This window comes from Hibiscus syriacus, unplaced genomic scaffold (genome assembly GCF_006381635.1).
Source record: "Hibiscus syriacus cultivar Baekdansim isolate YM2019G1 unplaced genomic scaffold, ASM638163v2 tig00110879_pilon, whole genome shotgun sequence".
In the NCBI taxonomy this organism is placed as follows: Eukaryota; Viridiplantae; Streptophyta; class Magnoliopsida; order Malvales; family Malvaceae; genus Hibiscus; species Hibiscus syriacus.
This window is the reverse complement of record NW_024062895.1, coordinates 658,986-803,164: the sequence shown is the minus strand read 5'-3', so window position 1 is coordinate 803,164 and position 144,179 is coordinate 658,986. Positions and strand designations below refer to the sequence as shown.

The window sequence follows — 144,179 nt, the reverse complement described above, 5'->3', positions numbered from 1 at the left end:
TTGACAATCGTTGAAAATTTGTCCATCATAGCTTTGATATCTTCATTTGGTTTTATCTTGAAATTTTCATAGCTATGCGTTAGAATACTAATTTTAGATTTCTTTACCTCATCGGTACCTTCATGAGTGACTTGAAGTTTGTCCCATATTTCTTTGGTGGTTGTACAAAATGAAACTCTTCCGTATTCATCTGGTCCAAGAGCACAAATATGATATGGATGGTTTTGGAGTTGAGCTGGAACATTCTTGTCTCTCCTTCACTCCGCAATCTTGGATGAGTGAGAGACTTGATGTATCCTTCTTCTACGGCATTCCATGCTCCCATATCACTTGCTTGAATGAAGTACATCATCCTATTTTTCCAATAGGCATAGTTAGCCCCATTGAAGAAAGGAGGTTTATTGACGGGCATCGAATCGAGACCAGAGTCGAAATTTAAAGCGGAGGCCAGTGATGACTTCATAATCAATGTAACTCTTCCCGAATCGACTCAAGAGGCGATTAAACCTTCAAATGAGTTAGGCTCTGATGCCAATTGTTGATTTAATCGATCGATGTAATCAACCAAGAGGGGGGTGAATTGGCAATGAAAATTTTGGTAGAAGCTTTTTGCAGAAAATTGAAAGTAATTGCACAGTGATTTACAGTGGTTCAACTTTATCAACCAAAGTCTACGTCCACTACCTTAGCTATACACACTAAGGATTTTCCAACAAATTCACTAATTTGTTCTTTCTTTTGAGGCCAAAGAGATAACCTTACAATTCCCTCAAGAATATACCCCAATTCTTGAGAACACTCTTTTCTCAAAGAGAATATTACAAATTTGCAAACTTACAAGAAAAACCTCACAAAGAAAATATGTTTGCACAATTATAGAACAAATAAAGAACACTCAAATAAATAAAATTGAGCACAATAAGTGTTCTTGAAAGCAAAAAATGAATATTGAAAAATAGGCTTGAAATGCTCAAACTTGAGGTTTGATGTTTTCTCTTTGATTCTCTCTTGATTCTAGTTGCTTGATGTTTCTTGTTGTTGATCAATGGCTTCTAAGCTTGTTTAAATACACCTTGAATCATTTTTGAACGTTGGGGATCATTAATGAAGTTATTGGAGCCGTTTAAGTGTGAAAACAATTAATATTCTGCTTGGAGCATGGGGGGAATCGATACCCCTCATGGGAATCGGTTCCCTAAGTTTAAAGTTCAAATATTTCGACCGTTAAACAGGGGGGAATCGGTACCCCCTTGGGGGGGAATCGGTTCCCTCCGAGCATTCTGTTTTTCTCAGAGCCAAACCATTCAGGGGGGAATCGGTACCCCTTTGGGGAGGAATCGGTTCCCTCTGAGCAATCTGTAATTTTTGGCTTTGGTTTGAAATATTTTATAAAATTGTTTTGAAATTATTTTAAGATTAAAACTTAATTTTACACTTGAGTAAGGATTAAAATGACATTTGAAAGATTTGGAGTAATATTTTGATATTCGAAAAATTATATCGAATATACTTAGAAAATCTTTTTGGAAATCTTAAAATTCATTTAACTTAATTTGTTATATCGAAATATCAAAATATTTTCAACATACATGGGCAATCCAAAGATAAATTAAATTGGAATTGGCATGAGAATGTATGTATATGTAAATGTGAATACATACTTTTATGATATGCCTCACTAAATCTTTGACTTAGCGTGTAAGTAATTTACACGTAGGTACCAAGAATCAGGAAGAGCGAAAATAGGGTGGCAAGAATAGCAGCACTGCTAGCGGATCAGATCATAATTAACTGATAAAGTATGTATTTTGTCGTGTATAGTATGTTGGCATGTAAGTAAAGTGTCAGTTATGAATAGTCTGATCGATTTTGGTTGTTTGGTCAATCCATGTAAATAAACCGCTTTTATTTTAATGAGGACTTGGAATGGGCCATCGCCTCGTGGGTCTAGCTTGGATTTCCTTTGTGTCGGGAACCTTTCTTTTCTCATGTGAACCCATACCCATTCTATTGGTTCAAAGGTGACATCTCGTCGGCCCTTGTTAACTCGATTTTCAATTTCCTCGTAGGTTTTCTCCATCTTGAGTTTAGCTTTGGCGTGAATGTATTTGACAAGGGCAACATTCTTTTCACCATCTAAACTGGCAATATGATCTAAAGGTAAGGGAATAAGATCCAAAGTAGTTAATGGGTTAAAAAACCATAAAATATTTCGAATGGAGAATAACCTGTTGTAGAGTGAATGGATCGATTATAAACAAACTCAATAAAAGGTTAACATTCTTCCTAATTACGAGTATTCTTACCTACCACCGTTCTTAGCAAAGATCATAGAATCTGATTTATTACTTCGGTTTGTCCATCGGTTTGAGGATGACAAGAACTGGAATAAAGAAGTTTTGTGCCAATCTTACCCCCATAATACCTTCCAAAAGTGGCTTATGAACTTAGTGTCACGATCAGACACATGGTGCGAGGAATACCATGAAGGCAGACTATTTCTCGAAAGAATAAATCAGCAATGTGTGGCATTGTCTGTTTTGTGTCAAGGAATAAAGTGTGCCATCTTAAGAATCTATCCACAACCACAAAATATTATCTCATCCTTTCTTAGTGCAGGGTAAGCCAAGTATAAAATCCATTGATAAATCGATCCAAGGAGAGAAGAAATCGGTAAAGGCGTGTACAAACCATTAGGATTTACCTTTGACTTTGCTTGTTTGCACGTGATGCATGATGCACAAATCTTTTCCACTGTTTTATGCATGTGCGGCCAAAAGAAGTGTTCCATTACCATATCGAATGTTTTGTGAACTGAAGTGTCCCATGAGTCCTCCGACATGTGACTCGTGAACTAAGAACTCTCGCAAAGAGCCTTGTGGTATACACAACCTGTTCATGCGAAAAAGAAAGCCATCTACAAGTTAAAACTTGTTAAAAGCACCTTTTACATTGTTTATAAATCTCAGAAAAATCTGGATCGTTAGGATAAAGTTATTTGATATGTGCAAAACCAAGAACAGTAGCATGCATTTGAGTGATAAGTGTGTATCGTCGAGATAATGCATCAGCTACGATGTTATCTTTCCCTTGTTTGTATTTGATGCTGTAAGAAAAAGATTCAATGAACTCAACCCATCGAGCATGTCGTTTGTTTAACTTACCTTGTCCATTTAACCATTTGAGTGATTCATGGTCCTTGTGAATAACAAACTCTTTAGGGAGAAGATAGTGTTACCACACTTCGAATGCTCGGACAAGTGCAAGAAGTTCCTTGTCGTAGGTAGAGTAGTTCAATTATGCACCTTTTAACTTTTCACTAAAGTAAGCGATAGGTTGTCTTTCTTGCATGAGGACGACACCAATGCCTATGCCTGAAGCATCATATTCTAGCTCAAAGGTGTTAGAAAATGGGAAGACGAAGAATAGAGGCATATTATAACTTATCTTTAAGTAGTTCAAAAGCCTTTTGTTGTAGTGGTCCCCATTTGAATTCAACTAACTTTTTGATGATCACGGTTAATGGTGCAGCAATGGTTGAGAAATCTTTGACAAAGCGACGGTAGAAACTTTCCAAACCATGAAAAGATCTTACCTTGGTGATGGAAGTAGGCGTGGGCTATTCTTGAATTGCCTTGACCTTCTCTTTATCTACATGGATACCTTGTACACTAACTATAAAGCCTAAAAACATAAGCTTATCACTACAAAACACACACTTATCCATGTTAGCATATAAATGTTCTCGTCGAAGAACTTCGAGAACCATTCGAACGTGAATGACATGAGAATCAAGAGAAGATGAGTATATAAGAATGTCATCAAGTAAATGACAACAAATTTACCTATGAACTCCTTAAGAACGTGATTCATTAATCTCATGAAGGTGCTTGAAGCGTTTGTGAGTCCAAAGGGCATAACAAGTCATTCATACAAGCCGAACTTTGTCTTGAATGTTGTTTTCCATTCGTCACCTTCTTTCATTCGAATTTGATGGTAACCACTCTTCAAGTCAATTTTGGTGAAGATACTTGCACCATATAGTTCATCCAACATATCATCTAGGCGTGGAATAGGATGCATATACTTGATTGTTATTCGATTGATAGGTCGGCAATCTACACACATTCGGAATGTGCCATATTTCTTTGGAACTAGGATGACGGGAATCGCACAAGGACTAAGACTCTCACGAATGTGTCCTTTTTTTAACAATGAATCTTTGTCGTTCCAATTCCTTTGTTTCCTCAGGATTGCATCGGTAAGCGAGGCGATATGGCATAGTTGATACAGGGATGAAGTTGATTTGATGTTCGATTCCTCTTGTAGGTGGTAAACCATCCGGTGGGTTGCTTAAGACATCTTGAAACTCCTGCAATAGAGAAGAAAATACACTAGGCAAATCTGTGATGTTAGTGATAGTTGATAAAATGGAGTCCTTGAAATGAATTAGAATACACGACCTATTTTGAAAAAGGGTATATCTCAAGTCTTTTGCACTCACATAAATTTTTTGAGATATTTTATTTTCACATTGAGGGTCACTCACCACCCGTGGGTCATTTGTTTGGCTTTTATCGGTTGTGACCTCTTTTACCTTTTGTTTTAAGTTCCCTCTCCTTGAGAATTCGTTGTTGATCTATGAGAATCTAGTTGGGGGGTAAAGGGTTAAGTCGGAATAATTTACCTTATTGGAATTGTGTAAGTGTTCTTCTGACCATATATGTAACGTCGTTGTCGTATTGCCAAGGACGTCCTAGGAGGATGTGGGATGCTTGCATCGGAATTACATCACACCATGCGTCGTCACAATACTTTCCCAACTTGATATTAACGACATTATTAACCACCTTCATCTCGGCACTCTCATTAAGCCATTATAAGCAATAATATTTCGGATGTCGTTGGCAAGGAAGTTTGAGTGATTCAACAACGTTGGAGCTAATGACGTTGACACAACTACCATTGTCAATGATGATAGAGAATGGTTGTTCCTTGATTAGGCAGTTGTGTGGAAGATGTTGGAACGTTGTATGTCAGACTCGTCGGATGCTTGGAGTTCAAGGTATGGCAGATCACCAAGATTGTACCATTGTACTCATCGCTTCCACAGTCATCACTATCTTCTTGGCTTCGATATATGTTGGAATACCGGGGATGTCATCTTCGGAGTAAGAATTGTAAAATCCATCACCTAGTATGGTTAGGGTCCGTGTTTGGGCAATTACGGCTAATATGGCCTCTTCCTAAGCATTTAAAACACTTTATGTCTCTTACTCGGGTATCGTCTTTAGAGGCTAGAAGTGTGTCATTCTTTACTGGTCGTTGTCTCTTCTTGTCGGCTTGTCCTCTCTAGATTTTTTTTGAGAAGATAGTAGAAGATGTGGAAGGAATTGAAGGATTACCTTGGTGAGATAATGAAGTACCTTGGTATTTTTCTCTGAATCGAAATCTCTTTTGGAGTTGTGCTTCGATTTTCATTGCTTTCTTTAGTGTATCTTCAAGGTTTTCATACCCATGGAGATCAAGAATATCAGTGATGTTTGGGTTTAAGCTGACAACGAATCTTGACATGGTGTCTTCTTTCGGTTATGTTAGCCCTATTGAGTAAGGATTGCATCTCCTTGTAGTAATCTTCAACTGAACTTCTACCTTGTCGAAGTCGGTAGTCGTTGTTTAACTCGTGTGTAATGTGTCGGTAGGAATCGGTTCCTCATGACATGTTTGAGTTTGGTCCAAGAAGTGATTGGTTGAATTTGGAAGTTTTCAATCTTTTTCCTTGTTTGCATTCACCAAGTGAGCATATCCTCGAATTCTAAAGTAATGAGGGAAACTTGTTCAGTTTGGGGGCAGTCATGGTATGCGAACATGAGATCAACTTTTCCTTCCCAATCGATGTACTTGTCCGGATCGTAGTCTCCTTTAAAAGTCGGGATCGTGAACTTTGGTTTTGCAAAGAGTTCGGGTGTTTGAAAACGTGGTTGTGCTCTCATGGGTGCCAAAAGTTCGGCATTGTTTGGCCTTGGATTCTGGTTTGGTAGATCCAGTTGTAGTTCTTGTCGTTCTCTCAAGGCATTGTTAAGTTGATCAAATTGAGTTGTGAGTCATTCAAGTGCGGCTAAGATAGTCGTAAGTGTCTCATTGTTATTGTCGCCCATCCTGCAATTATAACACTAAAAAGAAGATTTTAAAGTAAAATAAAAATAAAAGGAAGTAAATTCAACAAAGCAAGAAACCTCACAAGTCACTCCAAGAAAGTAACACAACGAGAGGCAAGTAAGCCGATCTTGTACTCTTTAAAACTCACTTTACCAAGTAGTCTTCCACAGTTCGTATCGGAGTTTGATTACTAGCAAATGCGAAAAGAAAAAACTTAAAAGTTCTAAGAGGCCAAACAAGGGTTAGACTCCAAGAGAACGAGAATGCAAAGAAGGAAGAAGTATGCAAACTCTTTAGTCCTACTAACACAAGAAAGATAATGTGTTAGATAATGCAAAAGAACAATAAAAAGAAAAAACAAAAGAACATAAAGCACTAAGAGTCAAAGAAAAAAAAAGAACCAACCCAGAAACTTGGAAAACGCTGGATCAACTTGAGCAACGTTTTTGAGGGGGTTACCAGTGTCTGAAAATTTTGGAAAAATTCTTGAATTTCTTTTGATGCGTCAAAACCACCTGTAAAATTTCAGAACCAAGTACCTTCAGTAGTATCCAGTGGACTCTGTTGAACGGTGAGTCCTCAAACAATCTGTTTTTCTTGATCACTTTGTTCAAAGGTGTTATTGATCTCAAAATATTCTGATATTTTGTGTAAATGATCTTCAATATATGAAGTTTCAATCTGAAAATTTTCACCACGAAATTCCTCCTGTAGAATTTTCAAGAAATACGACAATATCCTAGACCGAATCTGTCGATGAAACTTGAAGAATGTATTTGAAGGCTCTGATGAACTCCAATTTGAGTGAATTTTGGAATGGAGATTTATATTAGGATGAATATGATATCTAGAGAAAATAATCCCTAAATACCTTCGTTTGCAATTTTGTTTTTAAAATTTTGGCTTTTTTGTTGTTGTTTTTTTTTTGCCTTTTTTGTTTTTTGTTTTTTGAAAAAAAATAGCAAACTAACAAGAAAGATTTGAATCTAAATTAAAATTAAATAAAAAGACCTGAAACGAAATCTTCTCTAGACTAGCTCCGTTGGGTACCTTGACATTTTTGTGTGCAAGAACAAGCAAGATTGCTTGTTTCTTTCCAAGAATCGGCCCAAATCTGATACCAATTGATAGGGAAGCGGTGGCGGATTGATGAACGTTGCTCTTGTTGAAAAATCAAACCTAGAAAAGATCTAGACTCGATGAAGAACAATAAAGGATGAATGGGGAAGGTGGCGGCAATAGCTAGGGTTCTTTAGGGTTTCTTTTTGGTGCTGGAAACAAGATAAGAAATAAGATTAAAACAATATATATAAAAGATAAAAGAATTGAAAATAAAAAAAAATAACCAAGAAATCAAAGGATATCCCTTATGAAAGTGAACGGTAAAGATGATTGATGACGTGAATGGTTATGTGGAAAATCGATGGATAATATCCTATCGAGCCCTCCTAGTCGCACTGAAAAGGCAAATTAGAGTGTGAAAATTAATCTCCCTCACAAGAACTTGAAAGAACTCTAGGAGAAGAAGCTTCGAAGGCACAATGCAATAAGCACTTGCAAAAATGAACTCTCGTTGTATTATTAATCAAAGAAATCTGATTTACAAAGTTGAATGAAGCCTCCTTTATATAGGGGCTGAATCCTAAAGGTTCTAAATAACTAAAGAATAAAATAATAATAAACTAAACATGTTTTAACTCTAATTCCTAATAAAAATAATAACTAAAAATATTGTTTTAACCCAACCTTAATTCCTAATAAAATAATAAATCTGATCCTAAAAGATAGTTGATCATCCTATATTAAATTATATTACAAATAATCAATATAAATATTGAAAATTCGTAATATTTACAAAATCACGTATTAATCCCATATAGGATTTTCTGCATGCACCACCTTCAGTAAAATGGCCATATCTTGAGTTCCCGATATCAGATTGATGCGATTCAAGAACCGTTGGAAAGATAAGGGACAGACGGTATTTTCAGAATACATGTTGACAGGATAATAACTGGATTCCCTTCAAAACATTGTTGCAAATCTGCTGTTATTAGACCCTTACGGATGAATGCTTGAACTACGATTTGAAGCTTGTCTTTAGAAGTTTGGTTCGGCCTCGTGTGATAGGGCCAAGTGGTATAGTAAATATATCATCCTTAGCTTTAGGTTTTTGGTGCATGTATCAAAGGGTATCGATACCTCCTCAAGGTACCGATACCAATTTGGCATTCTGCAATCGTATCTTAAAAATGGTATCGATATCATCCCCTGGTATCGATACTACCCACACAGTATCGATACCCTCTTCAACTGGTATCGATACTACCCTTAAGAAATACATAGATTTATCCTTGAAGTATCGATATTGTTCTAACGGTACCGATACTTGAAGTAGAACAGTACCGATACTTGAAGCCCATAATGGCCATTTTCACTTGAAATTCACACCAAACCTTCCTAAATCTCTTATTTTTATCCCACATTAAGCCTTTAAACTCACCCTTATACATCCACACTAACTTGACTTCATTTATTACTCCTATTATTCAAATCCCGTTTGAAAACTTGAATCTCAAAAGCATACCAAAATTCAAACATGTCTTACCCAATTATAACACTCCTAACTCTTAAATTAGATCATTGAAAAGTCAAATATCTCATTAAAACTTCAAAAGCTATTCCATAGCAAAATTTCGTTTCAAACCCCATTTACAATTTCATCTCTAATTTACTTTTCTTGTTGTTTTTCATCCTATATAAGCTTTCCTTAAGCTTATATACCCCAAACTTCCATTACCTAACCAAAATTTAAAGGAAATCCAAAATTTCAGAATCTTACCTTGATAAAGAAGTTCACGGCAAGAAGAAGAAGAGAAAAATAGTTCCAGACACTTCTCTCTTTTTACCACATACTTATCCAATAAGAAAGCAATAATATCATTCCCTGTAATTTACCATTTACCCTTGTTAACAATCCATATTTGCTATCAAACCCTACACAGAAATTCCACCACAAATCCTTGAATTTATCAAATTATTCTAATTCAACCACTGAGTTTAAAAAATTCTACATTTTGGCCATTGACCCGATGATTGCGATGTTTACATCTCCTCTTGCAGGTTTGGTCCTTTTATAGGCCACGGTGTGCCTTTCGGACCGGTCAAAGGAGGGAAGCCCGGTGAGTCATTGGGCTATGGCGGTGGAAATATAGAGGCGACACAATTTATAGTTGGGTGCATTTAATGCATCCAGATCTTTCGGATATGGCCCGTTGCAGTCCAACAGTGATAGCGACGATGGCTTGAAGAGTTAGGCACATGCTCCTCATGTGCGACAGTGAACGGTCGTGGATCGGCAACGTCGGCGAGCTGATGAACATTAGGGTAAAAAACCTAATCTGAGATAATCTAGACCGTTGGATCTCTCACATATCCAATGGCTAAGGAGGCTGGCTGTGAAGAGACTTTGAGTAGAAACCCTAAACAAGTTTTTGGTCCTATTAGGTTGTCTGGGCCTAGACCGATTTCTAGGCCTGGATTGTTGGTTGTAAGTGGGCTCCGGTTTGTTGTTAATTAGAGCCCGGGTTTTGTAATTATTATTTAATAATAATAATATAATATGTAAACTAGGACGAAAATGACTGTCTACAATTATGTTTCTTTCTAGATTTATCGTACAATTATTCTAGAACAAGATAATTCATTGCACTATTAAATAAAAGAAATTCACTGTGGATATTGAGCAATTAATTAACAAAAATAAATGTGTAGGATTGTACAATTAATTAAGTAATGGTAGCAAAGGATTGGAGACAAAGGTCTATTCCTAAAATATCCTTTAAGATGCTACCATAGTCCCAATCTAATTATTTGAGGTTTAAAGCCATACACTTCAATTATTTTTAGACATGGTATCATGGAGTAGTTGAAGGTACTTTTATACTTATATGATGATATATATATATATAAGATGGTCTTAAATTATCAAGATAAAATTATTGGGCGACTACTTTACTATACTTCAAAATGCATTTTGGTCTCTATATTTATAAATGAGTGCACAAGTTTTTGTACGTCGGTAAAATATATAAAGCGATTATTATTACTTTTTATTACAATGGGCGTTAAACTCGGAACATAAGAGAGAAGAGGTGAACTCCTAGCCACTATTGTATCAATTGATGAAGAAGCACCTAACTTTCTTTTTGAGTATCCTAATCCATGTATAATGTAATATTCTTAATTTTAAATTTTAATAAATTCACGTATTTACATATTAAATTGTCTGAATTCGAATAGCCTAAGGATGCATATCACCCTTTGTTCTTAGGACCACTCTTTGAATTCAAGTAGACTTAATTTTTTCAAATAATAAACTAAGTTTTTATTAAACAAAGACCAGTACATCAAAAACAACACAATCTCGATATGAAAAACTTAAAGGGAGTGAAGAAAAATAAAATAATATTTTCTTAATTGCATGCTTCATCTTCCAAAAAAAATCTAACAACTATAAATAATTTTCATGTTTTTATTCAAAATTAGACACGTAACATTGGTGTAGGCGTGGGGACTGATAGAACCAATTTGACAAATTACTCTACGAATAATTTTAAATACATGATAACTGTCGCAAAAGAGGACCTAATTATATGAGAATGTCGATCTTTCATGAATAAGAGGTGCGCCGTGATGAATGCAACACACAACGTCAAATTATTATAATGATAGACAAATCGTGCATAAAAGCATAAGAACAAATTATTGTATAACTTTTTAGTTTGAATATTTTAACATTTTAGACTAAAAAATCGCTTAAATTAATAGCAGATGTCCTGTTAGTGAATAAGATAACATTTTAGGTTAAACCGTTTTAACATTCTTTAAGTTAAACAATTGATGGCTGATATGCTTACAGGTATGGTTTGTGGACGTCCTGTTGGTGAAGTTTTGTTTGATGAATCGCCTGCTGAAATGGCCGCGCTATTATCCCAAGAGGCTGCTAGAATCCATGCCTAGTTTTCATTTGAATGTAATGTTTTTAGCAATAATAATATATAAAAAAACACCTTAAATTAAACTGTCTCGCACAATAACTACCTTTAAAATATTACTTATTTGAAATTCTTATTTTGAACGTTACGATATATATATATATATATATTGATAATCTGAGATAAATATAAAAAAAATATTTTTTCAAAGAATATTATAAATTAAGTATATAGGGAGGGTATGACCCAGTGATAAGGGTTTACCTCTCCCTCTACGTGTCCTAGATTCACTACCTAATATAATAAAAAATATATAAGTAATTAAGGCAGTAACATCATAAGTGATGTTTATAATGAGACCGTTGGAGCATTGTAAATGGTAGGAGGATGATAAGGAAATACCTAATGCCTGACGTATCCCTATGCTTTCAAACGTTTACCAATGCCATCATCTTCATCTTTCTCTAAACTAAACAATCCCAAACTAAGAAAATTCAATCACAAAAAACAATCCAACTCCTAAATATTTAAAGAAATACACATTAATTACAAAGTCAGTCACTTGTTATCTTCTAAATTAATTCCTGTCATTGTATGTAACACATATTTAATCCACAATGCAGGCTTCTTGTTTTTATAATGCTTCAAGTTTAGGGGGTGATAAAATACCTATTCTTTCGGACTAGATTCAATAAGATTAATTTCTTTTTTTCAAAGAAACAAGTACTTTTGAACATTAATTTTGCGAATATTCGCTTTTAAATACATTTAGTCTAAGTATTAGATTCATGATTCCATGATTGAATTAGAAGATAAATCTATTGTAAAAAAGAAATCGATATGCAAATAGAGGCGTTTGCCGGCCGGATTGCACCTCTATTTTATATGAATATTGTCTAATTAAAAATAAATGACCCAACTTTACTTATTTACTTTAGGTTTCTAATTTTTTTTTGCTTTGCTCTCAATATAAGTGTGTACTATTTTCAACATTACCAAACTTTTAAGTGCCTAATCCATTTTGATAGTTAAAAAATCATCAACAACTCAAAGCGAGACATATGTCACATTTATAAATTTCTTAAAAATCATAAATTTCTCTAAGAAAATTCAAACTCCTAAAATCTCTTATTCTAAACTCCCATTATCGTCACCATCCATCATCAACAGTCGTCGTCATCGTCGACCTCCTACCCACACATCAACGAACCCCAATTATCCTACCTAATATAAAACTCTTTTAGTTTTACAAAGATTTAGGACCGTTGGATGAGTGAAAATAGATGATTGAGATTAATAGTAAGAAATGAGAAGATAATCACTAGGGGAAAAAACAAAGAGTTAATCTCAACAATCTATTTTCACCCATCCAATGGTCTTAAATATGTGTAAAACTAAAGAGTTTTACATTGTGTAAGTGGATCCTAACCATATATATATATATATATATATATATATATATATATATATATATAGTTATCTATTTTCACTCATCCAACAGTCTCAAATATGTGTAAAACTGAAATAGTTTTACATTGTGTAACAATATCTTTCCTCTCTCTATATATATATAAAAAGCGCAATAGTTGAATAATTTAATGGTTAAATTATTCAACTATTGTGCTTTATAATAGGTATAGTATAAAAAAAACCCTCAACATTTGACTAAATTATTCAATTATTCTTTTTTAGCATTTTGACCTCCAAAATTTCATTTTAGGACAAAAAACTTTTAATGTTTAACTAAATAGTCACTTTGGCTCATATTCTTTTTTGTTCGAGCATTTTGACCCATAATGTTTCATTATAGGACAAAAAGAATATCTTTCGAAGCGTTAATCGTTTGTTGACTAATGGTTTTCATCCACAGAGGAATTTTTTGCCCTAATATGAAATGTTATGGCCAAAACGCTCCAAAGAAAAAAAATATGGACCAAATGAATATTTAATCAAACGTTAGAGATATATTTTTATATTATGGCTGAATAATATCCAATTATGACTCTTCTCTATAATACCATATTAAAAAAAAATTTGTGTAAACTTGTATATTATTGATCTGTCAAAAGACTATTCACACACATTGACTTCAACAACTACAACTAACAAAGAAACTGCCTAACAGATTAAATTAACTGTGTTACATTAACCACTCAACAGTTATTGTCTTATTATAAATTAAAATATTATACCTTTAAAAAACAATCTAACTATTGTTTTAACAAATTCAATAATATTCAACTACTTTACATTAATTAAAATAAAATCAAAATCAGTGTTTCTTTCTCAAGCATCAACAGTCAGATGCTGCTTTTTGAATCTTCTACATTGCAACAATTTTTTTTATTAAAACAAAAGCAAATCTCGACTTTCTTTGCTGCTTTTAATGGGATTTATATCTTTAATCTAGTGATTATTTATATTATTAAAAAAAATCGAATTGAAAGTGGAATTTCTATCTTCTCCCACTTAAGCAGGCATTTATAGATGCGGGTATCAAACATCCCAGGAAAAAGAAAATTAAAGTTAATTGACTACATAAATATCAAATCTCCTTTTCCTGTATTCATGTTTTTTTCCCCTTCTAAATAATATGAGGGTTAGTGGACTTTAACACCACCAAATCTGGTCATATTCATGTATACCGGACAACATTAATCAATTTGTAAGAAATTAAACACATTTTTTTTGCCCGACAAAAAATTCGTCACTAATAACTTTCCTTACTTTGTTTCTGTGACAGTTGCATGAAATCAGACCAAATGTAATAAAGCTGGAGACAGTTTAGGAAGACGCAAAAAAGAAACCATCAAAAATCAAACCAAAATGCCCCACTTGGATTTTTGAATCTGATTTTATTCATGGCTCATAAGATCGGGTTGCGTTCATTCTATTTCATTATTCATTTTAATTAAAATTATAAATTTAATCATTATAATGTACTTTAATCATTTTAAACTTTAAAACTTTGAAATAGTGACCTAAACAATAACGATGAGATTTGTTAAATTAGTTTTGTTATTATACCGTATTATGCGTAAGTTGTAAACTTGAGATAGTTGAAATCAATTTAAAATTTATCAACGAAACTTTAATCGTTCAAGTTATTTGTCCAAATTTAGATTATTTAGATGGAACTTGACAGATGTATTTGAATCCACTACTATTACATACGCCTTGATTTTTTATTTTTTTTTTACTTTTCACCCATGTTCAAAATTTAAGTAAGATGACAAGTTACAAATTCCTAGAGATATAAAAACAAAAATATTAAATTCCTAGGAAATGCAAAAATCATTTGGATTACAAAAGAAAAAGAAAAAGGGAGGTGTGAGGATGCAACCAAAAAGCTGTAGCGGGGTAAATCGATCATATGATTCATTATTATGAGCTCCATGTTGTTTAGGACACTTTGGATCTCAGCATCCCCACTCATTTCCATTACCATATATAGTTTGGTTTTGGTCCATTGAAAATTGGATGTGGGCAGACAAAAGCCCAGTTTAAGCATCCTCTTACGAGGTTAGCTAAGATTGGGCAGCTCCTTAGTTCCATTTTTATTCTTTTTGGGTCCAAGACCACTGCTTCTCTGTGTGTGTATATATATGATTATAATTAGTTTACTATGTTAGTTTACTAAGTTGTTTTTAAAGTTTTCAAATACGAGTAGTTTTTTAAATTTAATAATGTAATAAATAAATAATTCACCTTTTAAAACTGAAATGATCTTCAGTTCTTTGATATAAATGTACAACAAAAAATAAGAAAATGAAAATTTTATAATTTTCCAAAGAAAATTCCTTGAGAAACGAATATCGGAGAAGTCAAACAATCTCAAATTATTGACTTAACGACATAAACAAAGTTGATTTGTATTCCAGTCATTTTGGAAATAAAATAAAAACTCTGAAGTACCCAATTTTCTCTTCATGATTTGGTAGCTAAATCTGAGAGAAAGATGGCTACTTTGGGTACAAACTCCAGAGCAGTGCATGTAGGTGGAGAAGATGATCATCTTCCCCAAAAGCACCTTTCTCATATGGATCAAGATCTTGATGCTGGTGCTCTCTTTGTTCTTAAATCCAAAGGTATTTTCACTTTATTATATGTACTCAATTTCTCCTTACTTTTCATTCAACATGAATCATGTGTGATCCTTGCTTTGCTTTCCAAGAAAACACTCAAACTTCCATTCTTTTTCATGCCTACATCTTTCTCCATTTTCATCTCCCACCACTTCTAACCTCAAAAAGAAAAAGAAAAAACTCCATGAACTAAGGGATTGGTTTTCCCCTAAAAATATCAATATCTCATATAATTTAGATTTTTTTATATATTTTCTATTGATAATTTATTTTCATCCCCTTAAAGTTTTATAAATTATTCCTTAACATAAATTCATAAGTTCTTCCTTACATGTCTTCTTCCTTAACATCATATCACAAAGTGCAATATTTTTTATTTGAGTTGAGCAGATGTAATCTTTAAATGTAAACTAAAGTAAGCTCTATTTGTATACCATGAACATGCAAAAACTCTGGACATTATAGGATTTATTAATCAAGATATCTACTCTTTTATAATTAAGGTTTTATGGAAATTGAGTTCTAAAAGTTTAAACTATAAATTGAGTAATCTATGGGCAAATTTGTCGACTTCTATTTTTATTAAAATTTTGTCTACATCTGCAACTAGTTCCCTTGAGAAGGATGTTGGATCATTTTGTCAAAGACGTATAGGTTAACACTAGAATTGGCACAAGCAGACAGGCATTACGTGCCAAGAAACTACTATATATAAAATATAACGGAAGGTTGGCGTATATATATATATTGGTCAAAACAAGGGTGGTAAAAGAAAAAATAGGGATTTATATTTTTTTAAAAGAAATAATTTAAAAGTAATAAATGACTTGAACATCAAATGATTAAGACTTCGGGGTTTTTTTTGTCAATATCTATTCATTAGTAGCACCAAACTCAATTAAAATACATATATTTTCTTAACGAAATTACAATTGAGCAGGCTCATGGATGCACTGTGGTTACCACTTGACAACATCAATTGTTGCGCCGTCGCTTCTGAGTCTCCCATTCGCCTTCACCTTCCTCGGATGGGCTGCCGGAATCATGTGTCTGTTCGTCGGAGCATTGGTCACTTTCTATTCTTACAACCTGCTGTCTCTTGTCCTTGAGCATCATGCTCAATTGGGTCGTCGACATCTTCGTTTCAGAGACATGGCCAACGACATCTTAGGTAACCCAAACTTCACATTACATACAACATGACAACATACATACATATATAGCTAAGTATTCTGATAAGATTTTTGTTTAATGGTAAAATGTGAATATTTATGTTTGTAGGGTGTGTTGTTAATAGGTTAAGAAAAATTCTGAACAGATACTCCCTTTTAATTGTCCATGACTATTCATAACACATGCTATTGGCAGGGCCAAGATGGGGTCGTTATTTTGTTGTGCCAATTCAATTCACTGTGTGCTATGGTACTGTATGTAATTGCCTTCACTCTTCTTGGAGGACAATGTATGAAGGTCAGCTCCCAAACTAAATCCAACTGTTCATCGATTGAAGTTAAAGATTATTGAGGTCCTCAATTTATTTCCCCATTTTTGCAGGCAATTTATTTGCTATCGGAACCAAATGGGACTATGAAGCTTTACGAATTCGTGATTATATTTGGAATCTTGATGCTGATTTTAGCTCAAATCCCATCTTTTCACTCACTAAGGCATATTAATTTGATATCCTTGTTTCTATGCCTTGCCTATAGCGCTTGTGCCTCTGCTGCTTCCATATCTATTGGTAATTCTTCAAAGGGACCGAAGAAAGATTATAGCCTGAAAGGCGGCACCGAAAACCAAGTTTTCGGAATCTTCAATGCCATCGCCATTATTGCCACAACTTATGGCAATGGTATCATTCCAGAGATTCAGGCAACTATTGCACCACCGGTGAAGGGAAGATGTTCAAAGGGTTATGTCTGTTACACAGTACTTATAGCGACTTTCTTCACTGTTGCAATCTCCGGTTATTGGGCATTTGGCAACGAATCTCAAGGCCTTTACTTAGCAATTTCTGGATGATGGGAAACCTTTGGTGCCAAAATGGTTCATCTTGATGACAAACCTCTTCGCCATTCTCCAACTATCAGCAGTGGCTGTGGTAATGACATGTCTTCCCTCCCTCTTTTCGATCTTCGTGTTTATGTTGTTCCGATTCTTCATTTTTCTTGAAAAAACCGTATCCGAGAAGCATAGGTTCATATATTTGGTACATATATTCAATAAAAAGTGGTCTTTGTCACAGGTCTACTTGCAGCCAACAAATGAAGCGCTGGAAAGAACATTTGCAGATCCAAAGAGCAAACAGTTCTCTGCCCGTAATGTTATCCCGAGGCTAGTTTCGAGATCACTGTCTGTTGTTATATCCAACAGTTGCAGCAATGCTTCCGTTTTTCGGAGACATCAATGCAGTCGTCGGGGCTTTCGGTTTCATGCCCCTCGACTTCGTCTTACCCGCCGTTTTCTTCAACTTGACGTTTAAGCCATCGAAGCAGAGTCTCATCTTTTGGTTGAATGTTACCATTGCAGTGGTTTTTTCTGCACTGGGAGTTATAGCAGCCATTGCAGCAGTAAGACAAATAGTTCTTGATGCCAATACTTATAGATTATTTGCTAACGTGTGATATATAACACACTAGCTTAGGCATTATTAGTAACTCGTTTCCTTCATCCCCTAAACTTAGACAAATTATTAAGTCTTTCAACCCAACTATCAATTTTAGTGCTAAATAGCGACCCATATCTAATATGTAGTTTATTTAAAACACGTAAATCAAAATTTAGATATGCATCTATCACATAGACAGTTTCAGATTTGGTATGTTAAAAAAAATAACTATGTTAATGAACAATTGTATTTTTTGACACATTAAGTCTAAATTGTCTATGCAATAGATATACATTTATCTAAAATTTAATTAGCAAATTATTAATACACTCTCAATCAAGTCTACACTCGTATTTAATGCTTAAACTAACTGTTAGACTGACAAAATAACCTAATTGATATAACATGATATTTTTTAAAGACTCAATTACAATATTTTGAAATTTAGAAAATGATTTCAAAGTTGGGTCATAATCTGGAGACTTGTAATGAAATTAGCCCTTATTATTATGATTCAGAGTTTTATGTAGTCATCTATGTGCGGTGGTTAAATGAAAGCTAATAAACGACGAGACCAATTATAACAATAACAGGTTAATGGAAAAGGCAAAACACGTAATGTTAGAAAAGAAATTGAAAATTTTAAATGTTAAATGTGGATTGCCAGGAATATTAACAAAATTTGAATTGGGACATTGGTTCAGGTTAGATACCTAGACCTTCATGTGAGATGGAATGATCTTGTCCGTCCGGATCATAACATCTCAGATGGAAAAGGTTCAGAGTCGGAAGCATCAGTTTTTAGAAATGCTATAACATGTGATAAGAAAACTGTACAAAGAAAGATCCAGTATGGAGTTGCTTTTGGAAATCAGAAGCATCTTCCTTCACGTGTCATGAAGAACATTATTGACACTGAGCGAACTGAAGACGCAAAGGAGAAATGTTGGTTTCATTCAACATACATCCCTTTATATTTGATCAAAGAATATGAAGAAAGAATGAGTGTTGCTGTTCTTCCATCGGTTAAGAAGCCTTCCACTCAGTTATCCGATTTACAAAGAAGGCAGTTGAAAGCTTCCCGTAGGAATGTATTTGCTTATCTGATCAGAAAAGTGTTATTGTGCTTCGTGTGAAATGGATGCTTTCTTGAGGTAATTATCTTATACAGTTATCAAATATTATTTTTGTTGATATTGGAATTCCTGTTTTCTACACCTCCTTGCTCTGAACTTGTTCTTTTATGCAATCATCAGGAATGCGGTCAAATGTGGCTCTTGCCTAGGTATGCTAACCACTTTTTATACTTTTCATTCTAAATTATCTTTTATAGTGAATATCACCCAATTTTTTTCTCAGGGTTCCTAAAAACATCTGTTCTTTCAGCATTTGTATATGAGAATAATGTTCATAGTTTCATGTAGCTCAGTAGGCTGCCTGTCTAATGTAATCCAGTCGTGTTGCTTGTTGTTTTTGCAATTAACTTATAAATTGAAAAACGCCTGTCAAGGGTAATCTTGGAGAAAGTTCAATCTAGGATAGGGCCTGTAACACCCTAACCCGTACCGATCCGGATACGAATTTGATATGTCACATTAACTTTTTCAACAATTTTCTTACAAAATAACAAAACATTTGAAATTATATTAAGAAATACGATCATATTATTGAATTATGCTCGTTATAATCAATTTAAGAAAATATATTTTTTTATGAACAGTAAAATACGGTATGAACAGTAACATCAAATCGAATGGCGTTTGAACCCCAGACGTACTTCTCTTTCACCGAGCTGCTAGCATCTGATGATGGGCCGGGGGATGGATCTAAGGATTTTGATAATCAAGTGGAACCCCTGGACCCTGATGTTTCCGCACTGCATTGCCACGTGTGTCTGCAGAATGAACCTGCACCTGAACTTTATTGTGATATATGTGGGTTTTTGATGCATAGTCAACGTTCTCATTGGGACGAGTCTTCATCCTCCGAAAGCAACTGGAGGTGTGGCCGATGTCGAGAATGGCGCTAGCTGACCCAGTGATGCGGAAGTTTTGAGATTGTCTTTTGTGTATATTTTTGTTGGCCTAAATTCTTAAAAACAGGGAGGCAAAGCTAGCCACAGCCCACAAGTGACAATTCTTTATTACCATAACAGCATTCAGGTTATAATCGGAGGAAACTAAATCCCCCATTGTCGTGCTTTCTCGAGGCTTAGACTCCGTAGAAGACATGTTTTGGACATAAATTGTAGTAGTAGGGAAAAGCGAAGAAAAAATTATCAAGGTTTAGAGATATTTACGTTACGTAGAAGAGGTTGAAACATAGGCAAACGCCTCTTTTTTGGTTGTGCTTATCTGATTGGCATTATTTTTGTATAAAATTGAAACCCTATTTTTAAGATAATCAAAGCATTTAATTTAAGATGTTACCTCAAATTCAATGGAGCCCTCTTTTGCTCGTTCCTCGGTGCTTTTTTCATGTATATTAAACCATCTACCACTCAAAATCTCGATTGTTCCTTCATTTGTTCTAGGGTCTTGTACTGTAATAGTTCTGGCTCTTAAGAACGTTTCATGCCATTTTCGCTAAAAATAAACAATATCAAGTATACTTGAGGGTAAACCACATAAATGGTCCTTTCATTTTTAATGTATTTGCTTTTTAGCTACTGAAGTTTTAAAGCTTACAATTTGGTTATACTCATTGTTGTCAGCTGGGTAATAAAAACTGACGTTGACACGTCAAAGTCTCCTTTCCTATAAAATATCAAATTTCTACGATTGGTATTCATCTAAATTAATTGTTATCGCTCTTTGTCGTCGTTTTTGTATCGTTCGATGGTAAAAGAATATGAGATTAAATGATTGAAGATGAGACTGAAAATTTAAGGTTTAGGGTTATAGACATTACTCACAGTTACCATTGCTAAACTGAATGAAACCTTGTAGAAATGTTCATCTTTGGAAGTTGAGTTCGAATACAAAATAAGTGTTGTGAAGAGCTAGAAGCCACATGTCTTGAACTACAACTCCAGTCAGAGGTAGAGTTTTTGTTTCTTAGTTTTTCTTGTGATTACTAAATATGTCCAAATAGTTCGAATTTCTGAAACATGAAACACACAGTTTGGCGAAGAAAGAAACACCGAAATACGTCGTGAATTCAGAGGGGAAGCAATCTCAAAATGCAAGCCATTCTGAAAGTTCCCTATTTTCAAACAGTATTGTAATGCATGAATTATCATGTTACCAAATGATACAATAAATGGAATTGAAGATGGAAAACAGATATCAAATACTGATGTTATGTACGGTTTTTTCCAACATACAAGGTTGCGAAATTACAGCAGCTTATGTCCAGTTAGTAGAGTGCCAATAAACAATCATGATCATAGGTAAGCAATTAAAGGTGTTGGTCTCATTGCAAGATGCAACACTCTTTTGACAGGGTATTCTCCAACAATGGTGATGCTACTGGCCCCAGTGTAATAAATAATAGAAAGGTGAAGAAACGCTTTTCCTTGGTTCCAAGAGTGAGAGTGGAAACATTAGACCCATGACTTTGGCAAAAAGGGGCGAGCAAGAAGCAAGGAGTTGGTTTTCTAAGGAGGCTGTTCTTGAGAAAGAAGAGAGGTTTCAACAAAAAAACTCGACACCAAACAGCTTAAGAGTGACCGGACAAATTCCCCAGTAATACAGAGGGAACTGAATAAATGGTCACTCCAGGGAATTACACGGGCAGTTTTCAACTTTTCATAGTGTGGCGATCGATCTTTGTTTGAATTTTTTTTACTGATTTCTGAATTTTACGAGATAATGTATGCACAGTAGAAATTTTATCCAAATTAGATAGGAATGAAGAATAACAAGCCAAGTCTGATTTTCAACCTCAGATTCCATCGATGGAAATCATTCAACACTCGAGCCCGGTCTGATTTTCAACCTCGCCTTCAACTATTTAGTTTGGATTTTTTCTCGATAGGGGAAACTATTAAATGACGATAAAAATAATAATAAAAAGAGTGGCAACTACCAATTTTATTTTATTATTTTTAATAGGCAACTACCAATTTCAGAAAGAGATTTTTTTTAAAAAAAAAATAGATTTTCTTGGGAAGAAGCCTCCTTTAATGTGTGACAGCTGACGGGAGTGATCACAATATAAACAGATTAAAAAAATTAATGACTGTGTTGTAGTTTTAAAAAAAAACAGTGACCAACATGCAAGGAGACCATTTATATAGCTTACCATGAAAATAATATTCTATTCATTGGGTATCTTTCCGAATATCACCCATACTAGAAACTGAAGATAAAAGTGTCCATTTATACGATCACTATTAAAGATGTTTTTTAGACAAATGTAAAACTCAAATTTTAAGTTTTAAACAGCTCATTTTCCACTCAGATTACCAGCGAAATACCATACTTTTCGTTAATGATAAAAGTAGTAACTTCAACTATTAATGAAAAAACATGAGAGAGACTTTGATGAAATCTAAACATTCTCTTGCATAATCCCACAAATTCAAACGTGTGGTAATTTCAATTGTCGGTTTTCCCTTCCGAATAACTCACATGAACATAAGAACCAAAACTGGAAAAAAATTGCATATATAATCAAATTGCACATGTTCATTTTTTTCTTGTTCCCACTATAGACTTTCATTTTGATATTATTTAAAAAATATATATATATCGGGTTTTACAAACCATTACATTATTACAACTGATCCTACTTCATATCTTACAAGCTACGACACCGTACTAGATAGACAAACCCCAATCTGGTAAAACTCGGAAGAAATGGAGAAAACGGAATAAGAAGAAAAAACAGGAAAGAAACCCTCACCATGAATGTGCTGAAAGGATCACAAAATGCCCGACCACCCTTCTTCCACTAAAAGCAGTACAAACATAATTAAAGCTCATCTGTGGATCCGGCGAGCCCTTGCATCATGACTTTAGCTTATCCACCTCTTAATGTGAGGGGCAAATGCCGAATGGGTGGCCGGGAGAGTCTAAAAATCAAGGTTTTTAAATACACACTGAACAAGTCTTCATTTTCAAGATAGCAAACCAGCTAGTATAGCTGCGGGATCATTTGGCGGTATTTGTGGGGTTGGTTGAGCTGCTGCTGGTGCTGGTGCCGCTTCCCGAGGAGCAGTAGGGATGCTAATCAATTGTTCCTTGATGAACTCCTTCAACCTGCAGAAAAATATAAGAAAATCTGCCAACAGCAAAGATTGAAACATTATCACTGTGATGTTTAGCTACATACTCGAATGTTAACGTAGGATCGCCTGAAGCAAGTGTCATTCGCAACTGGGTTCTGTCTGCTGGATCTGTTTCAATTCTGACCTGAATGTTGCATAAGAAAAAGCCGTATGAAGTGACCTTCCCCAGATTCTAACATGGATAATTTAAACATGTCCAAAGGGAAAGTTATAAAGACTAGATTTCTCTACACACAATATTCAATTCGAGTGACCCAATCAGATAGAAGAATGAAATGGCTGGAGGAAGAAATAGATGCAGGTAGTTTCAGAACAAGTTCGGATCCTTCTTAAACCAGAATAATAAATGTAATACAAATCATACAAATTGAATAACTACCAAGCAAGGGGAAAATAGTGAGTTCCTAAGATGCCATCATGTCATCCGAATTTACCACCATGCTTTACCGTTATAACCAAACAGCCATGTTGGTTGAACAGAATATTTCTTACCAGACAGAGAATGGCACGCATACTCTCCGAGTAGAAGGTTGTGCTTGCAACTAGATTGTTAGGATTTGGATCCTGAAAATAAAAACTTAAAGGTCAACAATGCTGCTTTAAACGAGAACAGGGTTGTTCAAATGAAAGAGACTTACAAGCCCAGGACAAATCATTATCCGAAAACTGTTGAGTAGATTAGCCATTTCTGGAAGAGGCATGGGTTTTACACCTCTAACCTGCACAATTTGGAGCAACTAAATGAATTGGGGAGCCCAGCAGAGAAAATGCACTAGTCCGTAAATGGTAATATGGGCAAAGCATACATTGAACAAGGCTTCATTATATCATGGTTGTTTACACAGTTATGCGAAAGTGAAGGAGGGTGTCCACATATATAGCACACTCCAATTGAAATAAAATAAGGATGGGACTAGCAACCCACTTTATAGCAAAACATACCAAAGGATAAATTGAAACACAATCTCTCCACACCATTCCCAACCAATAAAAAACACAAAAAACAGGAGATATACATACAACTTCTTGAAGTTTCAATGGTGGTCCTGAAAGAGATCTCCATTGGGAGAAAAACTCCTCCGCAGTCACTTGAATAGGCTGCAGAAATTTATTCAACACGGCAGGAAGGCGAAGCTTCACGTTAACCTGTAAAAGGTAATCATAAGTTACCTGGTATAATTAAACCAACTCCTACAGGTTTATAGAAGCACAAAATATACAAATTATCTGAGAGTACCATATTAGTCCCAAACTTGTAGGAGAAGTCAAGAACAGCTACATCCCGGCTCGGCCGAAGATTTACAACTTCAAGTGGGCATTGAACCTACACATATAATGCGCGCACACACCAAAAAAAAAAGCTTCATCCTCAGTGAAGTATGACATGACAAAAAAACATCAATAACTTAGCCAGCAACTAGCTACAAGCATAATGAGTAAATTTCACCTGTGCTCGAGGAGGTATCGTGTCAGGCACCAATGAAAGCTCCATCTTTAGATGAGCAGGAGTCAATATTATAGCCTGAACAGAAACGACAGGAGCAGTATTCTTGTTTCCCAAGAAAAGAACAAGTCGTCCATGATGACCTCGCCACTCTGCTTTAATGCCAATCTGAAGTAAAGTTTAGTGCGAAATTCAGCAACTTTTTAGAAGCTTTTACCAACTTGAAAACCAAAAATATATCCTAGAGTATCCCTAAGAAATAAAACAAATGAGCAGATAACAAAAACTACAAAATATGAAAAGTAAAGGGTTCATACCTGAATGTAAGGATCCTCATATAGAACACCACTATCTTTCAAGCATAAAGCATGAAATCTTTCAGCAACATTTCCTATCGGCTGCAGATGCAAGTATAAAACCAAATGGTAAATCTTATAATACACTAATCAAAACTGCCATGCAACAATGGTAACTTTTAGGCTTTGCTTGTTGGGTGGAAAAATGAAAAGAAAAATTGAGTGTGCTTGGTAGGAAAGAAAATGAGAAGGATGGCCATTTTGCATCATGTGTAAAAACAAATCATTCTAATTTGGAATTAAAAAAATAAGAGAAAATGTCAAAATATGCATCTTTCAAAGCTTAATTTTCTTTCCTCTCATTTTTCAACTCTACCAAACAATGAATGAAATAAAATGCAATTTTCTTTCAATTTTTCCATCCTACCAAGCACACCAATGGAAAGAAAAAATTAATTCTCTCTCTTTCCACTTTTCTAACACTTCAATTTTCCATCATTCCAATTTTCTTTCCACCCTACCAAGCAAATCCTTAATGTTTGTTAGCATGTTGCAGGATACCGTAACCAGAGAATTTTCAACAACAAACTGGAAAATAAATGCTCTGTACAATGATGACTTGAGGATATGTGAAAAGAAAGGCATTATAATCATACAAATACAATAAATAAACTACAAACAGATAGAACAATGGAAATAACTTTCTCTAAGGCGGCAACCAACAATAGAATCCCCCAACCTCATCTTCTCAAGAAGTGAAGGAAAAAAATCCCATTCTTTTTATATTGGATAAAAGAAAAATATAATTAAATGAAGAAAGCCGCGACCCAGCATGGAATGCAGCCAGTAAGCACTACTAACAAAGGCAAGGAAATGAGGTATCAAAACTGCGTCGTAATTTTTAAGTAATGGGTTCAAGGGCTGTTAATGAGGTTGGATCACAAAACGTTTTAGTGTCCTTTTAGACATCATTAGTAGGACAAATTAAAACCAACTTTCTTCCATGTTGATAATAAACCACATAAAGGTTCCATTCTGATTTTTGAACTTGGAAGGAGAGATTTAAGTTTTAACCCGGGTAAACATTATATAGAGAATGCAGTACCTGAACTGTATTTGTCTGCTCTTCCACAGGCACTATGGCTGAACCATCAACTGCATCTGAACCACCTTCCAATCCGGAGATGGCATTGTGCTCAGATTGGACAGTAGCACCAGGAGGGCCCTCAATGGCAAGTGGGCCCAAAATATCACTAAGGAGGTCAGCTGAAGGAGGTTGTGTATCTACATTACTTAAAGCACCATTTTGTTGAGACAAGTCTGTTGAAGTATCATTCTGCCAAGATTTCAAATATAATACTAGTCCAAATTAGATTTAAAACAAAAGCTACTAACATGAATTATATATATATAAAACATAGAAAACAAGTAGCTACTAGGATTCCAAAAGATCTAACTTCACTAGTAATCATGCTGGGCACCTTTACAAGACTAAGCTCGCCAACCGAAATTGGTGATGTTGCCCCATTAGCAGGGTGTTGGTCAGTTACAACCAAAGCATTTGATGTTTGCTGTTGAGAGCGCAACTTGATAGCGCTTTGCTCTGCAGTGTCAGCCTCAGAATATTCTGCCCTTTTGATCAATGAAGACTGTACATTGAGGACATGAGCATGAGTAACCATCACTTGAATCAAGATTAACACGGGCCATCTGCAACTCAGAGCTGGAGCAGGCCATTCTAAACAAATATTGCAAAGTACACGCACCTTACGCTCAGGAAATTTAGGCATTTCGGCCAATATATCCATTAGAGGAGCACCTCTCTGACACAATGCAAGGTATTCAACAGCTCGTTGTTGTATCTCAGCATCAATGCAACTCTCATATCTGAGTTAAAGAATAAAATATTGAATTAAGCAATTTTCAAATTTCAAAAGACTAGATGAAATGTTAACCAATGTAGAGAAAAATTTATAAACATTAAATCTCACTTGTTGAATATTGCCCAAACCAGGATCTTATCCCATATATATACACATACATATAAAAGATACCCACCAGTAAGTACAGTGGGGTATGACCATGAGTGAGAAAAGTAGAGAGAGAAAGAGAGCGGGTGCGTTTGGTCATTCATTCTCCGGTGAGGAATGGACTGTTTTTGTTGGAAATCTTAGTAAGAGAGTTACCAGAAGTGAGTTAAGAGAGATTTTCAACCATTATGGTAGAATAGTGAGGGTCTTTATCCCAAGTTTTATGGTTAAAACGAATTATAAGTCATCAACGTTTGCTTTTGTGCAATATGCGGTGGAGGAAGGTTGCAGAAGAGCAGTTATGAATGTAAATGGAACGTTGATTGATGGGAAGAGAGTCACTGTGGGGGTGGCTAAGTATAAGAGGGGCCGGAAGAGAGATGCAGAGGTTAAAAGATCTCAGCTGGAAGGAATTAAGCCATGTAGAGAAGCTAATGGCAGACAGCAGGTTGACTTGGAGTCACCGAGAAGTTTGAGAGATGGCAGAACGTATAAGGAGGTTGTGAATGTGGATAACAGTAGGAGTGTGGATCAACAAAGAAGGGTGAACAGGGAAGGTCAGAAGAAAGCAAAAGGAGTAAGAAATGTCTGGGATATGCACATCCCTTCAGAAGATTTTTGCTGGGTGAAAAATTCCTTAACAGGGATTTTTAAAGATACATTTCAGCCTGTTATGGTGGTGCGAGCTTTGGCAAAAGAGGGGTTCCAGGTCAAGATAGTAAAGTGGGGATATGTTAGGAACGCATGCATTATTATCTTCAATACAAATGAAGAGTTCCTGAAGGCGTGGTCGAGTCTTAGAGAGAAACTTTACTGCTGGTTTGATTGGGTAGATCCATTGTTGAGTGAAGATGGAGTCCCTTTGGCTTATTGCTTGGTCGAGTTGGTTGGGTTACCGCTTCTTAGTTGGAGTATTCCTTTTCTAGAGAAGCTTGGAGGAAAGTGGGGAAAGGTTGTTTGTATCCCGGAGGGAACAAGAAACAGAGATGACCTCTCTTCGGCTAGAATGCTGCTAAGGGTGGCAAGTCCGTTCGATGTACAAGAATCTGTTATTGTAGGATCTTATGGCAGATCGTTTAAAGTTAAAGTTAATGTGGGATCCAGCTCTAATGCTTTCTCTGAAGCTTATGGAGACGTGAGGCAGACTGTGTCATTTGGCAACTGCAATGACGAAGTGTCAAAGGAGGAAGATGGTAGAAACAAAGATAAGGTAGGAGACAACAGGGAGAACTCTGCGGAAGGTTTCTGGTCAAAAGTTGACACGTGGCTTCAGAAAAGTCAAGAAAGGAGGACGTTAGAAGAAGGTGGAGATCAGGATTTGGAAAATAAGTCAGACACTCTGCCCAATAGTAATGGGGTGTCAGACAAGTTTGAATTTGAATTAAATACCAGGGGGAGTTTGCAGGCCTTGGGCTGAGAGAGGTTGCAGCCCAGAGTTCAGCCCATTCGGAGTCTAATTGGGAGGCTTATTCTCCTGTTACTAAAATTATTCCAGCTGGCCCTGCTGTGAAGTTGAATTGGGCTAGGCTAGCAAACAAGAATAAGGAGCAGAATCTGTCTGAATTTTTTGCAGAAGAAAGAAGTGTATCAATAGAAGAAGGAAAAAATGGGGATATGGAAGATGAAGATATTATGATAGGTTTGTCAATTAGGAGTGCTCCTGTTGGCAGAAGGGGAAGAGGACGCTATGCCCGAGTTTATAAAAGGTCAAGAGATAGAAGAATATGGTTGTGTCCAGCTATTGAAGATGATGTCTTCTGTCCCATGGCTTCTCCGAAGCTTAAGCAGAACAATTCTGTTCCTAGAAGTATACAGCAGTTTCCTACGAATAGTATTGGAAAGGGACAAGATAAGGACTTCAATGGTTCTGCCGATTTTCAGAATACATCTACGGTCCCTACCATTTGTAATGATGGTGTTGAAAGGGTGGAAGCTATTTCTGTGAATGCTTCAGGGAAAGGAAATGAAAAGAGAAGGAAGAGAAGGAAGAGGAGAGCCTTAATTTCTGAAGCTATTGACTTGGTTAATATTTCGACTGCTTCTTCTTCCTCTTTGTGGAATTACTGAAGGAAGCAGTGGATACTTGGGAAGTGTGTGAGATGTTAGGTATTTCATTTAAGGAAGGGAAGGAGGCTTTTATTGATAAATTATTATGTCTTGGTCAAGAGACAGATGCAGTTAGGGGTGGATGAAGGCTGCTCAGTTTTAGCTGAGTGTAGGGGGAGTAATTCTTTTTTATGAATAATTTTAGTATTATTTCGTGGAACATTAGGGGTCTTGGGAGGAGGGAGAAGTGTGTAGCTGCAGCAAGGTTAGTCAAGAAGACGAAACCAGTTTTTCTTTTCATTCAAGAATCTAAGTTGGAAAGATGCCATGGGGCGATTTTTAGAAGGATTGGAGGTAACTTGTTAAAGGGGGTGTTGGTTTCTCCAGCACAGGGGTCATCGGGGGATTGATTACATTGTGGAATGAGAACGTGGTTCAAGTCATTGATCAGTTTGTGCATAGTAGGTTTCTGGCGTTAGTAGGAAAATCTAAGCATGGTTCTATGGAGTTGTAGCTATTAATGTTTATGGGCCTCCAGTCGAAGCTGAGAAGGAGGTTTTTTATGGGGAGTTGCTGAAGTATGTTAGAGCTCTAAATTTACCAGTGTGTCTAGGGGGAGACTTCAACGCGTATCTTGATTCAGAAGAAAAGATAGGCAAATCACAAAATTGGCATACTATGGATATTTTCAGGTCATTCGTACAAAAAGCCAATCTCATTAACTTGCCTATGTCAGGAGGTTCTTTCACTTGGTGCAGTAATAGAGAATCTTCAACATGGGTGAAATTGGATAGGTTCCTTATCTGCGCAAGATTCCTTAAGATTTTCCCTAACATTGTGCAGTCGATTTTACCGAAATCTATTTCAGACCATAATCCAGTCTTGCTGGAGGATAAATCTACAAATTGGGGTCCAAAACCTTTTAGGTTCTTTAATTTTCTATTAGAAGAACAAGGTTTTGATGATTTAGTTGCAGACTCACTGGAAGTAGAAGAGAAGAAGAACAATAGTGGTGGAATTTTCAGAATACTGCAGGGTGCAAAAAATGAAATCAGAAACTGGTCTGGAAGTGGACATTTAGGGCTGTCAGAGTCAATTTCGTTGCTGGAAATTAAAATTAACAGTCTGGATTTAAAGTGTCAAGGTGGAAAGCAGTCTGCAGGGGATTGGGCACAATTGATTGAGTCTAAAAAGGAATTATGGAGACTGTTAAGGATTGAGGAGAGAATTTGGTTTCAAAAATCTAGAACAGATGGATTAAAGATGGAGACAGGAATACAAGGTTTTTTCATCTTAGTGCATTGAAAAGGAATAGATTCAACACTATTCATTCGATCAATTTTAAAGGCAAAGTTATTTCGGATCCAGAAAAGATAAAGACAGTGTGTTTAAGTTTTTCAAGAATGCATATAATGAAAAAACTACACTGGAAGTTGAGGGCTTGAATTTTGATTTTAAACAGTTGTCTCAAGTTCAAAGTGATTCTCTAGAAGAGGTGTTTACAGAGCAAGAAGTGTGGCAAGCAATTTCATCTTCGGATAGTGCAAAAGCACCAGGGCCGGATGGCTTCACAATGGGTTTTTACAAGAAGTATTGGAATTTGTTGAAGGTGAAGATTATGGAGTTTTTTTCAGATTTCTACAATGGAAAGCGGTGGGTTCATGGAGTGAATCATGCTTTTATTACCTTGATTCCAAAGAAAGGTAATCCTGAGAGTATTGAAGATTATAGACCTATTAGTCTAGTGGGCAGCTTGTATAAGATTCTCTCTAAGGTTCTTTCGAAAAGACTTTCTTCTTGTGTTAAAGATATTGTTAGCCCTACACAGTTTGCGTTTATTCCGGGGAGGCAATTGTTGGATTGCGCCTGTTTAGCAAATGAAGGCATAGATTATTGGAGGAAACAAGGGCTGCAGGGGGTTGTTTTCAAAGTGGATTTTAGCAGAGCTTATGACACCGTGGATTGGCAGATTCTGTTAAGGCTTATGAAGGAGATGGGCTTCGGAGAAAGGTGGTGTTCTTGGATAAATAAGTGTATTTCTACAGCTTCTATATCTATTCTACTGAATGGGTCTCCTACAAAAGAGTTTCATATTGCTAAAGGTTTGCGACAAGGATGTAGTCTTTCTCCTCTTTTGTTTAATGTGGTTGGTGAACTCCTTCATATGATGTTAAATAAAGCTGTGGAATTAGGATTATTTCAAGGGTTTTCTTTTGGAAATGTGCAAAACAGTTTCAATTTGACCCATCTTCAGTTTGCGGATGACCTAATTATTTTTTGTCGAGCCTCCATCACTCAAATTAAAAACGTTAGACGAGTGTTGATGATTTTTAGTTTTATGACGGGGCTTCATCTTAATTTAGTTAAGAGTAAATTGTATGGTATTAATGTGGAGGAGGACACACTGAGAATTTGGGCTAGGGACATTGGCTGCTCTATTGGTTCATTTCCGACAGTCTATTTAGGCCTTCCGCTAGGGGCTAAAAGAAACTGTGAGAAACTGTGGGAGCCAGTCCTAGCTAACTTTGATAAGAAATTGGCGGGATGGAAAGCTTCTTCTTTGTCTATGGCCGGTAGATTGGTGCTTATTAAGTCGGTTTTATCCTCTTTACCTATCTTTTATCTCGCTATTTTCAAGATTCCAGCTAAAATCTGTCAAAAATTAAACTCTTTGATGGCGAATTTTTTATGGGGTGGAGGAGAAGAAAAGAAGAAAATGCATTGGGTGAGTTGGAATAAAATTTGTAAACCGAAGTGTGGAGGTGGTCTAGGAGTTGTTGATTTGAAGCTTATTAATAGAGCACTATTGGGAAAGGGTGTGGAAGTTTGCCAACGAAAAAGAATCTTTGTGGAAAAAGTTCTTATGTTCTAAACATAGTGTTAGTTGTCTTTCTATGGATGTCAATAAAGTCTCCTCCCATAAGGACTCTTGGATTTGGAGAGGTATTGTGAATAGCTACATGAAGGATGATTTCTTTGGAGGATGCATTAGATCTCATGCGAGGTTACAAGTTGGGAATGGCAATTCGATTTTCTTTTGGAAAGATACATGGTTGGGGGATTTTCCATTGAAAGTTCTTTTTCCTAGGATTTTTGCTCTGTCAACAAATCAAGGGGGTAAGGTTGCTGAATTTGGTAGTTTTGATTTGAATGGTTGGGAGTGGAATATTAAGACTAGGAGGAATCTATGCGATTGGGAAGTGGCTCAGCTGGTTGATCTATTGGACAAGCTCAATGTTATCAAATTAAATGAATCTTTGGAGGATTGCATGCTTTGGGTTGGTGCGGGCGAGGGTTTGTATTCCGTTAAAGCTTGCACGAAATCTTTCTACTCAGTGGATGAGGATAACTTTAGGTGGAACAAATGTGTTTGGCAAGGTCTGGTTCCTCCTAGAGTAGAGGTTTTCCTTTGGCAACTATCACTTAATAAAGTAGCGGTTAGAGGGGAATTGAAGAAAAGGGGGGTTCACTTAGGGGAGGACTCTCTATGCCCCTTTTGCAATCAAGCAGAGGAATCAGTTCAGCATCTGTTTATTTACTGCCAGTTTTCCTGGGTACTATGGAACAGAATCATAGCCTACTGGGGTATCAAGTTAGCCTTACCTACTGATCCTTCATCAATTATAATTTCATGGTCTGTTCTTAGGCCATTTTCTAATATGTGGAAGTTTATTCCGGGGGCTGTTTTATGGTCGATTTGGAAGATGAGAAACGAAATTGTTTTTGAAAGAGGCAAGCTGGACACATCCTCATTGTTTTTCACAGTCAGGTTAAGGCTTGCGAAATGGTTCCTAGCTAAGTATCCTTTATCCTCTATTCAAGTGGACTCTCTAATTGGTGATCCTTCATTGGCTGATAATATTTCAGCTTCTCTTGATTCGAACAGGCCTGTGGTTTACTGGAGTCCTCCTCCAGTCGATTTTTTTAAGTTTAACGTGGATGGAGCAGTTAGTAGGGTTGGGTTGTTAGCAGGAATTGGGGGCATTCTTAGAGATTGGAATCGGATTAAATTGATGTCGTTTTCAGAAAAAATAGGGCCTACTCCTATTATTTTAGCAGAGTTAAAAGCTATCAAAAGAGGAATAGACATCTTTGTGTCATCAGAATGGGTATTGAAGGGAAGGCTTATTATTGAATCTGATTGCAAGCTAGCTGTGGAGTGGTTGAAATATCAGGAGTCAGTTCCTCCTTTTCTTTTAAATTTTGTCAAGGATATTGCGGATGCGGTTTCTGAGTATGAGGTCATTGTGAGGTGGATTCCGAGAAGATGTAATTGCGAGGCAGATTTGCTTGCAAAGGAGGGGATTGGGTAGTGGGTCACTTTTTTAGTACTGAGTTCGGAGGTTTTTAATCAAGGCGTTATAAGAGTGTGCTTAAGTTTTATGTATCTTAAAGGAGTGGTTCTAGTTTTATGTAATTTTTACATTATCAATATATTAAGGTTCTCTATTCCTCCTTCCCCTAGTAGGTTCTGACCTCATGGTAAGGGCTACTTAGAAGGAGGTTTTTATGAGACCTACTTTTCCTATCAAAAAAATATTGCCCAAATCTGACTTTGCAGTTCTTGATCTGGTGGATGAATGTGCATCAAAATCTTTGCATAAGCTGATAAAAGAATAGGAATGGTAGTAGTCCTGGAACACGATATCCATTATAAGTTACTAAAATACATGGAAAGTAAATACTGCCCAAACAGAGATAATCAAGGTATAAAGACTCTTACGATACAGTAGGAAGCTTCTCATGTAGGAGGCTAAAGATTTCTTTTGGACTACACCCAGGCCGTCTAGCCAATAGGTGGCTGTATTCTCCAAGAATGTAAGCACTGACCTGATACAAACAAATTCCATAGTGAACTTATATATCTCTATCCCTGAAATATATAAATCTTGATCAAACTTGGTGCTGAATAATATCAACTTGGAAGAGATTAACACAAATAATGAAATCTGATTGAATTTGGTTAATAACAAACAAGAGAAAAGGCAGAAATATTCAACGCAGCATGGTGCATATCTCGGTCCATTATACATAGAATAAGTTAAAAATGAAAATCCCTTTGATATCGAGAATAAAATAATGACCCTAAAATGGACATGACTGATGTGAATGAAGCCAATATGCTAATTTAATGAAAAACCTTAATTTGTCTTGTAAGGAGACCATCTGTGATATAAAGACCAGTTTCAATACGCCAAGATCTCTAATCTGATCAAATATGCTTTTCCTACTGCTGAAGGATGGATAAACCAACCCATAGAAAATATCTTACTGCCATTTTTAAATAATAGTATGGAATGATTAAACAGTTCACATGAACCATACACTACTTCCAAGCCCACACAACTCATCAGGAAAAAAAATACAAATTGACGAACCTTGACCATGGTCTCATGTACAGCAGGCTTGTCAAGATACTCTTTGACCTTTGCAGCGGCATAAGTCTGGTCACAGGAATAAAAGTCTCAGCCCGTAAGCCATCAAAGATGAAGAGAATATTCGGTTATAAAATTCAGAAGTAAATTTGTCAGAGAATTTACGGTCACCTGCAGGTCATCGTTGTTAGTAACAAATTGCACAACACGGAACCATATGTCATCACTAATAAAATCTCCCGCCTTGTCAATCAATTGAAGGATAACATCCACATACCTGCAAGATTTAGGCAAGCTAGTCATTTTGACATGGAAAACAGGCAATCATATGATGAAGTTAATTTACAAGATAGAAATGAAAACACCGAAATATAAAATTTTGTCATAACGTTAACAGTTAATATCCAGCTTTAACAGAACATGCTTACCATGACAAATCAGGAGCAAACTTCTCTGCAAGAATGGCAGCCTTAAGTGACAATTCCTCACGCATAGTGAAATCAGCCGAGCTGAGATACTGGTAAAGAGATTATGGTGATATTCTCATCTTATGAAAACAAATCATTCAAGCATTATTTGAAGTAAAGATTTTCATGTTCACGACTATGTACCTGCAATAATTCTTCAACAATGTCCTTTGCATTTGTTACATCACACATTCCATAAAGCAAATCAAGAGCACGCCTACGGATACTGGAAATTCCACACAACTGTTAGTCAGCAAAAATAAATCTTAAGAGCATACAATTCAAAGCATAAATAATTTAATTTATATAATATAAGTTGCTTGATTATTGCTTACAGTTGCCATTTATATATATAATATTCCATCGTTGCTCTTTTTTTATGTTCCAAGTATTTCCGTGTATAATCAAGGGTCTGCAGAAGGTCATATCGCAATACATATGGCATAATATACATTGGATACATGTGCATCAAGACAAATGAAGAGTCAGAGCTACATATGCTACAAATTAAGGTTTTAGATTGGAATTAAAATCCTAACTTGTCCTGTCAAATAACCAGATGAGGAACTCGTTACCAGACAGTGTCAAGCACTGCTTATACACTTTGGCATGCCTTACATGGGTAAGTGATAGATGTTGCCTAGGTTTGAGTCTGATTATCAATGATTCACAAAGAAGAATCAAGCAAATAACAATTTAACTAATAGATGTTAGTATGTTACCAAGATATAAGCCTGAATAAAAAGGTTTATATTTTTTCGTATCTTCATCTTGAGCTAGTTCTCTCTCAGTTTGGAAACTGACTCTACTAATGGTCTTCTGTAGGTTAATAATTATGCAAATGTTCCTTGGTAGATGAACCATATTGGAAGTATAAAGGCAAGAATAATCATCTTTCTTTTAAACACATTTTGAAAGAGGCAACTTCCTTGTCAAGTGGTCTGGCGCAACCGGTGTTAGTTGGAAAATTGATTTTATAGCTCTCTTACAATATTGTTTTCTAGGGGAATTCCCTGTGTTTACAAGTCTAGATTGTATACATCTTGACCTTTAAGCATCAATCCAAACTGCCTTTAGGAAAAATAAAACCCTCAAAACTGCAAAATAAGAAACTCACCTGACATCAGGGTCCTTCAATGAAGTGATGATCTGTGCCTGATGTCTTTTGATAATCTCTTGCACATCAGTAACCATTAGCATCCTAGTCATATTTTCCTGCAACCAAAAATCATTAGGTTATAGGTAACAACCCTGCATTGGCACATATGAACATAATTGCTACCATTAAAAGTGAACTAAGTTCCAATGTTTCAATAACGTACCAAACCAAGATACCTAATATTTGGTTCACGGACAGCAATGAATTTTCCAAGAAGGGCCACACACTGAGACATCATCTCCTTTTCTGCATCAAGATGCATGACCTGTAGCAATGTGCAACAAAACATAGAAAGGAACTCTTCAAACACATGTGCTACTTTAGAACAGTGACATATGTACATGGTTGTATACCATATGATGCTCTAGGAGGGACCAGGAGAGTGAGGTAAACAATATAGACTAAACAATTGCAATATGTCAGAAAGAGGCAAGAAAGGAAATAGTGCCACTTTTAAACCATCATGTTTTTCTTCTTTGTGCAAGTACAGAGTGAGGTGTTATCATCTATACGAAAATACTTCTATTGCATTCTTAAATATGGCAGAATATGCATGTGTGGATGCTAAAAAGAAAAGAATATATAGTCGGGGAAAGAATTTGATAATAATATATTTCTCATGGCAAAACCAGAACTTGGTACCAAACTCACAAGAGCAAGGGCTTCAAAGAGGACAGCGTGCGATGCATTATTCTTATTCACGTTTTTCACAACATCAGTTCCCATTAATATCCTTTGTAAGACCTGAAAATCAGCGTGCAAAGTTCCTTCAGTATCAAAATGATCATAAAAAAATCAAAAGATGAGTCTATGGAAAAGTTGAAACCTCAAACAATGTTCTCCGTGTATAAGGATCTTCAATCGTAGGAAAATACTGGAGGACCCTCATCGTCTTAACCTGTTATAAGAGAAAATAATGAATATCAGATAAGCTTTGCCTGAAAGGAGTTCATAATTACTAATAATCCAAAGAAGAGATGGGAAAAAGAAAAACAGCAAACAATTCGAAACAATTACCAAGTAGCCTAGTGCAAACAGTTCTACACAGTAATCAGACCAGGCACATAACAGTTTTTTTTTCCAAGCTTGGGATTGAATTCGTATAATTTGTAGGAGTGAAACAGAAGTACAAACCTGAAGCCAGGGAGATGGGATACCATAGTAAGTATATTCCTGAGGAACATCTTGGTTCCTTGCAAGGCGCTCCAATATCTTAACACACTTTGGAAGGCAAGACCAATATGCTTCATGATTATTTGATACCAATGCAACAAGAAGGCTCATAGAAGATGTCAAAACACCAAGATCACGCTCATCTAAAAGTTGTGCCATTCGATCGGCCCTAATCGTAGGGCAATAAAAAAAATCAGAATAAGCACAACTAACATAAAAAAGCAGCCACTTGGGATAAAGCTTTTAACATTCTAGCATACCAGCCATCAACATTGACAATGTCAGGGTTTTTCCTATACAATCGCAGCAAACATAATGCAGCTTTTTTTCTTACAAGTGGTCTGCAGCTGCTAGAAAGCTGGAAAAACAGATTTCATCAGTGACTTATTTTAGAAAAGCACTTGAACTTCAAGAAGTTTCTGGTCCCTTACAAGTAACTTTTGAACATCAGGTGCCAAAGATTCAGCAAATTCCCTCCCGCCAATATTGCCAACCTACAGAGTTAATTCAGGTCAAGAGTAGATATAACAATATACAAAAAAGGATGAAAGTAACAATATGAAAAATACAAGGAGCATCTAGAAGACTAGAACCCCGAGCAAGTTTTTCAGCCTTACCATAGTTAGTGCAAGGCACTGAAAAGTCTCATTTCGACCAATTATATCATTGCGTACAGTGTTGATTGCTAGTCTCAGAAAATCATGATTTTCATTGAGTAAACAAGAAGTCACAATGTATCCAACCTGTGATCAATCGTGGGAGAACAAAAGTTAAACCACAGACAAAATGGGAACATGCAGATTTCAATATCAAGCATTCAAAGCATGATAATTAATTAATTAATTACACAAACTTCCATGATAAATCCATTATTTGAGATGCACATTAAAATATTTTTAGAGATTAGGATAGAATTATATAATGGATAATTGGTTATTATACAGCTTCTACAGTAGAAAATTTTTCAATCTTTACTTTTTGGAGACACGTAGAATGTACCAGTAATTATTATAAGCATAAAGCAAAAAACCTTTCATGGTAGTGCATATTCTAACAAGCGACACACAGCTCATATGTCCCAATATGTTATCCTCTTAGCTCTTTACACTTTAGTTTTATTACCTTATTCTTTCTTGGGGAAAATTGGAATTATTATAACTACTTTAGGCCTTGGTTACAACTCTTCTACCATTTCATTTTCTTTCCTGCTTTCGAACAGAATGTCATTTCCACAGCATGTATCCACTAGATCTTTCTCTCCATTTAGTATCTCACATACGTGTCTCTAACCATATTAAAAGGGCAAAGGAAAATGATTTTACCTGCTTTTCAGGATACTTTGGTGCAGATATCAAGGACACAGCTTTCATATGACCAAAATCAACATCATAACCCAGCATGTATATATAAAGCATTTTCCAAACATATTTCTTCTTCTCATATGGTGTCAGTCCCTGTCAGAAGAATATGATCTTTCAGTATGAAACTTTTCAGTCATCTTCATAAAACGCTCCAAAGCCCTTGTCACTAGACAAGCCACTAAAGGTTCTGTTTAAATGTTCCTAGAGGGAATGGCCAGTGTTTGGATAAACTTGGCTCTAGGTTTTAAACGGCACATGAAAGAATGAGCTAAAACACCTAGATATGTTAGCTATTAAAACAAAAACCTTCATATCTAAACAAAAACGCTACATTCCTGAAGCTGGAGAACAGGCTAAAATTCACAAACAGCCCTTAAATAAAGAAATGTATGGATTCTTGTAGAAGAGAATGAACCTAACATTCTAGCATGTTTGAAGCTGGAGAAAATGCTCCATGTGAAAGAACACAAATGCATTTTTGGTTTCTTATTGACTGTAGATTATTTGCACGAACCTTTATGAGAATCAAAGATGAAAAATAGTATGATGATGCAAAATTTGTGCAAATAAATTTCACAACAATCTAAGAGAGTTGTTGGTACTTGGCACACAACTTCTTGTGAGGGAAACATCAGTTAGATTGAGAACCTTTGTCTTTTCCCATTCAACGTATAGAACATGAAAGGTGAATGCAGAAAAGCCCAAATATGGACCGCTAAAAAGTGTGCTGACAGGGTGATGTTAGAAGAGATAGAGAGAAAGACAAACCGTAATTCTAAAGTAAAACCAAATCAAAGGCTTCAAGGACAGTCTCCTAACTATTGATAAAATCCAACTAAAGACAAACAGTTGGATCTATAAAATCTAAATAAAACAATATTTGCAATTTGAATATGCCAAGTAATTGAAAAGTTCATCACTTTATGTAAATGCATCTTTAAAAGTTAGAATCCTCACTAGCTGTTACAATATTAAAGTTTTAACAGCATAGTTCAAATGTTTGGCTTTTTAAACATGCTTCTGCATGAAAATACAATCAATATCAACTTCCCGGCCTTCACTGCCAAATTGGTGAGAACTGACTCCTCAAAAGGAGTCGTAGACCTCATGTTCAGCAGCCAGATCAAGCAAGCTTATTACATGAGACCTATTTCATTTGCAACTCTATATAATTTATGCTTTTACCAAAAGCAACAGGCTTGTTTGATAAGAGTACTGTCGTACTACAGTGACAGACCATGGTGCCTACTAACTATAGAACCATAGAAATATGCATGTTTGGAGTTCAGTACCTACAGGCTTTTTAACAGGAAGATCAAGTTGTGAGAGATTCTCATGATTAGTGAGCATACTTGGTAGCATTATAAAAAATTTCACTCAAGTTAGGCTTTGCAAAATTTGTTAGAAGTCTTAAGACTATGAGCTTCAATCCAAGCACACACTATGTGGCTCCAGTTGCTTGAGCTTTTATTATTATTTTTTCCTATATCTTCCTCATGTTTTTACTTCATCTTTAATTTTTCCTTTTTCATTTAATATTGAAAGAAATAAAAAGAAAGTGTGCGCCTACATATGATATTTGACATAAGTTTGGCCAGAAAAAAAAATTAGCAGTGAAGGCTTAAAATGATAGCAGTTTTCTCACTCAAACAGCTGCCACTACTATTCTGAAACTACGAGAAGCATTTTTCCTAATAAATTATGAGAGATTTCATTTGTTATAAGCTTATTCTATTAGTCCACTGAAATGGAAAACTAATGATAAATTTGCTGGTGTTCAAATGCATATGTTTTAAATGATAAAGTTATTATAGATATAACGAGCTAGTTTCTATACTTCAAAAGTATATAAAAAGAAAAGGAAATGTAACAAAAATGATAAACCCTAAATAGACTTTAACAGCTCAAATAAGTTCACCTTATGCTCTCAAACAAAACCAGAATTCCAACAAAATCTAAGTACATATATAAATAATTAAAGTCTACTAATTCTCGTTTTAAATGAATTTTATAGGAAGCACTAAGAAAACTTGAAAGTAAGTTCGATCATTGTGTTAACATGTCCCCTTAAATTACAGAAAATAATTTTAAAAATTTACTTCGAAACCCTAACCTTCTCGTTTTTGAAACGATTACGGACATTGCCTAGCTCTTTATCGATACGTAAACGCTCTTGATCTTTGTTCTGGCAATTTCGAACATCGCTTATAAAAACCGAGAGCCCTCTCATCCCATGCATCGTCATTACACTTCAATCGACCAGATCCACCTCTTCTTCCCGCTGGATCTGCCTCTCGATTTTCAGATCTTTCTATTTTTTGTCTATCAACAGAAACGGAGAAACCGATCCCGCATAAAGAAATCGATAAGTTTTCACAGGCGAAAATGAGGTGTGTAAAGTAAACCGAAAATTTCAAATTGAAGTAGAAATGATTTGAATCTAGAAGAGAAAAGAGACAATGAGAGAGATATAAGCATGCTCACGGGTTCAACCGGTCGAATCGATTTGATCGATCGAAAGAATCTGACGACATCATAATTATTTAAAAAATTAAATAAAAAATATTAAAAATATTTAGTAAAAAATAATTTTTTATATCACAAGTCATATTCAAAGCAAGTCATAACATATATAAATTAAAAATTATAAAATCAAATGAAACAAAATGATTTAAATTAATTACAACATAATATTTAAGGTAAAACGTATTAAATATAATTATATAACTATAATTAAAAAATAAATTTGAGGTTAAAAAATCATAACAAAATTATATTGTTTGATTTAATTTTTTTTAAAATTTCAAATGGTTAAGAAACATAGAAGAGCATCCAAAAGTCTAAAAAGTGAAAATATGAGAACAAAATAATCTCACATTGCTAAGAAACATATAAGAGCATCACAACTAATTTCTATAAATAATAGAGGTAATTTGACATTCAAAATCATGGAGCTTTTTGGTGAGCATTGAGTGAACTATTTTTTTACTTCAATTAAGTTCGAATTTTTAGGCTTCAATTAAGTTTCTAAAATTTTTTTAGTTCAAGTCTTTTTGAGTTCAAGTTTCAATATTATATTTTGAGTTCGAGTTGAATTTGATAATTTTTAACTTGTGAGTTTGAGTGGAGTTGAGCTTACTTTTAAAGTTTTCAAGTTTGAGTCGAGCTCAGCAATACTCGAATTCGATTTGGCTCATTTAACAAATGACGTTTGGTTTAATTTTTTATAAAATAAAATAAAATTTTCGATTTTTTCCGGTTTTCAGTCAGTCCGATTTGAACGGCTCAACGATTTTGGCCGATTCACTAATAACGATTCAACCAATTTAGATTGAACCGGACTAGACAACGATTCCTAGTTGAACCGACCGATCCGGTCCTATTTTCAAAACAATGGATATAAGGGAGACGATGGTGGAACAAATATTTGGAGAAAGCAAAGCAAGCCGTCGAGAAGAAAAGGTGCAGTATAGATACGACCTATTTTTTAACTCTTTTTAATTTAATTTAATTTTGTTTATTTGTTTTATGTTTTTATTTTATATTTTTTTAAATTTAAATTAAATGTACTAGTTAATAGGTCATCTGAGTTGACTTTTTTACATTTGCATTTAACTTAACCAAGAGGCTTACAGTTACAGCTAAGATGTGTGCAAGGTTTTCCCCCCCCCCGCTTACAATGAGGAATAGATTGTTACTGTATGGCTTTGAATCTCGGATATACTATCATTATAATTGAATTAAATGATAATATTATATTATTAAAGTTAAATGTAAAAGTAAATGTTTAAATTATATATTAATTTGATTTTAGGTGATTAAAAAAATTTACTTAATTTTTTTCGTTGAAAGTATATGTCTAATATTTTTTTCATTATACTTTTAAGTGTCTATATCGTAATTATAGTTAATAAAATTATCAATTGACATGTATTATGTTTATATTTTTTGAAATGTAAAAAAAATTAAAAAGAATTATTTTTTTCTCTAAAATACCAAAAAAAATCTATACTCCTAGAATTTTTAACTCCAAACTTCTATCACTGTGATCGACCTTCACCGCTGGTCGTCACCACTACAACCATTGCCCTTTCAAGTGGTGATAATAAATTGCAGTTTGGTAAATGATCTCCACTCCATCACCGTGCACCACCATCATCAGAAAAAATAAGTATTTGTTTAGATGGTGAAAAGAAATTTAGGCTTTTCCCAAGAAGCAGAAACAATTGGAATTGGGGGAATAGACAAAATGACATGATAAGGGTAAAACCCAAAACACAAAATTCAGTGCACAAGTGACAACTCAAAGAACTTGTATTAAAGCAGAAATATGAACTTCTATTTTCTAGTTGTTGAAGAGCATCGTAGCCAATGAAGGTTCCTTGTGGGTTGCATTGGTGAATATTTATATCATTGAAGGGGTCGATTTCTGAAACTTTGAGATTAGGGGATTCATGAGTTCCAGCTTAAGGAAAACTCTTTCTTTGCGGAGTGAGACCTATTCCCTCTTTATAGTTGCTAAGTTGAGGGTTGATGATACTCGTATGATTTGGTCCGAAATTAGGATTAAGGGGGCTAAAGTTCATTGACGTAAATTAACTGGATTCCCTTTGCATGTGCCTAAGCATGCAGTTATTACTTCGCTTGCTATACTGAATAGGCTTGCAACGAAAGATAACTGACACTGAATAGATTAAACTCTGTAAATTCAGCTGTGTATAGCATGAGGTATTGTTAATTAGCATATGTTTTCTTTGTAAGACACTCTTACTCTCTTTATAACAACTTACTGCTTTTTCATTGGATATATATAAAGCACACAGTTTATCCCAAAAAAAATCATTCTCAAATTGTATATATCCGCAAAGAGAAAAGAATATTATCAATAATAGCATTTTCTTATCAAGAGTATGAGAATTCTATTCAGCACATAAATATATTTGATCAAAAATATAATAGAATATTCATCACATATACTCGATCTTTTAAAATCCTGGTAGGTAAAGGTGTGCATATATTCGATTAAACCAAGCTAATTGTTTAAATTAAAATGATTTAATCATTTTTTTAATTTATTCTGTTTCATCGTTTAATCTAATTCAATTATTAATTTTAAATGCTCCAATCTAATATTTATTAATTATATGCGTATACCTTATTAATTTAAATTTAATACAAATTTGAATATTTAAATATCAGATTATTCAATTTATTCCTTCCTTTAATTTAATCAATTTGTATATATTTAATTTAACAACGATTATTTTTTTTTAATAAATAAACATATATTAAAGGCAAAAAAAATGCATAATTGATTTAATTAAGAAAAAGTCAATTCGTCAATCCAGTTTTGGGTTTAGGCTTTGCTTTCTATGAAAGGCAATTTATTAATCGGATGATTTAAATTCAAAATAAGAAAGCAATTATAATATTAATCATTTAATTAATAAATTTTCTATCATTCATACCAATAAAGCCTTAAGTTAAATTGATTTATTCATTTGCATGATTAAGTCAAAATTTTCGATTATTGATATATAAAAGCCAAAATGCACACCCCTACAATCATGATAAAATAATTGATATGTCCAAGTACTAAGAGGAGGGGGGGGGGAAACCAACCTAAACACGAACAGTGATACTGACCCTAATGCAGGGAATTCTCGTAAGTCCATCTAAAAAGGCTTGTGATGATCAAAAACCAAATTTAGAAAGAAAGGGAAAGCCTTCTCTCAATGGAAAATGTTTGAACAAGCCTATGCCATCAAATTCTTTGGTTTTGTTACTATAACTGAGTTTCATGTTGATTTTTAAGACCATTCCGGCTGGCTGGTGGTGACTTCTTATTCAAGAAATAGCCAGCCAGTTATATGCATATTGCTCTGCTCTATTGTACACCACTCCATTTGGCCCAATCTACGAATTGCATACCACCATAAATATTATTGGCAAACCGGACGCCTACCGTGAAGGCCATCGCAAGCGGTGGAACCTGCTTTGCGGCCGGTGAGGCTTCTACCAGACGCTCTAATCCATTAATGATTTGATAACGGGTGTTGGAAGATACCCCAAGGAAAACACCTGATTAAGATGGCAAACCATTGAGAAGGATGAGATCAACAAATAGCCACTCCTAAGTTTATGAATCTCTATGGTAATTGCTAAGTAAACTAGTTTTTTTCAACCGATTTTCAAACTAAGAATATGAATAAATGAACACTTTTCAGTTAATAATTAAACACATTCAAGGCTCAAATACTTCAAGCACTCCATGAAATAGTCGTAACGATTAACGGATGATTAAGAAGTATGAGATTGAAGTTAAAAGTTGGAATGTAAATATGTTTAGACGTACCCCAAAGAGCAGCACTTTTCACAAGAGGTGGTACAGGAATGTCCTCATCTGATTTCCTTATGTTCCTGATCATTTAAAAGATTTACACAGGAAATCGTTCAAAAAGAAATAACAAAAACAGTCAATACCATTGAAGTTTAGAGACAAATCACATTAAGAATCTCATTGTTAAGAAGTTTGCTAAATTACAAAAATAGGAAACAATTTGAAAGAATGAAAACGTCGTGATGGTGGTGGTGGTGGGGTAAGTCTATTCAAAGAGTGTGCATGAATGCAAATTAAATCATTGGATATATTTCCCGGCATGAATGCAAGACAGATCAAACAATAATTCCTCTCAGAGAATGCAGGTGCATTGACTCCGAAATTGGTTCTCATTATAGGATTATGTCAGTTTTGCCAGTTGTATGCCAAAACATTCCGACATTATAGATGAGCAGATAAATAGATGTACAGAAATGACCTCTATAAAAGAGTTATGAACTCGAATTAGTGGAAACACCAATTAGATCTCTTGCATATTGAATTCTAGCCTCAAATTATTTAAGAAACAAATTTTACCAGGAACAAACACTGAGAAGGTTTTCGAGATATAAACGGTGAACCATGAAAAGGTACATGAAGTATTGAGAGAATATTGTACCTTTTGGCAGTCATAATCAGATTTGCAATGCCTTGGCCAACAAGACCACAGCCGAACCCTACCGAGCCATACATACACCCTGGAGAAAATAAGCCAAGAAACAAACTAACAACATAAAATATGTCATCAATAACCTTTAAGAAAGAGGGAAATAAGGGATGCTACAGTAACAGCAGAAGATACAAGTAGAGGAACCGGATGAGGAAATGCAAAGTGCTTTGATCGTGCAAAAGAATAGACAACTATAGAACAATTATCTGAGGGCTAAACTAAATGCAATATCATATATAATCAGAAAATGGAGCAACATGACCTCCCTGCTTTGACATTTCCTCTAAAGTCATTCATTACTCAGCAGTACCTTATAAAAATATGTCGCAATCCGTTGTTTCACTGAAAATTTACAACCTGGTCTTTCTGCTTCAAAAACACTGTAAGAGTAGAATAGTGCAGATTGAGTTAAATTTTTCAACATTTTCTGACTACTTCAATCTGTGTAAAGTACAAGAAAAATTTGAAGTAGAGAGGAGAGAAGCAAAATGATATTTTATGTTATATCTAAAGAAAAAAGATCTTAAGCATGAAATATATCCTAGCATCAAACAGCGAGAATGTCAACCAATGACGAACAAACACAAAGGAACATTTTAAATTCAAAAATCAAAATAAGTGCTCAGATTTTCTTAAGACATAAGCTGTTGATATGTTACGAAGACCTGCTAGGAAGAGCAGCAGTAGCACGCTGTAAGATACCAAATAATCCTCTGGATGCAGATGGTTGACCAAACCGAGCATATGGTGCTAACATACCAACCAAAGCAATGTCAACCACTATACCGACCAAAAGGTCAGCAAGGTACAACTCAAACTCCGTCCAAAAATCCTTTCCCCTTTTCTGTATTTCCGCAAATGTTGCACAGCAAGAATCGATTACTATCTGCATCATGACATGTCAAACAAAGTGTGGAAAAATCAAAAGTGGAAAACTTAAGCACAACTAAATACTCAGCATAAACTGTAATAGACAGAAAACCACAAATACATGTTGCCAAACTACAGCAAGGCTAATCAGGCTAATTACAGCATAATGAGGAGACAGCAACCAAGTCATGTGGTTAATTTTAAAGGTCAATTGGTCAGTACACTCATAATTTTATAACATGGTTTCATATGACTTTCAGAAATCATTAACATTCATCTAATCCTATGAACAAACATAAAAATTAAGCACAAACCTCTGTTCCAACTTTGAAAAGAAATGAAGGATCTGCTAGCATTCTGTTCCGGAGCATAGAGCAGTATTTTATTAAAAAGCCAAGTGGCCAAACCGATCCCTGCCCATTTCAAAGGTCAAGAAATGAGAGCATAGAGCAGTTTGCTCTTATAAAAAGATTAAAACCAATTAACTACTGCAGATTTGAAACAAATATGGAGAAGGAAGGAAACGAACAAGAACCAACACATTCTAAGCCACTTTTATCCTTAATTTGTATTAGTATTTAATTGAATTAAACCGAATTTTAAAGTACTTTTTGGCTTTTGGCCCTAAAAATACTGCTATACTTGATTAAATACCATGATAAGTAATTGCACATTATCCAATTTCAAATGAAGCCAAATGCTCTATTTAGTTGCTTATGTAATCGAGTGTAGCAATTAGTTTCTCTATATTCCTTACAAAGATTCACACTTCTAATTCAGTCCATTTTTCATCCTTTTTTCTTAAAAAATGAACAAAATCAACGATCAAAAGGCAAAAGTTAGAGCTTTTAAAACCGACCTGCAAATCCAAGTAACGAAAAAGGAATAATTTCCGTAACCCATTACTTTTCGCAGCTTCAAGCATATCCGAAGGAAGCTCCACGCCTCTGGCTTTCGCTTCCTTCATCACATCCTCAAACTTCATGAGTGGTCCAAACTCACTTTCATCTCCACTGTCATCTTCATTGCCACCTTCACCACCGTCTCCGCCACCAAATGAGCCACCTCCTCCATTACCTCCGCCGCCTCCAAAGTTAACCTTCTGTTGATCACAGTTTCCAATCTCTATAACCCTAGACTCATCATCAAAATTACCTTTCCCCCCTTCCAATGAACTACTAGTTGTGTTCCCAGTAGAATCCGGCCTAACACAGTGAACAGCAAACGCGCGGTTCGTGAAAGTTAAACGGTGCGTATAGACTGATGCTGTTGAGGCTAATTTAAACCGAGATTCGAGATTATTAACCTCGTTGAAACAAACGAACGTTCTGGTTCTGACCCCCTTGATCGTCGTTAAATCGTTGCCGGGAAAAGTAGAGATTTTGTAGGTTGCGGCCGTTGAAATTGACATTTCCGAGATCAGCGAACGGAGATATAGAGCGTAAACACGTCGGCGAAGCTAAAATTGGAAGGGACAGAACTTGAAAGGACAAAATGAGGCTTTGGGGAATTTTGTGTTTGGCTTTTGAACTTTGGAATGAGGAGAGGGAGTGATGGAGTTATGCTCATGTACTACGCGGGTGGAAGGAGATGTTGACGTGGCAAAAAATTATTACGACTTGGCAATATTATTTTCTTAAAAAATAATCGGCCGAAAGGGACACAAATTATTTAACGTCGCCTGAGAAATTCGAACTCTCGCGGGTGAAACCTATGAAACCCATGAACTTAGCAGACACAAGCCTCAACCGCTAGGCTAAAGAGACATTCATTGAACAATTTAACATTTAAAGTTAATTATATTATAATATAGTTTACTGAGAATTTGAGAAAACTCTACTGATATAATATATAATTTTATGTAATGATTTTAGTGATTTCTAAAAAGTTTAAAATTAATTATATATATGTCATTGGATATTCAATTATGATTTATATAATTTTATAAAATTTGGAGTTATTGAAAGAACTTGAAACATCAGAAGGTTTTTTTTTTGTTAAGAAAAATATTTTTATTGAGATTGATTATAAATCACGTTAATGAAATAAGTATCAATAAAGAAGAATAATCTTTATAATAATGTAATAAGAAATTTAATTTGAAAAAATCATAATTAAAGTAATAGAATTATTATTCGCTGACATTACATATAAGAGTTCAAGTTCTGAATCACACGTTTACTCCATTAATCTAATCTACTACGACTAAAAACTACTGATACGAAGTTTTTAATGTTACATTAATGTGCTGAAGACACAAATTCATCAAACAGCATTGAATTACATAAAAGAAGGGATGAACAAGTAGCCTGGACATGAAATAAGCCTCCAACAGTAGGACAATTTTCTCAGTTAAGGGTCTTAGACTTTTATCAATATCTTAAACTGCGGTCACACTGCTCTTTACATTTTTCATGTGGAAACATTGGCTGATTGACCTCATATATATATATATCCAATATTTCAACTGTTAGGACTGTCGGAGCACCCCATGGCGCAACGGAAACAAAACTCGACGGTCTCATCAGCAATCAAAGTATTGAAAACCGAAATCGGGAAGAAATGATGTGAATACTTACAATAAGTTCCTTGAAAAACAACAAAGACAACAATGACTAAGGGTGATCACAAACGGTTCAAATTGTAAGCCTCCACGAAAATATGTCTCGGCCTCTACTTAGTTCACCCGATTGAGAGCAAAATTTAATTTTTCCCAAAAACAGTTTTGAGAAAAACGACTGAAGAAAAAAAATGGTTGCTAGACCATATCTCACTTTAAATATATCAATTATACTAACATATTAGGGATTTTAAGTTATTTCGAATTAATTAAAAATCTTATTTAATTAATTCAAATTAAATATCTATTAAAGACTTATAATCTGAATTACAATCTTTAAAGTTTATTTAAACTTTTATTTAATTATTCCAAATTAAATATCGATTAAAAGAGTTGTAATCAAAATTACATTCTTTTAATATTTACGTACTATATTCAAGATAATTATAATCATATATATATCAAATATACATATATTAACTCTAGATATATTTTAATAACATACAACAAATTGTACATCTTTGTTCATTTCAATCATAGGGTGTGACCCTATAGGTTCTTGTAACGTTAGTAATAATTATTAGAACAATTCTAATATTACATACAATGAGTGACATCTAGCAATATATCATTGTCACCTAAGTTAGAAGAAATTATGATTTGACATATCATTTTGTCATTTATATCTAAAATAGGCACAAGTCTTGGAATAGTCACACTTGTATAGCTCATTTATTGTTTCTTGATATCTAGAGAAGACTATAATTAACGAATAATTTGTGATATCTCATATTAACTTATTCGAGCATGGTCATGTATTTCTAGTCTCACTCAATCAAGTGGTATGTGATATATTTCCTATTATGTAGGAATGACAAACCCTATCTTAATCATACACACCCCACTACATATATCAAGATATCTTTAATAACAATCTTTATAGTGCAACCAGTTACGGAGCATGTTGAACTGTTTCAAAACATACAACAATATATGTTAGGATATCATTGATCTTAAGTCTGAGGATCATGCATATAGTAATCATCATGAGTAATGTTATGACCGTTACATAATAATCCAAGACATATGTTTATGGTGGGTCAATCTAATACATTGTTCTCTAACAATATAATTATGTATCAATTATGACATCTCTATGTCAATGACAACTCGTTGTCATCAATTAATAATAGAGAAAATAACCTCAGTGACCAAAAATCCCATATAATATACGATTTTAACCAACTTTTTACGGATTTGCCAAAATGACCAACAAAATCGCAATGCGATCGCTAATTCGCAACGCGATCTCCATGATCGCAAATTCGCGTTGCATTTTCGCAATGCGATAGTTGAAAATCGCGTTGCGATGGTCTACAGTATCGTTGCGATTTTCCCAATTCGCAATGCGAATAAGTAAATCGCAACGCGAATTGGGAAAATCGCAATGCGAATAAGTAAATCGCAACGCGAATTGGGAAAATCGCAATGCGATACTGACTATCGCAATGCGATAATAAAAAATCGCAACGAGATACTTACTTTCGCAATGCGATTTTCAAAGCGCCATTAGTATCCTGGCCAAGTATTTTATTTTTAAATTCCAAACATGAATATTAATATATTGGAACACTGAACTGTCCACAGTATATCCCGTAATCGCAACTCATAACCTAAAACCTAAAATCATAACTCAGTCCCATCTCCATCTCTCACTCTCTCACCCATCTCCGACGAAATCCGTCCCCATCTCCGGCGAAATCCGTCTATCTAAATCTCTCAGAGCCACCCTCACAATCAGAAATGGAAAATCAACCAAATCAACCAACGAGGGTTAGTTTTTTTAATTATTTTCTTTTTGAAATTTTTGCATTATTATTAGGTTTTTCATATTGAAATTGATGATAAGTTTACTGGTAATTTCAATAATAGATTAACCATTTCACTTAGATTGCTTATTAAATCAACCAAGAATCGCAACGCGAAATGTAAATCGCAACGCGATTTTAGTTTCGTGTTGCGATAGTCATTTTCGTGTTGCGATTTTCATTTTCAGAAACTATTCTTCTTCTGCAAATTGAAACTTGAATGAATTGCATTACTTCAACCAAAAAAAAAAAGACAAATACGAAATTCACAGTGTTGCATATTTAAGTTTGAAGAATAAACTACTACTATTTATGTTTATTATTGTTTTTGGTATATCTTCACAGTGTAGTTTTTGGTATATCTAATTTAGTATGTTTATTGTTTTTGTAGAACTTTTATTCGGTTCAATTGACCTTGAGAAATAAAGTCAGCCTGGCCAAAACAATTGCGTCGAAGCTTTCACCTGCACAAAGAAAAATGTTTGAGGATACATGCTTCGGGCCATGGCTGAAAGTACAACATCCCGGTGGAGATGCGATGTTGACACACCTGTTTCTTCAAACCATGACTAGAGATCTACCAGAGACTATACAACGTCGTGATGAAGAGATATGGTTTGATTTTCCACCAGCGTATACGTGTTTTGGGCGGGAGGAGTTTTGCTTAATCACCGGTCTACGCTTCGGACACGATGATGTAGGTCGGTACACTAGACACATTACCCGCCCATCATGGCTATCCCGGGTTTTTCCTGAGCTGGAGAGGCTGAGTCTACACGTAGAAGACCTGACAAGATTTTTGAATAATAAAGATGGTTTTACTCGGATGGATGACGTCGACGTTGTCCGAGTATGCCTTCTAATTCTTTTGCATGCCGGCTTTTTAGGCAGAGAGGCCAGACAACCTATTCCAAATGATCTAATCAAATTGGTAGAAGACCTAAATGCGTGGAACCTGTTTCCGTGGGGCTCGTATTTATGGAAAGCTACATGGAATAAGTTATCGTCTGCCTTGGATGATCGAAAAAGTTTGCATGGCGATGGTTCCAAATACACTTTGACAGGCTTTATTTGGGCCTTTAAGGTAAGAATTTTTATATAATGTTTCCAAAATTATAAGTAATTATTTAACAATTACTAATGTTTGTTATTATATTGTTTGTAGATTTGGATATTTGAGGTCTTTCCCGCCATGAAGACATATGCAATAAAAACTTCAAATAATATTCCCAGGGCTATTTCCTAGAAGAGGAAACGAACCTTGCAATGGGAAGATTTACTACGGTATACGACAATAAATAATGTAAGTTAACATAAATACTACCATATGTTTATAAACAAGTTATTACTAGTACACATTTAACTTTGTTTGAGCTTTTATATTGTTAGGAGGCCAACACTCCTCTACAGAGGCTGACACCCACGGAAGCTGAGCTTGCCACTGATTGGTGGCAAGCTAGTAAGCGTTTTTTTGATGGAACGGTTGATGAGCAGCCTCCACTTCGGGAGCCATCACCTCGCCCAGAGCTATCACCTCACCCAGAGCCATCATCTGATCGACCCGGCTATACACCTCCACAACGACAGCCATCACCTATTATGTCACATCATCAAGCCTCTTCTCCACCATCACCGCAAGATAGGCGACCGGCAAAGATGCCACGACGTTTATCTCCCTGTTCTCCACCTCCACCTCAACGGGATGAGTTAGGGGAGTTACGTGATGAGGTCAATGCCTTGCGTGAGGAGGTCGGTACTTTATGCAAAGACGATGGTGCATGGCGTGTTGAGGTGTCTACATTACGCGGTGAGGTAGCCGCTCTACGTGAGATGGTAGCATCGTTACAGAATGAGGTTCATACTCTACGTAACGAGGTAAGTTTAAGATTTTTCATACTCGTAATTCATTTGGTTGCTGCCAATCTGTTTTTGTTAGTATTTGTTTTTGGTTTTGTTTTTGTCTTTTGGTTGAAGTAATGCAATCCATTAAAGTTTCAATTTGCAGAAGAAGAATAGTTTACTTTCGCAACACGAAAATGACTATCGCAACGCGGAAATGGCTATCGCAATGCGAAATGAAAATCGCAACGACAAAATCGCAATGCGAAATGAAATCGCAACGACAAAATCGCAACGCGAAATGAAAATCGCAATGCGATTTGTGTTTCGCGTTGCGATTTCATTTCGCGTTGCGATTTTCATTTCGCATTGCGATAGCCATTTCCGTGTTGCGATAGTCATTTCGCGTTGCGATTTTAAGTTTCGTGTTGCGAAAGTAAACTATTCTTCTTCTGGAATGTTTATATATGTTGTCCTTTTAAATGTTTATATAAGTGCTTACTTCTGGAATGTTATCTGAGCATTTTGTGAACTATGATAGAATAATGATTTGGGTGAATACAATGCTAGTTTGAAACATATTTGTCTTTGTTTAATATCATGTCTGTTTATTTACTGATTTATGTATTACTTTTTTTTAGCAGCCCGATAAGGTGGATGCTTTACGTCGGGTTTTCCTTGCACGACGGAGTTCACGCATCAGACGGCGTGGACGTGCTATTACGTCTCCGTTCACCCCAATGGTGCGAAGACTCCGCAAGAAGAAGCCCGACTCACCGGTCATCCCTCAAGAGTCCCCTCCAATCGTTCAAGAGGCCCCTATTCTCCCTCAAGATTCCCCCCACCGTTCAAGAGGCCACTGTCATCGTTGAAGAGGTCCCTCCCACCATTCCAGAGCCCGATTCACATGGGGTAATATATCGAAGTATTGAGAAACCCCCACCGGTTCCGGACATGATTGATGAGAGTTGGCTCTCGTATGAGTTACCGGCTAGTACCCTTCCGGTATCTGAAGTGGAGAGGAGACAACTACCGGAAACAATTGTGGATAATACCCTTTGGGCTAAGACCGCAATTGATTTTTATCTACATGAGCGGAGCCAAGGGTGTTACACTGACATCAGCAAACTCAACGATGAAATGTTTTTGTTGCTTGATCGGTCTTGGTGGGGTGTGCTATTAGGGGTTGAAGACAGTGGCTATTTGGATAGGGAGGTAAGACTATATTTGTCTTATATATGATTTTGATTAATTTGTTTAAAAATTAATGTAATTCACTAATATATGTATTTTTTTGTAAAACAGCATATCGATGCGTGGGTGTCACGTCTACTAATAATAAGGAAGCTTAGGAAAAATAAAAAAAATTCGCTATATACAATAATGCCGACGGCTTTTCACGCAGTTCACTTGAAGAATCAACGAGATGAATCATTTTTGTTGGGCAATGGACAAGCTAAACTTTATCCTGCATGGTGGGAGGTCGATAAGGTTAGTGTTTATTTTTTAAATTTTTTAAAGGTGTTAATAAATAAGTGCGCAAATAAATGAATTATTACTTATGATCGCAAGTGTTTATCCCTGTTTGGAACGTCATCACTGGCTTCTCGTCCAACTTCAGCTCCCATCCCTGAAGATAATAGTGTATGACAGCATGATCAATTACATATCACTGTCTGATTTGAGAGATATTTTCAAGGGATGGAGCTCTCATTTGGCTAAATTCTTGGATGGGATTAAGTATTGGAGTCATTCTGGACACAAGAAGCCAAATAAGTTCAATGTCACAGTTGTCAGAGACGAGACCGCACCACATCAATCGCCGGGAGCCAGAGGGGATTGTGGTCCTCTCGTATGCCTTTGCTTGGCGCGTTTGACGACGGGAAGCACAGAGTTTTTACCTCGCACCGATAGAGATAGAGCTGCAGTAGGCTTGTGGTTTCGGCATTATATGGCTAGAGCAATATATTCGAGACGCTGCCTACCTGCATCCGCGTTATGAAAGTGTCCATTGTTAATTGGTAAGTCAAATGCAAGTTTTGTTAACATATATACTCCTTTTGGTTTGAAAATGTTTGGTTAAGTACCTAGAATTCAATAATTTGCTGTTTGTAGGTTTTAGATGTGTAGGAAGTCTTGTTTGAGCAAATGTTTGGTTTCTGCAGGTTAATCTTTAAGTGAGCTGCGTGAAATGGATGTACGGGGTCACAAAGTTGTTGATTCATTGATTCAATAATTGATGAAGAAATAAGAATTATTATTATTTTTTGATTGTTTAATTGATTTGTAAAAGATGATTTGTAAATCTTGATTTGTTTAATTGATGTGTACATAATTTGTGTTGAAATGTAATAGTTGATTTGTTGATTTCAATCTGCTTTATGTTGAAGGCAAAACAGACTATCGCAACGCGAAATGGCTATCGCAACGAGAAAATCGCAATGCAAAATGAAAATCGCAATGCGAAATGAAAATCGCAATGCAAAATGAAAATCGCAATGCGAAATGAAAATCGCAATGCGAAATGAAAATCGCAATGCGAAAATCGCAATGCGAAATGAAAATCGCAATGCGATTTCCTCGTTGCGATAACCATTTTCGCGTTGCGATAGCCATTTTCGCGTTGCGATAGTCAAATGAATGTCTAATAAGTGATGACAACTGAACAGATCATAGCAATGTTCAAACTCAAGTTACTAATACATGCCTAACTGAAAATGTTAAAAGTGCACACATAAAATACACATAATGCAAGTTTTGTTAACATATATACTCCTTTTGGTTTGAAAATGTTTGGTTAAGTACCTAGAATTCAATAATAATTGTTAAAAGTTTATGCATGTTAATCCTCGTTGCCTTTTTCATTTCGCATTGCGATTCTATCGTTGCGATTTGCATTTCGCATTGCGATGGTCAAATGATTGCCTTTCGCAACGAGATAATACAGAATCGCAATGCGAGTTTCAAAGTTCGCAACAGGTTTTAGTTTCGCAAGCCAAATTTTGAGTGTATATATATACGCAGCAGCAACAACTCATAACCTAAATCCCTAAATTGCAACTCATTCCATCTCCATCTATCACTCTCTCCGGCGACATTCGTTCCAATATCCAACGACATCCTTCCCCATCCGGCAACATGTCTTAGTTTCGCATCTCGTTTGTTTAGTTACAACCATGAAATCATCTAATGTTGATCATGTTTGGATAGATTTGTGTTTTGGAGGGTCATGGGAGAATGTTCATGGTGTTTTACAATAAATGCCTTTACCCATGAATCTTCAACTAAAACTGTCATTAAAGAAGTTAACTTATGAAACCCTAATGTTACGTATTTCAAAGAAATTGAATTTAGAGCCCCTAAGTGGATTTAGGCTATCTTATCAGAGAAATGGTAAAGTTTATTTGTTAACCGACAATGAAGATGTTGAACGATTCATTGCTTACATTAATGTTTCAAGTGATGATGTTACATTGTATGTTGTTGAACCTAGAAGTAGTATTGTTGGGTCAGTAGCGGGTAGTAATCAACTAAGTGGGTCAAAAAACCCGCAGCCTTTCTCTAATCCAAATCCAAATCAACTTTCAGCACCAAATTCCGGTTTTTGTATTGACCAATTAGACGATGATGAGCCAAGAGAAAAAATTGTGAGTACTAGTCAGTATTCGAATTTTGATCTTGGTCAATACCCGGACTTTGATATTGGTCAATACACGGATTTTGATGATGTTTCAGAAGAAGAAACAGACCCTGCGTGTAATGATTTTGATATTGGTCAATACTCGAATTTTGATGATGAAACACCCGTTGCCGAGGAAGATGTTGTTGATGATAATGAGGAGGAAGTTACGACTGTGAATGAACATGTTGAACATCTATTCTGTAATTCATATAATCCTGAAGAAGAAAAAGAAGAAGAAAAAGTCCCCGAAGAAAAGAAAATGCCACGGGAGTATAACTGGAATATGCCAGAATTACTTCAGTTACCGGAAGAAGAGTTGGCAAAGAAAGCAGTTGATTGTTACACAAAAGTTATTCGTATCAAGAAAGATGATTGTTTTGATACAAAGGAAGACTTGAAGATAGCTTTGTATACGAAATGTGTGGAAGATGGCTATCAACTAAAAGTTAACAAATCAAGCAAAGATCGTTTCGAAACAAGGTGTACGATTGACAAAAACTGTACGTGGCGTATGATTGCAAAGAGGATAAAAGATTGCGCAATGTTTCAAGTTAGGACTTTTATTGATAAACATACATGTTCAAGAACCCAAGTTTTTCCTCACCATAGACAGGCAAACAAAAGGTGTTGGGTGGTTTTCTGGCTGAGTTAATGTTTTGAATGGCAGGGTATATCGGGGACATGAAATTATGACTGACATGAATGCTCGGTTCAAGATTAGTATATCATATTCTCAAGCTTGGAGAGCCAAATGTTATGCCTTGGAATTGTTGAGGGGGTCGCCAGAAGCATCGTTTGCCCAACTGCCGACTTATTGTCACAATTTAAAGCTGAAAAATCCTGGGTCGGTAACTCATATCAAAACAGATAGAGATGGAAGCTTTGAGTTGTTGTTTATCGCCATTGGTGCTGCGGTTAGTAAATCAATATAATTCTGTTGACTCATTTCTGTTAGTTACATGCATTTAAAATTTAAATGATTATATTTCTTGTGTATATTATTTGTAGATTCGTTCGTTTATTACTTGCATGCGCCCAGTTATTATAGTTGACGGAGCACATTTGAAAGGTCGATACCTTGGAGTAAACTTATTAGCAGTAGCCATGGATGCTAACAATGGGATATTGCCAATAGCTTACGGGGTTGGCAAATCTGAAACCTCTGATTCATGGACATGGTTTATGGGGCATCTTAGGGATTGCATAGGTCCTATTAGCAATCTGAAAATCATATCCGATAGGGAAAACTCAATTGACAACGCTGTTAGAAGGTGTTTCCCAGATGCTTTTCATGGACTTTGTGGTGTTCATTTGTATAGAAATCTAAAATCAAGGTCTGCTGGTATAAAAAAGCACAAATGGACATACTGGAAGGCTGTAAAGGCTTATCGGGAAGTGGATTTCAATAAGCATATAAACTGTTTAAGACGTGTTTTGCCTCAGTGTGCTCAAACACTAGAAGATGTCGGGTTTGAAAGATGGTCAAGAGTACATCAACTTGGAGCAAGATATGGTTTCATGATGTCTAATAGTGCAGAATCAATTAACGCTCTAAGTCGTCATTCCCGGAAATTACCCATTACTATGTTAATGGAGTTTTTTCGAGCCTCTATTCAACAGTGGTACTACAAGAAAAGAAACCATGCAGGTATTATTTCTTTGAATTCGTAACTTATCATATATTTTACTAAGTATTATTTATTTAAATTTACAGGAACATTGGAACATCGTGTTACACCATGGACTGAAAAAAAGATAACGAAACGTGTTGTGAAGTCAACGTCATGGAGAGTTGAACCATGTTCAAACACTTTGTTTGAAGTACTGGATAATAACTTAAATGGGCTTGTCGATCTAAATGCAAGGACGTGTAGTTGTATGAAATGGCAAATATCTGGTTATCCATGTGGCCATGTTATAAAAGTTGCTCTTCATCTAAACCAAGATGATTCAAGCACATACGCTATGGATTGCTACACTACAGAAGTATATCGACAGACTTATGCCGAGATTGTCTACCCTATTTCACATCCTTCTGAGTGGGACATACCAGATGACTTACAAACAGTTTTGCCACCAGCCATGGACAGAAGGCTACCTGGCCGACCAAAAAGTCACGATCGTATACCGTCTAAGGGTGAAGAGAAGAAGAGATCGACATGTAGTCGGTGCAAGGAAAGTGGTCATACAAGGTTGACATGTGGATCACCAGTGCCATCACAATCATCTTTTCCTCTACCAAAATATGGATCATCATCAAAATCCAAAGCTCATATGGTGTCAAGAAAAAGGCAATCAAAATCGCAATCATCTTTAAAATCCCAATCACAACTGGCTTCACTTTTTGGGACTGTTAACTTAGGTGATTTTTAAATGCAAACGTTGTATTATGTAGATTTTATGTGTGAACTTTTAACATTTTCAGTTAGGCATGTATTAGTAACTTGAGTTTGAAAATTGCTATGATCTGTTCCAGTTGTTATCACTTAATAGGCAATCATCTTATGTCCATCGCAACGCGGAAATTACTATCGCAATGCGAAATGAAAATCGCAACGAGAGAATCGCAATGCGAAATGAAAATCGCAACGCTAATTTCGCAATGCGAAATGAAAATCGCAACGAGGGAATCGCAATGCGAAATGAAAATCGCAACGCGAATTTAATTTCGCGTTGCGATTTCATTTTCGCGTTGCGATTCTCTCGTTGCGATTTTCATTTCGCATTGTGATAGTACTTTTTGCCCTCAACATAATGCAGATTGAAATCAACAAAATCAACCATTACATTTCAATCAATTAAACAAGCACAAATAAGAATTATGTTAACATCAATTAAACAAATCAACTTTTACAAATCACCTTTTACAAATCAATTAAACAATCAAAAAATAAGCAATAATTATTAGAGAAAATAACACTTCTACTATTGAATCAACTTTTGCAGCCATACATCATTTTCACGCAGCTCACTTCTGAGATTAACCTGCATAAACCAAACATTTGCTCAAACAACACTTTCTACACATCTAAAACCTACAAACAGCAAATTATTGAATTCTAGGTACTTAACCAAACATTTTCAAACCACAAGCCTATAAACATACCAATTGTTTATGGTCATTTTTATAACGCGGATGCAGGTAGGCAGCGTCTCGTATATATCGATCTAGCCATATAATGTCAAAACCACAATCCTACTGCAGCTCTATCTATATCGGTGAGAGGTAGATACTTTATACTTCCTGTGATCAAACGGTCCAACGCCAAGCATACGAGAGGACCACAATCCCCTCTGGGTCCTTTCGTTTGTTGTGGTGCGGTCTCGTCTCTGCTAACTGTAATATTGAGCTTCTTTGGCTTCTTGTTTCCAGAACGAGTCCAATAATTTATCGCATCCAAGTATTTAGCCAAATAAGAGCTCCATCCCTTAATAATATCTCTTAAATCAGCCAATGATATGTAATTTATCATGCTGTCATATACTATTGCCTTAAGGGATGAGATCTGAAGCTCGACGAGAAGCCAATGGTTACGTTCCAAACAGGGATAAACACCTGCAATCATAAGTAATAATTCATTCATTTGCGCACTTATTTATGAATACCTTTAAACTCAATCTAAAATAAACACTAACCTTATCGACCTCCCACCATGCAGGATAAAGTTTAGCTTGTCCATTGCCCAACGCAAATGATTCATCTCGTTGATTCTTCAAGTGAACTGCGTTAAAAGCCGTCGGCATTATTGTATACCGTGTATTTCTTTTATTTTCCTTAAGTTTCCTAATTATTAGTAGACGTGACACCCACGCATCGATATGCTGTTTTACAAAAAAAATACATATATTAGTGAATTACATTAATTTTTAAACAAATTAATCAAATGAAAATATAAGAAAAATATAAGACTTACCCCTCCATCGAAATAGCCATTGTCTTCGACCCCTAATAATACGCCCCACCAAGACCGATCAAGCAACAAATAGATATCATCATTGAGCTTGCATATGTCAGTGAAATACCCCTGGCTTCGCTCAAGTAGATAAAAATCAACTGCGGTCTTAGCCTAAAGGGTGTTATCCAAAATTGTGTCCGGTAGTTGTTTCCTCTCCTCTTCAGATACCGGTATGGTACTGGCCGGTAACTCATACGAGAGCCAACTTGAATCCATCATATCCGGCACGTCAGAGGGTTTCTCAAGAATCCTACATATGACGCCATGTGAATCGGGCTCTTGAATGGTGGGAGGGACCTCTTCAACGATGACAGTGGCCTCTTGAACGGTGGGAGGGGACTCTCGAGGAATGATAGGGGCCTCTTCAACGATAGGAGTGGACTCTTGAGGGATGATAGGCGAGTCGGGCTTCTTCTTGCGGTGTCTTCGCACTATTGGGGTATACAGAGACTTAATAGCACGTGCACGCCGTCTGATGCGTGAACTCTGTCGTGCAAGAAAAACCCGACGTAAAACATCCACCTTATCGGTCCGCTAAATAAAAATACAAATATCAGTAAATAAACAGACATGATATTTAAACAGTGAAAACAAAGATAAATATATTTCAAACTTTCAACCAAAAGACAAAACAAAGACAAATACTAACTTCACAGTGTTAAAGTAAAAAGTTTAGCAGTTTTGGCAGCAACCGAATAAATTTACTAAGCAATCTAAGTGAAATGGTTAATTTAAGTGAAATTACGAGTAAATTTATCATCAAGTTAAATATGGAAAATCTTAAACTTACCTCGTTGCGTAGAGTATGAACCTCATTCTGCAACGATACTACCATCTCACGTAGAGCGGCAACCTCACCACGTAAAGTAGACACCTCCACACGCCATGCACCATCGTTATCGCGTAGAGTACCGATCTCCTCACGCAAGGCATTGACCTCATCACGTAACTCCCTTGACTCATCCCGTGGAGGTGGAGAACAGGGAGATAGAAGTCGTGGCATCTTTGTCGGTCGCCTATCATGAGGTGATGGTGGAGAAGAGACTCGATGATGTGACGGGATAGGTGATGGCTCTCGTTGTAGAGGTGTATAGTCGGGTCAATCAGGTGATGGCTCTGGGTGAGGTGATGGCTCTCGAAGTGGAGGAAGTGGAGGCTGCTCATCATTCGTGCCATCAAAAAAACGCTGACTAGCTTGCCACCAATCAGTGGCCAGCTCAGCCTCCGTGGGTGTCAGTCTCATTAATGGAGTGTTGGCCTCCTAAAAATATAAAAACTAAAACAAAGTTAAACGTCTACTATTAATAACTTGTTTATATATGATAGTATTTGTTAACTTACATATTTATTGTCGCATATGGTATTAAGTCTTCCCAATCCAACATACGTTTCCTCTTCCAGGAAATAGCCCTAGGAATATCATCTGAGGATTTTAATGCATATGTCTGCATGCTGGGGAAAGCCTCGAATATCCAAATCTACAAACAATATAATAACAAACATTAGTAATTGTTAAATAATTAATTATAATTTTGAAAACATTATATAGAAATTCTTACCTTAAAGGCCCAAACAAAGCCTGAAAAAGTGTATTTCGACCCATCGCCCCGCAAACTTTTGCGGTCATCAAAGGCAGACGACAACTTAGTCCAGGTAGCTTTCCATATATACGAACCCCACGGAAACAGATTACATGCATTTAGGTCCTCTACCAATAATATTAGCTCCTGAGGAATAGGTTGTCTGGCCTCTCTGCCTAGAAAGCCGGCATACAAAAGTAGTAGAAGGCATACTCGGACAACATCGACGTCATTCATCCGAGTAAAACCATCTTTCTTATTAAACAATTTCTTCATGTCGTCGACGTGTAAGTTCGGCTTCTCTATTGACTCATCAGGAAAAACCCTGGATAACCATGATGGGCGGGTGATATGACGAGTGTATCGGCCTACATCATCGTGTCCGAATCGTAGACCAGTGATTAAGCAGAACTCATTCCGCCCAAAACAAGTATACGCCGGTGGAAAATGAAACCATATCTCTTCCTCACCACGTTGTATACTGTCGGGTAGATCGCTAGTCATGGTATGAAGCCACAAATGGGTCAAACTAGCATCTCCACCCGGATGTTGTACTCTCAGCCATGGCCCGAAGCAGGTTTCTTCAAACAATTTTCTTTGTGCAGGTGAAAGCTTCGAAGCAATTGTAGTGGCTAGGCTAACTTTATTCCTTAATGTCAATGAAGCCGAAAAAAATTTCTACAAAAAAACAATAAACATACCAAGTTAGATATACCAAAAATTACACTGTCAAGATATACCAAAAACAAAACAATAAACATAAATAGTAGTTTATTCTTGAAACTAAAATTTGCAACACTGTTTTTGTCTTTTGGTTGAAATGAAAATCGCAACGAGATAATGAGAATCGCAACGCGGAAATGACTATCGCAACGAGAGAATCGCAACGCGAAATGACTATCGCGACCAGACAATCGCAACGCGAAATGAAAATCGCAACCGCGAAATAAAAATCGCAACGCGAAATGAAAATCGCAACGCGAAATGAAAATCGCAATGCGATTTTGGTTTCGCGTTGCGATTTTTATTTCGCGTTGCGATTATCTCGTTGCGATAGTTATTTCCGCGTTGCGATTTCATTCTCGAAACTATTCTTCTTCTGCATTACTTCAACCAAAAGACAAAGCAAAGACAAATACTAACTTCACATGCTAAACAGTTTAGCAGTATTGGCAGCAATCGAATGAATTTAATAAGAAATCTAAGTGAAATGGTTAATCTATTATTGAAATTACCAGTAAACTTATCATCAATCTCAATATGAAAAACCTAAAATAATGCAAAAATTTCAAAATAAAAATAAAAAAAACTAACCCTCGGAGGTTGATTTTCCATTTCTGAATGATTGTGAGGGATTTTTGACTGTGAATGGTTGTGAGGGATTTCGCCGGCGATGGGGACGGAAATCTTCGGAGATGGGGACGGATTTCGCCGTAGAGAGTGAGAGATGGAGATGGGACTGAGTGTTGTGTTTTTGGGTTTGAGGTTATGAGTTGCGATTACTGTGGACGGTTCATTTTCCGATTTATTAAGAAAAAATACGTGTTTGGAATTTGAAAAAAAAAAATACGCGTTAATACGAATGACGCTATGTAAACCGCGTTGCGAAAGTCAGTATCGCGTTGCGAAAGTAAGTATCTCGTTGCGATTTTTTATTATCGCATTGCGATAGTCAGTATCGCATTGCGATTTTCCCAATTCGCGTTGCGATTTACTTATTCGCATTGCGATTTTCCCAATTCGCGTTGCGATTTACTTATTCGCATTGCGAATTGGGAAAATCGCAACGATACTGTAGACCATCGCAACGCGATTTTCAACTATCGCATTGCGAAAATGCAACGCGAATTTGCGATAATGGAGATTGCGTTGCGAATTAGCGATCGCATTACGATTTTGTTGGTCATTTTGGCAAATCCGGAAAAAGTTGGTTAAAATCGTATATTATATGAGATTTTTGGTCACTAAGGTTATTTTCTCTTAATAATATATTAGTCTTAAGCGTATTATAATTGTACATGCCCATAATAATACTTGACTATGGATCTTTTAATAGTAATAATGTTATTATATGAACTTTATTATCTTTCCGTTTATGTTAAACACAAACATATAACTGAAAATAATAGTGACAATGTCTTTATTCAATAAAATAAATAAATAAATGTATTATTACAATCATAATATCATATGATTAATCTTTGGTCATAAATTAACAGTCAAACTTACAGCTTCGGCCAAGTAAAAGCTTGCATACAACTAGATTTACATAGTTATACATGTAAACGAATGGGATAATATGATTCCTCCGGAACAGGAAAAACCTATGCCTATTTACTTCTATGATGACACCAAGCCAGAACATGTAGGCCATCACCTATTTGCTTGCTTTCAAACCCCATATTGCAACATCCTAAATTGATATTGGAGCAACAGCCAACAGATTCCACCATAACAGAAATCAGCTCCACAACATCATCATCAGAAAGGAAACCTTTCTCCACAACACACTAAGCTATATCTTCTTCTCCTTGTTTAAAAATCTGATCTAGAATTGATATTGGTGCAACAGATTAATCCACCATAACAGAACTATTTTCCTCTATCTCATTACCATTTCTGTACTTCGATTCAACCATCTCTACACCCAGATTTTATGGCGCAATGCTTGTATCAGCAGAAGGCTTAACATCGTTATCTAATTTGGAAATTTCAATCAATACATTTTTTCGACTCCCTTTCAAACTAAGCCCCTTATCTTCACCTTTGCCCCATGTGTATCCCTATGGGGAGAAGTTTGCTAGTAAGAACTCTTCCATTATGAAAATTACAGGGGGAGAGACGATAAAGAAGGTGTTCGATGTGAAAAGCAAAATATATATATATATATATATATATATATATATATATTATTTCTTGTAAAAAGAATTGTTTCTATTATAAGTCCTTTTTCTATTAGGAAAAGAATTGTTTTTTTTATCTTATATAAACCCAAATCTCATTGCCTTGAAAAATCATATTTTTCATCTCCTCCTACTCTACAAATTTGCTTTTTTGATCTAAGAATATGACATATCATCAAATAAGATATTATCGTGGTCGTCAAGGAAACTATCATAATAGATCAACGAATACTCATCCCAAACCCAAAGAAAGTTTCTACCAACCATTACCTAAATGGGAGAGACAATTCTGCACGGAAGTGGGAGCAATGTCATGGAGAAGATTTGTTGCAGCAAAAGAGAATTTGTGTGAAAGTGACAAAGTATTCGAGTGGGATGATTCGGCTGGGTTAAAAGCTTTTCAAGAAGCCAAACAAAGATTCTGGGAAAGTTACCATGGACATCCTTGCAAAACGAGGTTGCCGATTCGTGCAGAGGATATGTATATCGATGAAAATATTGATTGGAATCCAAAGATCGACCCTAAACTTTTTTCAGAATTAAAATCACTTTCTGATGACGAAGACGATGAGAAGGACAAAGTTAAAGATATCAAAACGTTTTCAATTCCATTAGAGGAGATTAAACCCACTGGATGGGTTCTCTACGAGGAACCTACTCCACAATTACGTACGATTGTTGGATCAGATTAATAAGTGGAACAATAATGCCAAAAGTTGGCCAAGAACTCTGGAGTATGCGATAGTTTTCGAAGTCCTCAAATATTCATTATTTTATTGTTGTTTTTGGTTTTTTGGTTTCGTATTGTTTGGTCGTTTAAATCAATACATATTTACAATTTTGAGTTTAAGTTACCATGGATGGGCGGGCGACGACAGGGACTACGATGCATGACGCCCCAAGGTGGTTAGATTGATCATGCAGCAAACCTGAGTCTAATCAGTTGGTAGAGCACAAGGTTCTTAATCTTGAAGTCGTAGGATCGAGTCCCACGGAGGGCATTTCATAATTCGGAGGTCTCTTACGGAAGCTGCTCTTAACCTGGTGTTGGAGGTAGTTTACTATCTTACCTCCCCTTACCCCATACATATGGGAAAAAGGGACAACCATTTTATTCTTGAAAACACCCTTTTAAGAAAAATGCGGATCAATATTTTAAACGAGAGAATTATTATTATTTATTAATCTAGGCTGATTACAAATGGTAGTATATGTTTTAAATATTCTCAATCAGTTGATAATAAACACTCGAATATATTGCAGTCGTTAGTATTCGAACCCAAGATTTCTAAAGATTATAACCATTGTTTTAGTTACAACTGAGGTAACTTGATTCGTACAAGCGGAAGAATTATTTAGAAATTAAAATATAATTATTACCGATAATTCTGTTGTCTTGTTGGTTGAGTTACGTGGCATTGACACTCTCTCCTCCAAGTATAAAAAATATAAGATTGAATTTTAAATTTGAAAATAAAATAGGGACCAAAACATAATTTGACCTTTTTATAGATAAATGAAAATTAATAAATCTCTGAAGTCTCTGATTCTTAATCCTGATCCACAAATATTAACGGTCTTTCTTCATTTTCTCTTAAGATGGATAAAGAATCCCAAAGTTCAGTTAAAAGATTAAAACATGGTTTCCTTGTTTAAAAGCAAGAACCAGATTATTTTTTTCCTGCGAGAACACCAAAACAATGGCGCTAATTCCCTCTCCTTCCGTTTCTTATCCAAAATTCCTCCAAATTTCTGTTAAATCTCCGTCACCGTTGGCACATTATCTTCTCTTCGGTTCTCGATGGCGAGATTCTTCTCCGATTCTGCTTCAAAAGCACTTCGGAGTTCCTCTACTTCCGGCTGTAGTGAGATCGCCGTTTTTTAAGAAGTTTGAGTGCTTCGCTAGATCATCGTCAACGGAGGAAGATCGTTTGAGCGAGGCGGAAAAATTGGCTGTTTCAACTGCCGATGATGGAGGGATGGAAGATCCGAAGGTGAAGCAACATCAAAGTTCATTGGCTGCCGCGCAGAGGATCGCTTCCTCTCCCAGTGATTCTTTCGGGCTTGGAATTCGTGAACCTGTTTATGAGGTTCTCTCTCTTCCTTACTTTCTGAAAGAAAATAGAAATTGTTTACTTTTTATCATAAATTTTTTATTCTAAGAACGGAAAAGGAAAAGAGATATTAAGATAGTCTGAGCCGAAAAAATGGATCATCAAAATATTTTACTTTCAGTTGCATGCAATTATGTGTTATGATTTTTTTTTCGAAGATTAGTTAATGTAATCGCGGCTTATTAATTCCTAAACAATTTCCTAGTTACTAATTTGCCATGGGCTCTTAGGATTTTTTTAGTTGCCTTCCAATTTTGCTTCTTTTTTAACCTTTCTTCTATTTATAGACATGATAGATTGATAGTATGCATTTTTCTTAGAAATTATAACCACGCATATTATATTTATTCATTTGCATAAATAAATTTTCTATTCACTATTTCAAAAGTTGTGGGAAAATGCTTATAACTCATTTTACAACTTACAAATTGTCACCAAGGATTTTGCTTTATATATAGTTTACAATTTTATATCCCATGTTTTGTCATTCTCTTAAGGTGGTAGAGGTGAAGTCAAATGGAATTTTATCTACTCGGAAGATAAGCAGACGTAAATTATTGAAATCAAGTGGTAATGTAATTTTGAATTTTCTTTTCATAATTGTTAGTTGTTACTTGTGTGTTGAGCTTTACTTGCAGAAAATGAAATAAATAAATAAATAAGAACCTATGTTTTTCTTTTTCCTATATATTTATAGTAGATTAATTTATTTTTCTTCTTAGGCCTTCGTCCAAGAGATATTCGCAGTGTTGATCCATCTTTGTTTTTGACAAAGTCAATGCCAGCTCTTCTGGTAATAGACCCTTGTGTCGTAATACCCATGATAATCCTTCTTTTTTATGCTTGGTTCCCATTGCTTGGATTTAAGCATCAGTGTGTTCTTTAGTTTCCTGTGTTTGCAAACTCATTTCCCTCTTCCATTCTAAATGCTATAGGTACGTGAGCGCGCCATTCTACTTAATATGGGATCATTACGGGCAATAGCAATGAAAGAATGTGGTCTTATATTTGATTATAATAGGTAAATGTCTCCTGCATCTGTGCAAACACTATTTCATTGTGATCTCATTGTTCTCACCGTAACTCGTCTTGATTTACTATGAACCAATAATGATGCTTGTTGCATGTATTGAATATTAACAGTGAAGGAGGAAAAGCTTTTATTGACACATTGTTGCCTCGACTGAATAACATGAATGGAGTGCAGTGTATGCCATTTGAGCTTGAGGTTTGGGTCCCGTGCTTTAAGATGCTGATAATGAAAGTAATTCATGCATTGTTCTCAGGGTAGAAGCTATTATCTTAAACATCTGAGGTTGTTGAGAGTCTTTAGTTGTGGCACTTTCAGGTTGTTGAAGTGGCATTACTTTCACAGATACAGCGTTTGGAACAAAAACTAATGGATTTAGAACCATGTGTGAGTATGTGAACATAGTGAGTGCAATTTTTTGTTTGTTTCTTGTTTTAGCTTCCCTTTTCTTTTTCACAAGTTTAATTGTGAAAGCCCTGAAACTGCACACCATTTGTCCCTCATTTCCTACAGTGGTTGCAAGTAATTTCAGCTGAAAACATTTTTGATTGGTTTTTTAAGGTCTAAGTGGCTCTACAATAAGAAATATATTCTAATTGTAGCAGTTCTTATAGGTATTTGTCCTATGCCTTTTTTTCATTTATTTACATCCCCTCCCCCCTCTCGTCTATGAGATACATGTTTGGAAAATTACCATTAAAAACATTTGAGAAGTTTGCCGAAGTAACCATTTTTCTTTCACTCTTGGTGTTTCTGACTGTCTTATACCACAAATGGCTGAAAACAAACCAAGCTGCTCTTGAACAACTTCAAAATTCTGGGTTATGTTTTTTTTTGCTATTGTGAATGTCTTGATTGTTAATTTCAAAACAACTGATTTATTGGCTCATTTTGATGATACGAGATACATATGTATTCTTTTATTTAGTCTGTTGTATTTTGCCTACAGAATAGGTAAGGTCCTTGTGGCATTGTCTTTATCTCATATAAACAAAAATGCTTTTTCTTTTTTAGAACAATCATCCAGAAGATTATTATAGATGTTACAGAATAATTACAACTAAGCTCATCTATGTAAAGGGGCAAACTAGCAATAATATAAGCTTGAAAAGGCATTGCTTAGCATTGATTTATGAGATCTTTGGCTCGCTCATTTGCAGGTCTTGCTTCTGGTTCTTACCTTATATATACCCTAAGGTTAATAGCATGAAATGTCCCTAAACTATGGTCTATGTTCTAAATTGATCCAAACTTCTAAACATTTTAATTAAGTCCTTAAGATATCAATAGTGTTATCAATCATGTCCTTCTATCAGGCTAACTGTTAACTTGGGCGTTAAATGTAAAATCAAATATGAAGTATAACATATTTAGAAAACAGATAAATTTAAAAATGAGGGTGCCTATCACATGGATAACTGAGACCTGACATGTTTAAAAAAAGAAATAGCCTCCTCAATTTTAATGATATTGTTTGTTTTTTAACACCTTAGATCCAATTCATCCATGTGGTAAGTACACATTTAAGATTTGATCCATATATTTTGAATATGCTTCACATCAAACCCAAGCTGACTTTTAATGGCTGATCTGACAGCTAGGCTGACGGAAAGGATTTGATTTATACAATATTGATACTTTTAGGACTCGATTAGAATGTTTTGAAGTTTTGGGACCAATTTATAATCTGTGTCATAGTTTGGGGATGTCTGGTGCAAGTTTCCCAAATTACAATCGATGTTTCCCTAGATATACACCTGAACAATTTATTATTTCATTGTGAATACTTAAGAACTTGAAATGGCTATGGCTGATTCTTGATTAGTTATTTCCATTTTCTGGTTGTGTATAAATTTGTACCTTGATTGCCTTGTGTTTTAGACTGTAATTATGTGATAATTGGGATATCTCATGAAGCTGCTTAATCATTATTATTGCTGTTCCATTTGCATAGGTTCGAACTATACTTAAGGTGTTGCCTAACAAAGTAACGGTGAGATATTGGAGCAACTTCGTATTAGCAAGCAGACTTTGGTATATTAGCTCTAAAAAACCTTGCTTAGTTGCTTGATATGAAATTGTTAAACACTACCCTCTATTATTATCCTTTTTTCTTTCATTTTATCATGCAAGGCTGAACTGGGTTCAAAAACAGGGGCTCTTAGACAAATGTTGCTGGATCTTTTGGAGGATCCCGATGAATACATCAAATATGTATTATGGGAAGAAATTGTACTAATAAAAGGGAAATTATGACGTGGAATGTTCTTTACCCTCAGAAAAGCTGATTGCTGAAGGTATAATGTGCTCTTTAATCTCAGTTAGGGGTTCTTTTGATAAGAGTTCTAATTGTGGTTCGATCTGGTCAATTTGCAGGAGAGGGGAAGAGATTGAGATGCTTTTGGAAAATTATCTTCAAAGGTTTATCCTCCATTCCACTTATGGTGCATGTTTAGCATGTAGTCGATGTGTCAAATAGGATTATTCATTATCATCTGTTTTCTTCATTTTACTGTTCTAGATAGTCTTCAAGTTGGGTTGCAAGAGCCTTTTAAAATGTCTGCAGATCTTTATGATATGAACTAGATAATAGATATTAACTAGATAAGTAAGTAATTTGAGGTTTGGTTTAACATAAGGAATAATTACTATTTCTCTGAAGTTGCGAACTGTTTTTGCATTTCAGCAAGCATAAGGGTTGTCTTATTGAATACATTGTGCTTTGTAGCCATGTTTGTTCTCAATAGCTATCACTTATTATATGTCTTGTTACATTGTGCAGATGTGAATCTTGCCTTGGCCAAGCAGAAAGGCTTCTTGATTCTGCAAAAGAAATGGAAGATTCTGTGGCTGTCAACCTAAGGTCTTGATGAATTTTTATTTAAATTTTGTTGTCTGCGTCACCATTTCATTTGTGTGTTGTCCTCCAGGCTCCAACATCTATATGATTTTCATGATTTGAGTTTTTGGATTCATTCTAGTATATCTTTCCTCTTGCATCTGAATTCACACTCCTTAACTAACAAAATGGGGTGGTTTTAACTATTATATCAGCTCCCGGAGACTTGAGGTAAGCAGAGTGGAATTACTTCTTCAGGTTGGGGCATTTTGTATTGGAATTGGTTCTCTAGTTTCAGGTTTGTCCTTCCTAAAGCAAGAAAATTGAAGCCAAGCCTCTATTGATTATTTGCAGGAATCACTTAACATGATAATGGTTTTATAAACATAGTAATTGTTGCTTGTATTTATCAACTTGAGTTGTTGAGTGACCCCTAAAACATGAACATTATTATTTTCTGCTACCTGGTTGTGTGAATCACCTTGGCTTATCATGTCTAGAAACTGTATAAATTAGATGCTACAAATTATGATTCATTAGGATGCTTAATCATCACATGACGAATAACATTGTAACTTGGTTCTGTATAATTGTAGCAAGTTAGTTCATGGATTTATTACTGTACATGTGGTGATAATTTTGTTGTTTATTTAATTGGTTACATGAGAAGGGATAAAGACCTAGAGAAACTGCTCGAGTTGTACATGTATGGCATAAATTTGCTCCAAGTCCTTTCTTGAAAATCATTTGCACCATTGGATATCAAAATGTTTCTTCAAGAATTTCATTGGCGATAGTTGGCAACACTGGCAGATCTACATGTAGTTGAGGAAAACGTGCCCACTCTGAAATTCGAATTTTATATATTAGTTGTTCATTTTATTGACCGTGCCCACTCTGAAATTTTATATGTACTCATCCCATACAAAAATTTTCAATTATTGATATATATGTGTCCACCCTAAAAAATATTTCTGGATCCGCACTGGTTGGCAATCATGGCTAATGATTATATTTCCTGTTTTAGGTATATTTGGCATGAACATGAGGTCCTATCTTGAAGAACAAGTGGTATGTTTTAATAGAAGTTTGGGCATTCAGTATTTTGTTACTGCTTAGTGTTTTCTGTCTAGAGGTGATATTATCATTTGGCCGTGTTAACTTACCCCATTGTTATATGGTGCAGCTTGCCTTCTGGCTAGCCACAGGCGGAATTATCTTTGGAGCTGTTTTTGCGTTTTTTCTCATGTATGCGTACCTCAGGAGTAGGAAAATACTGTAAGGAATATATGAATATAGGTAAGTTTACCTTAAAAATCTTGCTAAAAGCCCTTGTAGAACTTAAAAGGAAAATATTTGAGAAAAGCCAACAAATCGGATAGGGTCGGAATGATTAAAACCTTCCAAATTATGTTCTGAAATTGTCTGGTCCGAACCAGATCCCCGTCCCAAAGGCCCTGCACTTTCTCTAATATATTCTCATATGTGTTTAACAGGTGGTATCGATTGGTAATAAGTGGGTATATATGTATATGTATATGTATATATATGTATTGTATATGTCTATGTATGTATATGTATATGTATATGTATATGTATATGTATATATGTATATGTTATGTATATGTATATGTATGTATGTATATGTATATGTATATGTATATGTATATGTATATGTATATGTATATGTATATAGTATATGTATATGTATATGTATATGTATGTATATGTATATGTATATGTATATGTATAATGTATATGTATATGTATATGTATATGTATATGTATATGTAATGTATGTATATGTATATGTATGTATAGTATATGTATATGTATGTTATGTTATGTATATATAGTATATGTATATGTATATGTATATGTATGTGTCTGTATATGTATATGTATATGTATATACGTATACTATATGAAGAAAACTTTATGCAGATTACAAAAGAAAAATGTACTTCATTGTAGCTGCAGAGCGACCGTTCTACTGAACCCCTTTTCATCTGCAATGACGAGAGAGCCGCAGTGCTGAATATTGTTTTCGATGGAAAGGCGACAATTGTACAACATTTTTTCTTTTCGAAATAAATAAATTGATTTTTTTTAATTTCTAAAGCATCTTGCAAGTATTTTTTTTTTTTTGTATCAGATTCAGATTATATTTGGCAGTCACTTCCAAGTATAATGCTTAGGAAAAGTGTTGGTTCAACTTGGTATGCTTTTCCTTCAACGTCTTCGAATAATTTCCCTACTAGCATAGCATACACAGCTTTCCCGTCATCCTTGAGAGTCAGGTCCTTTCCCTTCAATGCACAATCATCTTTGTGCGTTGAGGAGCGGTTGTGGCAGCAGAACTCATCCATGGATGGTAGAGGCATCGTGCCACCGTGGGTTTCTTTCAGGGACAGAATCGAGTAATGGAATGAGATAGTCCGCCTTGTCATTAAATCTTGCACGCTGAAATTATACTTCTATGTAGCCGGGGCCTGAACTTAAACAAATTATATGCAAAGGCTGGCGGGGCCCACTTGTAACAAAGTCGTTGATCATGGTCGTCCTTGAAAGCTCCTAACCAACTAACCAAGTTGACTTGAAACAATCGCGTGCGCTCATACTCAAGGCATTATATTAACTATTTTTAAATCTTTTCCTATTGGCTGTAATTACCTTGATTCAATGTCAGTTCGAAACGTGGCTTTTACGTGCAAAGGATTTTATGGTAATTTTAAGATTCTCTCAAAGCAACTCCCTTCGTAGGACTCTCTAGACATTCCCTACTTTCGGAGGATCTGATTATTATTATTATTATTATTAATTTCCTTTTATCCTTTTTTTGAAACAATCGCGTGCGCTCATACTCAAGGCATTATATTAACTATTTTTTAAATCTTTTCCTATTGGCTGTAATTACCTTGATTCAATGTCAGTCGAAACGTGGCTTTACGTGCAAAGGATTTTATGGTAATTTTAAGATTCTCTCAAGCAACTCCCTTCGTAGGACTCTCTAGACATTCCCTACTTTCGAGGATCTGATTATTATTATTATTATTATTAATTTCCTTTTTTATCCTTTTTTTGCATTTAGAATTTTTGATAATCGCCAACAAGTTTAGAGTAGAAATTGTCCCACTTTAATTACAAAAAAATAAAAACATTATAAATATTATGAGTTTAAAAATCAATAAATAAATAATCCCATGCAGTGGAGCCCACGATAGCTCTCTATCGAGTACAACAACCAACTGTATTGAAGTCATCGAGTCAGCGCCGCCGCCTATTTGTTTACTTGAGAAAAATAATAAATTTTGTCGATTAGTGGATCACGTCCATCTAATTAGTAAATGACACGTGTGCCAGTTTTATTGGGTGGAACAAAAACAAAATAGGAATAGAATAGTGGGGCATGGATGGTTTCGTCAGAATGAAACAGTGGTGAAGTTGTTAAACAAATTAAAATAATATTTTGTTTTTAAATAATTTATGTCAATGTCGTTACGCAGACTACCATACAAATCACAAAAAAATAATTTTAAAATATATATTTGGTTTATAAATAATAAAAGACAGAAATTATAAAAACCAATGCGTTATCTATAATTGAACAAACGGAAGGATTAAGTGATGAAAATTAAGGATTAATGTAATTATTTTGGTCGAAATTATTTTAAAATATGAAATATTTAGTAGTTTAATTTATAAATGATAAGTAGTACTTATCTAATATTATATGGGTAAACTATGTGAATATTCCCTTTTGTTTATGATCTAACTACTTTGGTCACTAATTTAAAATTAAGAGTAAATAGTCATTCACATTATCAGCCTATATGATTTGAGTCTTTTTGCTATAATATATGTTGACCCCTTTTGTTTAAGTTCCTAATATAGTTGAAGACTAAAATGAATGAGAGTTCATGGTTTAGGAAATAAAATCGAATGGATTGATAATATTAGGACTAAAATCGAACAATCGATAACGTTAGGGACCATTTTTCTTAATTTTAAATTGGTGACCAAATTCGTCATACTGAAAAATAGGAGACTATTCGCATAGTTTACCCTTATTATATTTTAAACTTTTATATGATCAAAAAATTATTAAGACATCAGACGCATTAAAATCTAATAGTTATTTTTAATACTTTATCACTAAAACAAATATAAATTTATATTTATATAATTAAAAGTTATAATTAATGCATCATAATTAACAATGATATGTAGTATTATTTTAGACCCGGCCTGTCACGCCATACAGTAAGTCATTTTTTACAGGTGACTCTGGTAGAGGACGTGGACACCTGGTCCTCCTGCTTCTTATAACACGCCTCCTCCTCAGGTGGCTCCGGCTCAGCCACCTTTTTCGTCTTTAGCTCAGGGTCATCATCCTTCGCTGCTACGGAATCATTGAGCAAAGAGGTAGCTCAGAAACTTACAGAAGCGCCTATGGCTTCAACGACAGCGTCTCCTCCTCCTCCATCTTCGACAAAGGCTTTTGAAGTCCCGCAAAGCCAGATCCCTGAACTATCGGTACAAAATGTACTGTTAGAGCGAATCATTTCCTATGGATGTTGCGACCATTGATATTCATCACTACCATGTAACTTTCTCCTCTACTACCTCCATTTGATTTTTACGCTACAATAATTTATACGGAAGGATTAAACTATTATTATATATAAAAAAAGGCCCAAGCAAAATTTGACTGTTAATTGTATGCTTAATGAATTCTACTTTTTGTTTGATTCATATTTTGAATTTTGATGATTTATTCTGTTTGCTTATATTAACTACCTCATTGTCTATCTCTGTTTTCTTGCATTTTCCTAATGGCTTTTGGTTTTCTGTTTAAAATCTTTGTCCTGCTGTTTTCCTTGTCATTTGTTTTGCCTTGTTCAATCGTATCATATTATTATTATTTTGGGTAAAGTACACAAATAATCCCTCAATTATAGGTTGATGTTTTGTTGAGTCCCTCAACTATAAGGTGATGCTTTGTTGAGGCCCTCGACTATTAAAAGTTACAAAATGGTCCTTCGATTATATGATGTTGCTTTGTTGAGTCCAGACTATTAGAAGTTACAAAATGATTATATCTCAATAATCAGGTTAACATTCAGCTCAGAATGTTGTCAACTTTTTTAACAAAAAATGACGAGTTTGGAACATACTAAATAGTCGGGTGACTATTTTATAACTTTTAATTGTCGGGAACTCAACAAAAGCAACCTTTAATTGTGGATCATTTTTAACTTTTAGTAATTGAGACTCAACAAAGCATTACTTACTCTATAGTGTTTTTTTTTCCTTATATCTCTCCTTTTCACCTTTATATACAAAGGATTTAGTAATACTTCTTTTTTGCTTAAATGAATTCCCGTATTTGTTTAGTTCATTATCTTGAAATATTGACCATTTTTTTGCTTATTTTCCTCATTGTTTATTTCTGTTCGGTTGCATTTTCAATCGTCTCTTTTAACGGCTTTTGGTACCTCCATTTCTTGCAGGTTACTATAACGCCTGAGGTAACTTCAAAAAAGGTAAACAGAGATATAATGAGGGAACTTCATAAAACATACAAGTCGGAACTTGGTAATCGGCGTTAGCCTACGATGGCAGGAAACGTTTACAATGCGGGGCTCTCCCGTTTGAGGCTAAGGAATTGTTGTGAAATTACTTGGGACATATCATGGCCAGAGTTTCATCCCTACAGTGAGGTAATATTCTTGCATTTTATAATGGTGTCTTCACATTTTGTGTTTTATTGTTCTCATTATTTACCTGTGATCTTTCTGGTTGTCTGTTATTGCAGGAAGCAACTACAGTTTAATGTAGCAACCAAACTCGTGTCCAAGCCTGATATGCATTTCCTGAGGAGTTTTTGAGCGGAAGGCATTTTGAATGCCCTCAAGAAACTATTCAAGCTCTGGATGTTGTTCTTCGGGCTAGCCCATCTGAGAAGTACTTGCCTGTTGATTATTGTCCACCATTTCTTGCCATTAAATTTCTGAAATTATTTATACTAAATCAAATTAATAATTTTGATACATCATTTTGCAGATATACTGTAGTTGGAAGGTCATTTTTGGTCCAGCATTAAATCAAGAAAACAATCTTGGTGATGATGGAAGAGTACTGGACGGATATTATCCGAGTCTTCGGCCCACTCAGATGGGTTTATCCCTTAATATTGGTAGCTTTTCTCTGACTTGTTAATTTTGTAGCTGCTTTCTGCTTAATAATTAGTGGAAGTTTTACCGTGTTCATTTCCATGCCTGCTTTCACTCCACAGATGTGTCTGCTCGGTCTTTCTATGAGCCAATTTGGTTTCGAAGTTTGTTTCAAAACATCTCAGGAGTCCAAACCAGTTGATGCCTTTGTCTGATCAGGATCGTATCAAAGTGATTTCTCCATATCCTTCTAAATTTTACTGATTCTACTTTACATATTAAATTTAGTGTTTAGAGACCAGTGTGTTTGTAGTTCTTATAATGTTTCTGTTCTTATACTTTTAGGTAAAAAGGGCCTTGAAAGGAGTGAAAGTTAAGTTGAATCACTTGAAGTATCACAAAACTTCCAAGATTATCGACATATCTAGAGAGCCTATAAGTCAGCTAACGTGAGTTTGTTACAACACTAAAATTGCTCTAAAATATTTTCTAGGGAAAATAACCTCAGTGACCGAAATGCTTATAATTACGATTTTGACCAACTATTTTTTGATTTGCCAAATGATCAATAAAATCGCAATGCGATCTCTAAATCGTAATGCGATCTCCAGTATCGCAAATCAGTTTCCAATTCACAACGCGATTTTGACTATCGCATTGCAATTTTCCAAATTCGCATTGCGATTTTCCAAATTCGCGTTACGATTTTAGAAAATCGCAATGCGAATATGTAAATCGCAACGCGATTCTGACTATCGCAACGCGATACTACAAAATCGCAATGCGATTTCCAAATTTCGTTAGTCCAAATTCGTTGCGATAGTCCAAGTTCACGTTGCGATAGTCGAAGATCGCGTTGCGATTTTCCAAATCGTTGCGATAGTCGAAGATGCGATTTTCCAAAATCGCAATGGTGGTATGCAACGACCCGACGAGACGGCGGCGGCGGCGTGCGCGAGAGTCCCCCTTGTTCTTTTCCACTCAACAAGGAAGTGGGAAATCCAAGCCTTAAATACTCATTCCCAATAGTGTTTCCAATACTATTGGATTGAGCATTGCAAACACTTGAGAATCTTTTACACTATCGCAACACATTCTTTATTGTTTCAAACTAAGATTTACAAATGACTTGGGAATCTTTTACACTATCGCAACATATTCTTTATTGTTCCAAACTCCACGTGAATTTGGAATAGTTAAATGTAAACTTATTTTGGATTTTTCACTATCGCAACACTTTTCACTATCGCAACAACACGTTTTTCAAACTCTCGCACCATTTTAACTATCGCATTTTAACTGTCGCAACACATTTTTCAAAATCGCGTTGCGAATCTTACATCCCGTTGCGAATCTAGATATTCGCGTTGCGAATTTGGAAACTGAGTTGAAAATTAGAGTTCGCGTTGCGATTTTTGTTGGTCATTTTGGCAAATCCAAAAAAGTTGTTAAAATCGTATATTATAAGGTATTTTCGGTCACTGAGGTTATTTTCTCTATTTTCTAAGTAGGACGAAGCTATGATATGGGGTCAGCATGGTTAAATTGTTTTATAGGTTACTTGTACTTTTTATTTTCTCCACTATCTTAGTTACATGTTCAAATTGAGTTCGTATTGTTGAATCGGTTTGGGGCTGTGGTAGTCTTGTATACATACACCACTTGCCTAAGTTCCATGTTCAAACTGAGTTGGTAATTTGTTGGTCATAATGACTCCAAAAATATTATTTAGCATACTAGGTAATCAATAGCTACCACTTCTTTTTTTTCCTCCCCGTTCCAAGGCGTCGCCTTTATTAATCCGGTTCGACCCACGTCGTACACCTGCCTTTGGTGATTGAGTCTCCATCAGGAATTTTCTGCATACACAAAGACTCGAACTCAAAACCTTGCTTAAGCGATATCAAGTTGTTACCACTTAAACCAACCCATGTTGGTAATAGCTACCACTTTTGTTGTGCAACAACCTTATGCTATCATTTGTCTTAATGTTCCAGGATGGTGGAGTACTAAATATTTAAAAGGTACACTATGTATTTAGTCATCCAACTATTCGTGTGGTTTCGTTTGGTGTAGCAACTTTTTTTAAATCATACCTAACATTATGTTTGGTTTCATTATGGTCTCCCGCCGTTAAAAATTTAATAGAACTGTTGATGTAACATTTTTTATTTTTTTTAATGATGACGTAATATTATCTTATGGTGACACATCATTATTATTGTTAATTTTTAAATGAAGGTGACCAAATGAAACCATAATGTAATGTTATGTATGATTTTGAAAGAAAAAAATAGTTGGATAACCAAAACGAAACCGTACAAATAGTTGGATGACTAAATACATAGTTTACCCATATTTAAACTCAAATAGCTGAAATAAGCATAATAGTTGTACTTGTACATTCGTATTTCTGTTATGAGCCTTGTTGTAGGAACAAATAGCTGAAAGATTTTCTACTCCAACCTATTGTTAATCAAAGAGGTAGATTCGTCCTTGACTGAACCCCTCTATAAATAACGTTTTTAATATAGTAATTGCCTACTTTCTTTATTCCGACAACGTTTAATAGGCCTTTGTGACAAAGGAAATAGTCCAAATGGACATAAAATGATCTTTAACATATAGGATCTTGATTAGCAAGACTAAGTTATAAAGGAAATAAAGATTTAATGTAACAGAGGTCCTCTGATATTTCTTTCCAATAAAAGCATCCACATCATATTTCGTAACATCTTATACTTCTGTCCGATTTTTGTTCCATTCTGTCTCGTTATGCTTCTTCTGTCCAATTTTGGCCTTTTAGGTTTAATCTCGATGATAAAAATACAAAGTGTCTGTTGTTCAGTATTTTCGTGATAAATACAAAATTGAGCTGGAATATCCATCCCTGCCTGCCATTCAAAGTGGAAGTGAAGAAAAACCTGTCTACTTCCCTATGGAGGTTTCCACTTCATTTTGACATTACTTTGTTTCTTCTCTCTTTTGTCTCTAACTCAATTCTTTTTAATGATTTTTTTCAAATACAGCTTTGTAGTATTGTTGAGGGTCAGAGATACACGAAAAATTTAAACGATCAACAAGTTAGAGAACTGTTGAAAGCAACTTGCCAACGCCCTGCTATTAGGGAGGGAAAGGTTAAAAAGGTGGATAATGTTGGATTCTTAATTTTATAAGCATTTTTTTTTTGTTTATTATATAAGATTATGATTCATTTATCATGTTCCTGCACAGATTGTTGAAAATAATAAATTTGAGGCAGATGAACTTGTTAGAAAAGAATTCAGAATTCAAGTTAAAGATCTTGCTTTGATTGAAGCACGAGTTTTTACCTCCTCCAATGGTACTAACATGCTAATATGTAATATCTTCAATAGAAGTCAATTTCTATCATAAATTTAACATTTGTTTGTTCTGCTTGCTGCAGCTTAAGTATCATGATAGTGGACCTGAACGAAGTGTTTGTCCTCGTTTGGGTCATGGAACATGATCAATAAGGTGACATGTTTTACCTCTTATCATTCAAGTAATTTTGAAAAATAATTAGTGTCGTAACCGGTTTTCGTCCGGGCACGAATTTTTTACTTGACGGGAAAATTGATGTGAATAAATGGTTTGAAAATAATTTGGAAGTCGCCATCGCCTTTTGGGTCAGATAGGTCGAATACCTAAATTATTTTTTAACAGAGTTTTTAAGAAAACATCAATTAAAGATGATCTGCGTTTATAACCAAAAATTCTTTCTTTTAATAATAAAAGGGATTCGTGGTCGGTTACGTTTAGGGAAGGATTAGCACCCCTACAACGCCCAAAATTGGTACTTTTTAATTATAAATTGTCTCTCTTTAGAAAATTTAAAAATTCAAAATATTTAATTCATAATATGTTATTTCAATAATTTAAAGAAAATATTTATATGTATAAAATATTTATTTATTTAGAAATATCAGAAAAGGGCTTCTAGGTGCTTTAAGACAGCTCTTTTCTTCGATATTAATAAATAAATAACTAAAAAAATTTTTTTCAAAAAAATAATTAATATATAATTTATAAAAAAACAGGATATTTATTTATTTAAGAATATCAGAAAAAAACTTATAGGTGCTTTAAGACAGTTCTTTTCTTCGATATTAATAATAAATTTAAAATGTAATAATTTTTCATAAAAATGATTTAAATAATTATAATTTTTATAATATTAATATAAATATATTTATAAGACTAAGATAATAAAATAATAATTAAAGCCATAATTAAATATAAAAGTGATAACAAAATAATATTGTAATTAAATAATGATCAAAATAAAAGAAATTAAAATTATAAAACTAAATATAAAGTATCAAAATAAAGATAATAATTTGAAATATTATGAAGATAATGGTTAATAGTGTAATTTAACCTAATTAATTAATACGGGATTAAAATAAAAATACTAAACTATAAGGGACTAAATTTGATATTTACCTAAATATATTAGAGAAATAACCTCATGACCAAAAATCCCATATAATATACGATTTTAACCAACTTTTTTCCGGATTTGCCAAAACCAACAAAAATCGCAATGCGATCGCTAATTCGCAACGATCTCAATTATCGCAAATTCGCGTTGCATTTCGCGTTGCGATAGTTGGAAATCGCGTTGCGATGGTATACAATGTCGTTGCGATTTTCCCAATTCGCAATGCGAATAAGTAAATCGCAATGCGAATTGGGAAAATCGCAATGCGATACTGACTCGCAATGCGATACTTACTATCGCAATGCGATAATACAAAATCGCAACGAGATACTGACTTTCGCAACGCGATTTTGACTTTCGCAACGCGATTTACATAGCGCCATTCGTATTAACGCGTATTTTTTTTTTCAAATTCCAAACACGAATTTTTTCTTAATAAATCGGAAACTGAACCGTCCACAGTAATCGCAACTCATAACCTCAAACCCAAAAACACAACACTCAGTCCCATCTCCATCTCTCACTCTACGGCGAAATCCGTCCCATCTCCGAAGATTTCCTTCCCCATCGCCGGCGAAATCCCTCACAACCATTCACAGTCAAAAATCCCACAATCATTCAGAAATGGAAAATCAACCTCCGAGGGTTAGTTTTTTTATTTTTATTTTGAAATTTTGCATTATTTAGGTTTTTCATATTGAGATTGATTATAAGTTTACTGGTAATTTCAATAATAGATTAACCATTTCACTTAGATTTATTATTAAATTCATTCGATTGCTGCCAATACTGCTAAACTGTTATCCTGTGAAGTTAGTATTGTCTTTGCTTTGTCTTTTGGTTGAAGTAATGCAGAAGAAGAATAGTTTCGAGAATGAAAATCGCAACGCGGAAATAACTATCGCAACGCGAAATAAAAATCGCAACGCGAAACCAAAATCGCATTGCGATTTTCATTTCGCGTTGCGATTTTTATTTCGCGGTTGCGATTTTCATTTCGCGTTGCGATTGTCTGGTCGCGATAGTCATTTCGCGTTGCGATTCTCTCGTTGCGATAGTCATTTCGGCGTTGCGATTCTCATTATCTCGTTGCGATTTTCATTTCAACCAAAAGACAAAAACAGTGTTGCAAATTTTAGTTTCAAGAATAACTACTTTTATGTTTATTGTTTTGTTTTTGGTATATCTTGACAGTGTAATTTTGGTATATCTAACTTGGTATGTTTATTGTTTTTTTGTAGAAATTTTTCGGCTTCATTGACATTAAGGAATAAAGTTAGCCTAGCCACTACAATTGCTTCGAAGCTTTCATCTGCACAAAGAAAATTTGAAGAAACCTGTTTCGGGCCATGGTGAGAGTACAGCATCCGGGTGGAGATGCTAGTTTGACCCATTTGTGGCTTCAGACCATGACTAGCGATCTACCCGACAGTATACAACGTGGTGAGGAAGAGATATGGTTTTCATTTTCCACCGGCGTATACTTGTTTTGGGCGGAAGGAGTTCTCTAATCACTGGTCTACGATTCGGACACGATGATGTAGGCCGGTACACTCGTCATATCACCGCCCATCATGGTTATCCAGGGTTTTTCCTGATGAGTCAATAGAGAAGCCGAACTTACACGTCGACGACATGAAGAAATTGTTTAATAAGAAAGATGATTTTACTCGGATGAATGACGTCGATGTTGTCCGAGTATGCCTTCTACTACTTTGTATGCCGGCTTTTTAGGCAGAGAGGCCAGACAACCTATTCCTCAGGAGCTAATATATTGGTAGAGGACCTAAATGCATGGAATCTGTTTCCGTGGGGTTCGTATATATGGAAGCTACTTGGACTAAGTTGTCGTCTGCCTTTGATGACCGCAAAGTTTGGGGGCGATGGGTCGAAATACACTTTGTCAGGCTTTGTTTGGGCCTTTAAGGTAAGAATTTCTATATAATGTTTTTAAAATTATAATTAATTATTTAACAATTACTAATGTTTGTTATTATATTGTTTGTAGATTTGGATATTCGAGGCTTTCCCCAGCATGCGGACATATGCATTAAAATCCTCAGATGATATTCCTAGGGCTATTTCCTGGAAAGGAAATGTATGTTGGATTGGGAAGACTTAATACCATATGCGACAATAAATAATGTAAGTTAACACAAATACTATCATATATAAACAAGTTATTAATAGTAGACGTTTAACTTTGTTTTAGTTTTTATATTTTTAGGAGGCCAACACTCCATTAATGAGACTGACACCCACGGAGGCTGAGCTTGCCACTGATTGGTGGCAAGCTAGTCAGCGTTTTTTTGATGGCACGAATGATGAGCAGCCTCCACTTCCTCCACTTCAAGAGCCATCACCTCACCCAGAGCCATCACCTGATCGACCCGACTATACACCTCTACAACGAGAGCCATCACCTATCCCGTCACATCATCGAGTCTCTTCTCCACCATCACCTCATGATAGGCGACCGACAAAGATGCCACGACTTCTATCTCCCTGTTCTCCACCTCCACGGGATGAGTCAAGGGAGTTACGTGATGAGGTCAATGCCTTGCGTGAGGAGATCGGTACTCTACGCGATAACGATGGTGCATGGCGTGTGGAGGTGTCTACTTTACGTGGTGAGGTTGCCGCTCTACGTGAGATGGTAGTATCGTTGCAGAATGAGGTTCATACTCTACGCAACGAGGTAAGTTTAAGATTTCCATATTTAACTTGATGATAAATTTACTCGTAATTTCACTTAAATTAACCATTTCACTTAGATTGCTTAGTAAATTTATTTGGTTGCTGCCAAAAACTGCTAAACTTTTTACTTTAACACTGTGAAGTTAGTATTTGTCTTTGTTTTGTCTTTTGGTTGAAAGTTTGAATATATTATCTTTGTTTTCACTGTTTAAATATCATGTCTATTTATTTACTGATATTTGTATTTTTATTTAGCGGACCGATAAGGTGGATGCTTTACGTCGGGTTTTTCTTGCACGACAGAGTTCACGTATCAGACGGCGTGCACGTGCTATTAAGTCTCCGTATACCCCAATAGTGCGAAGACACCGCAAGAAGAAGCCCGACTCGCCTATCATCCCTCAAGAGTCCACTCCTATCGTTGAAGAGGCCCCTATCATTCCTCGAGAGTCCCCTCCCACCGTTCAAGAGGCCACTGTCATCGTTGAAGAGGTCCCTCCCACCATTCAAGAGCCCGATTCACATGGCGTCATATGTAGGATTCTTGAGAAACCCTCTGACGTGCCGGACATGATGGATTCAAGTTGGCTCTCGTATGAGTTACCGGGCAGTACCATACCGGTATCTGAAGAGGAGAGAAAACAACTACCGGACACAATTCTGGATAACACCCTTTGAGCTAAGACCACAGTTGATTTTTATCTACATGAGCGAAGCCAGGGGTGTTTCACTGACATATGCAAGCTCAATGATGATATCTATTTGTTGCTTGATCGGTCTTGGTGGGGCGTATTATTAGGGGTCGAAGACAATGGCTATTTCGATGGAGGGGTAAGTCTTATATTTTTCTTATATTTTCATTTGATTATTTTTTTTGTAAATTTATGTAAGTTACTAATATATGTCTTTTTTTGTAAAACAGCATATCGATGCATGGGTGTCACGTCTTCTAATAATTAGGAAACTTAAGGAAAATAAAAGAAATACACGGTATACAATTATACCGACGTCTTTTAACGCCGTTCACTTGAAGAATCAACGAGATGAATCATTTGCGTTGGGCAATGGACAAGCTAAACTTTATCCTGCATGGTGGGAGGTCGATAAGGTTAGTGTTTATTTTAGATTGAGTTTAAAGGTATTCATAAATAAGTGCGCAAATGAATGAATTATTACTTATGATTGCAGGTGTTTATCCCTGTTTTGGAACGTAACCATTGGCTTCTCGTCGAGCTTCAGATCCCATCCCTTAAGGCAATAGTATATGACAGCATGATAAATTACATATCATTGGCTGATTTAAGAGATATTATTAAGGGATGGAGCTCTTATTTGGCTAAATACTTGGATGCGATAAATTATTGGACTCGTTCTGGAAACAAGAAGCCAAAGAAGCTCAATATTACAGTTAGCAGAGACGAGACCGCACCACAACAAACGAAAGGACCCAGAGGAGATTGTGGTCCTCTCGTATGCTTGGCGTTGGACCGTTTGATCACAGGAAGTATAAAGTATCTACCTCACACCGATATAGATAGAGCTGCAGTAGGCTTGTGGTTTCGACATTATATGGCTAGATCGATATATACGAGACGCTGTCTACCTGCATCCGCATTATAAAAATGTCCATAAACAATTGGTATGTTTATAGGCTTGTGGTTTGAAAATGTTTGGTTAAGTACCTAGAATTCAATAATTTGTTGTTTGTAGGTTTTAGATGTGTAGAAAGTGTTGTTTGAGCAAATGTTTGGTTTATGCAGGTTAATCTCAGAAGTGAGCTGCGTGAAAATGATGTATGGCTGCAAAAGTTGATTCAATAGTAGAAGTGTTATTTTCTCTAATAATGATTGCTTATTTTTTGATTGTTTAATTGATTTGTAAAAGGTGATTTGTAAAAGTTGATTTGTTTAATTGATGTTAACATAATTCTTATTTGTGCTTGTTTAATTGATTGAAATGTAATGGTTGATTTTGTTGATTTCAATCTGCATTATGTTGAAGGCAAAAAGTACTATCGCAATGCGAAATGAAAATCGCAACGAGAAAATGAAAATCGCAACGCGAAATTAAATTCCCTCGTTGCGATTTTCATTTCGCATTGCGATTCCCTCGTTGCGATTTTCATTTCGCGTTACTAATACATGCCTAACTGAAAATGTTAAAAGTTCACACATAAAATCTACATAATACAACGTTTGCATTTAAAAATCACCTAAGTTAACAGTCCCAAAAGGTGAAGCCAGTTGTGATTGGGATTTTAAAGATGATTGCGATTTTGATTGCCTTTTTCTTGACACCATATGAGATTTGGATTTTGATGATGATCCATATTTTGTAGAGGAAAAGATGATTGTGATGGCACTGGTGATCCACATGTCAACCTTGTATGACCACTTTCCTTGCACCGACTACATGTCGATCTCTTCTTCTCTTCACCCTTAGACGGTATACGATCGTGACTTTTTGGTCGGCCAGGTAGCCTTGTGTCCATGGCTGGTGGCAAAACTGTTTGTAAGTCATCTGGTATGTCCCACTCAGAAGGATGTGAAATAGGGTAGACAATCTCGGCATAAGTCTGTCGATATACTTCTGTAGTGTAGCAATCCATAGCGTATGTGCTTGAATCATCTTGGTTTAGATGAAGAGCAACTTTTATAACATGGCCACATGGATAACCAGATGTTTGCCATTTCATACAACTACACGTCCTTGCATTTAGATCGACAAGCCCATTTAAGTTATTATCCAGTACTTCAAACAAAGTGTTTGAACATGGTTCAACTCTCCATGACGTTGACTTCACAACACGTTTCGTTATCTTTTTTTCAGTCCATGGTGTAACACGATGTTCCAATGTTCCTGTAAATTTAAATAAATAATACTTAGTAAAATATATGATAAGTTACGAATTCAAAGAAATAATACCTGCATGGTTTCTTTTCTTGTAGTACCACTGTTGAATAGAGGCTCGAAAAAACTCCATTAACATAGTAATGGGTAATTTCCGGGAATGACGACTTAGAGCGTTAATTGATTCTGCACTATTAGACGTCATGAAACCATATCTTGCTCCAAGTTGATGTACTCTTGAACATCTTTCAAACCCGACATCTTCTAGTGTTTGAGCACACTGAGGCAAAACACGTCTTAAACAGTTTATATGCTTATTGAAATCCACTTCCCGATAAGCCTTTACAGCCTTCCAGTATGTCCATTTGTGCTTTTTTATACCAGCAGACCTTGATTTTAGATTTCTATACAAATGAACACCACAAAGTCCATGAAAAGCATCTGGGAAACACCTTCTAACAGCGTTGTCAATTGAGTTTGCCCTATCGGATATGATTGTCAGATTACTAATAGGACCTATGCAATCCCTAAGATGCCCCATAAACCATGTCCATGAATCAGAGGTTTCGGATTTGCCAACCCCGTAAGCTATTGGCAATATCCCATTGTTAGCATCCATGGCTACTGCTAATAAGTTTACTCCAAGGTATCGACCTTTCAAATGTGCTCCGTCAACTATAATAACTGGGCGCATGCAAGTAATAAACGAACGAATCTACAAAATAATGTACACAAGAAATATAATCATTTAAATGTGAAATGCATGTAACTAACAGAAATGAGTCAACATAATTATATTGATTTACTAACCGCAGCACCAATGGCGATAAACAACAACTCAAAGCGTCCATCTCTATCTGTTTTGATATGAGTTACCGACCCAGGATTTTTCAGCTTTAAATTGTGACAATAAGCCGGCAGTTGGGCAAACGATGCTTCTGGCGACCCCTCAACAATTCCAAGGCATAACATTTGGCTCTCCAAGCTTGAGAATATGATATACTAATCTTGAACCGAGCATTCATGTCAGTCATAATTTCATGTCCCCGATATACCCTACCATTCAAAAACATTAACTCAGCCAGAAAACCACCCAACACCTTTTTGTTTGCCTGTCTATGGTGAGGAAAAACTTGGGTTCTTGAACATGTATGTTTATAAATAAAAGTCCTAACTTGAAACATTGCACAATCTTTTATCCTCTTTGCAATCATACGCCACGTACAGTTTTTGTCAATCGTACACCTTGTTTCGAAACGATCTTTGCTTGATTTGTTAACTTTTAGTTGATAGCCATCTTCCACACATTTCGTATACAAAGCTATCTTCAAGTCTTCCTTTGTATCAAAAAAATCATCTTTCTTGATACGAATAACTTTTGTGTAACAATCAACTGCTTTCTTTGCCAACTCTTCTTCCGGTAACTGAAGTAATTCTGGCATATTCCAGTTATACTCCCGTGGCATTTTCTTTTCTTCGGGGACTTTTTCTTCTTCTTTTTCTTCTTCAGGATTATATGAATTACAGAATGGATGTTCAACATGTTCATTCACAGTCGTAACTTCCTCCTCATTATCATCAACAACATCTTCCTCGGCAACGGGTGTTTCATCATCAAATTTCAGGTATTGACCAATATCAAAATCATTACACGCAGGGTCTGTTTCTTCTTCTGAAACATCATCAAAATCCGTGTATTGACCAATATCAAAGTCCGGGTATTGACCAAGATCAAATTTCGAATACTGACTAGTACTCACAATTTTTTCTCTTGGCTCATCATCGTCTAATTGGTCAATACGAAAACCGAAATTTGGTGCTGAAAGTTGATTTGGATTTGGATTAGAGAAAGGCTGTGTGTTTTGAGACCCACTTAGTTGATTACTACTGACCCAATACTACTTCTAGGTTCAACAACATACAATGTAACATCATCACTTGAAACATTAATGTAAGCAATGAATCGTTCAACATCTTCATTGTCGGTTAACAAATAAACTTTACCATTTCTCTGATAAGATAGCCTAAATCCACTTAGGGGCTCTAAATTCAATTTCTTTGAAACACGTAACATTAGGGTTTTATAAGTTAACTTCTTTAATGACAGTTTTAGTTGAAGATTCATGGGTAAAGGCATATATTGTAAAACACCATGAACATTCTCCCATGACCCTCCAAAACACAAATATATCCAAACATGACCAACATTAGATGATTTCATGGTTGTAACTAAACAAACGAGATGCGAAACTAAGACCTGTTGCCGGATGGGGAAGGATGTCGTTGGATATTGGAACAGATGTCGTCAGAGAGAGTGATAGATAGAGATGGAATGAGTTGCGATTTAGGGATTTAGGTTATGAGTTGTTGCTGCTGCGTATATATATACACAAAAAATTTGGCTTGCGAAACTAAAACCTGTTACGAACTTTGAAACTCGCATTGCGATTCTGTATTATCTCGTTGCGAAAGTCAGAATCGCATTGCGAAAGGCAATCATTTGACCATCGCAATACGAAATGCAAATCGCAACGATAGAATCGCAATGCGAAATGAAAAAGGCAACGAGGATTAACATGCATAAACTTTTAACAATTATTATTGAATTCTAGGTACTTAACCAAACATTTTCAAACCAAAAGGAGTATATATGTTAACCAATCATTTGACTATCGCAACGCGAAAATGGCTATCGCAACGCGAAAATGGTTATCGCAACGAGAAAATCGCAATGCGAAATGAAAATCGCATTGCGATTTTCTCGTTGCGATTTTCATTTCGCATTTCGATTTTCATTTCGCATTGCGATTTTCTCGTTGCGATAGCCATTTCGCATTGCGATAGTCTGTTTTGCCTTCAACATAAAGCAGATTGAAAATCAACAAATCAACTATTACATTTCAACACAAATTATTTACACATCAATTAAACAAATCAACATTTACAAATCATCTTTTACAAATCAATTAAACAATCAAAAAATAATAATAATTCTTATTTCTTCATCAATTATTGAATCAATGAATCAACAACTTTATGACCCCGTACATCCATTTCACGCAGCTCACTTAAGGATTAACCTGCAGAAACCAAACATTTGCTCAAACAAGACTTCCTACACATCTAAAACCTACAAACAGCAAATTATTGAATTCTAGGTACTTAACCAAACATTTTCAAACCAAAAGGAGTATATATGTTAACAAAACTTGCATTTGACTTACCAATTAACAATGGACACTTTCATAACGCGGATGCAGGTAGGCAGCGTCTCGAATATATTGCTCTAGCCATATAATGCCGAAACCACAAGCCTACTGCAGCTCTCTCTATCGGTGGGAGGTAAAAACTCTGTGCTTCCCGTCGTCAAACGCGCCAAGCAAAGGCATACGAGAGGACCACAATCCCCTCTGGCTCCCGGCGATTGCTGTGGCGCGGTCTCGTCTCTGACAACTGTGACATTGAACTTCTTTGGCTTCTTGTGTCCAGAATGACTCCAATACTTAATCCCATCCAAGAATTTAGCCAAATAAGAGCTCCATCCCTTGAAAATATCTCTCAAATCAGACAGTGATATGTAATTGATCATGCTGTCATACACTATTATCTTCAGGGATGGGAGCTGAAGTTGGACGAGAAGCCAGTGACGACGTTCCAAAACAGGGATAAACACCTGCGATCATAAGTAATAATTCATTTATTTGCGCACTTATTTATGAACACCTTTAAAAAATTTAAAAAATAAACACTAACCTTATCGACCTCCCACCATGCAGGATAAAGTTTAGCTTGTCCATTGCCCAACAAAAATGATTCATCTCGTTGATTCTTCAAGTGAACTGCGTGAAAAGCCGTCGACATTATTGTATATAGTGAATTTTTTTTATTTTTCCTAAGCTTCCTTATTATTAGTAGACGTGACACCCACGCATCGATATGCTGTTTTACAAAAAAATACATATATTAGTGAATTACATTAATTTTTAAACAAATTAATCAAAATCATATATAAGACAAATATAAGACTTACCTCCCCATCCAAATAGCCACTGTCTTCAACCCCTAATAGCACACCCCACCAAGACCGATCAAGCAACAAAAACATTTCATCGTTGAGTTTGTTGATGTCAGTGTAACACCCTTGGCTCCGCTCATGTAGATAAAAATCAACTGCGGTCTTAGCCCAAAGGGTATTATCCACAATTGTTTCCGGTAGTTGTCTCCTCTCCACTTCAGATACCGGAAGGGTACTAGCCGGTAACTCATACGAGAGCCAACTCTCATCCATCATGTCCGGAACCGGTGGGGGTTTCTCAATACTTCGATATATTACCCCATGTGAATCGGGCTCTGGAATGGTGGGAGGGACCTCTTCAACGATGACAGTGGCCTCTTGAACGGTGGGGGGGAATCTTGAGGGAGAATAGGGGCCTCTTGAACGATTGGAGGGGACTCTTGAGGGATGACCGGTGAGTCAGGCTTCTTCTTGCGGAGTCTTCGCACCATTGGGGTGAACGGAGACGTAATAGCACGTCCACGCCGTCTGATGCGTGAACTCCGTCGTGCAAGGAAAACCCGACGTAAAGCATCCACCTTATCAGGCCGCTAAAAAAAATTAATACATAAATCAGTAAATAAACAGACATGATATTAAACAAAGACAAATATGTTTCAAACTAGCATTGTATTCACCCAAATCATTATTCTATCATAGTTCACAAAATGCTCAGATAACATTCCAGAAGTAAGCACTTATATAAACATTTAAAAGGACAACATATATAAACATTCCAGAAGAAGAATAGTTTACTTTCGCAACAGGAAACTTAAAATCGCAACGCGAAATGACTATCGCAACACGGAAATGGCTATCGTAATGCGAAATGAAAATCGCAACGACAAAATCGCAACGCGAAATGAAATCGCAACGCGAAATGAAATCGCAACGACAAAATCGCAACGCGAAACACAAATCGCATTGCGATTTTCATTTCGCGTTGCGATTTTGTCGTTGCGATTTCATTTCGCATTGCGATTTTGTCGTTGCGATTTTTATTTCGCATTGCGATAGCCATTTCCGCGTTGCGATAGTCATTTTCGTGTTGCGAAAGTAAACTATTCTTCTTCTGCAAATTGAAACTTGAATGGATTGCATTACTTCAACCAAAAGACAAAAACAAAACCAAAAACAAATACTAACAAAAACAGTTTAGCAGTATTGGCAGCAACCAAATGAATTACGAGTATGAAAAATCTTAAACTTACCTCGTTGCGTAGAGTATGAACCTCATTCTGTAACGATGCTACCATCTCACGTAGAGCGGCTACCTCACCGCGTAATGTAGACACCTCAACACGCCATGCACCATCATCTTTGCGTAAAGTACCGACCTCCTCACGCAAGGCATTGACCTCATCACGTAACTCCCCTAACTCATCCCGTTGAGGTGGAGGTGGAGAACAGGGAGATAAACGTCGTGGCATCTTTGCCGGTCGCCTATCTTGCGGTGATGGTGGAGAAGAGGCTCGATGATGTGACAGAATAGGTGATGGATGTCGTTGTGGAGGTGTATAGCCGGGTCGATCAGATGATGGCTCTGGGTGAGGTGATAGCTCTGGGCGAGGTGATGGCTCCCGAAGTGGAGGCTGCTCATCAACCGTTCCATCAAAAAAACGCTTACTAGCTTGCCACCAATCAGTGGCAAGCTCAGCTTCCGTGGGTGTCAGCCTCTGTAGAGGAGTGTTGGCCTCCTAACAATATAAAAGCTCAAACAAAGTTAAACGTGTACTAGTAATAACTTGTTTATAAACATATGGTAGTATTTATGTTAACTTACATTATTTATTGTTGTATACCGTAGTAAATCTTCCCATTGCAAGGTCCGTTTCCTCTTCCAGGAAATAGCCCTGGGAATATCATTTGAAGTTTTTATTGCATATGTCTTCATGGCGGGAAAGGCCTCAAATATCCAAATCTACAAACAATATAATAACAAACATTAGTAATTGTTAAATAATTACTTATAATTTTGGAAACATCATATAAAAATTCTTACCTTAAAGGCCCAAATAAAGCCTGTCAAAGTGTATTTGGAACCATCGCCATACAAACTTTTTCGATCATCCAAGGCAGACGATAACTTATTCCATGTAGCTATCCATAAATACGAGCCCCACGGAAACAGGTTCCACGCATTTAGGTCTTCTACCAATTTGATTAGATCATTTGGAATAGGTTGGCTGGCCTCTCTGCCTAAAAAGCCGGTATGCAAAAGAATTAGAAGGCATACTCGGACAACGTCGACGTCATCCATCCGAGTAAAACCATCTTTATTATTCAAAAATCTTGTAAGATCTTCTACGTGTAGACTCGGCCTCTCCAGCTCAGGAAAAACCCGGGATAGCCATGATGGGCGGGTAATGTGTCTAGTGTACCGACCTACATCATCATGTCCGAAGCGTAGACCGGTGATTAAGCAAAACTCCTCCCGCCCAAAACACATATACGCCGGTGGAAAATCAAACCATATCTCTTCATCACGACGTTGTATAGTCTTTGGTAGATCGCTAGTCATGGTTTGAAGAAACAGGTGTGTCAACATCGCATCTCCACCGGGATGTTGTACTTTCAGCCATGGCCCGAAGCATGTATCCTCAAACATTTTTCTTTGTGCAGGTGAAAGCTTCGACGCAATTGTTTTGGCCAGGCTGACTTTATTTCTCAAGGTCAATTGAGCTGAATAAAAGTTCTACAAAAACAATAAGCATACTAAATTAGATATACCAAAAACTACACTGTGAAGATATACCAAAAACAATAATAAACATAAATAGTAGTAGTTTATTCTTCAAACTTAAATATGCAACACTGTGAATTTCGTATTTGTCTTTGTTTTTTGGTTGAAGTAATGCAATTCATTCAAGATTCAATTTACAGAAGAAGAATAGTTTCTGAAAATGAAAATCGCAACACGAAAATGACTATCGCAACGAGAGAATCGCAACGCGAAACTAAAATCGCGTTGTGATTCTTGGTTGATTTAATAAGCAATCTAAGTGAAATGGTTAATCTATTATTGAAATTACCAGTAAACTTATCATCAATTTCAATATGAAAAACCTAATAATAATGCAAAAATTTCAAAAAGAAAATAATTAAAAAAACTAACCCTCGTTGGTTGATTTGGTTGATTTTCCATTTCTGATTGTGAGGGTGGCTCTGAGAGATGGAGATAGACGGATTTCGCCAGAGATGGGGACGGATTTCGTCGGAGATGGGTGAGAGAGTGAGAGATGGAGATGGGACTGAGTTGTGATTCTAGGTTTTAGGTTATGAGTTGCGATTACGGGATATACTGTGGACAGTTCAGTGTTCCAATATATTAATATTCATGTTTGGAATTTAAAAATAAAATACTTGGCCAGGATACTAATGGTGCTTTGAAAATCTCATTGCGATTATGTATTATCGCGTTGCGAAAGTCAGTATCGCGTTGCGAAAGTAAGTATCTCGTTGCGATTTTTTATTATCGCATTGCGATAGTCAGTATCGCATTGCAATTTTCCCAATTCGCGTTGCGATTTACTTATTCGCATTGCGATTTTCCCAATTCGCGTTGCGATTTACTTATTCGCATTGCGAATTAGGAAAATCGCAATGATACTATAGACCATCGCAACGCAATTTTCAACTATCGCATTGCGAAAATGCAACGCGAATTTGCGATAATGGAGATCGCGTTGCGAATTAGCGATCGCATTGCGATTTTGTTGGTCATTTTGGCAAATCCGGAAAAAGTTGGTTAAAATCGTATATTATATGGGATTTTTGGTCACTGAGGTTATTTTCTCAATATATTATTTAATACTGGTAAGGATTAAAACATAATAAAATAAAATTCAAAAACTGAATTAAAATGTTCATAAATTAATTTCAGTGACTAAAATGAATAATTATAAAACTTGGATGGCTACGAAAAGAATTTAGCCATACGCGAAATTACAGATATACCCCTCCCAAAACGACGTCGTTTGAGGAGGGGTATAAATCCCCAAACGGTGGGCCAGCTCTCTCATTCTCCTTTCTTCCTTCTCTCTCTCAAACGAGAGAAATTTTTTTCTCTCGCTTCTCTCTAAGTTTCCCTCGCCGGAGGGAAACCGGCCACCGTTGGCCACCCTGTTCAGGCTCCGATCGCCGCCGCCGGCCGTCGTCTCCGGTGGCCGGAGATTACCAAATTACACCAAATTAAGGATTTGAGCTCCTAAAGGCCAATTCCGACCTCCTTTTACCCTAAATCTCCTTAGATCGACCTAGATCTAAAGTTTTTTTTACCTTTGACTCTCGGTTTTCCGACGGCACGAGGAGGCTCCGATGACTGCAATTTCCTCGATAAGTTTCTCTCTTCTCTTTTCTTTAGATATTTGGCTGTTGGGTTGTTCTGTGTTGGCTTGCTGTGGTTATCCCTTCCTTTCGTTTTCTTCTTCTTTTTTTTTTCTGTTCTCTGTCTCTCCTTTGTTTTGCAGGATCGGGTGGCTTTTATAGCCACCACCGAGCCATGCTCGGACCGGTCTAGAGGGGGAAGTTCGGTGAGTCACCGAGCTATGTGGTGACTCACCCCATAGCCGTGACATGTGGGGAGCAGTTGGCCTTCTGGAGGCTTCTGGCGAGGGCGTCATTGGTGGTGGCGACAGCGGCGGCCGCGTGGTCCCTAGGGTATCATAACCCTAGGGTTTCTTGTTGTAAAACTTTGGACCGTTGGATCTTGCCAGATCCAACGGTGGAGATCGTCTGGCGGCTGGGGATGAGATGGAAACCCTAGAAGGGTTCTGCTAAGTATGGACTAGATTGGGCCGGTTTGTTGTGTAAAATGGGCTTGATTATTGGGCTCCGGGTTTTGTAATTATTTATTATAATATATATATATTAATATTAATAAATAATAAATAATAATAATACTAATAATAATAATTTTAATAATAATAATAAATTTAAATGAAAAAATTGATGTCTACAGCTACCCCTCTTTGCTCATCCTTGTGTTAACAAGAATAGAGCAAAGACGAAAAAGACAATAATTTTTTCATTTGGCTTCTTTTGAGCAGGATGGAAATGTTGAAAACATCATGCACTGAAGGGCTTACAGATGACCTGAAGGTTTTTGAAAACATCAAAAAGCTCCCGAAGGCTTTTTGGAAACATCATGCACTGCAGGACTTACAGATGACCCTAAGGCTTTGAAAACATCAAAAAGCTCCCGAAGGCTTTTTGGAAACATCATGCACTGTAGGACTTACAGATGACCCGAAGGTTTTTGAAAACATCAAAAAGCTCCCGAAGGCTTTTTGGAAACATCATGCACTGTAGGACTTACAGATGACCCTAAGGCTTGAAAACATCAAAAAGCTCCCGAAGGCTTTTTGGAAACATCATGCACTGAAGGACTTACAGATGACCCTAAGGCTTTGAAAATATCAAAAAGCTCCCGAAGGCTTTTTGGAAACATCATGCACTGAAGGACTTACAGATGACCCTAAGGATTTGAAAACATCAAAAAGATCCCGAAGGCTTTTTGGAAACATCATGCACTGCAGGACTTACAGATGTGGGAAATAGTTTATTAAGTAAAAAAAACTAAGGAAATCGTTTTCTTACTTTTCAACAATTTCATTTTTAAAAAAGATTGAATGAGAAACTATGGAAATCGTTTTCTCATTATTTTTCAAAATAACATGTTGATTGGGTAACATGCCCCAATCTCAAGATAAGGTTGTTGGAAATAGTTTACTAAGTAAAAAAACTAAGAAAATCGTTTTCTTACTTTTCAACAATTTCATTTTAGAAAAGATAAAATGAGAAACTATGAAAATCGTTTTCTCATTATGTTTTTTTTTTTGAAATAACATGTTGATTGGGTAATATGCCCCAATCTCAAGATAATGCTCATTTTTGTGGATTACGTCCATCTATTCTTCAGATGTTTGCGTGATTCCTGTATTTACGGTTTTGAATACCTTCTTCTTGTAAGGTATTTCTTACCATGAATCTTCTTGTTCTTCTGAAGATCTGTAAAACTTCATGTTTGAATGCACTCAGATGTATCAATGTAATGCATTGTCTATTGTGCAAATGATGTTCTTATGAATGCATGAATGTTGATGCAATCTTCATTTGACTTCAAAGTGGTGAACTTGGTCTTCCTTCACTTCATCATTTATTGCCAGGTTTACCTCTAGATATCAGTGTAGAAACTTATGCTATCAAGCTTGTATTTCTGCAGAATCATCTTATCAACTTGTATAATGGTGCCTTCTTTGCTTCATTTAAGTCTTAGAAGAAATGTTTTACTTGTGGAACTCTTGTCGTAGTCAAAATTATGACCCTGATGCCCCATTTTGTCTTAGATAAAACCAACTTTATTTGCTTGGACTTGTGTAGAAATCCCATAAAGCTTTCATCTTTGAAAAGAGAATCTATCATCTTTAAAAAGAGAATCTATCATCTTTGAAGAGTGTAGATGTAGATATATGACTCAGCGGGGATTGATTAGGGGAGTAGAGTCTGTTCTGATTTGACTCTTGAAACATATCATAAGGAATATTTATTCCAATTCCTTTCATGTTTCCACATTTAATTGGTTCTCGAACAAGGTAACTTGAACCATATCATGTCGAGATGCTTAACCACAACCTGTCGTTCAAATAGTTTCTTGTTGTTAAAATTTCAGCTCTCCCTTATGTGGAAAGAAATCTTCATTATATCTTACTTCTAATCTTGGGTTTGAAGAAGACAAATTTCATCTTGGATCAATAAATGGAAACTATATGATCGTAACATTGGTTCAGCATCAGAATCGCAGGTTCGTAAAACATTTGACAGTGCATTTATCCTTTCCTGTGGCTTCTGCTCAGATGTTCGTAAAACATTTGACAACACATTCATCCTTTTTTGTGGCTTCTGCTCAGATGTTCGTAAAACATTTGACAACACATTCATCATTTTTTTGTGGCTTCTGCTCAGATGTTCTCAATCATTGATAACACATTCATCCTTTTTTGTGGCTTCTGCTCAGATGTTCTCAATCATTGAAGCTCTTTGCCTAGTGTTCAAAGCTTTTGAATGATGTCACAAGACCATTTGAGAACAAAAACTCAGTGGGGATTCAAGTTTAATGTTGGTATGACCAAAAAGTTGGTCAAATTCACAAGATATGCTGGTGTCGAATTGAATAGGAGACACTAACTGATCTTGATATCATCTCGGGCAAAGACAAATGTGATACTGATCACGTTTTCTTCTATAATGATCTTTGTAGGAAGTAGAAACACATCAACTATAGGATCTATGTACAGAAAAAAGGTTCATGAAATTCTTGGTGCTGGAGATGAAACGTACGTGATAAACCAAAAATAGATAAAAACTCAGTTCAGCCTGGCTAACAATAATGACCCAAGTAACAACGAGAAATGTTAATATATGTAAGTCGAGCTTCTCTCTTCAATGTCATCAAGTAAAAAACTGATGTGAAAAACAGCTTCATAATCCCAATAGTATGGTTGAAACTATTTGCTAGGAATCTCAAAGAAATATTTTCAATTATCACCGACACACAGAATACAAATTCAAGGCTGAGATCTTGAGGAACTGAACCCTGGATCGAGTAGTCTGCCTGGAGATCATCTTTATTCATGCAACCGTAATGTAGCTTAACAAAGAACATACTATCATGAGACATACGGTTTAAGAAGATTAGGTATTTGAAAACATACTTGTTGAGTAAACATTTGTTCAACAACATGATCATAATGTAATTGCCTGATGAACGAAGCAATTATGTATAGTCAGCTCGACTGTCACTGTTTCACCATTTTCATTCTTCATATCTTTCTGTCTCATTAGAAATATTTGTTCAAATCAATGATCTTGACACAGGATGATATGGGCCTTCAACATGCCCCAACATTTGCTAATATGAGCGTTCAAAATATATCAACATTCTTGATTCTGATTGAAATGGGGTTTCAGCATGCCCCAATATTTGCTTCTTGTTAATCTGAGCCTTCAAAATGCCCCACATGGATCTGTCTGAAGGAACCTTTAAAATGCCCTAACATTTGCTGATACAGATGCTAAAAGTATGCTCAATATTACTTCTTATTGAGATGAACCTTCAAAATGCCCAAATATTCATATTGTTATAAGCCTTCAAAATGCCCCAATATCCTATTTCTGGTTGAAATAGGTCCTCAAGATGTCCCATATGAAACATTTCTGTCTGAAATGGGCTTACGATATGCCCCAATATTCTGCTTCTGGTTGACTCTCAATGTCTGTTTGACTTAAATATTATGATCCCCACGAGGTCTAATTTTGACAATACACTGTTGTATTTGTGGCTTTATTCATGCCCCAAATCTGTTTATCTTGAATACTCTCATTCTGGTGTTACTGAACAGTAATGTTGTCAAGTAACTGGAGAAATTCTCTTTATGTTGTCATAAACTTAAGAAGTATTCAATTATTCATTCCAGGTTGACACAGTGGCTTATCATCTTTCAGTGAAGGTCATCTCTGAAATATACTTTTATGTGGGAAATAAACCAATTTATGCGAATAGTAATCTGATGCAATGGCAAGATTACATATACAGTGGTACAGGCTTATCAAAAATCCGCACCCATGCAACATGTTGATTCTGATAACAACTCATCTGATTATGAAGTGATTTTTCAGGATGATTTCACAGATATTGATAGTTTTTTTCTGATACCGAGGAAATCCTGAATTCTGATTCTGATGAGGAGAGTAAACTATTATACTTGACAAAAATGAGATTCTCAGAGGCTGAGGCTTCAATAGACATGGAGAGATGTGGTCCAGATTCATCACTTACAGAGTTGATAGATTTTATATGTGCTGCTCAAATGGCTAAGGCTGCTGACGCACTTCTTTCAGGAGAAGATAGGAAGTCATTATGCAATGACCCCAATTACAAGCAAAGGCGAAACTCGGGCTATGATTTTTGAAAAGGAAGAAACAGAGGAAGCTTGAAAAGAAGCTTCTTAATGAAGACGATCATGCAATTCATCTTTCAATTCCAATGATTAGTTTTAGGGTTCATACCAAATCAGATCAGATAACTCAAAGAACACTTCCAGAAGATGCTATTGGATCTCCTTATTTCTACTATGAGCAAATTCATCTTTCAAATCCAATGATTGGTTTTGGGGTTTATACCAAACCAGATCAGATAACTCAAAGAACACTTCCAGAAGATGCTATTGGATCTCCTTATTCCTACTACGAGAACGTGACACTTACTCCAGTTAATGTTTGGACTGGAATATCACAATACTTATTCGATGTAGAGCCAGAATTTGTAGATTCGAAGTATTTTCATGCTACTACACTGAAAAGGGCTATATTCATAATTCTGCCAATTGAGAACACATTTTCTCTTATCTTGTTTTCTCCACGCACTATACATGATATTTTTCCATTGACGAAGAAATGATGGCCTTCCTGGGATCCAAGAACAAAGTCGAACTGTTTACAAACATGTACAGGAAGTGCCAAATTGACAGAAAGGATCTGTAAGGCTCTTGAAGCTTATGACGATGAGCTACCTTCGAGTGTCCAGAAGTATGTTCATGATGAGTGCTGAAAATGGAATCTGGTATGGGTTGGAAGGAATAAAGTTACTCCACTTGAACCTAATGAGGTGGAAATGCTTCTAGGTTTCCCTAAAAACTATACATGAGGAGCTGCTAGAGACATGTTCTCTAGTGATATCAATGTTCTGTCTCTTTTCTCTAAAATCAGTGATGCAGAGGTTGCCTTCAACTGTCTTGGCATACCTTTAAAAACAGATGTGCAAGAATTGAATGATGATCAGTTAGAGAAATTGATGAGTAGATTTGGCGGATTCGACCTTGTTGTCAGTAGCCTCCCGTGTAACAACCTTACCGGAAGCACTAAACATCATTGTGATGGGCTTGAAGATTTTTGTTGGTGCATTTCCTTGCACTGATTGTCACAATGACTGTCTCTTCTGCTGCTCCAAAATACACACTGCCATATCCCACTCTTCCTTAACCATGGAAAGGTTTAGTTGATGGTAAAACTGGTTATCTCAACTTTTGGAATCCTGTACAACATACAAGTGTAGAATCTGTTCCAATGTCTTATTATGTGCTATAAGTTCTCAATTTCAAATTCAACAATCTTCTGAAGGACATAATGGATATAATCCTGACAAGGAAAATAATCGGCATGGAAGAGGCAGCAATGATGCATCAAGACTTGAACCAGTATCACGGTATAACCAGAGTGCAGATGGTGGACTTGTTCATGGCTCTATGATGTAATCTTCTAGAGAACATGAATTGATGGTTGGGGAAAATAATATGTCTGGTGATGCTTATCGCCCTCAACATGAAATAAACGATAATCTTTCCTGATGGATTGCTAATGATGTCATAGAAGAGTGTCACAAGTTCAATTCTCCAGACTTTCTGGCTTCTTGGACCACTTGCCCTCAAAAATGTGAAGTGCTTCATTATTCTGGCCTCGTTCGTTCTTTTTCTACAATAGAGGTAGAATAAGCAACAATTGCTTCAAGGACCTTCCTCATTTGAGACTGTCCTGTTTAAAAATGTTTTTTCTCCTTTCTTTATTGAAGAATGAAAGAATTTTGTAAAGTATTACCCCTTTCAGGTTCACAATATAATCAAATCATAAACAATAAGTTTAATGAATATCCAATAAATCAACTACACTTTTAAATCATTCAAAAATCATAGTCCTATGGCAAGTGTCAAAATTATTGACTGATTTAAGGTGTAGGTGGATTCTGGTAAAGTAGGTTCTTTTAAGTTGGTTCAGTATGTCGCTTCGGGCTTCCACTAATCTTGAAGAAAAGGTTGTTATGCTCATCTTGTAGAGATACTTCTCGTTTCCAGAATCTCAGGAACGTCTTTGGGATGTGCGGTGCTCCTTTTAAGAGCTTAAAATTGTCTCTTATGTCGTTGTTGCACCATTCAATATTCGAGTCGCCTTTTAAGGTTTTCAACTCGAATCCTCCTTTGGTTCTAAAATATTATTAAAAAATTTACATCTTGAACCCCCTTTTATCATTTTTCATATCATGCATTAAAGATTTTAAAAACCAATTTTGCAAATAAAAATCAATCTTGAGAGGCAGAATGAATTTTGAAGATATTGTCTTTTACTTAGAAATCCATGTATGATTAAAATGGACTTTTCAGGTACGTAACGTAGGTCATGGCTTATGGTTACGAAAGAAAGGAATAAAAAGGCCCAAATAAGTGTTTAAGGGTAATAAAACCAAGGATCAATTCATTTTGATGCCATCAATCTTGCCTTGCTTAACTTGGATCTGCTTTGTTGGAGATTTTTCCATCATCTAGATCCCTCTAGACTGCCAAATTTTGGATTCATTTCCATTTTCTCATATCTCCAGCATTTCTTGCTCTTCTTGTTTGTACTTGATCAACCTTGTAACTTGAGGCTCAATAAGTCACCCATCTTGATTCAATTTTCCCTTTTTTTTTCTTCTTTCTTTGCTGGATGAGTATAATACTTCAATTGCTTTGAGCACCTTCTTTTCCTTTTGCATTTTGGAGGTTTTCCATTATTCTTGATTGGATTGATCTTCAAGCACTCTGTATTTGACATACTTTGTAGTTCAAAACTTTCATGACTTCATGGAAACTTGTATTCGTAATAAAACTGTATTGACAATCTTTATTCTTGTGAGCCAATATCCTTTACCTTGCCCCCTAATGTAGAGGGTGATCCTTGGTTAGGGTTGAATTAGAAGAAAAATCATTCAGGCTCAAGTGGGGACAACAAATGATATATATATATATATATTAAAGGATAAATGAAACAATGTCGTTCATCATCTCATACACAGAAACCTTTGTAAAAAGAGGTATCTACAGAGGGATGAATATTCAAGATTAACTTTATTTACATGAAAAAATGTAATTAATGCATGATATATTTATTTCAATCAATCACTTTCCCCTTCTTCTTTGAGTATGCCCTAATCACTCGAAATTATCATCAATGAGTTGATCCATGATGCCTCATCTCGTCTCTTCTTACAGTAAAATTCACAAATAATTGAAAGTTTGGTTCTTTTGAGGTCTTTTGGTTTATGATGGTTTTGTGTTTGGAAGGACAAATATGTGACTTTTAAAGTCATGTATATGGTGTAAGGGATAATATCATAAACCAACCAACTCTATCCGAAAAGGTAAACATCTAGAGTTGATGTCTCAAAAACAAGTAAAGACATTTCTTCAGAATCTCTGTAGTGTCAGGATTTGGTTTGAGTAATTGGCATTGGATGGGATATTGAAGATATAATAATTTTACCACTTGCCAATAGATCTATAACTCTTGAAAAATTAAAAGAACATTTAATCTACTTGATACTCAATAATCTCAAGATTAAAATTTGACTCCTTGCTCATAACCATAAAAGAAACACATATTTATTTATTGTCAAAAGGAAAGGAAAAAAACAAGTTCAAACAAGATGCTGAAAATAGAAAGTACTACTGTGGTAGATAACACTTCCACTTGTTTATACATCATGTCTCCTCTAATGTTGGATGTATATTTGGACCAGGGTCATTGTCCTTATTTGCCCCCCATTTTTTTGATCATTTCTTATGTCGGGACTCTTTTGTCAACAACCATCTCTATTTCTTTCCTCAGTGGCCTACAATTGCCTGTAGAATGCCTTTTTACCCCCAAGTGGAAATTACAAATACTATCTTGATCATAGCTATGAGCAGAAGGGTTTGATGTCACTTTAGTTGGTCTTGGTGTGATGTATTGACCTTTAACCAAATGAGGATACAAGTCTGAAATGGAAGTTTGGAATACTTCCAAAGTTTGTCTTGATCGCATGACTTTCTTTGGTCGATCTGAACAGTTACTTGCTCTTTTTCTTTTGCAATTGCGAAGACTCTGGATGCAACATTCATTCACATGATCAGCTTTTGCTTTTTGATCCGTCAGGCTCCTGGATGTGACTTTTGAATTTTTCTTCACTGATTACATTCTCAATTAAATCTCCACTTGTCACAAGATTCTCGAATTCCTTTGTCGGATTTGCCTGCATCAATTCGAAGAAAGGCGCTGGAAGGGAATCACGAAACATACGTGATATCTCTTCTTCTAACATGGGAGGTTGAACTTGTGCTGCCACTCTTCTCCATCTTAAGGCATATTCTTGAAATCTTTCATTGGTTTTCTTCTTTACTCTTCGAAGATCCATACGTGTTGGAGCTAAGCCTTTAACATACCGATATTGTCCCAAAAATGCATCAGCTAAATCTATCCATTTCTTGATCTGTTCTTGGGTTAACTGATTGTACCAGACTACTGCTGGGTTAACAAGGCTATCATGGAAAGAGTGAATTAACAGGTCATAAGAATTTAAATATCCTCCCATTTTTCTGCAAAACATTCTCAGGTGAATTAGGGGACAACTTGTGCCATCATATTTCTCAAAATCAGGCATTTTGAATTCATGGGGAATAATCAAATCTGGAACCAAGCTAAGCTCTCTTGCTTCTAATTCTTTGTGGGAAGTATCAACACATTTCATATTTTTGATTGCTTCATCCATCTTCTTGAATCTTTCCTCATATTGCGAATAATGAACAAGGCTATTCTTTGGATTCAATTGGGATGCCCCAGAGGGTTTTACCATTTTCGACTCTTCAATCTGATGGTTGCTCTTTATCAATTATCTCTTCTTTATCAGATGTCACATACTGAATAATTTGATTTGATCCATCTGGTACTGAATCTGATGTTTCTTTCCTTATATCCGGAGGTAACCCTGTCAATTGTTCTGGCCACTGGTCTTGTAGTCCCTTATAAGATTGCTCCATTGTTTTCATGATGACAGTAAAGTAATATGAATGATGACCTTGGTTTTACTGTTACAAAACCTTTCATTAATTATTAACATGTTTTTATAATTAAAGTACATGACAGTACTTAAAAAATGTGAAAAATGCATAAATGGAAAAATAAGAATGCAAAATGTGCAATTCAAAGATATAAAAAATAAAAATACAAAATGAAAATGCACAGATACAAAATGTAAATGCATGTATGAAAAGGTGTTACTTAAGAGTGATCATCTTAGAACAGATTTCATTGAACACAAAAGCTTCAGTACATCAAACAAAACTATTACATGTAGGGGACAACTTTTAGTCCTAACTTCAACAAAACTTTACATATAGGGAATAACTTTCCCATTTTCTTCTCTAAAACCAAGTTAGTTTATCAGCTTATGGACCATATTGCTTGTCTAGACTGCAGCTTCTTCCATGACATTCTGGTGTTCTTTCATCTCATATGTCAATTCTCGGAGTTGCTCATTTTCCCTTGTGAGAGAACATTTGTGTTCAAAAAGTTTTTGGACAAGATCTTCATGTATGTTGCAACTTTTTTTTTTTCAGTTTGGTGACCCCTGCTATCCACTCTTCTGGGGTGTTCCCTATGCCAGCATTTTGAAAGGCTTGACTGACCTTCTGGAAATCTTCATGTATGGTTTCCATTTTAGTGCTCAATTTATCGTTTTCAATCTTCAAATGACGTATTTGAGCTTCAAACCTCAGCAAATCTTCTTCTCTCTGGGCGCCCCTACTGATATTCTTACCTTTGAAGACTTTTGGTATTAATCTATCAGGACCCTCGGTTACCGAACTAGGTCGATCATTTACCATAAATTGTAAGGTTCCATGATCCAAAAGACTTTGGACTCGGCGTTTGAAGGCAAGACAATTCTCGATGGTATGTCCTTGAGCTCCGGCATGATATTCAGAATGAACGTTGATGTCATACCAATTTGGATACGGAGGTTGGAACGGTTTTATATAATATGGATCCACTTCTCGTGCTTCAAGTAGCTTCTCATACAACTCTTTATATGATATGAGGATAGTATCAAGATGAGAACCACCTTTTGTCTTGAATTAAACCTGAGTTTTAGATATCGGGAGCATACTAAACTTCGATGATTTCAGGTTACATGATTTCTTCTCTTCTCTGGAAGCTTTTACAATTGTCATCATTTCTTTGGTATCTCCAGATGACTTGTGAATACGGATGATGATTGTCTGTAACTTCTCCAATTGATTAGGATCAGAAGTCCCTTGCATATTTGAGATTGCAGGATTATGTTCATTAAGCTTTCTCTCTTTCTGTGCAGGAATCTCTTCTCTTTTGGCCAAAACATATATTTTATCCATCATCTTGGACATCTTCTCTCTTGTTTCTCGTATCTCCTCTTGATCCTTAATGGACACATGATCTCTAGGTGCATAGCTCTCTTCTATCCTCGGAGTTCCCTCGGGATGTCTTTTCTTGGCCGCATCATATTTTGTTTGATCATAAAACTTTTTGTCCATTTACGATTTCTTTCCAATACGATGAACAGTCTTTCTAGTAAACACCTTTTTGGTTATGCTATGATCATGCAATGCAAACAAAAGAAATGAGAAAAAAATAAAATAGTTAGTACCAACTAATAAAAAATCTATCTATCAAGGTATAAATCTTAACCTCATGCTTTCTAGTTCCATGTTTTGTTAGGAAAAATTAACCTAACCGCATGATTTTTAGTTCGTAGGCATTTATTCAGAAAAAATAATAAATTAAAAACTAAAACTTATTTCTCCTTTGTGTATACCTATGGAAATGGTTTCAGTATTGTCTTAGATTAGGAGAATTTCTAGGGTTTATTATATGCAGGTTTTTAGTTCTAGGAGTAAAGGTACTCGAACTGTCCCTGTTGATGCCCCCTTGGGCTGCTGTTCACCCTTAATCCTAGTCCATCACAGACTAAAGTGGATCAAGTTCAATTCGAGGGGATACATTTCTCTATGCCTGACACGGAGAATAAATTCTCACGAAGACATAGAGCATATGAACCCCGAAAGTTACTAGCTAGGTCTGACACAGAGAATAAATTCTCACGAAGACGTCGCTTTCACTTCCACTTAAAAGGGACAAGATCAATTATAGAGCTTTATGTTATGCAAGTGTTGTGTGTGAGGAGAAATGTTCAAACCTCTGACAGAAAAATAAATAATAAAATACTTACAAATAATGAAATATTAATAAGAAAATATATAAATATTATGAAAATAATAAGTATATAAAAAATTTGAAAAGAAAGAATTATAAATCAAATATATGAATTTTTTAATTTATAATTAATAGAGACAATTTATAATTGATTTTAAAAGTTTGACCGTCCCCAGCGGAGTCGCCAAGCTGTCGTAACCGGTTTTCGTCCGGGCACGAATTTTTTACTTGACGGGAAAATTGATGTGAATAAATGGTTTTGAAAATAATTTGGGAGTCGCCATCGGCCTTTTGGGTCAGGTAGGTCGAATACCTAAGAATTATTTTTAACAGAGTTTTTAAGAAAACATTAATTAAAAGATGAACTGATCTGCGTTTATAACCAAAAATTCTTTCTTTTAATAATAAAAAGGGATTCGTGGTCGGTTACGTTTAGGGAAGGATTAGCACCCCTACAACGCCCAAAATTGGTACTTTTTAATTATAAATTGTCTCTATTATTAGAAATTTAAAAATTCAAAATATATTTAATTCATAATTATGTTATTTCAAATAATTTAAAGAAAATATATTAATATGTATAAAATATTTATTTATTTAGAAATATCAGAAAAGGGCTTCTAGGTGCTTTAAGACAGCTCTTTTCTTCGATATTAATAAATAAATAACTAAAAAAACATTTTTTTCAAAAAAATAATTAATATATAATTTATTAAAAAAATAGGATATTTATTTATTTAAGAATATCAGAAAAGAACTTCTAGGTGCTTTAAGACAGTTCTTTTCTTCGATATTAATAAATAAATATTAAAAATGTAATAATTTTTCATAAAAATGATTTAAATAAATTATAATTTTTATAATATTAATATAAATATATTTATAAGACTAAGATAATAATAAAATAATAATTAAAGCCATAATTAAAATATAAAAGTGATAACAAAATAATATTGTAATTAAATAATGATCAAAATAAAAGAAATTAAAATTATAAAACTAAATATAAAGTATCAAAAATAAAGATAATAATTTGAAATATTATGAAAGATAATGGTTAATAGTGTAATTTAACCTAATTAATTAATACGGGATTAAAATAAAAAATTCTAAACTATAAGGGACTAAATTTGATATTTACCTAAATATATTATTTAATATTGGTAAGGACTAAAACATAATAAAATAAAATTCAAAAACTGAATTAAAATGTTCAGAAATTAATTTCAGTGACTAAAATGAATAATTATAAAACTTGGATGGCTACGGAAAGAATTTAGCCATGCGCGAAATTACAGACATACCCCTCCCAAAATGACGTCGTTTGAGGAGGGGTATAAATCCCCAAACGGCTGGCCCGAAGGGCCAGCTCTCTCATTCTCCTTTCTCCCTTCTCTCTCTCAAACGAGAGAAATTTTTTTCTCTCGCTTCTCTCTAAGTTTCCCTCGCCGGAGGGAAACCGGCCACCGTTGACCACCCTGTTCAGGCTCCGATCGCCGCCGCCGGCCGCCGTCTCCGGTGGCCGGAGATTACCAAATTACACCAAATTAAGGATTTGAGCTCCTAAAGGCCAATTCCGACCTCCTTTTACCCTAAATCTCCTTAGATCGACCTAGATCTAAAGTTTTTTTTACCTTTGACTCTCGGTTTTCCGACGGCACGAGGAGGCTCCGATGACTGCAGTTTCCTCGGTAAGTTTCTCTCTTCTCTTTTCTTTAGATATTTGGCTGTTGGGTTGTTCTGTGTTGGCTTGCTGTGGTTATCCCTTCCTTTCGTTTTCTTCTTCTTCTTTTTTTTTCTGTTCTCTGTCTCTCCTTTGTTTTGCAGGATCCGGTGGCTTTTATAGCCACCACCGAGCCATGCTCGGACCGGTCTAGAGGGGGAAGTTCGGTGAGTCACCGAGCTATGTGGTGACTCACCCCATAGCCGTGACATGTGGGGAGCAGCTGGCCTTCTGGAGGCTTCTGGCGAGGGCGTCGTTGGTGGTGGCGACAGCGGCGGCCGCGTGGTCCCTAGGGTATCATAACCCTAGGGTTTTGTTGTAAAACTTGGACCGTGGATCTTGCCAGATCCAACGGTGGAGATCGTCTGGCGGCTGGGGATGAGATAGAAACCCTAGAAGGGTTCTGCTAAGTCTGGACTAGATTGGGCCGGTTTTGGTTGTGTAAAACGGGCTTGATTATTGGGCTCCGGGTTTTGTAATTATTTATTAAATAATAATATATAATATTAATATTAATAATAAATAATAATAATAATAATAATAATAATAATACTAATAATAATACTAATAATAATAATTTTAATAATAATAATAAATTTAAATGAAAAAATCGATGTCTACAATTAGAATGATTTTTTGGCCTGCTCTTGCTCTAGAGTTCATCATATGCATCACTCTTCCAATTCCTTACAAAGTTCTTACGGGTTTCCGGTCATTTTTCTGTGGTTTAATATTGTTTAAGCTCTGATCAGTATTCTAGCATTCTTTTGTGAAATTTCCTTTACTGGGTTTTAAGTATCAACATTTTTTTTCTGCAGAAAATGGTCAATGGTGGGAGAGTGGATTTCTGGACTTGCGTCAACTTCTCCTTGAAATATAAGAATATGTATAAAGCCTTTTGTAAAGAGCTGGTGGAGACGTGTAACAACAAAGGAATGGTATGGTGTGTTTTTTTGTAGGTGCATATATTAGTTTTTTTTTTAAGTCGAGTAAGGATTGACTTCATTGTCCATCCTTTATTGTAGGAGTTCCGTGAAACTGCTTCAATCGAAATGTGTTCTGCAGCTCCTACTGATAGCATAAATCAAACTCTCTTGAAGATTTACAGGAAGTCTGCTGACGAGAATAGGCCACTTCAATTGTTGATAGTCATCCTACCCGATGGTCCTGATCAAACTGGCCCATATGGTATGAGACTCTGATACAATGTAAATGGGTAATGTTGGGTTTTCTTTGTGCAATTACTCTTTTTGCTTGCAGGAAAAATCAAGCGCATTTGTGAAACTGAACTAGGTATTGTTTCACAATGCTGTAAGCCTGATATACCTTCAGAGTATAGGAAACAATATTTTGAAAACCTTGCTCTGAAGATTAATGTTAAGGTATTTTTTCTGCCGCACTGTTGATTTGATGTTGGTGCTGCCACTTTTTGTTATTTTTTCTCTTTCTTGAGAATTGTATATTAATTAGGTCGGGGGGCGAAATACCGTACTGAATGATGCAATTCAAAAGAAAATTCCGCTTGTGACTGATAAGCCTACAATTATATTTGGTGCGGATGTCTCTCATCCTCAGCCTGGAGAAGATTCTAGTTCTTCAATTGCTGCAGTAAGCATATTCTTTGTTCTTTGTCATCTTATTTCTGTTCCTCGTGTTAAGAGGGTTATTGGCCGGCTGCAGGTAGTTGCTTCAATGGACTGGCCAGAGATAACCAAGTACCGTGGCATTGTCTCCGCACAGCCTCATCGGGAGGAAATAATCCAGGTCTTCTATAAAACTACTAAGCATCCAGTAACGGGTATAGTAGCTCATGATGGTATGATAAGGTAGGGAAGTAGATATAGATTTATTTCAGGCTCCCGGCTTTAGTTATTAGAAATGTTCTACTTCATTCATCGACCATTTCTTGTTCTCTTCAGGGAATTGCTTCTTGCTTTCTACAAGTCAACCAACAAACAAAAACCTTCTAGGATTATTTTCTACAGGTTAATATTGTTTCTGACTATCCAATTCCTTGTACTTTTTTAGCTTTTTTTCTGATAACTGTTACGTAATCTGGCATAGATGGTGTGAGTGAAGGTCAATTCAGTCAAGTTTTACTCCATGAAATGGATGCTATACGTAAGGTATTCAATTTGGTTATGTTGACGAAAACGGGTAAAGAAAACAAAAGAACACGAGAATTTTACGAGGTTCGGCAATGTGCTTACGTCCTCGGTGCCTAGGCGGCGCTAGAAGTTTTATTCAATGATATTTTAGGTCTAGGTTACATCTCTATTTATAATAGAAAACCCTGGTACATAATTACAAAATCAACCTTGTACCGTACCGCGGGGCTGCGCCCCTGCACCCCTAACCCACATAATTCGTAACCCCACAATGAGACTTTCTTTGTAAGGACAGTTGATGTTCGCTTCGCTCACTCCGCTCCATCTCCTGTCCTTTTTACTGGTATATTTATGAGCCATACCTAACAGGTTATCTTTTGTGGTGCTTTGTAGCATGGCTATTTCTTGGACAAAGTAGCTTCCATAAGTTTTTGAGTAATTTCTGTCTAGACATTTAATAACAGCACTATATTATGATTGTCTTTTACCATCTTTCGAATAAATCCCGTCCATACGTCAACAGCAGCGTATTAATAGAGTTAGCGATAACAGAATTCACTTAATAGAGTTGTCCTCTTTTTTGTTTTTGCAATGCTTTTTGGTGTTTAGGCTTCTGATAAAGAATATTTGCCACCGGTTACTTTTGTTGTGGTGCAGAAAAGGCATCATACTCGCTTATTTCCTACTAACCACAATGACCGTAGTAAAACTGATAAGAGCCGCAATGCCTTGCCAGGTAAAAAATGTTTCATAATTGAACAACAGCATAATCATATATCTAATAACTGGACACCAGCATAATCCAATATCATACCGTCTTGCAGGCACTGTTGTGGACAGCAAGATTTGTCACCCCACACAGTTTGATTTTTATCTTAAAAGTCATGCTGGGAATCAGGTAAACTAAGCTTGCCTTGATCTTTTTAGACCTATTTTGATATTCTTCTCTTTTCTGATACTAAATGTATTCAATTATTTTTCTTGTGCAGGGAACTGGCAAGCCCACCCATTATCATGTCCTGTATGATGAAAACAGGTTCAGTGCAGACAGTTTGCAGACGCTCACCTACAATTTATGCTATACGTATGTATTTATTACTTTCTCTGTAATCTTTAACTACTGTGAATAAATAATGCTCAGAGTAACTTCTAACTTATTATTTTGCCTCATCTAGTTGTGCAAGGTGTACTAGATCGGTTTCTATAGGTTAGTGATATTTCTCTTTTCTTAAATCTGTTTCTAATTCTAAAGTAGGTAGTCAGTCAATATTTTGATTACATTTGCAGTGCCGCCAGCTTATTATGCCCATCTAGCTGCTTTTAGGGCAAGGCATTATGTTGAAGAAGAGATGTCGGTCGGTGGCTCTACTGGTGGCAGCCGAAAACCTAAGGAACAGAATGCCCAGTTTCGCCCCCTGCCCAGCATCAAAGACAATGTGAAGGAAGTAATGTTCTACTGCTGAGTAAACTTCTAACCCTTGCAATTACAGACTCGTTTTCTGCTTGTGAATTCTGAACAATTTGGTGGATGGTTTAGTTATGGTACATGTCAAGATGTACAGTTTTTGGTTGGTTTAGTTACAGTACATGTCGCTGTAGATAATTATGTTTTGAATCACACATGAAATGTGTATTGAACTTCATATTTTCTTACAAATTTTGCTTTATTGCACCATTCTAAATAATTTTCAACTGATAAACAGTCATCATTGTCATTTTCTATAAAGATTTGGTCCCAGCAAAACAAAGTATCTTGCATTCCTATTATCTGCTTGAAGTTAAAAACTCAAGGTTTAATAAATTCCATTTTGCTGCCAAAATGGACCGTATATGAATATAAAATACATAGTTAATCACAGTAAATTGCCGAAATCTGTAATTTTACACGATCACGGTAACAGAGCCTTGAAAATAACCCCTAACAATTGTATTATACATCCATCAGCTGGCCACAAGCTAGCTGTGTGGTTCTATTGGTTGAGGTAGATTAGTGAGAAGATGCGCAATGTAAGTGTTAAGTTCCCAATCCTTACAATATACGCTACAAGAACAGTAGACCAGTAATCACGATTATAGGTATAAGGAAAGTTATCATGATTCGTGTTTGATCCAGCGATGAACCATCATTGCTCATCTGCCCTGCGTTTACGAATTCAGTTCTTGCCGTGTTAACATTTGTTGAGACGTTGACAGACATTGAACCTAATCATAATACACAATGTAGCAGATTCAGAGTCGTAAATTCAGTGAAATAAAATGGCATGTGCACTGGTGATCCGGAAATTAACATCATTATTAAAATATTCTTTATCATCGTCATAGTGGAAGTGCCGATTGCAGTCTAGATCATTGGATGCATCTGTATTCTAATGCAAAATCTTAAAGCTTATCACACTTACAGTCATAGTTGGTCCATCCGATCCGTTGATTTGCCAAATCATAAACAAAGATTTTGTCTTTTAGAACAAGATCTACAGCCAAAAAGAAAAGGGAAATGTTTATGGATTGCTGCATGGTACATGCAAAGAACAACCAGCAAAGTGATCAAAACAAACAAATTTCATACATAAAGGTAATGTTATTAGACCTACAAATAACTGTCTCAATCAGATTTTAGACCTATAAATAGCTCTCAATCAGATATTTCTTTTTCAAAATTAAACACTTTATAGAAATCCGGAAATTCATCAAGTCTCTGAACAAGTATATAACGTAATCGAGTGAAACATTCTGTGCCAAGAAAATACCTCCTAAAATTGTTATCCCTTGACCCTGGATTTTCTGAAAGCCAATGCACCATGCTGCAGCACCACCCTGTAATATCAGAGTCCCCATTTTCAAGATTCATAAATTCAAGGAATCACTCAGAGTAAAACTAAATTTTACACATTGGCTAATGGTTAGATTAAAGCAGTAAATAAAGAAAAGAAACAACAAAGAACATCGGGTGAGCAACACAAAGTCACAAAGCAGCACCTAATAGTCTTGTTTGAATGAAGAAAACAAGACAAACCATATAATAGAGAAAGAAAATATTATGCAGGATATACTAATCTATGTACGTATGTCCAAAGCTTTAACTCACGATAGAATTCTGCTGTACAAGATAGTCCTGCGGGTTTAAAATCAAGGATGCACCACCAGCAAAGTTCAGACTAACTTGAGGGAATATTTCATTGACGCTGAACAGAATGTTAACATAACGTCAGTTACGCATACGAGTTACAATCATCTTTGAAGATCGACAGTCGATGAAATAAAATGAAATAATATCAGTGGGGAGTCAACCTGGAGGTTATTAAGTAGCATTGATTTCCTTTGGAAAGAATAGGGCGCACAGTTTGTGAAACAGTGTTTGTGATCTGCACAACAAGAGAATCTTTAATCATTAAACTCGTGATATACAAATTCATACCAGAAAGACAAGAATAGCAGGCGAAAAGCATTTTTTCTAGTGATGATCGATCCCCTTAATGATGTCCAAGTATCGCTAAAACCTAGGTTGACACTTACAGCACTCATGAAAGCATCATAAGCTTCCTCAGCTAGGTATGCCAAAGTTGTACCGGAATCAACTATTGTTCCTTGGTTGCTCGATGTTGAAAACACTGATGGATTTATTGATAAAACTTGTCCACCAACTGAAATGCTCCGCAGATCAAGATTATAGTGAGGCCTGAAATTTTGTGGTGCAAGACTGGTTAAGCATATAGCCTATGAAACCTTATATGTTCCAATTATACACAATATTTATATGCAGGGACTACAAATCTAAATGTCAGATGAAAAACTAGAGTTACAAGTCCAGCTATGACGAGATAAAACAAGAAAGAGACGGTAAGAATTTCTTCCCGAGAAAAGAGCACATACTGTGATGGGAAAAGTGGCGTATAAACGATATTTGGCTCCACGATCTCACCAAAAACAAGTACACCACCACCGCCATTATTCCCTTTCAAGCAGTGGGAAAACACTCTAGGTGTTACTCCCAGTGAAGAAAGTTGAGAGATTACAGACAAACTCTGCTGCCCGAACCCAAAGATTCCATCAACCGCTCTATCCGACTTTGTCAAGTCCCCGGTCTGCAACACACTACACCTGTTTCACAATCCATGAACTTTTAAGCCAACAAATCCACTATCTAATCAAACAAATTCAAAACAACACGATTAGCATGGCAACATCGACGGATTATACAGCTCACCCGAACATAATAGGTGCCGTAGAATTAGTAGTCACAGATCCCTCGAGAATTGAATTAAAATGCAACAAATCAGCAACATAATAGCCCGATGTCCCACTACCGTCTCCATACTGAAATGTGTAACTGCACTGATTGGTCTGGCTCGAACAGCCAGAATCCGATGATTGGAGACCTGCTCGACATCTTGGGTCCGAACATGGGACTAATGAAGCTGTTGATGAGCTTCCAGGATCAAACAAATTAAGTTCAATCTGTAAGAAAAACAATGTTGCTCAAGTCTTTTTCTTTCAATCAACTACACAACTGAGAGAAACAGTAAGAACATATACAAGGAAAAGCGAATTTTACTTTAAGGCCACTAGTTTGAGGACAACCATTGCAGGAATTGCACCCTATCCATAAAACATCACTTCCTGTATCAATCTGTACATAAAATTCCCTTGGAGGAGAACCTAATTGTATTTTGGTGTAATATAGCCTACCAAAAAAAATCAGTAAATTAAAAGAAAAAAAATGAAAGTGAAAGTAGCAAAAAGCCAAAGTAAAACCAGAGAAAAAGAAGGGGGGAACTATTTGTAAAATATGATTAATGAATTCTGAAGGAAAAGGAAGGAGGACTAGTTGCAAGGGAAAAGGAAAAAAGAGACAGTAAACAACTTTACCCAAATGAAGAACAGAGAGTAAACTAATGAAAATGATAAATTTCATTTAAATAGTAAATACCCTACATAGAAAATTTATCAAATATTTTAAGATTTAAATCCAAATTTAGAAACCTAACCTCCAAAAAAAATAAAAAATAAAAAACAAAACCCAAAAAAAAAGCTTTTAAGAAATTTTATTTGAACTTAGTTACCCAACGAGAAACGGATCATAGGTGCCCAGAACAGGAAAATCTACGACACCACCAGAGGAAGACTGAAGCAACCTTCCATGCCTGAGTCTATCACGCTCTCTGAGTTGACTCAGCTCGAGTTCATGACTCGCCAGGGGAATCCTTCTCTCCAGCAGCAAAGTTGAAGGAAAACCACCCACAACTAACGCAGCCTCAAAAAGGAAGGCCGCTATCATAATCCAGGCGGGAAAAGCCGCCGCCATTTCCCCCTTCCTTCTCTTACAGAACCTCTGTAGTACTGTTCAATGTCTTTGTTCTTCTTTTAACACAATTATTTCTCTGTGAGATAAGAAAAGAGGGAAATGGGTTATAGTGGAAAACTAGAAAACAAGGAAGATAATTCGGAGAGAAGGATTTAGAAGGAATGAGTTTGGGTTTGAGAACATAGAGGACATAGTTCGAGAGAGAGAGCTTAAAAGGAAACAGAGAGAGAAATATTCAACACGATATGGATTACGTTAATGTTGCTTACTTATATATTTTTTTTATTTGCTTAAAAATTGTTTCTATAAAGCATGTTTCACTATTATTGTTAGGGTAAATTATCAAATTTATCAAGCAACTTTAATCTCATTATTGTTTTGATCACTGATTATTGAATTTTTTTTAATTTAATTATTAATTTTTTGATTTATTTCTATTTTGTTCACTTAAACTTTATATCATAAACGAAGCCAGAAGGGACATAATAACAACCATGTGTTCGGAATTGATTACTTTTCTAGACATGATAGCCTCATGTCATCTATTTCAATTTTCTTTTATTTTTTTCTTTTTAATTTTATGTTTTTCTCTCAAAGATGAAAGTTTTATAATCAAAACCATCATTCTTCTTATTTTCTCTGATCACCCAAGACATTGACGAGCTCGTTTCATTGTCCCCTATCACTCTATCAATTTAATTTAATTTTTCAAAAATACGTTAAAACTCACAAAACTCAAATAAAAATCCAAAACTCACAAAGCCCCGAATCGCTTAAATTTATAATATCCACCATTTGTTCAACTTAAAATCAAGACATATAGTCCACCACCTTTTTCTTTACCTTCTCATCGTTGAGATTTAGAAGACGTTTAATAGCTAGAAATTTAAATCAGGGTTTTCTTAGAAAATTAGAAAGTTTTAGGGTCATTTTATTTTAAAAAATAGATATCCAGTTATAATGTTATTAAAGTGCTTAGTGGAGTAACTAAAATAGAAGCAAATCAAATGTTGAATAATTTAATTCAAAAAATTAAATTTCAGTGATCAAAATAAAATTAGAAAAAAATTAAGTGATAAAATTTATAATTTACCTTTATTATTATTATTATGTTAAATTGGGTATATATGTGTGAGAAAGTAAGTTTAGGCGTGCTTGAATAGTTGAATATGTATTAAGTTCCTTGATTACAAAAATGTTGTTTACCAATAAGAAACCGATTAGCATATTTTAAAACTTTAAATCCATAAATTTACTAAGAAAATTAAAAATTAAATTAAATTAAATTTGATAACATTATTTTTTATATGTTATATATGAAGACATAAAATCAAATACATTATATCATTTAATTTAAAAATACAAATTTAAATAATATATGCATAGTAAAAGTGTGTACAATAAAAAAAACAGTTGTTGAAAGAGTTAAAAGGAAAACGAGTGGAAAATTCAAACAAGAGAGATTTCTTAGATAGCAATCTAAGATTATGGTCTATGACTCATAAAAGCTTTGTAAAGGCACAATTATATGGGAACTGAATTCCCAATTAAATTTGTGGGACAATTTTGCTTTTAAGAATTGCTTTTTTTTTTCTTTTTGAATTAACCAACGATATATAATCTATTAATTGACTAATCTGTATTGGATTTTATATGGACTTAATACGAAGCGACCTTCTCAACCCAATTCCATTCTCAATCATTAAGATTCGAATATTTGATTTTATTTAAAAAATGTAACATCTCATCTCACTAAACTATCTGAGTGTTAGTAAGAATTAGTTTTCTTTTTAATATAAAAATCCACCGCTCATTTATTTATTGCTCTTATAAATATAAATATAATCAACTATTCTTTTAGTTTTGATAAATATTAACTTTTTTTTATAATAAATTGTTTTTATAACCATTTAAATAAAAAAAATTATGAAACTTCACAAAGAGGATTAGCATATAATATATACAAAACTTTTCAAGATATAGTTTATAAGAAAGATATAAATGCTAATAAAGTTTTGAATTGTTTATTATAAATATTAAGAGAACTCTAATAAAATTATATATATACTATTTGTACTGTGAAATTTAGATTATAAAGAAGATTTATGTAGGGATGAAAGTATATGGTGCTTTGAAGGAGTCTTAGCCTCTCGTCATTTTAAGTTGAACTATATTTCAAGTATTCTAATAAAATTATATATACACTATTTGTACTCTGAAATTTAAATTATAAAAGAAGATTTATGCAGGGACGAAACTATATGGCGTGCTGAAGGAGTCTTAGCCTCTAATTCTGTGAAGTTTAACACTATTTAAAGTATTTATAAGTTTTGAAATTAACCAAATTAAATGATTAAATGTCTCTCGATTGATAACAATGAAAGAGAAAACGATATAAAAATAAAAATATGATAGCACCGTTAATTTTTTATTAATAGAAGACTCAAACATAATAAATATAATATTTTATAGAAAATAATTAACTGGCCAAAATAAAAATCTAAAATTAAGTAAATGACTAAATAGATAGTTTATCAAATATTCTATGACAAAGAATGGTATAACGATTATGATTGATTTGCTTGAAATGAATTTCATTTCAAGACTTTGAAACGATCAAAGTAACGGTCGCTTTAGGTTTTGCCAAATGTTTCATATAGCACACGTTTTATTATAACATACGTATCTATTTATGAATTTAAGATGGCAAAGATGATATCTTAGCCACCGTCGATTTTGTCACATTCCAATATATATAAGATTAAATTAATTTACATACGGTAAAATTCTTTTAGTTTTATACATATTTAAAATTATTGGATAAATAAAAATAAGTGAATGAGATTAATTTATTTATTTTCAGTGAATATATTAACATTTCCTACTATTTATCTCAATTATTTATTTTTACTCATCGAACGATCTTAAATATAAGTAAAATAAAAAAATTACAAGTCTATTTTAACTCGATTTGTTCGGAAAAAATATTTTCCTTTTCTTTTATTTTGGAAAACCTCTTGTTTTTTTAGATGCATACATAGAACCCAATTATGTATTTACTCGTTGTTTCGTTGATTTAGTACATATATGGTTCGACCTACATGTTAAAATAGATTATTCCACCCTAAATAACTATCATAAATTTTATTTCATAATTAATAAAAGTGTATTAATATAAGTACGTTTTAAAGGAGAAACTTTTAAATAAATAATTTTTTAATAAAATTTAATTTTATATTAATTAACTAAAATTGTAGATACCCAACGAAACGGGGATTCAATACTATATATTATAGAGAAAATAACTTCAGTGACCGAAAATGCCTTGTAATATTCGATTTTAACTAACTTTTTTTGGATTTATGAAAATAACCAACAAATTCGCAACGCGATTCAAAATCGCAGCGCGAACACCAGTTTCGCAACACAGTTTTCAAATTCGCAACGCTAATTACCGATACATGTAAACACGTAACTCAGTTTTCAAATTCGCAACGCGAATTTCGTTTCACAACGCGATTTTCACAACTCGAATTTGCCAATTTCGCAACTAAATTACCGATATAGGTAAACTCGGTAGAAAAAATTCGGTAAAAATCCGAATTCGATAATTTGAAAACTGAGTTGTGTTTACCTATATCGGTAATTAGCGTTACGAAATTCGAGTTGCGAAAACGAAATTCACGTTTCGAATTTGAAAACTGAGTTACGAATAGTTGTGTTTACCTATATCGGTAATTAGCGTTGCGAATTTGAAAACTGAGTTGTGAATAGTTGTGTTTACCTATATCGGTAATTAGCGTTGCGAATTTGAAAACTGTGTTGCGAAACTGGAGTTCATGTTTCGAATTTGTTGGTTATTTTTGCAAATCCAAAAAAAGTTTGTTAAAATTGTATATTATAAAGCATTTTCGGTCACTGAAATTATTTTCTCTATATTATATTGTCACCGGGACTTACTAGGTCAGTCCATGTTCGTTGACTAAAACTTAAAGAGTTATATGACTTAGTATACCAATTGAAAATATAGATTAACTTTATTTCAATTGAAATTATTTTTTATATAATCGATTATAATTTATTTTAAAATAAACTTTTTCTCTATGATAAGAATGGTTCTAGGCTTGATTCTTTTGATAGCATGTCTAATGAGGTGGTGGATTTCTTTAAGAATCACCTGAGCTCGGTTGATCAAGATGTGAAGGGTTGTGATGCTCGGTTGTTAAAAGAGCTCGTTCAATACTCGTTGCCTATAGGAGTTGCTGATTTTTTGTGCAGGGATATTTCCGATATTGAGATTAAGGAGGCTATTTGAGGACAGGGGGATGATAAGTTTCCTAGACCGGATAGATACAATTCTTACTTCTTCAAAAATGGCTTGGTCTTTGGTAGGTGATGATATTAAGGCTGCTATCAGGTTTTACTTTTTTATTCTTCTATTCTTCCTGCTTTTAATGCAACAACTGTAGTTTTTGTACCTAAAGTCCTTAACCCGAGTATGGTTAAGGATTTTAGGCCTATTTCTTGTTGCTCGGTGACATACAAGACTGTTACAAGGATTTTAGTGAGCTAGTTGTATGTTGTATTCCCAGGGATGATTACTATAAATCAGACTACTTTTTTAAAGGTTGTAGCATAATGGATAATACACTACTTGCTCAAGAGATTCTCAGGGATATGCCAGGAAAAATAATCTCCGGGTATGTACCTTAAAATTGATCTCCAAAAGGCATTCGATTCTCTTAATTGAGAGTTTATGGGAGTCATTTTGTATGCATTAGGCCTGCCTGAGAAATTCATTGGATAAATTTGGGCATGCTTTACAAATCCTAGGTATTATGTGGTGTTTAATGGTAGTCTAGTTGGATATTTTAAGGGTGCACGTGGTATGGTTGTAACCCCCTCAGACCAATGCGGGTAACCAATCCGATCTAGGGTGTCACATTAGGGCCACCGGAGCGACCCACTGTAAAAATAGCAGAAAATTTAAAACTTTTATTAAACATGTAAACTCATAAAATGATTTATCATTATTCAGAAATAAACCAGATTTTCAGACTCGTATATAAAACAAAATACAATTATATGCCCCCTAATCACATGTACCATACTTTGCAAGCAACGCCGGAAGAACTCCCTTACTAATGTTGATAGTTGTACTAATACAATTCTTTTCACCTGCAATGGTGAGTAATAGAGTGAGCTTCAGAAAGCTCAGTAATACATAACTACCAGGTGATGCTACATGATATGCAGATAAATGGAAAGCCATATAATTTCCTTATTGAATCAGACGTATACCGATTTTCAGAATAATCTGGGGTTCCACTGGTAGTTCATCAAGTAGAGCTATGAAGATCTTAGGTCATCTAGTGTGATCCAATAGTACGATAAAATCATAATAGGTACACTAATCAAGTATAGTTCAGTAAATCATATAAACCACATTGTAGTATAGTTTTTTAAACCTATTGTATAAAGAGTTAACCTAAGGGAACATCTTAGGGCCTGAGAGCTTACCCAAGAAAGTTTCGGGGCCACGGGGCCTACCTAGAACACATCTTAGGGCCTACCCGAGAATGATCTCAGGGCTGTAGAGCCTACCTAAGAGTAACATTAGGTCCATAAAATTTCCAGCTTGATCAGAGTTGTACTTTATAAATCAGTATCCCAAAATACAATTGCATTGTGACATAATTTCCATAAATCCTTAATCATTGTAATAATATACCAGTGAAAACCAATAATCAGATAGCAATCATAATCCATAAGCCATCACCATTAAATCGGTGCATCAATAAAACAATAACCATAGATTTCAGTGTACCACATGTTAAAACAAATAAAATAGTTAAGTAATATATATAGGGAACACACTAGAGAATCCAATTATTTTTTAGAGGTATTTTGTAGTTATCAGTATGGATAACATGAAACTTGTGCAATTTGATCGGATTCCTATTTAAGAGAATCGATTACTAACCGATCTAATCAGACATTTAAGGTTGATACTTTAGAATCCCACTATGGTTTCATGTGCATCAGGAAAGTGTTCAGGAATGATCGGAGTGATTTGAGTTAATAAAGGAGAAACGGAGATTCAGGGCACTTAACATCCATGTCAATTGATCGAATTATCGAACAACTTGAGATGAACAACTCTCAAAACTGATATTTGTCGACCAATCAATTCAGTGCCCTTCCTGAGTATTCACTCTTTAATACAAACAATTCTTGTCCATAAATCATCTTCAGAATTATCGCTGAATATACCTTAAGGAATCGAAAAGATATCCCAATAATCTTTACTTCTTGTCCACATTGCAACAATATCAAGAATTGTCAATGTATTTGATTATTGGTTTATAACCCATAGGGCCGTACATCATACAAGTTCATTGGTGTTCCTAGACTCTTCCAATCACTTACTAAATTCTTCGTCATTAATGTTACTTAATTCATTTAGTAGTAAAGTCTATCCCGGTTACTCCAGAGTTTTCCAGAGTAATTCAAATGTTTCTGAATTTTGGATACATATTGTACTTCCGTTCAGTTCAATTTGGTCTTCACGGTTGATTTATTTAACGAATATCCACTTCTTAATACTGAAATACAATCTAGAGTTGAGCTAAGCTGAATACTTCCAAAAAATTATCATCGAGCCAAACTTGAGAAAACGAATACGCATTCAAGTGATATATATGTCGTTTAGGTATATACATATCATTGGGGTTGATCGGATCACTTAAGTTGTGTTCCATAACTTTTAAGGGTAGTACAACACCCATGTTTATTTGAATTCCTTATTAATCCAAGACATTTACTTATTCTTGGCCATAAGGGTATTTTGGTCATTTTGGTGCTCAATATTGTTCCTATCATTTCATAGATTGAGAATATCCAATCTTTCCTAGGCTTGATGAAATTCGTGGGTCATTTGCATTCCATGGGTATTTTGGTCATTTTACAGATACAGGGTATTTCAATCATTTCTTTACATCTGATCTTATTATTTAATTCAAACTTATCATTTATTTCAGTTATTTCGAACAATTCTATCAAAAGAGCACCGCCAATAATTTATTCTTCGGGTATTTACTCGTAACTCATAGATTTATAGATTATCAGAAATTTTATGTATAAACACGTGAACTTAACAATGAAACTAGTAATTCATCGATTTAGACATGACTTCTTGAGTATTTTTTCATTCAGGGTCAACTCGGGATACTTTTCCCTATCAAGGGTAATTTCATAATTTTTTAACCATATAATTTCAGTATTAAAACTCTTAACAAGAGTAATTATAATTTAAAGTTTCTAGGGTTAATCGCTTTTTTAGATTATCCCTAAACTTTAAATTATTCCTTATCAAACTTATAATATCTTGTACAAACCATCTGGGATTTAGAAATCGGTTATCCAGATTTCCTAAGAAAAACTAGTATTTTCTATACACATCAGTAGTTTCATCATATCAATATGTATTTACAAGCTTCTTATCCAACTTCTAGGGTCAAATCTTATCTTTTTACAATATAAGGTATTTTTGTAATTTATCACTTAAATCGTATTCAGTTCGAATCCATCCATAATCAAACAAACATACTAGATCAATCATATACATCCATGAATTTATCCATTATCAACATGTTCTATAAATCATAAAGAGGTAGTAATGTATTACCTTGATTTTCATGCCATGATGATCAACCATTTAAACTATATTCGAACGTCCTCGATCTTGAAATTAACTTCTTGAAATCAACTTCCAATAATTCATTGGATACATATCAACAGAAATTTCATTAAAAACGGAGCTTAATTGCGAAAAACAAATCGAATCGAATCGGGTGATTAATCAGTCAAAAACAGCTTACCAGGTTCGAATTTGATGAAACAGACTTCGGATTGGAATTCAGGACGTCGAAAAACATAAAATATGATTTTTAAAAAATTTAACTCTTTGGTCAAAGTTAACGGGTTTGATTGACGATTCTGAGGTCTTCGGGTTTGAATTTGGTAAAACGGACTTTGGAATTAGACTCAGAATGTTGAAAAACATAAAATATAACTTTTCAAAAAAATTAACTTTGTGGTCAAAGTCAACGGTTAACATTCAACGGGTCGGGTCTAGTCAAATGGGTTGGGTCAAAACTGGGTCAAACTGCTCCAACAGTTTTCGAAGCTCCCCCACGCGCAGGGGCGGCGTATGGGGGTACGTGAACAGTCCAAAAATTCCCAAAAAATTATTTTAGGCCATTTTGAGACACTTACCAAGCTCGATTCAAAATTTTGAGCGGTGGAGTGCTCGATTTCAACAAGTCAGAAACTTTGACTTCTTCACCTCCCTCACGCGTCGACGAAGATGCGACAGACACCAGTGGACTCAGAACGATGCAAGGAACACAATAGTGTGGGAGGTGTCGAAAACGGAGCAACGGTCGACGATAAATTGATGATTTTCACGGCGGTGGTGTTAAAAAAAGTCAAAATTTTGAATTGAAATTCACGGCTTTAGACAATGTTTCGCTAGGATTGGTTTACGGGGTTTTGTTCACCAATCGAAGACAAACACGATGGTGGTTTTTGATCAACGATCGGTGGTCAGACGACGTCGGGATCAGGTTTGAAAGAAGGGGTGCGGGAGAGGAAATTTTATAAATTGTTTCCGATTTTTAAATCAGAATCCAATTCACGCATTTAACGTGATTTTGCTGCCGACACTTATTGGAGAAATTCAGGGCTTGGTCCCTGAATTTCCTTCAACTTCTAAAACATCATACAAGTTTTAAAAACTTTTAATTAAAATCCTCAAATTTCTTCCAAAAATACCAATTAAATTCAATACTTTAAAATTTCTAAAATTTTAGCCCCTAAATTGGGGTGTTACAATGGTAAGGGGAACTTCTCTCACCTTATATTTTTTTCTTGCTATGAACATTTTACCTTGTCTGCCTAATATGGTTGCTACTAAAGGGCTTTTTAAGTTCCATCCTAAATGTAAAAAGATTGGTCCCACCCACTTATGTTTTGCATATTATTTGTTCATCTTTTGCAAGGGATCTATTGATTATATTATTAGGGTGCAATGTGTCTTAGATGCATTTTATTACATGTCTGGTTTGAGATTAAATGCTAGTAAGTGTGATATTTTTATGGCTGGTGTCTCTGTTGATCAGAGTGATGTTATAAGGGAGTTTACTGGTTTTAAATTGGGAATCTCCCTATGAGATACTTAGGTGTTCCATTTGTAACTAGAAAACTTTATGAGAATGATTGTCTTAGTCTCATTGACAAGATTAAGGCAAAGTTGAATCTTTGGGCTAATCGTCACCTTAGTTTTGTTGTTAGGTTGCAACTTTTTCGAACTGTATTATTTAGCATATCTAATATATGGTTCAGGCTGCTTATTTTGCCTCAAGCGACGATTAGGAAGATTGAACAGTTGTGCTCTCGTTTTTTCTAGAAAGGTTCTGATATGCATGTAATGCTCGAGTCAGTTGGAGATGGGTCCGTTTATTAAGATCTGAAGGGGGGTTGGGTGTGAAAGATATTGGTGGCTGAAATAGAGCTTGTATTGTGCAACTGATTAAAGTCATTTTGGCTGGTGAATGATCCCTTTGGGTGGCATGGATTCATGCATATGTGATCAAGAGTGCAGACTTTTGGCAGATTGATATTCCTATCAATGCAAGCTGGAGCTTTAGGAGTATTTTAAAGTTAAGGCATGCAATATCTCATTTGTTTGTTGGTTCAGGTAGTAACAATATTCTTAAAGCTGGTCAGATTTGGGAGGATTTAAGAGTTAAGTTCCCCAAGGTTCCTTGGCACAACCTTTTTTTGGTTTTCAGGTCGAATTCCCAAGCACATCATTATTATTTGGATAGCCATATTAAATAGGCTTCTTACCAAGGTGAGACTATTGAGGATGGGATTGAACATTGAGAATGATAGGTGTGTGATATGTGGTGCTAAAGTTGAGACTAGAGATCACTTGTTCTTTGATTATGGCTTTACGAGGGAGTTATGAGGTGTTGTTCTATCTTTTTGTGGTATTTATCGCAAAGTTAGTTGCTGGGACATGGAGTTGGCTTGTGCTCTTCAATGTTTTAAGGGGAAATCTCTCCTTGAGAGGGTGCTTAAGCTTGCTTGGGCTAGTAATGTATATAGTGTTTGGGCAGAGATGTTGTAACATCCCAAACATCGGGTCAGTGACCAAAATATATTGAATTAAAAATTTAATGGTTTTAGTGGAATAATTGATTAGTTCAAAGACTAATTTTGGAAATTTTTATTAGTATTTGTTATCCAAGATGAAATATTGGAGGGGAATTAGAGGTATTTTTGAAGAAAAGAAATTTTAATTTCCTTTTAAGAGTTATAAACACGTGGAGTTTGAAAGAGGAAAGGAAAAGTCTGGAACTTCTTATTCTTCTTCTTTCTCTTCCCGTGAGCTTCATTTTGAGGTGAGTTGATTTTAAGTTGTTTGTTCTTTGAATTTTTAAGTTGGTTCTTGTTCTTTGGGTGATTTATAAGCTTAAGGGAGACCTTAGGGAGTTTAAAAATAAAAGATGATTGAGTTAGTGATGATTTTGTAAAGTGAGTTTTTAAAGGAATTATTGATATGGTTTAGTTTTTAGCCTTCTATCGATAAATTTGACTTGTCAAGGGTCTAACTAAGGAGTTAGGAGTATTAGGAATGTTTAAGAACATATTTGAAAATATGATATGATTTTTAGATTCAAGAGTGTTAGTGAGATTTTGGATATTGAAGAGTTTTAAAGTGAGATGAATTGGTTTGGACAAGTGAAGTTAAGTTTAAAGGCATAAAAGGAAATAAAATTAGGATATTTGGGTGAGTTTTGGTTAAATTTCGAAATGGAAATGGTAATTTATGGGCAAGGGTATCGGTACTGGAAGAAAAATACCGATACTTCAAGGTAAAACTGGTTTACGTTCGAGGATCAGTATCGGTACTGATTGAATGAGGTATCGATACTGAAACAGGGGTATCGATACCAAGAGTAAGTTATCGATAGGGCTGAGCAACGAAACCGAGAAAACTGAAAAACTGACACGAACCGAGTAAAACGGTTCGGTTCGATTCGGTTTGGCTTTAAACGGTTCGGTTTAAAGGCTTCATTTTTTGATTCGGTTCGGGTTTTCCATATGGAACCCATTTGTTCCATATTGAACCGAATAGGCAATTTTTGTAAAAAAAAATTATAGTTTCAAGTGATTTTTTTATTGAAAAACCGATAAACCGAACCGAAAAACCCGAACCGTTAAAAAAACCGAACCGAACCGAAAAAACCGGTTTCGGTTTTTTCGGTTTTTTAACTATTCGGTTTCGGTTTCGGTTTAAATATTGAAAACCCGTTTATTTCGGTTCGGTTCAATTTTTGGTAAAAAACCGAACCGAACCGAACCGAATACACCCCTAGTTATCGATACCATTATAAAGTTTGAAATTTCAGAATGCCAAAATAGTATCGATACCATAAAAGGGAAGTATCGATAATGTAGGAGGAGTACCTATACTAGTGCGCCTGAAATGATAAATTAGGTGTTTCTTTCAGCTTAAGTTGTTGTGATTGGTTAATAAGTAACATGAATTTCAATATTTATTTCGATTGTATTATTGTGTAGACATTGAACGAAGACAAATTTTGGATGATTCAGCGATATAAGTTATCGATCAATATTGATAAGGATTTGTTTAGGACTTCAGTGAGGCAAAAGTGAGTGTAACTCATTTATTTTATATTAGATTCGAGGGAGGCTTACGATAAGCTAACCTCAGAGTTTTCGATCGAAAATCTTTCAATTTCTTTATTATTATATTTTTCAATGTTTTATTCAAGTTATAATACTTAATCTATGTTTTGATGGTTGTGTATATGAATATGCGAATGTGATATGTGAATATGTGTATACAAAAATACTTAATGTGAAAGTGCCTATGTGAACAGGACACACTATGAATAACGAAATGAGAAATAATTATGTGATTAAAATCCCAAGGTATATGTATGAGGATTGGAGGTATAATTAATGTGCCAAGAGTCAAGGGTTCTATGTGGTCCTTCGGGACAAACCTATGTGATCCTTCGGGACAAAACTATGTAGTCTTTCGGGACAAATATATGGCATTTCGGTGCAATTATATGCGTTGTGGTTACAATATTAGTGCATAACCTCAATGTACTCAAATACCTAGAGTTCTCAGTAATATACATTGGGCATTTGAAATTAAGGTTATATAATCCGAACAAGGTATAAAAGTATACACTCTTGTTATGAAAATTTATTTGAATCCCTTATGAAATGTGTTTCTATGAAATGAATAAGAAACTATTATATAATGCTTTATTTGACTCATACTTGTCTCACTAAGTCAATGACTTAGCGTGTGATTGTTTCACACGTAGGTTTGAAGAAAACAGAAGATTGAGGATAGGCGAGGACAACATACTCCTGCAAAGATCAGATCAGAACAATTTAAATGTAGGTTTCTTGTAAATTTGTAAACTATTGGCATGTACTACGAGTTTAAATTGAAATGCTCTGATCTATTTTGTAAACTTATTCTTTTGTATTTATGTAAATTATTAATGGTTTATTTAAGTATGAATGCAAGTTTTTATTAATTACTTTAACTCAAGGGTTCCACTTTCTTACTACAAATAAAAGTTTAAATTTTTCTTACTTGTTAATTGTCAATGATTTGAAAAGTTAGTATGACATCTCGGACTCGTATCCGGGTCAGGTACGGATTAAGGGTGTAACAGAGGAATTACAAGCATTTTGGGGCAAAGCTCGATTAGTGGGTGATGTGTTATAGGACATAAAGGAGGCAGTCCACATTCGACTTAGAGGATGGAATATTAGCAGGACTGATCTTGTGAATGCTTGTCCCTGTGTGAAGTGGAGTATTTCTTAAGTTGGTATTTTTTTTTTGTATGGTTGTTTGGTTTTAAGTTGATGTTTATGTAGTAGATTTCCTGCTTTTTTTTGTAATAAAAAAATTATCCAAAAAAATAATAAATAACTTTTTATTTAATTTCATCAGTAAACTAATATATCTGCCAACCAATGAACCAAATGAAGTACAGCTCAATTTGATAAAATACCCTGTTAATATAATATATTTCCATTGATTATTAGATTATAGTATCGTATTTGGATTATTTATTTCATTTAGGATTAATAAAATATATAGAGATATATCTAGGCACCAACTATTCATAATTAGTCGACAATGACAGAATTTTGCATAGAATAGGGGCATCAACTGACATAATTTGAAGGATGGGACCCAATCCAGTTGAGCTGAGCGGGTCACCACTTTTTTTTAAAAATTATTTGATGCTCATGCCCATATTATGTAGATATGTGCACCATTTGGTTATTTTAAGCTATGTGATTGTTTTGTAACACACACACAAAGTCAAGGGTTGATGATTTGATTGAATTTTTTTAAAAAATTATAGATTTAAATGTGTAAATATAATTTTTTTGTGTAATTTAGATATTGCATACAAAATAAGTTAGGTGCAAGAGACTTTGCTATATTTTGTACATGACCTAACTTATGCTCAACTTCAATCGTAAAAAACATATAGTGATTTACTAAAACAAAAATGTGAGATTTTGGAGTATATATTGTTGGCACGTGTTTTCATTCGGGTCGAATCGGATTTAAATTAAATCTAAACTCAAACCTCCAACTCATCCGACCTTGACCCAAGACTTGAACCAAGCTTGAGCTCACAACCAATTAATTCAAATTCATCAATCGCTCACTCACCTCATTGTCCTACTCTTTAATTGATTTGAGTCGAGACGAGTTGAGTTGTTTGAATTTTTTGTTTAAATTTAATTGTAAGTATTTATAATGTTATAAGACTAATTGGTTTCAATTTAAACATCTCTCTATAACCATATTCGATACACACATATATATATTTTTTCATATTTTTATATGCAACATATATATATATATATATATTATGTAAAGTTGAGGGATTCGCTCGAAATTGAAAATCAATCCACTAATTACTAGAAATTTTTAGGTTATTCGAATCTTATTTAATAACTCAAACTTTATTTAAAATTCTTTTAAATTAAGTCGAGTTTTTAAAATTACAAATCAAATTAAATTTTTTAACATCGAATATAATCGAAAAATTTTGCTCACTCTTATGAACTACTGGTGGGCTCTCTAGACTGAACATTATCTGCTTCCATGGGCTCCTAGCACTTATGAGCTCAAGAATCTTGAAGTTACAAAAGATCAAACATTATCTGCTTTCATGGGCAGCCTGAAAATTCTACTTGACATTTTCCATACATTTCCTTAACTATTTACAAAACCGTCCAACTCAGATTTAGTTAAATTATAAGATATTATAAGTTCAAACATATTTAATTTATAATGTATATATTATATAATGATAAATAAATTGATTTACCATGAGAATTAAATAATATAACGCAGGAAGATTTTTTTATTCAAATCGAATAAAATAAATAATTTCCTGATACAATTAAAAGGATTTCTTTTCTTTATTTTTATATATCTTTTTCACTCTATCGTTAGAAATGAAATTTTATCATTTGTATTCCTTTGATAGAAAACGAAAGGATGAACCGATATATAATTTTCAATTGTATCGGTCGGGAGTGACGGGACTCGAACCCACAACTTTTGCCTTACGACCACACACCTCGATTCATCCATGAGTGTTCACTGTTTCCCCGTTCTGCAACATCATTGTAGAACTGGTTCCACGTTTTGTTTTTAAAGGCATTGATCCATTTACCAGTTTTTATGAGATGCTTTGGAGATGGGGTGTCAGTGAACATGCAAAAAGGAATCAATTGAGTGGACCCACGGATGGCATTTCATAATTCGGAGGTCTTACCTCCCCTTACCCCATTACATATGAGAACAAAAGACAACCATTTTTTTATTATAGTTGGCTGGGGACGACCACTTCTGGTGTTTGGGGCCAAAAGGAATCGATTCAGCTGAAATTCCGGATGATGGATTGACATGGAAACACACACAACGATGCCTCCAATTATCTTGCAAACACCGTCCACTTCATTTCCATCGGAGCCACCACATACGACAGTAACCGGATATCTCTTGGTGTTCTTAGGGCTGAATACAAAGCTGGTTAATTAATTAAACCCACCCTATTTAACTCAACTTTTTCAGTTTATTCGATTACTTTATTCAATTTAAGCAATTTATCCGATTCAGTTTTAAATACTCAAATAAAGAAAGCGATTAGCATATGTATATTTGACTAATCTAATAACATATATATTTAAGGTTTTTAGGTACAGGTCTATTTTAGACAGCGTAACTTTTAAGAAGTGGCAACGGGGCTGATAATTACCGGCAAAAAGAAAAACAAAACAGAGATCAATTCTTTTCGTGTCTTTTCTTTGGAATCATGAATTAGTATTATAACCAAGACGGCTAAGCCGTACTTATTCTATGTTTATTCTTTTAAGGTATTGAGTTCGAGCAGTTGTGTGCGTTGTTAATGGTTAAGAAATACTATGAATAGATATAATACCTTCAATTATGAGCAGATATACAGCTGTGTGCGTTGTTAATGGAGGTGCATAATAGGGCTGTGCAAATAATCCAAAAAAATCGAAACCAAACCTGAAATCCGTGAAAGCTGAATCGGACAAGTAAATTGATCCATTTAATAGTTGAGAAATTAAATTGATATAGTCCATATAATAGAAATAGCAGACATAAAATTTCACCTTCAAATGAGGATTGAAAGGCCATTGGGGGCTCAGAAGCAAACATTTGTCCCATTTCGGACCGTGATTTTGGTATTGTTTGGTGGCAAGTCTCGCCGGCTTTCTTGTAAATGCGAAACATATATTGAGGGGATAAAGCCCGGTGCATGAATAAACAAAAAGTTGCTTATTATATAGGGAATCCAGTTGAGTTTCTTGAGAAACTCGCTTCAAATTTGATGTGAAACATTTTACTTTAAGTTACATATTAACATAGGAGTTGTAAAATTTAAGGATAGATTTATATGGTAGCTTTTGTTTTGTTTTGCATCTCAAAATCTTAAACTAGGACAAGACTGAAGAGTAGAAGCAACCAAATTAAAAACATAAATTTCAACATCATGTTTAAATACAACAGTATTATGCACAGTTGAAATCCAAATTACTGAAACAACAAAGATAACGATTGACTAATGTCTGGTCGAGTACATGTGCATATAGTTATACATTAAATAAAACAAGTACAGTTGCGGCTAATTAAATTAAATATTAATCAAGCAAGCTGATTAAATTTCAACCGTGGAAATTAATTAATTAATTCCTATTGTTTGATTAGAATGGCTTTAAGATCAGCGTAGTACTGGGCAATCCATCTTTTGATAATCATCACCTCTGTTTCCCTTTGCCTCACTAACCATTCGGGATCACTTTCCTTTTCTGGTAGTATATCCAAGCAATGTGACCCTGCATTTTGTTTATATAATTATCATTATTTTCCCTTTTTATAATACAAAATTAAAGGGATAAATGAAATTGACATATATATATATATATAAATATATTCCCACACTTACCATTTACCGTATGTATGGCAATAATACTTTCTGAAATGTTCTCCAAAACCCTAAAAAAAATTAAAAAATATTAATATTGTTGACAGATTTTTTCTTTTCTATTTGGTCAAATTTTGTTTTGGTCCCTCTACTATGTTAAAATTTGAAATTTAGTCTCTATATTATACTTTTATAATCTCTTTAATTAACATCGTTAACTATTATGCTTAAAATGCGTCAAACCCATCATGCTTATATATTTTTTAATGTGTGGAAGGGTTGCTTTTAAGACAAATACAACTAAACGTTTATCATAATAGTTGATGTCATTATAAAAAGATATAATGACAAGAAAATACCTCAAGTTTTTACTAAATAGTCCATTTGACCCCCAACGTTTCATTTTGAGGCAAAAAAATCTCTTCTTGGATAGAAACCATTAGTCAACAAACTGTTAACGCTCCAAAATAAGGACTTTTTTGCCATAAAATGAAACATTATGAGCCAATGTTAAAAAAACTAAAGTGACTATTTAGTAAAACATTAAGGACTTTTTTGCCCTAAAATGAAACATTGAGGGCCAAAATACTTAAAAAAATATGAGCTAAAATTACTATTTAGTCAAACGTTGGAGATATTTTTTGACATTATACCTTATAAAAACAGATAAATTAATATATAGAGACTAAATTATAAATTTAAGTATAATAAAGGGACTAGATTCATCATTTGACTTTTGTATTTAAAGATTGTGGTCATAATTACCCGCCCCGACTATACGGGTCGCGCAATCCATTTGAAAAGATGATGTTGCTACCGAATCTCTGGAGAATCAGTTTTATATCCTGCAAAATTTTGCATATAAGAAATGATCAGAAAAACTAATCAATAAATTTCGAATTTTTTTATTTAAAAAAAAAAGTTAATATGTGAAGAAAATATAGAGTACATGGCCACCGTAGTATGAAGTAACCCAATGAGGGCGAGGAGGAACGCCGTACAATCTCATGCACTGTTCTATAAAGCTGTTTAGGTCGAATGGCTGTTCTTGGAACATTGTATTTTTGCCGATGCCGATGGGGATCACCATTTCACTGCATGTCTAAATTACACGCACCATAACAATAAATAAATAAATAAATTTTACAAAGCACAGGGACTTATAACCTAAAAAAATTACGAGGAGTTCTTTCATTGATTGAAAGTGCACTCTATTCATTGAATAAAAAACATCCTTATGATTTTGTCCCATCATTCATCCACTTGTGAGTTTGAATCATTCAAGGATTTTCATTTAAATAATAAGCAAAAAATTCATCTTTAGGTCATTTTATATATGAACCCATATGGAAAATGGTCTATTTTTTTTAATTAGCCGTCTTAGTTAAAAACTCGATTAAATCATCATTTATAACCTATAGGTAAAATTTACCAAACAAAACAATAAATGTTGCCCCAAAGTTTGTTACGTGTCTTTTGGCTTTTGTAGTGTCACATTCATGTCATTAATATCATTAACATCAATTATTAGGTCATGGAATTCCGTATAAAAATTTCAATATCTTAATATAAACGTATTTAATCTCGAAAATTAAATATTCAGAATTCAAATTTTGATATTATAATTAATGGATAGAAGATACGAATTTATACCTGCCATCTCCACCCAACAGCTGTTTCGGATCCATTGGTTGGTTGATTAATATAGCAAGAACGATTCACCCTATAAGCAGCAACACCAGCAAATATCTTACTAAGAATATCTTGCTTTTCATTTGCTCCATCGATTCCCCCACATACCACCGTTACCGGATACCTTGGGGGCTGGTTATACTGGGCTGCTGTGGCATACATATTCCCTAATTCGTTTTTCAGCTCCGAAGAACTCTTCAATGGCCTTGTAATTAACCAACACGGAACGATTAATTCTCGCTTAATGACTGCACGAATGTATCGAAACGTAATCAACAATTCGATGTTCATACTTGCAAGTTTTGAATTTAGAGCTGAGTATCGAAAGACCATGGGGTTGTGAAGCAATTTTGTCGATCACCGACCATGAATTTCGTATAGTTCGATAACAAGTTTCACTCGCTTCCTATATAGATTAGATTTTGTTACATCCACGAAAAAAATTAAAGTTAAAGGGTAATGAATACCTTAAAATCCTTAGTGACGACGGAAAAGTAAGCTCCCCTTGGTGTGATTTTATCGAAGTAAAGAATTGGAGCTGATGAGGCCAAAGCTCCCAAAGCAACATGAGGGTACTTTAGTCGAAGCCATGAAGCAAGCACTGGTTTCATTTGAATTAAAGAAAGAAAAATGATTAGTTAATGTTAATTAACGTATTATATATAATCTAATTAATCTCACTTACTTCCTCCGTATGATCCTCCGATGACGATCACCGGAGAATAGAAAGCATTGAGTTTCTTCTTGATGTGCATGATGATTTCTGCATAGTCTGCGATGGCTTGTGCAGAGTTGAAATACCCCAGAGTGCTTGCATTTTTGAAGGCTTCTTCTCTTGATCCAAAGGGTATTGATTTCCCATAGTATCGGTGCTAAATAAAAAATTTATTTTTTTTGTTAGATTTTCAGTTGATTATCGTTGGAATTATCTTCTTTTATTTTTACCTCTATGTAAACGAGGAGAGCATTGAAGCGGATGGCATTATCACTGAGGAAACCGATTACGGTAAGATCACCGTCGAGCGGTGCCTCTGCTCCGAGATAGGCTAAAATCGGTGCGCTGCCGTTTGCTCCGCCCCAATGCTTGAAATTCATCACGTATCTTTGCTCAAAAGTGGCATAGCTCTGAGGCTGGTAGTTGAAGTGATCAAGTGTTTGAGGGTAATAGAAAGTTTGGAGATCATCTGAAACTGCTTTAGATGACATAATTTCGGGGTTCTCGATGAGTGTTCCTCTCGTTGGGCTAAGCCTCGGAATGTCTAGCCGGCCGGCTTCCGTGCCGGTGAACAAAATCGAAAGAACCATAACCATGAATTGAAGGCATTGGAGTGAAAATTCAGGAGAACGTTTCATTGCTCTTGATGTATGTATAAAAATAAAACAATGGTATGATTTGTTAGTCTGTTTCCTTGAGGGTCCAAAGACGACTGTTTCTCGAATATATATAATAATTAGTAACGAAGAATTTACTCAGGATTTTCCTGTAAAACAATGCTTAGAAAGAATACGAGTTCAAATAGGAATTAGTTTGCTTTAAGACTCTGTCAGAAAATGCTGTCAGTCCCTATATATTTGATGAAATTTGAGATTTAATACTTAGATTAATGAAAAATGTTGTCAATTGTAAATCTCGATGAATATATTACCTCTTTTCTAACCAATATTACCCATTTCTTCTTTGATTTTCCTTAAATTGGACATATTTTACATAATTAAGCTGTATTTCCCATATATATCTGAATTATGGAATATATAATTCTAAATATTTACGATCATTTCCCTTTTTCTCATTTTTCAAATTCGGGAATTGGTTCTCATTGTTTGGATTTAAATGTCAGAATCTGATTTGATGGGTTAATTAAAAGTAATTGCTTCTCTTATCAAATTGAACATCAAAGATTTGATCATTTTCTCATGTGATCCTTATATAAATTAAGGAAAACACAAGGGGTATCAATATTTCGATACAATAATTGATCTTGATATTTATAAAAATTATATGGATTTATAAATGTATGGAATTTTTCGCATTAATTATCGGTCCAAAATTCCAATGGAGGCCAATGTAGACAGAATGAAATTTCAGCTCGTATTAAAAGGATTCAATAATTATGAGCCGGTCACAAAGAACGACTTATAAATTATCAAGGTTTAGTTAGGTTTGGAAAACAAATATCATTTCGTTTTTATTTTCCTGAAAAAAAAATACATCAGAAAATGCATGTTTAGTTATGAAAATGATTTTAAAAAAAATGAAAATATGTGAAATTATGAAACAATAAAAGTTATTTTCATTGTTTTCAATAAATATTTCGTAAAATAAACAATTTAAAATAAAAAATGGTTGTTCCTTGTTCCCATATATAATGAGGTAAGGGGGAGGTAAGATAGTAGACTGCCCCCAACACTAGGTTGAGAACAACTTCCGTAGGAGACCTTCAAATTATGAAATGCCCTCCATGGGACTCGATCCCACGACCTCAAGGTTAAGAACCTTGTGCTCTACCAACTGAACTGGATGGTCATTTCACAAACAATTTAAAATAAGATATTTTTAAAAAAAATAGTTAATTCGTTAATTCAGGTTTAAATCAATATACATATAAACTTTTTTAATAAATATATTAAATCTATGACCACTATTAGATTTTAGTAGCTTAAATAAAGACTTATTCAAACCTTACCTAATTTTTTTTAATTCTTTCGTATTTTATTTTATGTATTTGATCTCATTATAAAATTAAAATAAATAAATTTTATATTATAATTTTATTTAATTCTAAATATATTTTTATATTTATATTATTGAAATTATTTATATATTTTACAAATTTAATAATATGCATATTTTTTTACAACAGAATAGTAATTTTATTAATAAAAAAAATCACATTGAAGTGGCTAATAAAGTCCAACCAAAACAAACGATTAAAAAACCAACTCACCTCACGCCTTATGTTAATGATAATTATGTTCCATATTTTTAAATAATTTACTTTTAAGATCATTATTTTTTGTTTTTTTCAATTTTATAAAATGTCAACAGTTTGAATCTTTCTAAAAAATAATTATTTATACAAATAAAATAAGAGACAAGTCTTTAAGTTAAGGAATAGGACATGCATCAATTATATAATAAAAGTTATATATAAATCTAAGGATACCCATGTTATATATATTTATATAATTTTATTTTTCTTATAAATAATTTTTAAACTCGTGAATTTTAATAATATAATTTTTTAAATTAATTATTTATCCAAAAAATAATTATAAATACCAGAGCATAATTTGACTGGAGCATAATAACTATGACAATTTAAAATAGAACAAACATCAAATCAAACAATTTATTCAATTCATAAGAAGATTTGACAATGCCATTGATCTATTTAACTTTATGACAAATTACTCTAATTAATAATTTCTTTCATAATCAACTCCATTTCGATTATTAATCTTACCTTCATTAAACAAATTATCGGATATAACCTCAATAAGATTATAGACAACCATTCAATATTTTATTCATGTTGTTTGTATCTTAGTGAAGGGACCAAAGTGTCATACTTATCATATATATGGGGACTAGATTCCATCATATATCACCTACAGGTTTCGAAATTGAGATTTCAAAGTTTCGAAACTCAAATCCCAAAAATACAAAATAAATTTCTTAAACACTTAATTTACAATCTTAGACCAAAATAAACTACACGAACATATTTTTAACATTTAAAGATCACCAAACATACATCCTCTACTCAACTAGCAAGTCACGTACGAACTCTAAATTCCATTTATCTTACCATTCATATTAACCCTCATTTATCATTTCATCGTCAATTTCATTATTTTAGTATCTATACAACTTCATTAAATTCCTCATTTAACTTATCTAATACCTTTATGAGATCATAATCAATCTTAATCAAATGAACATACTAAAAGCCTAAAAGGCACAGAAGCCAAACATGAATCATACTGCAACACTTACTCGAGCTTCCTTTAGAATTTGTTTACCACTATCGTACTATATGCAATATGCATACTCATAAAGACTTACCTCAACACATTCATACATAGTACAATCTTGCACAAATCATTACCAAAATTTAATAAAATATACAAACATCAAGTATACTAGAAGAACTCATTTAAACACATCAAACATGATTTTATATGCCAATAGGATTAAGGACAGGTGCATAATTTTATGTAGAGAATGTGAATTTAATGAATTATATTAAAATTTTAAAGGGTGTGAAATTACAAAATTTCAGGAATATGAAATTAAATCATCGACAGAAAATTTAAAAAAAAAAACCTAAATTATGTAAGAATTTGAAATTTTCATAGATGTGACCACCCCTCAACACGCCCTTAATCTATTCCTGAATAGTACACTATATACATGCCACTAGCTTTGGAAGTGTATCGAATTTTCTTAAAAAATATTCAAAGATTTAAAATTAAGTCAGTAGACATACATAGACTTTATATAACTTTATTTTATTTTTCTGTAAGATTTCCATATAGAGATGGCGACGATCTTCATGCTTTGCTTTAACTTTTAAAAACGTTGAAATGAAGGGAAGTTGATAAATGTATGTATCATATGGTGGACAAACTTTTATAATTCCTTTCCAACAACGCTACCTATCACAATGAGCATCTCATTTTATGCCCACAATCCCACCAATTCCACAACTGCATGCGTAATCTTACTTACGTATATATATATATATATATATATATAGCGATACTATTTTACAATGTAAAACTATTTTAGTTTTACACATATTTAAGACCGTTGGATAAGTGAGAACAGACAGTTAAGATTAACAATAGAAATTGAGAAGATATTCATTGAAAAAAAGAACAAGGAGTTAGTCTCAGACATTTATTTTCACTCATCCAACGATCTTATATATATATATATATATATATATATATATATAGATTTTTTATATAATATACCTAACGTTATAAATTTCTTATATGGACTAAATAATTAAATATTTTTATTTATTTAAAATTTGGTGTATGCAATCTAAAAAAACAAAACATGCAATGTTAAGAGTTGGATTTAGAAAGATGAAATCATATGAGATTAAATTGTTTAATTTTGAAACCGCCATGAATTTAAAAAGAATTTAAACTAAAAAAATTAGAGATTAATTTATTTAGTTGCAAAATTCACAATAATTTTAAAATAATCAGACTAAAAAAAGTTGGGGGCATGACTAAGAATTTAAAAGAAAAAAAATTAGGGCAAAACTAATAGACTCAGAGTAATTGAAGGTCAAGACATTTTCGATCGAGGATGGATTGAGTGGAATGTCATAGGTGTTGAATTTTTAGTATTTTTAAATTATCGTATAGTTTAAGTATTTTTTTATTGATAATATAATTTTATACCTATTAAATTTTTTAATTTTACATCATATAACTTCCTAAAAGTCCACCCCTAATACATGTCTCCCATCATCAGTATAATTTGAATACCGAATAGCAAGATACAAATCATAAAAAAATTAAAAAATATAAATTTAATTTTACATTAATATAAAATGAATTATTTATTTTATATATAACTCATTTTCTTTCTTCGGAAAAAAAAGTAAAGAATCACTTTCGCGTGCAATGTTTAGAAAAATATTTTAAATTGTAAATATGTGTTTTTGTTCTTTTCTTTAAGTTTTACTTTTAAGTCTTATGTCGTCATACGTAGGTGTGCATGAAATCTGTATAGTTATATAAGTATATTTGAATAATTATCGTAATTGTCGTCATAATTATTTTTAAACATCTTTTTTATTTTTAAACTAATAGATTCACTAAAACATGTTTTAAATGATTACTCCTTAATGTTTACAATTACTCTATAATTAAAAATAATATCTTAAAGATTTAACCTTAAACAAATAAAGTTATATTTATAAATTACAGTGGCTATAATGGGCACTAATGGTAACTTTTAATGATGAAAAATCATGGTTTTTCCCCTGCATGCATGTTTTTTTAGGCGATAAAAATTGAAGTTGTACGACCAAAGTGAAGGAACATTTTCTCTGATAAAAAGTATATTTATCATTATATATAGATGCAGGGCGAGCTACCTTTGTGATAAAACAATGGGCAAACTACACATTTAGTATACCCAATTATTATTTTTGTTTTGTTTTAGTAACTCAGTTATTATTTTTCAAAATCACATCTAACGTTCAGTTTTGTTTCATTTTGGTCACTTGTTAAAAAATTAACAGTATATTGATGAGTCATCATAAGATGTCATGTCATCGTTGAGAAAAAAATAAAACAATACCACATCAGCTTAATTTTTTAACCGTGGGTGACCAAAATAAAACACAAACGTAACGTCGGGTATGATATTTTAAAAAATTGTTTGAGTAATCAAAACGAAACAAAAGTGATAGTTGAACTACAAATCGTGTAGTTTAGCCTAAAAAACCATTACACAAATTTTAAAATACTTTACATAAATCTTTAATACGATATAAGTAATAATTTAATTCCGTAATTTAAATATATATATATATATATATATATATATATATTTCATGAAGCTTTGTTTCAATATTTTGTTCCCTCTGATATATAAATTTGAAACTAGAATTAATGCCGAAAATGAAGGCTAAAGTAACAAAAGAAATAAGTAATATAATTGGATGTTGTTTTAAAGATGAATTTAAAATGTGAAATCAAACTACACATTAAACAATACAAATGAAATTTGAAAAGAAACAAAATCAAAATCAAAACAAGAAACTGTTTTCTTTCTTTTTCCTATTTTAATTTCCCATTAGTGATATGATAAAGATTCCGCGTGGAGAAAAATGTGGTAGTCACATTCCAAACGTGGACTGATGGGTACCATAATCAAACATTTTGTATTTAATCAAACACATTTTCCATGGGAATGGAATCCACATTCCTCGATTAATTGGCCGGGAATGTTATTGCCGGTAATCTTATATTATCAATAGTGAATTTTTTAGGGTATATTATCAGAAATGTCATTACCTCCATTTCTTTAGGTATTGTTAGATTACCGGCGTTTTGGACAAAATGCCCTTAATTTTTCTCCAAAAATATCCTTATTCTGTCATTGAATAATATAAATTCTACGAATGTTAAATTATAAATTTATCCTTAAACTATTTTAGATTTACAAAAAAATCTATAATTAAAATTTTATATGAAGTTCATGAGTTAAAATAAAATTTTTCTCTTTCAGTAAACCTTTTATATTTTCAATTTTGTAAAAAATTTATATAAATTTTATGAATTTAAATTTTTTAAAAAATATATATAAATATTTTCCAACTTGTTAAAAATACAAATATATAATAAGGACAATTTGGTCAAATATACATTCCAATAATCTTTTATCCCTTTAACCAAACACGGTAATCTTATATTCATGCTAAACCAACCAAACACAAAATACAACATTCTCAATAATCCTATTCCCTAATAATATTTTATTCCCACTTATAATCTTACATTTCGTGAACCAAAAGCACTACAAGCTCAGGAGTTCGGACATATCAAATCAACAGTGATTCTGATGTTCGTATGTAATTAGTAAATAAATAAAATTTGAGTTATTTTTCTCAAATTCTAGAAGGGGAGAATCTGGGGGGATAAAATGAGAAGCATAGTTTTTCAACAACCGTATCTGATATGTTGTGTAAAAGTCTGAAACACAGTGGTTCACCAAAAAGAAAAAGAAAATGTTACAGAGAAAAAGGGTTCCTTCAAGGAGGGTTAATCATTCATCATCCAGCACTCCGTGGGGCACGTAGTCCATTGGAGAAGATGCTGTTGCTTGCAAAATTTCAAAATACAGATTTTATGGCCTGCAATTGGATAACAATTGAAACATGAGTTTATTGAGTGAGAGCAAATAAAATATCAACATACTTCCCCATAAGATCCTCCAACGGCAATAACTGGGCAATTTTCAGCCGATAGATTTGTCTTGAGGTCCATTATCAATTGTGCATAATCTGATAAAGCTTGTGTTGAGCTTATGGCCTGCTATCTCTTTATATCCGAATGGTGTAACACCCAGATTTAGGCGATAAAATTTAGAAATTTTAAAGTATTGGATTTAATTGGTATTTTGGAAGAAATTGAGGATTAAATTGTAAAATTTTAAAGTTGGCATACTATTTTAAGAAGTGTAGAAAATTCAGTGACTAAACTTATAGTTTAATCATTTTTATTTTGGAGAGAATTATAAACTCATTTCCCGTATGTTCTGCAGAATTAATTCTCATTTCCCTCCCCGTTGATCTTTCTTTCCACTCCGATCTATTCACCGTCCGGCCATCGTTTGATGAACCGAAACCACCATCGTGTTTGTTGTCGACCGATAAACAAAACCCCTCAAACCTCTCATCGTGAATCGGCGTCGTTTATCGTAAATTTCAACCGGAAGTATTGTCAGTTTTAACTCAATCTCTGTTAGTTTTTCGTCGATTCACGTCAATCCGGCCACGCGCTTTCGACACCTCTCGCACCATCGTGTTCCTTGTATCATTCCGAGTCCACCGGTGTCCTTCGTGTCTCCGTCGTCGCCGGCGCGTTGAAGGGTGAGGAAGTCAAAGTTTTCAATGTTTCGGAATCCAGCTCTCCACCATTCAAAAATTTGAACCGAGCTTGGTAAGTGTCTCAAAATGCCTTAAAAATAATTTTTAGAAAATTTTTGAAAATTTTTCGGACACCGTAACACTGTTTGCGCACCCCACGCGCCACCCCCTGAGAGTGGGCTTCGTCTGGTAGCAGGAAAAAAAAGAAAGAACGAAAACGGCTTGACCGGTCCGACCCGACCCGTTGACCGTTGACTACCGTTGACCAGAACTTTGACCAACGTTGACCGGCCATTGAACGACCATTGACTTTTTCCGGGTATACCTATTTAGACTTTTTTGATGGCCTAAGTTTGTTTTTGGGGTTCGTTTCGTCAAATTCAAATTCGGGATGCTGTTTTTCAATGATTTATCATCCGATTCGATCCGTTTTTCCGAATTAAGCCCCGTTTTGATAAAATTTTTATTATTATGTATTTGAGGAATTATTGGAAGTTGAATTAAAGATCGAGGGCATTCAAATGGAATTTATTTGGTCGATCAGTATGATACGAAAATCGAGGTAATAATTTACTATCTCTTTATGCTTATTGGAATACGTTGATATTGATAAATGCATGAATAAGATAATATTTGTCTCATATGTGTAGTTAATTAATTTCTACACTCGATCTGAATACGATAAAAATTCAGTAATTGATTATGCTTCAGATGACTTTTATAAGAAATTGAGGGATTGTTATAAATAAAATTACAAGTTCTTTGTTTAGTGATAAAGGAATCAGCTTGGATCTGTAACATATAATTTATTTCATCAAAGGTACTTGGATGAGAAATTATGAGAATACTTAGGTAGGGTAAAATTACGAAAATACCCTTATGTTGTAAGATGATAAGAATTATCCCTGAAAGTTGGTTAATAACTCTGAAAAGACATATTGATCCAGTAAAATTACAGATGTGCATAAGAAATGCTAGTTTTGCTTAGAAGATTTGGATAACTAGTTTTTAACACCATGAGGGTTTATGCAAGATGCTAGAAGTCTGTTAAGGGAATCATTTCAAGATCAGA

General features: G+C 34.8%; 5 protein-coding genes and 3 pseudogenes across 7 annotated transcripts; 4 read left to right on the top strand and 4 right to left on the bottom strand.

Annotated features, from left to right (window-relative positions):
- Positions 1–15,071: 15,071 nt before the first annotated feature.
- Positions 15,072–17,932, top strand: LOC120144080 (annotated as a pseudogene).
- Positions 17,933–22,528: 4,596 nt separating this feature from the next.
- LOC120144084 (AP-2 complex subunit alpha-1-like) lies at positions 22,529–40,894 on the bottom strand. Of its 2 annotated transcripts, none has more exons than XM_039158239.1 (28): positions 40,547–40,894; positions 38,395–38,526; positions 37,690–37,815; positions 37,504–37,566; positions 37,333–37,430; positions 37,034–37,241; positions 36,726–36,797; positions 36,551–36,643; positions 36,063–36,164; positions 35,858–35,955; positions 34,885–34,966; positions 34,702–34,790; positions 34,445–34,550; positions 34,277–34,342; positions 33,622–33,728; positions 33,434–33,532; positions 27,720–27,725; positions 26,589–26,709; positions 26,280–26,471; positions 25,928–26,158; positions 24,844–24,924; positions 24,530–24,694; positions 24,320–24,406; positions 24,103–24,228; positions 23,721–23,801; positions 23,575–23,646; positions 23,127–23,206; positions 22,529–23,053 (listed from the first exon to the last, which is right to left on the bottom strand). In XM_039158239.1, exons 1-28 carry the CDS (start codon positions 40,676–40,678, stop codon positions 22,912–22,914), a joined length of 3,057 nt encoding a protein of 1,018 aa, XP_039014170.1. In that variant the 5' UTR covers positions 40,679–40,894; the 3' UTR covers positions 22,529–22,911. The 2 variants fall into 2 exon arrangements, with proteins under 2 accessions (XP_039014170.1, XP_039014171.1); XM_039158240.1 differs by lacking the exon at positions 27,720–27,725 and adding an exon at positions 26,814–26,832 and having other exon boundaries at positions 33,447–33,532.
- A 3,289-nt stretch (positions 40,895–44,183) lies between these two features.
- On the bottom strand, positions 44,184–47,879 carry LOC120144032 (protein RETICULATA-RELATED 1, chloroplastic-like). The gene is made up of 7 exons (XM_039158193.1): positions 47,212–47,879; positions 46,667–46,765; positions 46,148–46,368; positions 45,783–45,862; positions 45,432–45,510; positions 44,789–44,853; positions 44,184–44,514 (listed from the first exon to the last, which is right to left on the bottom strand). Exons 1-7 carry the CDS (start codon positions 47,761–47,763, stop codon positions 44,321–44,323), a joined length of 1,290 nt encoding a protein of 429 aa, XP_039014124.1. The 5' UTR covers positions 47,764–47,879; the 3' UTR covers positions 44,184–44,320.
- Positions 47,880–64,904: 17,025 nt separating this feature from the next.
- Positions 64,905–65,432, top strand: LOC120144061. Its single transcript, XM_039158214.1, has one exon. It carries the CDS (start codon positions 64,905–64,907, stop codon positions 65,430–65,432), a length of 528 nt encoding a protein of 175 aa, XP_039014145.1.
- Positions 65,433–66,314: 882 nt separating this feature from the next.
- Positions 66,315–72,204, top strand: LOC120144030 (annotated as a pseudogene).
- Positions 72,013–110,767, top strand: LOC120144060 (annotated as a pseudogene).
- Positions 110,768–112,691: 1,924 nt separating this feature from the next.
- LOC120144087 (aspartic proteinase 39-like) lies at positions 112,692–116,331 on the bottom strand. Its single transcript, XM_039158243.1, has 10 exons — positions 115,946–116,331; positions 115,438–115,567; positions 115,090–115,340; positions 114,756–114,983; positions 114,399–114,561; positions 114,174–114,247; positions 113,971–114,067; positions 113,633–113,699; positions 113,285–113,356; positions 112,692–113,087 (listed from the first exon to the last, which is right to left on the bottom strand). The coding sequence occupies exons 1-10, from the start codon at positions 116,185–116,187 to the stop codon at positions 112,927–112,929; spliced, it is 1,485 nt and encodes a 494-aa protein (XP_039014174.1). The 5' UTR covers positions 116,188–116,331; the 3' UTR covers positions 112,692–112,926.
- A 16,142-nt stretch (positions 116,332–132,473) lies between these two features.
- LOC120144072 (lysosomal Pro-X carboxypeptidase-like) lies at positions 132,474–135,879 on the bottom strand. Of its 2 annotated transcripts, none has more exons than XM_039158227.1 (9): positions 135,432–135,879; positions 135,172–135,358; positions 134,954–135,087; positions 134,780–134,892; positions 134,448–134,691; positions 133,744–133,896; positions 133,560–133,639; positions 132,816–132,865; positions 132,474–132,705 (listed from the first exon to the last, which is right to left on the bottom strand). In XM_039158227.1, the coding sequence occupies exons 1-9, from the start codon at positions 135,837–135,839 to the stop codon at positions 132,563–132,565; spliced, it is 1,512 nt and encodes a 503-aa protein (XP_039014158.1). In that variant the 5' UTR covers positions 135,840–135,879; the 3' UTR covers positions 132,474–132,562. The 2 variants fall into 2 exon arrangements, 1 of the variants encoding a protein (XP_039014158.1); XR_005518010.1 differs by having other exon boundaries at positions 132,620–132,705; positions 133,749–133,896.
- Positions 135,880–144,179: the final 8,300 nt, after the last annotated feature.

Coding starts and splice junctions, on each gene's coding strand:
- LOC120144084 (XM_039158239.1), bottom strand. CDS start 40,678: ATGACGATGCATGGGATGAGAGGGCTCTCGGTTTTTATAAGCGATGTT. Junction 36,165..36,550: donor TCTTTGAAGCCCTTGCTCTT/GTGAGTTTGGTA, acceptor ACATTGCTACAG/GTCATGCATCTTGATGCAGA. Junction 33,533..33,621: donor GAGAAGCTTCCTACTGTATC/GTAAGAGTCTTT, acceptor ATCGTGTTCCAG/GACTACTACCATTCCTATTC.
- LOC120144032 (XM_039158193.1), bottom strand. CDS start 47,763: ATGTCAATTTCAACGGCCGCAACCTACAAAATCTCTACTTTTCCCGGC. Junction 46,766..47,211: donor TTCGTTACTTGGATTTGCAG/GTCGGTTTTAAA, acceptor TGAAATGGGCAG/GGATCGGTTTGGCCACTTGG. Junction 45,863..46,147: donor ACTGCTGCTCTTCCTAGCAG/GTCTTCGTAACA, acceptor CTACTCTTACAG/TGTTTTTGAAGCAGAAAGAC.
- LOC120144061 (XM_039158214.1), top strand. CDS start 64,905: ATGACATATCATCAAATAAGATATTATCGTGGTCGTCAAGGAAACTAT.
- LOC120144087 (XM_039158243.1), bottom strand. CDS start 116,187: ATGGCGGCGGCTTTTCCCGCCTGGATTATGATAGCGGCCTTCCTTTTT. Junction 115,568..115,945: donor TATGATCCGTTTCTCGTTGG/GTAACTAAGTTC, acceptor TTTTTTTGGTAG/GCTATATTACACCAAAATAC. Junction 114,248..114,398: donor ATGATGCTTTCATGAGTGCT/GTAAGTGTCAAC, acceptor CTTGTTGTGCAG/ATCACAAACACTGTTTCACA.
- LOC120144072 (XM_039158227.1), bottom strand. CDS start 135,839: ATGAAACGTTCTCCTGAATTTTCACTCCAATGCCTTCAATTCATGGTT. Junction 134,692..134,779: donor TCTAAATTCAAAACTTGCAA/GTATGAACATCG, acceptor GTTAATTACAAG/GCCATTGAAGAGTTCTTCGG. Junction 132,706..132,815: donor TGCCATACATACGGTAAATG/GTAAGTGTGGGA, acceptor AACAAAATGCAG/GGTCACATTGCTTGGATATA.